Source organism: Harpia harpyja, chromosome 2 (genome assembly GCF_026419915.1).
Source record: "Harpia harpyja isolate bHarHar1 chromosome 2, bHarHar1 primary haplotype, whole genome shotgun sequence".
In the NCBI taxonomy this organism is placed as follows: Eukaryota; Metazoa; Chordata; class Aves; order Accipitriformes; family Accipitridae; genus Harpia; species Harpia harpyja.
Genome location: NC_068941.1, coordinates 13746553 through 13890731, shown reverse-complemented (window position 1 = coordinate 13890731; position 144179 = coordinate 13746553). Strand labels below are relative to the sequence as shown.

At 40.3% G+C, this 144179-nt stretch overlaps 1 protein-coding gene across 1 annotated transcript; it reads left to right on the top strand.

The window, feature by feature from the left end:
• The first annotated feature begins 60549 nt into the window (after window positions 1-60549).
• On the top strand, window positions 60550-122127 carry SLC7A11 (solute carrier family 7 member 11). The gene is made up of 12 exons (XM_052815545.1): window positions 60550-61666; window positions 64621-64747; window positions 68853-68968; window positions 76785-76910; window positions 79117-79216; window positions 82330-82374; window positions 107771-107894; window positions 109080-109183; window positions 109682-109778; window positions 112793-112942; window positions 114647-114824; window positions 119928-122127. The coding sequence occupies exons 1-12, from the start codon at window positions 61390-61392 to the stop codon at window positions 119993-119995; spliced, it is 1512 nt and encodes a 503-aa protein (XP_052671505.1). The 5' UTR covers window positions 60550-61389; the 3' UTR covers window positions 119996-122127.
• Window positions 122128-144179: the final 22052 nt, after the last annotated feature.

Sequence of the window (144179 nt, the reverse complement as noted above, 5' to 3'; positions counted from 1 at the left end):
TAATCTCCTTAATAATTATTATTTGCTGCTGTGGAATGAAAAAAAAAAAAGAAAAAAAAAGAAAAAGCAAGCTGTAGTTTCTTTTAGAAAGATCAGTATAAGCCAAACACATGTTAAACTAATTATGAATGCTGTGTGAAATACTTACCACAAAGCTGAAAACATGAATGTGCTCTGTTCTGGGCTTCATTACAAAAAATATTTTAGATGAGTCTTGACATTTTTTGAGATTTCATCAGAATTGTGTATAAAATTATCAAAGAAAGGGGAAGGGAAGGCAGAAGAAGATTGACATTTTCATCTCCTTTTTGCTGCTAATATTTTAGGCTTTTTGAAACATCAAGGTCTATAAAAAGGTAAAGATTGTGCACCCATTTGGGCCAAAAAGAGAAGAATGTGAGGTTTGTGTGATATGAACTGATGCCGAATCATGCACGCTGGTGGTTGTACCTCATTCTAAACACTGTACAGAATAGTATTTCTCTGAGGAAGAGTATTTTTAACTTGCAAAATGTTGCAACAGAACATTTCAGAGCAACAGAACAGAAGGTTTCTGTTACTAAATGCTCATTATAAAATTGATCTTTTTATGTATCATTTTCATTGGGAAAATATTAAAATAAATGTCCATCCAAAATTCTTAATGCCTTACCCTATAACTATTGGTTTATATACCATCAATTACAATGGAATGTGTATTCCACAATAACACAGAAAGTGCCTTAAGATAATTCTTATGTGTATCATGTGCATATAGTGTCAAGTAGCATAGATTAATTTTACATGCATGCAGTAGAATGTATGAAATAATGTAATGTCACTAAATAAAATTAGGGTAAAGATTTATTCTAGGCCATCATCTTCTCTTACAATGTTTTCAGTGAGCTGATTTTCATTAAGGTAAGATTTTTGGCTAGGTCGTCTGAATTTGAGGAATACAATAAATGATTTCTTGTCATCCATATAAACCACTTAACTTTTAGCACACCTTTAGATGGCTGTTTTCTGACAATGCAATAAAGGCACATTCGTTCATTTCCCACAAGATCTATAGATATGAGTTGCATTTGTGGGCAGAAAATTTCAAGTGGAAATATAAAAAGAAAATACGAGATTTTCTTGGTTATCTCAAGGTGTGGTGTCAAAGGACTGTTTCTCTGTGAAGTTAATATCCAGGTGAAAGTTCAGTGGCGTCTGCACTAGGGACTGTATTTCATTAAAATTAATCGAACTGTTCCTTTTCAGATGCAAATCCTCATTTGGCAGTGTCACCCATCATAGGAAATTTTACGTCGTTAGGGTTACTATCAGTTCTTTTTAAATTTTTTTTTCCTGGCCGTGCCCTCTTTTTCTGGAGCTCTGTTCAAGCAGATTTATGGGAGACTTGGAGCAATTGGGTATTTTACAATTCTCGTCAAAGGAAGGAGCCAAACTATAGCTTCTGTGCGGACAGACAGAAAGCTGTCGGGTTTGTTGGGCTGTGGCGCCCAATGTGAGGGTGAGAGGGTCAGCAGAAGGCTGTTGCTGGGTTCGTGGAGCAGTGATATGGAGCTAAGCAGAAAGTACCTCCAGGAAGTCTGGTTTGAGAGGCATGGTGGGGAACAAGGAGAGGTGTAAGAGAGCCCTGTATTGAGGGCTGGGTAAACGGTGCATTGTAACCTGATCGACAGTGAAGTTTCAATTTGCCGACCTTTTCTTTTTACCTTAGTGAAATCCAGTCCCCATGTAGTGTTCCTTCAGTTCTTTAAGCTTCCGATCTCAGGTAGATCAATGCTGGGTTTCATACACCCGTTCTTGGAAACCATAATTCTGACCAGTGTTCCCAGGCTATGCCAGGTACAAGGCCACCCATCACTCTCAATGAACCTGGTGAGAGGGGGAAGATGGTGGTGTGAGGTGGTTAGTCATGGTAATTGTCACAGATGGCTGTTTCTACCAAACTTTCAAAACCCTGCTCTTTACAGAAGGGGGAGAAAAAGTTACAACAATGTGATTTAGAGCAGAAAATCACATATAATGTGAACATGGAGGAAAGAAGCAGAAGGCTAGGAGTCACTACTGCGCTCAGAAGAGCAGAAACAGAGGAACACCACGGAGACACTGTGGGAAGGACTGATTTACTTGGATCCCAGTTAAGGGGTGGTTTGTCTTGATAGTCTAAGAATTGGTTGTATTATGTCTAGTTGACTTAGATCCGTATTTTCAGATCCAAGCAAGCAGTCTTTCATCCTACTTTCACTCAGTTTTATTGTAAGGATGTTTCTTGAAATGTAGCTCGAAAAGTGAGTCCCTTTTTTCCTGCTGATGGTTTCCACCTTCTCTTTTATGAAAGCCCAACTGATCAGTAGCTGGCCTGCATTTGTGTATGCAGTTACCTCCGCCATAGATCCCTGGCAGCCTTCAAATCCCTTCTTTCCTGAGTTGTCTCTGGTGAAGTTATTGAAATCCTGACAACTGTAGGCCTGACTCAAAGCCTCTTGCAAATGGTGTGGGTCAATAGGCTTGGGATCAGTATGCTAGAATTATCAGTTCAAAACCTCTTAGATGGGCTTATCTCCTAACTGTAGCTCTATGATTTAAAACAAAGTTGTAAGTCTAGGTTTAATTATCCCAAATACAATCTGTTATAAATCATATAGATATAAGGTTAAATGATGTAACTTAAGATACAATATAAATGAAATCTCAGGTTGAAAACCACCGTAAGTGGATCCACACAGCCTTAATTCTGCTCTTTGGTGGCAACAGAAATAGCCACAATGTCCTTGTCATACAGCAAGTGCTGTGATCATTTAAAGAACTTGTAAGCAAAGATGCACAGTAAAACAGTCACCCTGTAATCCCTGTGCATGGGTCTCTGTGGAAAGGGAAGCTTCTGAGCTCATTTCATTCACCCAGACAGCATCATCTGCCAGCATTCAGGACAATAAGCGTGAACTGGTATAGCAACACTGAACGTTTTTTAAAAATTGCCCCATTAAATAGTAAGTAGTTTTGTATATCATGCTACCTGTGTCTACGTCTTCATGTGTTCTCCAGCCTGAAATTAATTTTCTTTTCAATGTCATCCCAAGATTTATTTTGCAGGTATATATTTGTATATGTGGGCACACTGATTAAGAAAATATTTCCCCCACTGGAAATTAAGCTATTGAATACTTTCAAAATGTACAGTCAAGCATCTGAAAAACAGAGTAATTTGTTTTGACTTATTTATTAGAGAAATTGATAGAGTGTAAGTGAAGCATTTTAGCTTAAGCAGTTTCTTTAACACTGAAATGTGAACAAAGTACAACTCATTGCACTTGAATTCTGCATCCAGGTGTTAACTAGAATTGGAATTAGCCTTTATGGTGCTTTTTTGATATTACTGGAGAGCAGAGGGAATGGATTTTTATTTATTTATTTATTTAATTCTGTTTTTCCTGTGGAGATCTACACAGAGGCTTTCTGTCAAGGTTCGCTACTGCAGCAATATTCTCAGGCACTGTCACAGTATCTGAAAATATGCCTTGGTCTAGGAAATAAGTGATGATTAACTCACTGGCATCAAGTTAGTCAGGAACTAAGCTACAAGGTCCATGCAAGGTTTAGCATCCTTGGCATTTGTGTTTCTAATGGCTAAAGTGACGTAGACCAAGGAGTAGAGGAAACAGCAGGGTAAAGCAGAGGAAGGAATGGAGTGGAGAGCATGGTACACTACTCATACTTTCTTTGGAAAGTTATTTGCATTGGTTGTAAAACTATTTGGTTAGATGAGAAACTAAACGGACTGCTGAGAAATTTATGCAGCAGTGAAATTCGCTAGGATCTTTCCTGGAAAGATTGGAAATGCAGGACAAAAAGGGATCTTAAGAACTATCCAGTAAAGTTCCCTGTCATCACAGGCTCTGTCACTTAATCCTTTCTAATCCCATAATTAGTTTTCTTTTGTATTTAGAGCTTTCATTTTTCCACTAATTTGCTAAATTCATTGTTTGTCTCCCTGTCCCCAACACATTTATTACCATCTCTAATATCATATGCACATTTTACTTGTAACTGGTATTGGGCTGCTGGAGTTTATCCTTGAAGGTCTACAGTTAATTTTTATTTGGTATTTTTATTTCTGTAGCATAACAGTCGTTGCTAGGAAGTATATAGAGAAGAATTCTGATGTCAAATGGAAAAACTGATTCAAATAGCAGTTCTTTGTGCTCTGTAAGTTCTAATTTCTGTATATTATGAAGCAATTCTGTTTATGATACCTACCATGTGATGTGCTGAATGGCTTTAGAGAAAATTTAAATTTATAATATTCTCTCTTGATACTTAGAGCTTCTATATTATGTCTATCGGTTACTGCTTCATCACCATCACAAAGTTGAGTGTATTTTCCAAACTCTTTTATTCTGTTGGCTGTCATTTTAAGGGCACTTAACCACAAAGCTATAATGTGTAAGACAGTATCTAGAAAATCTTCTTTCTGTTTTTCTACTTAGCAGAAATAATTGCCCCTTGATAACAAGTGCTGCAGTCGCACCCACAATAGCACAGGAAAGGAAGCTGTCTGCAACAGAAGATGAAGCAAAGCAACCGGTGACTGTGGTCTGTCCTTTTGTCATGGGTCAGGGATGCTGCCAAGACTGGAATCACAGATACCGTTTCCCCTTCGGTAACCTCTCTGTTCTAATTACTGACTAACTGTTGAGCAAAAGTTATGACACCATTTCCACTTGTTACCATTTCCACTTGTGGTTACCCTTGGGCGAGCAAAGATAATTTCAATTTTTTGCTACTTGAAACATAAAATTGCTTTCTGGCCACTTTTCTACTCAGCCTGCACTGATTTTAATATTGTAGCAAATTCAGGGTATGAGCAGAAAAATATCCCTGTTGAAAGCTCTTTTATCTTTTTTCAGTTTTTTTGTTCTTCAGTCAGTAAGCAGAGAGGCACTAATTATTTGATGATGGGTGATGACTGGTAGGACAATTTTCAAAAGGAACAGAGTATCACAGGAAAGTGTCCACCAGTAAGGAAAGAAAGGAAAGAAGCAAGCAGTGAGGCTGATGTAGGGTTCAGAAGGGTAAACCATAATCTGAACTGGCTGAGGCAAGGTCAGATGTCTCTGCTTAGTGATGTCGTAATTAGTAAAGCTACTGATGAACTATGAGAGCAATACTGCCAGTCTGATGTTAATCACATGAACCTAACTCACTTAATTGGATTGTGTTTTGCCACTTTGCAAATCCTAATTATACAAAGAGGCAATTTAGCAGCAAGCATGCTTTAACTCTACAAAAGATTTTTTTTTTTTTCTCTGTCGTGCTGATCTTCAATAAAATAAGTCTCTCAAGAAGTATGCTTCTGCTCAGGTTAGATGGCTTAAATGACAATGGCTATTGGGGTTTTATTTTTTCATCTTAAATCAACATTTACTGGTAAAATCTGGCCAATGGAGTTTCTACAGTTTCTAAAGAGGTGAGATGTAAATGGAAGAATATTGTCACAAGGTAATGGTCTCCTGCCAGTTCAGAAAAACCACAGCAGAGCAAAGTTATCGATTGCAAAGCAGGGAGAGATTGATTGTAAGACAGTGGTTGTAAGATACTCTTTGTTTCTGTTAGCTGAAATGAATAATATAGATTTATCCATTTTGTTATGGGGGTGTTTGTGCAGAAGTGATTACTGCACCATTACTATTTGTATTCTTTTGGGGCTATAAAATAGACTGACTGACTGACTTGGATTTGTAAAGGTAGAGGACCTAAGATGCTCCATTTCCACTGTGTCATTCAGCAAATCAGGCTACCTCCTCCATAAGGTTGTGTCAAGAAATATATTACCATCATATCTCTTTAGGTTGTACATTTTTGTGGCATTCGAGGATCAGAGAAAGTTTAGTGGACTCTGTCTCTTCTGGATTCCTGAGCCAGTTTTCTCTCTTGCTTTTGCTTTCTTACCTATCTGTGTATCTTGACTTCCAGTTTCTGGTCATCCTGGCCAGTACCTCTTATGTGGCAACAGCCCCAGGGACAGGCTGTGAACTTTCTCTTCTTGATGATGAATAAAGCAATTTGGAGGGTATTCCTGGTGCCAGCTGTGTAGAGGAGATTACCTTCCTGACAGTCAACATGAAATCTTGTCTTGCAAATTACTGCAATTGTTTGTTCAAACAAATGTCCTGCCTGGTTGTTGCTACCTGCAGGGTGGCTGAGTTGGAGCTGTCCTTCCCATCTTCTATTTCTTTTTAAATTTTTATTTGCTCATGCTGACAGTGTTTGGTCCTAAATGTTTATATCTGTAGGGTGGGCTGATTAAAAGCTGCAAGTGTTGGCGTAAACTGGCTCCCACTGAAACCAGTGATGAAGCTCCCATAGTGGCACCGGTGGGAACAGTTAAACTGCCTGGTAAATCATGCTAGTGCAGCTTCTCCCACAAACGTTTCCTCAGAAGAGACTACCTCATGCAATGCACCAGTGAGCAGAGTTCTCTTGAAGAACTATAGGCAGGTATGCCTAGCGCTGAACCAGAACCAATTATCTCAGCTCATCGACACCATTTCACTGTGCTCATATGATTTTAAGGAAACCTCTACACAGCTCTTGCTATGTCATTTGGTGCACTAAGTTACTTAGTACTTGCCTGGATGTCTGTAATGCAATACTGTGTGAACTTGCCCCAGAAAGCTAGGTTTCATCACTTCGATACCTGTTTGTTTCTGGACAGCAACTGTATGTTTATTTCCACAAAAGGCAAATGTCTTTTTTTCTTTCCCAGAAACAAAACCGAAGATGACAGCTGCCATAGACAGCAGCTCTGATAGGCTGCTTCTGTTCTCAGTAGTATCCAAATCTATTTTTTTCATACACAAACCCTGGAATTCCTCTCTTAGATCTACAAAGAGGACTTTAGTGGATTGTGAATATTTATGAAAGAAATCCAGCAACAGTCAGCAGGTAGAGAACCACAAAAAGACTTCTGTTTCATTCCTGTCTGGTCAACACACTTTTTTTTTTTTTTTTTTTTTTCCCAAAAGAAAAATGGTTCTATGAGTGCAGAAAGTTTCTTTTGTATTTTAAAACAAAATTGTTAAAAAAGTAATCTGAGGATTTTTCTAGAACAGATACTGGAAGAGTTCTGCATAAAACCAATAAAAGTTAGTAAAACAAACAAATCAAGAATTCCACCCTTTCCTTTATTAATGGTTTAGCTTCACTCTTCATTTTTGAAGAAGGCCAGAAATGCTGCTTTTGAAAAGCCACATTGAATGTGGTTCTTTTTCTATAAAGAAAGTGGCCCTATACACGCCTGCCTGCTGTTTCTTAGGTTCATCTTTACTCTGGTCCTTGCCCACTGAGCTGCTTCTAATGGGGTTGTTCATCCTTTTGCTGCTAGAGATCTATAGCCTTAGACACATACATAACTGTACCCTCTAAGTACCTTAGGCTAAAACAAAACTGTAAGTAATATAAGGGAGGAGGAAAAACACTGTAAATGGTGGATCCCCAGTGCACTCTGAATCTCTATCTCTTTCCTGACCATGTGTGTTGCCAATCTGGCCAGGGAATGCTGCTGCGCATTCCTAATTCAAGTGCCTTGATTTCCTGTCCCTGAAACCTGAGCAAAGTGAGGGCGTGGGAGGGAAGAAAAAGTGTCTGTTTGGTACACGAAGCCATCCACAACTCATTCTGGTGGAGGGGTTTAGAAGTTGCCTTGCTGTCTACTGCCCCAATTATATATCCCCTCACTCCTCAGACAGCTGCTGGGCACCTGTGTCTAATTGCATTTTCTTCTCTTCAGGTATCTACCTTTCATTTTTCATCACGCATTATAAATCTAATCCAGTCCATGATATTTCAAAAGAATTTCTCACTGAAGTGTTTGAAACACCTTACAAAACTAGATGTGAGAGAGGGCCATGAGAGGTAATAATGGAATGAGGTCAATGACTTTGCACTTCCTTTTCTCTTTTTTTCTTGCTATATTCAGCTTGCTATTTCTGGGGAAGGTTTCTTCAAAAACAGTGTGTGGATTTTGGTCTCTGAGAATGAAGTGCAATAGAGCCAACTGTGATTTCTCTTGGCAGATTGCTTTGTAGCTAGGGTCCTGCTTTTGCAAATGATCTGTCATCAGATGATGAACATCTGATCATTTCCAGCTGTGGGATCTCTGAGATATGTACGATGGTGTGTCTGAAATGCAGTGGATTAGCTGCTTTTGAGTTACTGATGAGCAAAAATACCAGAATATGCCGCCCTCACAAATCCCCCCAAATCCCATCCTGAAGAGAGGAATTTTTTAAAAAAAGGCAGGGTTAAAATAAATAAATAAATAATTTATGTAACAGTTTTATTGTAATATTGCTTAGAAAATCTGGCATTTTAAGAACTGGCCAGTCTCAAGGAACTTCAAGTCCACACGTACCAGATGAGAGCAGCCATAAATCCGGTGGGTAGGCTGGGGGGCGGCTGCTACTGATGACACCATTTCCATCCTCAAGTTTAGTGCTGGGCTCACTGCTAGACGTCAATATGAGACAGACCTTACTGAGCCTTTAGGCTATGCCTTAAACTCTGGAGCAGGTTTAAGGGCAGTGGTGTGCTGAATGTAAATACTATATCATAATATTTTTAGCAGAGGGCAGCAAAGGAGTTAAACATAGCATACTATATATATTTCTGCATTAATCTGCTACACTGGGGGAAACAAGATATGAATCAAAAGCAAATAAAGAATTCAAGCACATTGAGAAAACAGTGTCTTAACCTAAAAGTAAACACTCCGAAATAAAACTGTAAATACTTCTGCATTTTCCAACACTGTAAGAGTATTGGAATATTTTTTTCATATAAATCTGTGTTGAAAACTACTGACATGACCATACGCTTGCTCCTTCATTAGGTAAACAACCCTTTTTCGCTATCCCCAAAGCAAACGGGCTCTTGAGAGTGATGAATAATTTGTGGCAGAAAAGCTGTAATTGTAGGTAACATTTTTGCCTTGTTAGTGTGAAAAAGGTAACCTGTATGTTAAGAGAAATGGGCACCCACAAAATAGAAATAACCAGTACCTTAGGAATTGATGCAAATAGACCAGATACCACATACCAAGCATAGGAATAGGTACTTGAAAATTGTGGAACAGAAATAAATATGACCCTCACCCTAGCAGGCTTCTGGGCACAGGTGTAACTTTGTTCTTGTGAACATGTATGTGTCGAGCACTTGCCTGGGTGGGGTCTGGGTTTGCAGTTCCTCCAGGGTGAAATATTTGCTATTCTTTGTATGGTGATGGCTAGGGACCACAGCCAGAGCCGTGGGCTCTCTGTGGGTGGGGTGGTAAAACACGAGCTGTAGAAGGCAGTCCAAGCTGGAGCATTTTGTTGTTAAGTTTTCATCTCTTGACTGAATTCACTAAAATATGTTGACTTATGGAAGTGTGACATAGGATTACGAGGCACCTAGGGTCAGTTCAGTAGGGGTGGGGACAGGGTTTGCCCTAGCAATCAGAGCAAGCGAAGTAAGGGGATATATTAGACAGTGACACAAAATAACCCAGGAAATATTTAATTGGCATTATCTAAACAGAAGCATATCTTTCTCCTAACCTTGAATGCTATGTTCATTTCTAGTTGCATTACAGCAGAAGGACATGGCAGAAATAGAAGAGATTCAGAGGGCAATGGAAATTATTAGAGGCAGAGGGGCTACCAAGCAAAGAGATATTTATAAGGTTTGCCTGACCTAGTTAAGGAAGGAGGATTCAGTAAAAGATGTTAGCTGTGTATGAAATATGAGCTGGTATGTAGACGCTCAATCAAATGCCTAGCTTTTACTCTTTCTCATAACAAAAGAACAAAGGGATATTGAAATTAAAAGACAACAAATTTAAAACAGATAAAGAGAACCACATTTTCATGCAACGTTTATTTAATCTATAGAAATTGCTGAGGCAGGATGATGTTGTTGCCAATAGCTCAGGTAATAAAAATGAGGAGACGCACATGAAAAGGAGTTCACTTATACAAGCCAGGAAAAAAGTTACATTATAGGAGCAATTAATCAGGCTTCAAGGGAAAAATAATGATCAACTGCTGGGTGCGGGAAGAAATATCTGAGCCTTCAGTTCTTAAAGAGGCAAAACTCTTAAATCCAGTAGAATTTGGTCTAATTAAGGCCTGTGTGACTGACTTCATCACTCTGCCTTCTCCACATGATTGTATGATTAGGAAAAAGTATATTTAAATAAATACAGCTTCGTGCCTAAGCACAGGATTTAGTGCTAAAATCTGTCTCTCTTGTTTCCATTCTTTGGGAAAATGTTCTTGTGAAAAAGTCAGCTAATGCTTGGCTTGACATACCACAGTTAACCTGCCCTGTGATGTTAAAGCTAGTTTACACTAATAGCTTTGATGGGGCCATACTTTTACAGAACAGTTTTGGGCAAGGATCTGTGTATAAAGTCCTGTGTAGAGTCATGCTAATAGATGAGGCTTCCTGCAGGAATGCAAAGCCACAGGGGTTGTATGGTAAAAGCAGAATATTTATTAGCTTATTTTTGCTCCTGGGCTGCACAAGCTCTGTCATGTTGATATGATACCAACATTTTAATTAGAAAATTCCAGAATGGAGGCTTTTAGCAGTTATATGCTGTGGTATTATCCTTTTATTAATATATAAAAAAAAGCATTTACAATTACATACCCATGATGTGAAATCCAGTGAAATTATATTGGATGAATGTAGACCTGCCTGCCTGCAATGTGTTATTAATAGGTAGTGTTAAAAATGATTTTGAAAGGAAAGCCACAATATTCCAGTTTTTCACAATATACTTGGAATAAACCATTAAGTCAAAAAGACTCTGTCTCCTATTCTCTCAGATCTCCTTTATATTACCCTGCCTAAAATTTGTTTAAAACATAATTGCTTCATATGGTAAGTATTTTTGAAGCTAAGCTTATATCGGTAAATCATCTTTAAAGTTTTTAAGCATTTTTCTTGTGATGATGTTACGCTGGCTGTTTTGCATGCCATGATGGTCAGTAGCAATTCAGCTTTCTTCCTCTAAAAGGACTTTTCAGGATCTCATTTTACATATAGTTGTGAAATGAATGGATATGAAAGTTGATGTGACTGCTTGTGTGTGAACATATCTCAAAGGTAAAAGAGTCGCCACTGGATTTTCTTTGTAACACAAGAAGTCTCATATTTGACAGGCTGCTTACTTGCATCTGACAACTGATGGTTTCTTTTCCCAGCTCAGTCATGTCCTGAAGCCTTTATTATCCTGCTACTGTCTTGCAGGTCAGAGGCTACAGAACAAATTATTGTGATAAATGTCAATAGTTAATTTAACTCCTATTAAAATTTTCTGTGTCGTAAACCTTAAATTAAAGTCTAATGGCATCTCTTTTATTATTCTCCATGGCAGTAAAACCAGTATTACATCTGGCTTCGGCTCACAGGGAAAGGATGAAGTGACTTGAAAAACTACTGCAAAAATATAGGGACAGAGAGCGGAGGCTTACTGCTTTTTGTGATTACCTGACACTCTGCCTAGCGCTTTCTGTAAGAAGGCAACTGATCTGCTCAGCTGGATCCTGACACTGCCCATTGGCCTCGCAGTGCAGCTGGTCTCCTTTGGCACAGGGTGTTGTGCAAGCAGTCAGACCTCTCAGAGCTGTTTGAAATTCCCGAAGGTATCGCTATTAATTGCAGTCAGCTACAGTGAACCACGCAGGAAATTTTCTCCCCTGTTCCCACATTGAGAAGGAAAACAGAACTAAATTTTTTAAATTTTTTTTTTTTTTTAAGTGACATGCACAAGCAGAATGGGCATCCCATTTTACAGATAACACAAAAACTCGAATTCATATTGGAGCTACTTAATTCCTAGTGAAATTCTAACTCCATTCACTGAGGCTGGACTGGAATCCATTTTAAAAATAATTTTTAGGCATTGCCTTTGTGCAGTACCTGCCTTTGTTTTGAAGAACTATATTTTCAAGCTCTTTCCTTCTTAAAAGGAAACGTGCTCGAAAAAGGTAATCCCAAAAAACTGTGTAGAATATGGACTAGAATGCTTGTGTAGAGGGAAGAAATCTATGAAAAAAACCCAAAACTAAGGGAGCTGGAGGAGATGGACAGGAAACCTATTTTCCTATTAGCACCTCTGATTTTGTGACCTCCTGGTAACTATAGCAAATTTGGAGTTTCCAACAGAATGGAAGGTGCTTTTCTCAGTTTAATAGGTAATATTTTAAATCATAACGTGAGGGTCTATCTAGTTTTATTGTTAGTCACTTAGAAAATGTGAGTCTAAGCATGTGAGCAAGGCATTGTCTAATAATATGTGCTTATTTTTCACTAATGGTTTCACTCACAGTAGGTACTGTGGAAGAGCCATAAGTCCATGATTCAGACTGAAGTCATGAGGTATGACCATAGGTCACTTTCTTTGATTAGGAAAGTGCTATGTGCTCCTGAAAATACAAGCATATAGTGATGGATATTTGCGTGACTTGCCCTCCCACAAACTTTATGCAAACAGGCTGACAGTGCTGTTAGCAACTACAGTCAGCAACTACAGATATTAATGTTCTTGATTATAAGTGTGTAAAAAAACAACCAAAAAACCACCAAAAAAGAAAAATCGTGAAAATTAAACGTTTAAGAAAGAACAACAGAGGCATTCCCTTTCTTTGCAGATGGCAAACCCTGACCTGGCATTAGATGTCACACCAAGCAGATCGTGCTACATGTCTCGTTATAACATTGCACCTGTACTGTCAAACCAGCTTTTGCCACCTATGTGGTCTGTAGTGGTGGTCATCTGTCACGCTTATGTATTCAAGGACAAAATGGCTGGTTTATTCAAGCGTTTGTCCATCATCTCTTGATTATGTCATTAGGTTAGAGATGAATTATCTTGTGGTTAAGGTTTTAAGAAGTTATACTCAGCTAATTGTTGACAGATGCAGATATTTTTGTTAGTAATTAACTGTCATTCAAAAGGAAATTTAAAGTTATCTTAGAGTTATCTATTTTTTTAATGTGAAAGTGGTGGTTTTGTTTTTTTTTTTAGTTATTAAAGGTTTTAGGTTAGCTACATTGGCTTAAGGTCTAGCTGGTTATTTTGTGTTTTATTTTTCTGCCTATCTTGAGAAATAAATATTAGGCATAGCTGAAATCTTCTTAAGCTTTCTGTGTTTAATGTCACCTATAGCTAAGAACTTTGAGGATCCTTTGAATCTTTACTGAGTTTTTTAGAATATAATAATTAAAACAAATGGTTGAAAGCTAAGCAATGTTCTGCATTAATCCATCTGTCATATTAGCCTTTAAAGTGTGTTTTATTTTTTACCGGGGAGATAATTTTAGTAGAACTGTCACTCTGTACTAATAATCTGTGAAAAGTCTTTACAAAGTTTGATTATCTCCTTGAGGAAATCATAAATATTTGATGATACTAGGTTTAACTCAGTGTCATGCAATCTTGATTTTTCTTCTCTGTTGAGATAGCTTACTTGATAAAGCACATGAGTTCAAAGATAAAGGTTGAGCAAAAAGGAAGGAATACTGTTGTGAATGGTTTTAATGCCACAACTTTACTATAACTGGAGTTATACCATTTTCTCGTTGCTTCTGCAAGTGCCCTGTGACAGTGCGAGGTTTCATTTTTCTATTTTCCAAACCCACACATTCTTTTTTTTGTCAGACTGCAGCACGTTTGTGAAATGAGGACAAAGCTCTCAGTGGAGTATTGGAGCAAATTTGTTTTGTGAATCTGAAAGGTCTGAAAGAGAGGAGCTTTATTTGGCTCCCTCCAATGTGTCTCTATTGAGTTGCCAGCAGGTCTTTAGTCAGTGTTTTTCCATGTCTTTTTCCACCTTCAGTCTGTTCAGAGGTTCAGAGTACCCAGAGTGCTCCACTGGTGTAATTGATTTGTTGTAGAGTCCAGGAAGAGTTGAAGAAAATATGAGCAAAAAATCCATCCAAGAAAAATAATTATGGGATTTGGAGGAGACAGGTAGGGGACCTTGATTCCTATATGTGTGCATCCCATTGGCACCTCTGCTTTCTGTATTTTCCCTGCTATAAAGGGAGAGCCTCATCAGCTGAGGCTCTTTAACTTTTGGAAAGTTTGAGTTCTCGAGTATATTATCTGTGTAGCCCCTGTGTCATATAGCAGAACTGCTCTCAAACTGGTAACCTGGTCAGCTGGCTGTGGTTTGGGATTTTTTTTTTTTTTTTTTTTTATTGGCATACAGGAAGAATTCTTACAAGGTGGAAAAAATATCAGTGGATTCAATCGTATTTTTTTCTGTTTGTTTTAAAATACAGTATTATGGTGGTATTAAATTTTCAGAATGCTTCGAATGTTTGATCTGAAAATGAGAAAACCTCATAGGCTTTGAAATGAAAGCAACTGATACTGGAAGGGGATGAAAAAATAACTACTACAGAAATTTTCTAAAATATTTTAATATTGTGGATGAAATATTTTTGTGAGTAGTAAGTAGGACTAGGGTTCTCTTGGGGTTTGAGCCTTTCATTTCTAGTGTATCAATTCTTTCTTCTTTTGAAATATACAGGGAAAGTGCTAAGGTAGCCACCTTACTGCACAATCTATTATTTGAAAATAGGCAATTAGGAGAGCAAATAATTTAATATTAGTTGACAGATCATTAGCCTGTAATACAAAAAGTGAGAAAAGGTAGGAGCCTAAGGAAGCAGTAGCTATATTTGGAGTTGAGGAAGAAAAAAGATCTTAATAGAGAAGCATGGTAATTGCTAGAGGATAGGCACAAGAAAGCAGAAAATTGCTGGTACACAAAAAATCTGGACTGTGTCTTGCCACTGAAGCTGAGTCAGCTTGAATCTGAACACTAATTGGCACTCATAGGCTGCTCTCTGTACTTCTCCTTCATGACCTGGACCTGTCTCGGGTGATGGTATGTGCTGAGTACCTGAGTGAATGACAGCTGCGATGGGCAAATTTGGGCCTCATTTCCCAGAGGGCTGGGTCTTCATTAGGAAAAATGTGTTTTGAATGACTGAAAATAGAGTCAAGTCCTGGTGAAGATAAAATAGCTGGAAGATTTAATCTGCTAAGATTAGATTTATATGTTCTCCCATTTCAGGAGGGAGGAAATGGGAGGATGTGTTGCAGTGAGGGGGTACAGCCTGGAGCATGAAAGTGAAATGGGAATTTCATGAGACTGAAATAGGAAACTGGACAGTCCCACGGGTAGCCTTTTAAAATAGAGATTTTCTTTTAAAGAGTGATTTAGGGCCATCCCAAACCTACAGTCAAACTTCTTGGCTTTCTAGATCACGTAATTCATAATATGGGAACAAAAGTTATTACAGATCTTTCATAATGAAGAAGGAAATTATAGGGAATACCTACCCTACATGTCAAATTGCTGCCTGGCCTGTGCGTGGTACTACACATACCACCCATGTGAAAACCATTCTAGTAGATAACAGCAGTGGCAGCAACAGGAGATGAATGCCCTAAGACAGGGAAGAGTGCATTCAGCAGGAAAAAAAGGATATATGTTTTTCTTTCAGGAATTTATAATGAAATCACAGCAAAGACTCATCTGGAACTAATAACTAATCTTTCACTCTAGGCAAATCAGTAAAATGCATTCTATTGTTCATTTTGGGGGCTTTAATTTTATGTATGATAAATCTCTGGCTGAACACTCACTACCTGAAATGCAATTTGCTAAATACTGCATTGTGATTTTGGATGGCTTTTAATTATAACTAACTATAGTTAGAACAATCATTTTTCAAAGTATTTTTTCTTTTCTTTCACTTTTTAAAGGAAAAAGCAAAAAACTTTTTAATTAAATTAAAATAGAAGAAAGTTTGTTCTTCCCTTTTTAGTGTTCATTCAGAATGCTTACCTTTTGTTAAATTTTCTTCTCTTCTCTCCCAATATTAAAGGTTGTCTTTAATTACCCTCCATTTCTTCATAGCAAATTATTAGGAATTAGAATCTGGAGTGGTGATTAAAACAAATGTGAAGTTTTTTGTATTCTTTCAGAAACCTGGATTCTGAATAGCTTAGAATAATATGCAGTTCTTGAATATTATCCAATTATATGTGGGGCTTTTTTGTCTTTTTTTTTTAACAAATCCCTAGGAGAACAGAATCACTGCTCTCTTTCTTTATAGTTTAAATTCCCCATCCTGCAAAGACATTTATATGCCAGTTCAGTAGCTACTCACAATTTATGAACTATATACCGTTCTGAGTTTGAAGTGCATTTTTAGAGAGGCCATAGATTGCTGGTTAGATATCTAGGTATCTGAGACTATTCTATAGACACAGTTTAGTATAGATTGCATTAAAAATTATATGTATAACTCATATCCTTCATTTAAAAGAAGGACATGGAATTTCAATGACATGTTTGTACTGACTTTGCATTGAAAAATGGAGATAAATAATAAACATAGATTTATGGAGGAAAGACATCTTAGCTGGAGAACCGGTGAAACAAACTTGATTAGTAATGGAGCTGCTCCCTTCAAAATCTGAATATAGTGTAAATACAATACGGCATTTGCGGGGAAAAAAATGGGAGTGATCTTTTGAGTCAAATGGTAGCCCTAGGAGCTCTCAGCAAGACTATTCCCTCTGGTTATTCCGATTTCTTCTTTTGCTTTATAATCTCCATGTGCACATTTGTGATTGTATCAGAGAAGTCCCAGATTCCAGCAACACCTTCTGGCAAGGTTCTCCTTCAGGCACTTATCCGTCCCTCCTCTCAGTCAGATGAGGTCCCTGCTTGTGGAGTGCAGACAGGTGCTCTCAGGAAACCGCTTGTGCTGGGATTCGTCTCACCAGGCTTCAGACATCTCTGGGGTCGATGCCTGAATCAGAGGCAGTCACCTTAAACTCCCTGTGTAGTCAAAGGAGAGCAATGCGTATTTTTAGTACATGATTCCCCCAATCCATTTTCAGTTCATTCTGACCTGTGCCCTGTTCCTTTCCATTGACTCTAACAGAAGTCCAGGAGGGTATGGGATACCAGATGTAGGTATATCCCCCTTGTCAGGAATGATGCATTTCTGTATAGTAATTGACATTTTTAGTGGGCGTTGTCCATGCGTATTTCATGAACCACTTTCTTTCGCTAATACAGGAGGGCGAAGTAGAGGAGGAGGGATTTTATAACACTGATTTTGGAGGAAATGAGATCATCTAAATAGATAGGTATACAAGTAGTTTCCCCTAGAATCTAATTTGAAATTGAAGTTTTCAAACACAACTTCCTCGGCTTGTGCTGTTTCTCAATGAAGAGCTGCTTCTGCGCCCACGTACAAACTCCTTAATGCATACAAAATGGCTTAGGCCCAAGTGAAATCCTACAAGTTCGTTCTACAACTTTATTTTCTATGTGTTTGTCTGGGCCAGATTTTCTATATTATTTTGGGTTTGCTCAGCTACACAGCACAGGTTCAGAGAAGTTTTGAAGTTCAGGGTACCCTACAGATATGAACTATAGCCACAAAACAGGGAACTGAGTTGGGATTACAGATGACTGGAATTTTCTAGTGAGTGGAGATGAACAGGGATGCTCTGTATTTTAGTTTCAATTAAAGGTAATCAAAACTTCCCTGTCTGTTAATTTGTGAGCTAGAGAATTGTCTTTTTTTTTTTTTTTTTTTTTTTTAAGTTAAACAACTCTGCTGAAATACTGCCTCAGTTCTGGAACTTCCTGAGCTAGTCTATATGGAAAACATTAATCAATATTTTTTTATTTATAAAACTGATATTTCAGGCCACAGAGGTTTACCCTTTGTGCCTAGAGTGAGCCCAATAGTTTATGCTTGAATTAGTGGCACCTGGTTTTACAAAAATCTGTTGTGGATCGTTCTGACTGGCTTATGCCAGACTCTTTGAGAGATGCAATTCTCTAGAGTTCTCCACTTTTTCTCTGTCATACATAAAAATTGATTTCTTGTGTTTTAATTTTATCATGGATTCATACAAAAACTTTACAAAACTATAAGCTAATTTAATGCTTATTGTAAATGTCATGATACTCGTGTCCATATTAGCTTCACCACTGGTTTCTTTCCACCACATCGGAGAAGTCTATGAGCTGTTGACGAGCACCAACATTTCTTCAGAGACCTTTGCAGTTTTCTGGAAGCCCTGACTTCTGGAGGGGAAACCCTCATTTTTTATTAGAAAAAGAGGAGAGAGTGTTTTAGATCTTTTGGCTCAGCTGTTCTGCAGGGAAAAGCCTGAAAATATAAACTTAATTCCTCTTCACTGTCCAGACACCACAAGAAAAAGGGATCCATCATGAGAAATATATTTTTAAAAAGCATTTGAGGAAGGGGATTGTTTCAGGAGGGGTAAAGGCTGACTAATGAATTTATAATGCCAGGAATTGGCAAGACTGGCTGTGTTCTGGAACTGAATTTAGCCTGTGCAACTGGAGGCACAGAAATGACTTCTCCCTTTTATCTTCTGTGTGACAGCTAACAATTTAATCTGCTCTGTTTGTTGTGCAGGTCAGGTGCTCTTCCTGGTTAGTGGATTACAGGAATAAAAAAAGCCTGTGCTTGTGAAACAATTACTCTGATCCTCTGATTGTTCATGTGTTATAAAGCAAGATAATCTTTCAGATATTAAACAGATGCATTTAGATTCTCAATAATTTGATGCTCAGCAGTGTGCTGGGTGTTCTGATCACACAGTTGAGGAGGCCCACGTTTCATTTGGAGGTCACCTTAACAAAAGGAGGTGTCACATGAACTATAACTCGGCATGCCTCTTTGATCAGTCACTTATGCAAAGTTTACTTCCCTTTCAAAGAAAATTCTTGCCAAAGTACGACATGTGAGGTTTGCAGGAGTCTTGGCTGATTCACAGTTAGTGATTGCGTAAAACAGCATTGGGCATGGCCACAGTCTCTTCTGATCATTATATCTCTTATACCAGCTTGTAAAACTTAAGCAGGAATGTGTGAGCGGGCGGGAGCGGACTGGAAGGGATGGGAGCTGCATTTTCTTCAGTGCTTGTTTGTCCCTGGTGGGCGGCTGTTTGCAAAATGAGCAGTATCTTCTCGCCTTTGACAAAGAGGAGATAAGTCTGTAATAAACATTTGTTTCCTTTGAACTCATCCTCTTTGTCACTTCAGCTGGACCCTTCTCATCACGTCCATCATTTTACAAGAGTTTTGTTTCAGTTTGGTTGTTGGCAGACAGAGGAGAGGAAATGAGCTGTCATGTCAGGGAGGGAGGACCAGGCTGGCAGATGTGCAGCACTGCTGGTGGTGCAGGTTGTCCACACACTGTCAGCTGCTGCTGGCACCGCTGGAAGTTTTAGAGAGGCTGGTGCTGGTGGCGTTTCACTTCAGTCCAGTTGAAGGCTTAATCCTCATAGAGATGTGTGTCAGAACGGCAGCTGAGGCTGTTCCTCATCTGCCCTTCTCCTTCTCGAACAACCCTAAGGGCTGCTGCCGTGTGAACCAAACACTTCCCCGATTACGCCCACTACTCCCTGATCCCCAGCACAGAACAGCTGCTCGCGTTGGCTTGTACAGATGTGTGCTTGTGAAGGAGTGCAGGCCTCCTTCATACCCTGTCATACTCTTTGTTTGGGCTAGGTGCTTTAAAGCTAAGTGCTTCGGTATTCATTCACTGGCTCGTCCTCTCTGCATCTGTTTTTCTTGCTTTTTTTAAGGGTATCAGCTTGTATGAGAAGAGGAAAAGGACAACTGGCCCTGTTAGAATTGCTGCACAAATTGGCACCGTATCATTTCCTTGTTTATGCTCAGATAAACTTTGATTTCTGTCAGTTTTATTATTCAGATGGTGTGAATAAAATCTGAGAGTGTAACACAGCACTTGAGACATGAATAGTGTGCTTTAACACTAGCTTGAATTCACTGATTCATTAAATAAAGGATAAAAAGAGTGTGCCAGTCCAAAATCAGATTGTCATGTTTGCAGTGACTTGGATGCTCTGTTGCCTCTGTCTCTCTGTGTTTTTCAGGGAGTCTTTAAGTCACAGGAAAACCACTTTTACTTGCCCACACCTTGGCTTCCCCATTGCTCTGGATTTCTAACCCCAAGGTAGTTGGAGCTCATACACTTAAAGTCTAGCAAAACTCGTTGCCTTTGTACCCTCATTTGTTCTCATTAGTATGTCTCTGATATACAGATTAGATAGTCACATAATTAGAAAGAGTCTCAGCTTTATGCAAAAATATTCCTTCTCCTTGAAGGGTGGTGGATTAGTGTTGTCTAGTTCCTTGGCTGGCACCATCTCTTTCTCCATCTTTTCTCCTCAGATATTGCACTGTGAGAAAAGGGAGTGCAGCGGGAACGTCACCAGTTGAGAACACTTAGTCCGGATAATTTTGATTTTGTGGCTTAACATACAGTGGTTTTAGGGCTATGTATAAAACCAATGAGGCATATAGACTGTCAGAGGTTCCGAAGGTCTTAGGATGTGGCTTAATTGTTCTCGAGATGAATCAGTTGGGATATGAGTGTAAATCTGTCTTCTTGTCAGTCTCTGTAGTATAGTCCTTGTGCTTCTGAGGAAAATGTTTGACATTTCAGAGAGGAAAGAAGTAATGCAAAATGCAGGAAAGCTTGTTCTTCATATCAACTGGGGGATGTTGCAGATAAAGCAGCAACATGTTGTCATATTCATGTCAATTTGTTATAATTTTTGAAGTGGTAATATCCTTAAAATAAGTGTAGTTGTTTCTAATTGGTTTATTTTCAAAAAGCTGTGTTCAGTTTCTCTCTTCAGCTTTCATGCTTACACCTCAGACACACTGCAGTGAAGAAACTTGATTTGTTCTTCTAGACATCATCAATTATAGCCAGGATAGGATTCTGACCTAATACAGCATATATGCTAGTTCTTGATGAAATAGGTAACACTTAGCTATTTTTAGTAAGCCCCACTCATAGCCCCATTAAGTCTTTATTTCAGTAGTCTGCAATGAGGAGCGGCTGAAATCACAAGACTAGGATTAGAATTAGAAAGAGTATTAGGAAACTGAAACTTTTGTTATCTCCCTCACTCGTACAGGGCTTACAAGGGAAGGATACCATGCTGAGGCTGCTTTTTCTACCTACCTCACCAAAAGCAGTTCTGAAATTATTTTTATTGTGTTGTACTTGAAGACAGTGATTGAAAGCCTCTTTGCAAGTACATTTTGTTAAGCAAGCAAAAGGCAACACAAGGACACTCTGAAACTGCTTTCCATTTTGCCATTGGTAGTAAATGGGGTTGTTTAGCACTACAGGCAACTTACCTACACACTGTCTCTATCTTTGCACTACAATTACATACTCCCCCCCCCCATCTTGTCCAGAAGAACTGTCTGCATACAAATAAACTACAAAACCACTTCCAAAGCTATTGTAAGAAAGAAAAACAGTATTCACATTTTATTTTGTAATTCCTTCATATCAATCACTGGCTTGCACCTCATGTTTATTATTCATATGAGAGGTTGTAAGGTGGACCATCTTTCCTTTTTTATGCAGGACAGATTCATTTTCTGGTCATGGATTATAGATATGAAGGGCTTTTGTTTATAAACCCATTATGTAAACTTTTTGCCCTGCTTGTAGTTTATAGAGTGTAGATAGCATGATTCTTTTCCCACTTACATAAGCCTTAGACTGCTGTCACTCACAGGAATTCACTTACGTTATTCCTGGTTTACAGTACTGTAAGGGAAGAGTCAGAGCATACTTAGCTTTAAGAAAATGGAACAGGTTTGCAGTTCACTAATAGCTGGCATTATGCATTCCTGGAACCTTAAAATTACGTATGTCTTGTAGGAAGGCATTTTCTTTGTCAGAACGCTGCTAATGGAATTTGTTTTGGAAATTTGGAATCTACACCATTCAAATGGTAACCTTCCAAGTCCCTGCCACATTGAATTTGAATTGCAATGATGTCTGGAGAAGAGTACATTTATTTTTTCAGCCTGTACTGCTTGCTTTTGGAGCTTTTGGATTTCTACTACCAAGGTTTGCACCCCAGTGTTCATAGAAAAGAAACCTAGTCGTGCAGACTATATCCAAATGAGATGCAAAGTTGTTATGTGCCAATAGTGTTTATAAGAATGCTGCTGTGAAATTATATGTGTTTTGTACAGGGCTCAGTTCTTCATAAGTCTGGAAACGGTGGGATATGGAGTCTTTTCTCAGCTACCTCTGAAGCTGACTCGGTCAGTGGACATTAGCTTCTTTCAGAAATCCTTTATGAATCTTTTTGGCAATATCAGTATCTATTTGTTAGACCAAAGATTGCATTAGTGTGTAGACTGGAGAAACTGATAGGGATGACTGCAGGGCATGGGTGGCATCATCTGACTGACTCGCCACTGCTTGTGCTGTCATTGCCATATACAGGGAATCCTCTACTCCAGATCTGCCTGAATGGCACCATTCACATGCTCCCCTTCCTTTTCTCTTTTCCTTTTTCTCGAGTTGTCTGTTTTGACTGCGCAAGTCAGGGGTCCTTAAGGAAGGTCACCTAGCAAGATCATCAAAGCACTGATTTATGTTAATAATAAAGTAAGAACATTAGTTGATCTATTCTGTATTTTCTACCTCTGAAGGAAATACATGGGGAGCAGAAGTTACTGAACACTTGGAAGGATGTTTAGCTAACAACACTGCATCCTTTTCAGAAAAGCGCTTCTCTGACTAGTGTCTCATCATTTGTTGCATGACCCCTGAATCCTACTGGTCGTCTTGGTATGTTTTTCCTATGTTATGAGTCTACACAGTGGTCTTCTGTTGCATTATTAATGGTAACCTTTTCCCTGCATGCTGTCTTGTTAGTCAGCCATTGTTTTGACCTTCTGGCCTGAGTTATCCAGGAGGAAAATGTCAGTGGACAAACTTGTAGCTTGTTTGGTGCCCCTTCAAGAATGCTGCTGTCGTTTTGTGAGGTTTTTTTCTACCTGTGGTAATTTATAGCAACTGCCACCCTTGAAAGCGCAGAGCACAAAGGTGAGCCTATAATTATAGCTAAAGGCAGATCCCTGAAATGTTGAGCTTTGCCTTTAGTGCTGTGGTTTGCATCAGAATTTCCAACAAGGCGAGTCCGTGATCTAGGAGAAACAAAACAGCAGCAGAAACCCATAATCAACTAACCAACCAACCAACCAACGCAACCCCCTGCTTGACCCAATACGTGATGAGAGAAATGCAAACACAAAAGCTTTCTCTGGAGAAATGTTTGTGGATGGCAGTTAGTATTTGTCTTGTGCCATTGTATCCAAGCATAACTGGTTGTTTGAGGTTTGCTTTTTTTCCATAGAAAGTGTATGATTGCCTGATGTTCACCAGTGTTTCTCGCAAGGTAGCTGTCAACCTGCTGGGAATTCCAGATCAGAATAGTAATTGCAGGATTATCCTAGCTCTGCTGGACGATATTACTTTCCTAATGCTTCCCCTGAGCTTTGTTTGAAGTCTTTTGTGAGCCTTTTTCTTAGACGGAGAAATGGAAAGAAATACTTGGTTTGCTCTTCTAGCAATCCCTAGATAGGAGAAGGGTTATGAATATTAAATTTTCTATCTGGACATATTTTCACTCATTTACTGTTGCCATTTTCCAATAAACACTTCATTGTAGTGAATATTATTGAAGGCTCTGGCATATGATCACTAGAAGTGGCAATAAATATTTGGAGCTTAATGTTGAGCTGGTCTAACAGAAGACAGTGTTTCTTGTTGACTCCAGTACCTTTGGATCACACTCTAAGTACTCTCTCAGACTTCTGATGTCTGCTCATCTTTCCAATGAAATCTGATGATCTTAGTGTAACTGAGAGACTGAGAGTGTTTGAAGAGTGAGGATAAAAGGAGGAACTGAGTTATTTGACAGTAGATCTGATAGAGAAGGAAAAGAATAATGTTGTAGGAAAGAAGATGTAATCTTAAATATTTACTGCTCTGTTGTCGATGTCTCTGGACTGATTTAATATGGTATTATAAAAAAAAATAAAAAAAAGTAAATTGTGCCAGACACACTTTCATTTTATATGAAAAAATAAATTTAGCTGCAATCCACTAAATGTTTAGGAAAGTAACAGATATTGTCTTGTATAAAGAACCTAAGATCAATATCACTAACTTTTTAAAAGGACCTAAAGTTGTGCTTTTATTGTATGTTATAAATAATATTGTCCTTAGTATTGTGTCCTCAGGCAAACAGATCGGGAACATTTAAGTAGCAGAATTTGAGTTCAGTGTGCTCAGGTTTTTGCTGCCTAAGTTCCACATAGTTCTATATCCTTATTGTGTTTGGCGTTTTTTCCCCTAAAAATGTTTCCCTCCTTTTTTTGGGGATGGCTGTCTTTTCTAGGGTTACTTCTTTGGCCCTGGTTCAGATAAATATAGCTAAAGATCAAAATATTGCCTTCAGAGTATTCCTTTTAGAGCTAAGCAGGGATACAGTACCTGGGATAGCTACAAAACTGTAATTTTTCAGTTGTTTTGGTGGAAGAACAAAGTGTAGTCGCTCTTGTAATTTTATGTGTAAATGATATATTTTGTGAGTGCCGTTATGTGGAAGCCAGGCCTTTTCCTGCTAAGCATGCAGCTGTTGAAATGAATGGGTAGGTTGTAGTTTCTGTACTGCTCATGTAAAATTTGAAAACACATTTGTGAACCAGAACACTCTGTAACTCAGTACAGGATTTGTACTAAGGCACAAGTGGGTCCTGAGTAGTTTTATAGCCACCATGGCCTGTGGTTTTCTTCTGGCCAGTGAGTGGTGAAGAGCCCATAGCTCTTACCACCTCCTTGGACCCAGAATCAGAAATTCTGGGCAAATGGTACCAGCCTGCCCGCTTAAGAGCGCGGGCAGTTTTCAGGCAGGACAGAAGTGAAGAAGTTGTTATTTTTTCCCACATAAACCCTGTTTCAGGTGTTGAAATGTTTTACCAGGCAGTGGTCAGCCTAACCCAGGGTGATGTCCCAAGAGCTACCAGTGTCAAAGGGCTCAGAGAAAAAGTTGCAAAAACTGCTCTGGATAACTTTTCCAGAGATGAAGCACAGCTTCTCATTCACTGTTTTCTATATGTTTTTGTCTGTTGGGTATATTTTCACACTGATGTAAAGATCTATCTGGGATTTATATGGACACTATTAGATCCACATCCCCAAACCTTTGTCTTTCTGTTTTTAGTTTGTCAATCAGATTTAAACATAAAGTGCCCTGACTGCCAATTTAATTACATTTTATTACTGACTATTTTTCTGGCAATATCCGGTCTATAACTGTCCAGGCTGGCTTCTGAAGAGAGCTAGTTAGAAACATAGCTCCAAGGGCAAGGATTAGAGAGGAAAAACTCTGAATGAAGGGTCCGTGCTGAAGGAGGAGACAGTGGTCAATATAGGCAGAGCAAAGGAGTATGATGTTTTTCCCTGACTTTTGTTCCCATTTTCTTCCAAGGCATAATACCATGCAAAATTTGCCCAAGCTCTCACACATCTAAAGAAGGTCTCATGTACATACATACAAGTGCAAATTGAAAAAAAAGCCCCTCCTGAAGTAGTTATTTAAATAGCCTAATAATAATTTAAACAACCTGTGAAGTTATAGTATAAGTATGATATAAAAATATGTATCTCTAGAAGATTCTTACTGGGCCTCAACTGATGTGTGGATACAGATTGGTAAGCATTAAATTTATTATTTCTGGCTAGTCTTAGAAATCCACCGAAACACTGAATTATAGCATAAAAAGACACATGTTTAGGGTTGAGTTTGTGCTTAAAGCAAGGGCTCAGCATCTGTGTAGAACTTAAACCTCCCTGCCCCTGTGAATTCTTCCCCAAATCGCTGTCCTTTTTGAAGCCTGGAGCAGATTTGCCGGTAAGGCACAAGTCGGTCCTTGTGGAGAGCAAGCCGAACCACCCCTCTCCGCTGGGGCTTGCTCCCAGGAGGGACCATGTCCATCCTGGTCCTCCGGCATGACTGGCCGCTCAGCGGGCCGGCGGCTTTGTCAGAAATGCAGCAGTGAATTAGCATCAGATGGCTAAAACTGTTACTGCCCGTAGCTGTCTGCTCCATCTCGCCGGTGGTAAACCAACTTTGATGTCAGGTTACCTTAAAGCGCCAGGCTGAAAAGCAGGGTGAATTAGGAGTTGATTCATGAGTGGATCAGACATCCCTGCCCTGGGGGCAGCAACATCTGTTAGGCAGGTGGGGAGGAAGGCAGGGAGTGGTAGCAGCTTCGGCTGTCCAATTTTCATCTTCTGCTGCATGTCTATCAGAGCCCTGCGGTCACAGGTTGCCCTTGATTAAAATGTCCTTCCCAGGCTGAGAGTTGCTGCTTGTTGTTCTCAATGGGATTGAGGTTTATGGGATCAAAGGTTCTGGCTTTGCTTGACATATGGCCACAGGCCTATTGCAAAAGCGAACTCTTCCTACCAGATGAGCCTGAGCTGTGTGATGCTTTCTCCAGCCCTCAGCATGGGGAGAGGGAGGAGTGCAGTTTGAAACTCCAACAGCTGCCTTTTCCTCCTGCTTTTTCAATTTTTCTGACATATTCTCCACCTTACTGGATTTGTCAATACCTGCGTGTAATTTTACAAAGCTCAGTCATTTTCTCCGCTTACATTGCGCTGTGGTTTTCTAACGTGTTTCAGGAAATCTTTTCCCCATTCAGACCTTAAAGACAGTGCTCGTTCAGCTGCAGGCAGCAGCCATCCAAATTCTACAGGATTAGCCTGGTCAACAGTGTACTCTCTTTTAAGTTATCCCAGTTGTTCTCAATCTAAGGACAACATATCCTGGACAAAAATCCATGGTCACTCCTGGAGGTTGCAGCCAAAATAGTTAATTTTAAAAACTTGGGTGTAAATTGAATTTTTTTCTGCTTTGATTGGTGGCTTGTTTTTATCTGTAGGAGTGTCTATGTAGTTTTATTAAAAATGATAACTGTCATTTATGATCGATTTCCTGATGTCTTGCAGATGACAGGCTGAGGAATGTCGATCACCTGAAAAGTTTTGCCAGCCTCTGAGAAATTTCAGTCACTGCCAAAGTGTTTATTAGTAAAGCAGGAGTTGCTGAAAGTTGTCAATTATGCTTGTATTTTCTTGACCAACCTCCCAAATTCGAGTAAGTTGGAAGGAGTTGGTTTGCCTGATGAAATTTATCTGGTGGTGTACTCCGGGACTTTACCTAAGCTACACCTAGACTACATGCTGGGGTCAACTATGGTGTATCCAGGTGTCCTCTGTATAGAAACTAGATTTCAGGAGTAAAAGATGGCTTGGGATGCAGAATTGGGAGAGGGTATGCACTCCCGTCTTGGAGTGGAGTGCGTGCCAAGCCTGGTAATACAGATGTAGCTCAAACCTCTTCTGGTTTTGCTTATGATGACAAAAATAGCCTTGCTAAATAGTACTGCCTTTCTTCCTGGCATGAAATCCATTAAAAAGAAAAGACAGACACTTGTTCTTGTCTTTTATGCTGAAGAAACTAGATGCATTGGAAGTGGTACTGAAAGAAGGAACCTCACTGTAGCATGTTCCGGCAGTACTTACTCAGCAGAGATGAATAAGGAGGGAGAGCATTAGAAAGCAGAGGATATATGGGTAAGTGGGACAAACCATGTAATGAAAGGTTTCATTAGAAACTGAAAATTTTCTCCTTGGTTCTCTTAGTAATTTTTTTTCAACTGTTTTCTAGCCATTGCCTTATATGTATTAGTTAGTGAGAAACGCAGGAGTAGTACTGCTGGTGTTCAGCCCCTGCCAAAGTGTAAAAGCTGGAGTGGATCTCCTTTCAACTCCCATTCACTCTGAGCACTGGAAAAATCAAAATGTAGATGCCTAGAACAGGCAAAAAAAAAAAAAAATCAGTAGTCCCAGTGAAACACATCCTTATACTCTCCAAAACTTTGTTCTGCCAAAATCCCTATGCTTTTCCTACAGCCAGTTCACATCCCATTATTTTACAGTTATGAGATTATTATTCTTCTAAGATGCTGAATCAGATATATACCTTAGAATAGGAAAATATTAGGCCTGATGTATCTCTTCACTTATTTTTAGTCTGCTGATAATGAGCCAAGATTGACTTGGATCTGTAGAAGTACAGGGCTAGATTCAGATTAGTTATACACTAAATACATTTGCATGATTGATAGGAAAAATCTGTTCAAAACCCCCAAAAGAAGTTGCCAGTTCTCTGAAATAAAATGTTCCCCTTCTATATTTTCAGCTGCTCACTTTGTCCTCTTCCTTTTGCAGACCCCCTAAATGAAGGAAGGATTGTTTGTTTTCAGTTAATTTAAACTATTATTTCATTATCCCAAGTTTATTGAATCACTCTGCTTCTAGAGTGAGTAAGAAAGATTTGATCACGTAAATACATATAGCTCAGGAAAGTATCCATTTAATGTGGGAGTTGGCATGGGTTTGTGCCAGATTTTATTTTAGATATTTTTTTTTTTTTTTAGTACAAAAGGCTAGATGTGAATAAAGGTCATCGGATATTTAATCTGTTTCTATCTCTCTGAAGTGAGTGCTAGTGTTGCATTAGTCAGGTATGGTGTTGGGTGTGTTCTTACTCCTTCCATTGCTTTCCTTACTCCTTCCAATCAGGGTCTCTCTTTTGTTAGACCTCAGATTAATGGATGAAGATAACTAAAACAGATGGTGTCTACCATGGGCTTGCATACGGTTTAGGGTGGAAAAGGCACCACAGACATGGACAGACTTGCACTAGACCCCTAGCAGACTCCCCTGAACTTCTTTTCCACATAGTCCTTGCTACACAGCATGTCCCAATATGTCTAATAGCACTGTAACAAGGGATTAAAATCCACAACTATGACCTGACTCAGAAGGAGAGTGGGAAGAGGGAAGGGGTTGCCAGTCCCAAGTCCCGAAGTGTCTGGTGTTTCAGACTCGTTTTCCTCCTAGCCAGTCTTCCCTAACTCCTGTTTTCATAGGTTCAGCTTTATGTTTTTTCAGCTTCCGTGTAAGACCTGCTACTAAGGGGATGTAAGTGAAATTGTCAACCAAATGTTTTCATTATCACCTTTGAAGCTTTGCTATTTCTTATGCTCCATCATTTTTCTCATTCAGATCTGTTATTCTGAGCACATGCCTCAGGGAAGTGTTAAAATAACATATTGACTTCTGCAGCTCCCACCTCTCTTCTTTCTCCAACAAGCACATACACGAGTTTGAGACCCAGGCAGGGTGCATGGAGCTGTCACACCGACGGCTGTTGAGCTGGGTTCCCCTCTTTGACTTTTAACCGTGTCTGCTAGAGCCTGCTCTTGGACTCTGCCTCGCCGGTGCCCAGAGCACAGGCAGTGCCGGATGGCTGCCCGCATGCCTCTGCCTCACCTCTGGTCTTGGGTGGCCTTTTCCATCAGGTTCTCAATTTCCTTCCTAATAATTCCTGGTTTCAAACATTTTCTCTATGTTGTGATGCTAAGCCAGGATTTTCTACAGTGACTTCAGCACGTCCTAGTGGTACTACCTGGTTTAGAGCCACAACTGCGTGTGCGTGTTGAGGATTACTGTTTCCACGTGTATCGTGAGGCACTTGCCAATGTAGCACTTTTCAAGTGACAGGGTTATAATATGTTAACTTGAAATTTTTTGCCATTCTTTGTAGCCAGCTTAGGTTTTATTCACCTGAATGATTTTGTGTCACGGACAGAGTTTGGCACTTTGCTGTCTTCTGTCTTCTCAGGTTATTGATTTATGCAGATGCTGGGGATGCAGAATGGGGTGTAGCACAGACCCTGCTGGTAGCCTCCATCTGCTGCAAAAACTGGCCCCTTCTTTTCATATTTTTTAACTGGTTATTAACCTAGGAAGGGATATTCCCTTCTCTCCTGGGTACTTTTTTTGAAGTTAACTGGATACTTGGGTGTAATTGAGGACAGAATGTAAACCTTTGGGTTCAGAGCGGGGCCACAAAAATGGTCAGAGGGATGGAACACCTCTCCTATGAAGAAAAGCTGAGAGAGTTGGGGTTGTTCAGCCTGGAGAAGAAAAGGCTCCAGGGAGACCTTATTGTGGCCTTTCAATAGTTAAAGGGGGCTTATAAGAAAGATGGGGACAGACTTTTTAGTAGGGCCTGTTGCGATAGGACAAGGGGTAATGGTTTTAAAAGAGGGTAGATGTAGACTAGATATAAGGAAGAAAAATTTTATAGTGAGGGTGGCAAAATGCTGGAACGGGTTGCCCAGAGAGGTTAGCGATGCCCCACCTCTGGAAACATTCAAGGTCATGTTGGATGGGGCTCCAAGCAACCTGATCTAGTGGAAGATGTCCCTGCTCATTGCAAGGGAGGGTTGGACTAGATGGCCTTTAACGGTCCCTTCCAACCCAAACTATTCTATGATTCTAAATTAATTAAGCAGGAGGAATTTGGTTTGTGTTTGTCTTTGCTTCTTCAGGAAAGAAGTTGTGAATGGGGTAGAGCTTTCAAAAATCGTGAAGGAACAAGATGATATCCTGTGCAGGCAGAAAAGCATGCCTCCTTCAGATGGTTCAGTCTTTGTTGTGGTGTCTTGGAAATAGCATGGGTATTTCTGCTAAGCACTCTGCATCATTAAATACTGTACGGTCTTTGCATTATTAATTGTTCTCACATTCTGTGAAGCAGGAAAACAGCCAAAGGTGCATAATCTTAATTCCCAGTCCCTTTATATAATTTAACTAGTGTTCAGTGACCTTTAGCTGGAGAATGATTTTTCAAAAGCCTTTTCAAAATCTATTTTTTACATGACATCCATACTTTCAGCTATGCCTGAGATTTTGCCAAGCTTAGGGGAAGGTCAGGACATTATATAAAACAGATCATCTTGCTTCTAGCCACACTCCAATAAAGAAATAAAATAGATCAATAAAGCATGTTGAAGCCATTATAATCCAGATTTTGGAAATTCCTGTTAGCAGAGCACTTGTGGGTATTAACAGAAAATATGTTTTCTTTAAGGATGAGTGGCTGCAATAGCTGCTGTCACTCAGTGACTGAGAGCTTTCTCTGCATGCAGATATCATGCCCAGCTCAAAAATGTGTCGTTCAGGTAGCAGTCTTGATATGTGCCTTATTATGGTCAGATTGGTAAAAGGAGAAAGATGTCAAAATTTTGATCCCCCTTTAAACTAAGCTAACCCCTTTTTGGAAGCTTGGAAAATTTTCACTGAGAAGTTTGTGTCTATGTAGTCCTGATTGGGCAACGACCCTTCTTCCCCTCTCCTAAGATAAAATGTCAAATTATTTAAACTCTGTTTGCCTGAAGATACTGATGGACAAATAACAGATACATAAGTAATAACAAAATCATCAAATTTGGTAATCACCAGTGATGCGAACAGCAGAATTCATTGCTCTTTAAATAAAAGCAACCCCAAATCCTTCGTGTATTCCAGAGGAAGGCATTCCCCAGGGAAAAAGAAAATCCAAAACGTGCTTAATGCTTGACTTGCTGTGGCATATTTCCTATTATAATGATGAAAAATTCCAATTGTCACCTGCTGTATTTTCTAGCTATTCACCTTTTATATACATAAATCTTCAAGGGTAAGTTCAGGAAATTAAGAGACAAGCAACAAAAAGAGATCAATATTTGCTATCTTTTTTAAAAAAAAGTTTTACTTGGTTTGAATGGATTGTGTTATAAAATATGGTCCATATGTTGCACATTTTGAACTACATCTTCCTAGGTTGATCATCCATATTTCAAAGAAATGGAGAAGAGAACAGAAATGTGGGCAGGAGTGATTGATTTATTAATTTTTAGGGAAACTATTCTATCATGCATTGTTCATGTCAGAAAGAAAACCCTAAGTGTGAAACAGTTGCAATACAGTGAAAATTCTTATCTAAAAAAATTTCAGGTTTTAAATGAGCTTAATTTTCCTGTAGAAGATATTCTTCCAATTTCTTTCCTTGTGATGCTCATAGAAATGTAGGCAAAACTGAATTACTCTATCCTGAGAAGGCCAGGACTGAGTAATCAGCAAAACAAATGACTAATGTCTGATTAATTCTAAAATAGCTGAGATAAAGCTTCTGTAGGACTATGTATTTATTTGTTTATAATGTTCCCAGCCGAAAGTGTTTTGCTGAGCACTGACACGTTGGGTAACTTGCGTTGTAGGGCATGTGTTAGTTTCCTGTAGCTCTAGTAATTTTAAGTGCAAGAGGTCTATAAAGCAGTAAAGTTACTCCTTCTGCCAGGTGAGGATTGTTTTCCAGAGCAGATGTTACATTTTGTTATGGCATTTAGTATCTTAAGGGTTCAAGCTTCCAGAAGAGCATGTGAGTCTGTAACTGTGGTCACCCCCAGCTTCCCTGTGAGAGCTGAAGAAACTCAGCAAAATGAGAGAGAAGTCAACCAGCCCCCCTTTGAGCACGTGGGCTGTGGGCAGGAAGTTTAATTAATTTTCCTGTTCTCCATTTTATCCCATTATTCTCAGTCTTATTTCTCATTATTTCTTGAAATTTAATCCTTACACATACGAGTAGTTAATCCTAATGGATATCCAAAGGGTGAAACCTTATATGCCAATGTGTGGTGTCAGACCTTGAGGGTATAAAATGGGAGTATGATTCTGTCCTTCCTCAGGAGACAATGAGCACTTGCAATCCTTTTTTTGTGTGGGAACAAAACACGTAACTTTTATGTTTGAGTTCTAATGCCTAAGGCTAAATTTATAGGACTGACAGTTGCTATAGATGTAGTGCTGTTTGTGGAGTGATCAGACTTGTTCTGGAAACTGCTGACATGGATCTCTAGCTCGACAGTTTATGAAGTTAATTTTCTGAGTAAAGTCTCAACATAACTGCTAAAGCCATTAAGTAACTTCCAAAGAGATTTTAACTTGCAATGAATTTGCTACAGTTTGGAGACATTCCTAAAGTAAGCGCCATCTAGATTTTACAAGATGTCACATCCAAAACATATTCCCTGAAAGTGGACACACTCTAACTTGAGGAAAAAAATACAGAGAGTGGACTTTTTGTTCGCCAGTTATTAATAACCTTAACCTCAAAACTCAAGTACTTTTTTAAAAAGAAAAACACATGCCACTGCAATAAAGATCCTCAAGTAAGTCCTTCTTAATAACTATTGTTCCTACCCCCATTAGCACTTAAAGCGGATAGAAATGAAGCTTGTAAGTGCTGGAGAGAGAAGATCAACAAAACCTTTTCTGTTGAAGTCACCAGTTACAAAATGTTTCCCTTTTAAAGCACATCCAAGCATAACAGCAGTCTCTTTCTCAACAGATTACTTAATCTTTTTTCATTTGAAAGACTTTATTTAATTGTGTACTGTTAAAGGGTGATTGGTTGTTTTCCAATATTTGTTTATAGGGACTTTTACTGCATGAAAGTTTTTAGTTGTTGGTTTTTTTGTAGGATTTTTTTTTATTATTATTATTTTTTTTATTCACTTCCAGAAAACTTTAAATGTGAGGTCTTGTAAACTAACCTGTATTTTCATAAAGTGATACATAGGATTACAGACTTCTATTTTAGAAGTGAGGTATAATGATCCAAGTCAACAAGCTGTCAAGCATTAGGCTTTTAAAAAAGTGAAACTGTTGTTTACCCTTAACTATCCAGAGATACTGAAATACAGGCTTTGCACCAGTTTTCAAAAAGTCTAATTCTGCAGTACAAGGGGCATTTATTTACATTTTCTTGTCACATATTTTTTAGTATTATGAATAATATCTTTTTTTCTAGACACGTAAAATATAATTGAACCTCGAATATATGCCTGAAAGCATTCTGACAGCAAGTAGTCGTTATGAATAGTGCATTAGTGGGCCTCACTTGAAGCTGAATAATATCAGATTGTTTATATTCAACAAATAGGAATAAGATACTATATCCTGATATAAAGGAGCATTCCTTGTGAAGGTGGCTTGCAAGCAGAGCTGTCTAGAAAGCAGAACTTACTGTCCTGAGTGCAGCACTCTGCCGCTCCTGGGTCCCAGACTAATTTTGCTGTGTGGCTTTTTGCTGCTGTCTGTCCGTACTCCAGCTCAGTCACCTCCAGCTCGGGGATCTCCGCCCAGCTCTCCAGCGGACAGTGGGACCTTGCCCTTTACCTCTTTGACTGGGATTCATTTGCTCAAATGTAGACCTCTGTGGTGTGTCTCCATCTGAGGAAACCGCTAGACTCTATTTGCAGTCAATGGAAAAAAGGATGGATGTCTGCGGCATGACTGATCTCATTCTGAAGGTAGATATGTGAAATGGGTCAGATAACCCCAGTCCTAAAAATGTCTTTTTCTCTGCTGTCTATTAACAGAGCCTATGGTGCAATCTACAGTTGAATATTATGAAGCCTACCTTACATGACCTGTCAAAGCTTAGTCATCTGAACCTAAATGTTGGCAGTTAAATATATATTTTCGGGAAATTCAGAATGGTCATAAACCCAGGAGAAGTAGTAGCCTGAGGAGCAGAAAGCTGTGAATGTGAATATTCACCTACCTGAGGTCAAGGCTTGCTTGAAAATGTTGGCCTTTCCCAGTTTACCATCTTGTAAGGTATAATTATACTCTTTTTTAATTGCAAATGATTTTTTACTCTCCATAAGGTAAACCAGGCCTACAGGCACAGTTATACAAGAAATATGACCATCAAGGTATGACAAGTCTTACTCTCTTTGCACTGGCCATTAAAGATAACTTGATACTAAACCTGATATATTAATCCTGATTTTCATGTGTGTTATCATCTATAACTACCAGACCATAGGATATTAATTACTGCAATAGCTATTTCTGAATGTGCCCTCATTCTGTAAAAAGAATATTTGGTACCTCTTTCCTTTCACTTTCTTTGAAAGTGTGTGTATGGAATTGGTCATAAATAGCTCCGTCTAAAGAAAAAGGCTGAGGGGTACTCTGTTTCAGGGTGTGTCAGTGCCTGTGGAATAAGATTTGCATCTGTGTGATATTTATGTTATAATGCAGCTCTTATGTATTGACCTTTTGGTTCTGGGCAATGTTAAAAATGCTGAATTGCCTCTTAGATGCAAAACAGCAGCAGTGTCTCAAATACAAGCTAAAAGCACATCACTAATAATCAATCAACTGTTCTCTGTTAACAGAAAGAGTCTGAAGCCCTTCATCCAATTTAAGTGATACCTGTAATAAAAGTTGTCACTTTGGCCATTGGAATCTAAATCACGCAGGATGGAAGCATGTTAAAATGGTGAACTAATATAGCTGCTTGGGACTGTGAGAAGGAAAAATTAATAAGTGACCATGGGATCAAGGTTGGCTAGCTGTGATTGAAAATTAGAAGCGTTGAGCACTGTGTGATTTATTTGGTGTAAATGGAATGAAAGCAATTTTGAAAGCTTAACAAGTCTGTCTCCCTGTTGCTCTTTGTAATTCAAAGCAAGCGTCTTTGCTGGTAATTTCTGCCAGTCTCCTGAAACCCCAATAGTTAGGGAGAATAATTCTGTTTGTTTTCTAAATTCTAATCTTTCTTTCTTATTATTCCTTCTGAACACAGGAGTCAGGGTTAATTTTAGAGAGGAAATGCAATTTGAATGTTATAAGCAGTGGCATCTAGGTAACCTGCAGAAGAACTCTGCAGGATGCCCTGGAGTCAGGGATCCCCTTTCGAGATGCCTGGGGGAATGTGCCACAGCCTCTGGCTAGTCCAGGTGCCTGGATTTTCTTTTGGTGGAGTTGGGATGCAGTTGGACCATGGGCATGGAAGCTGCAATTTGATTCTTTAAATTATGCCTTGTTCTGAAGCGCCTTGTAATGCAATCTGTCCCAGTCTCATCCATTTGATACCTAAATTCGAGAATTAAATATACTCGATCTCAAGGGTGCTCTAACTTCCATCTGCTTAAATGCTGCATGCCTTTTTGGTATGTTGTATTATACAAATGCAGGAAGAGGAAATCTGACCTTTTTCTAAGATAAAATATTGAGTGTCCCTGTGCCAATGGGCTGTAATGGACAATGCAGTATTGGGGTAGTACTGCTATGAGGAATGGGTTTACAAACTTAGAGTTTGCAGGCAAAGACACATAAAAGAGAAGCAATTCAGGTACTTAGTGGTAGTAGACACCTATACCTGCTGATATAACTTCTGTATGGTTAGCAGATGAGATACAGGATCTATGGGATACCCATGCCCAGCTGGAACATCATCTGAGGCGGAAAGATACCTGAAAGTATTGCAAATGGACTAGACATCAGTCAGCATCTAGGCAAGTGAATTCCTCTTAAAGTGGTGAGAATTTAACAGTGACCTTCTGGCCCTTCTTCTACTTTATTAAGCTCCTTAGTATGACAGGTTTTGATCTCCTCTTCCCTTAATGGCAGAGTAGTACTTTATGTCTGCTAGCATTTGTTTTAAAATGTCAGCCAGGACAAATTTGGAAATAACATTTTGGCTATCACCGTTACAAGGAAAGGATAGCTGGGTTGACACATTTTAACTGTAGCATAACTCAGAACTCATAATTTCTGTAATAAATAGAAGGTTTTCATGTTGTATTGGTTTTCAGCTCACAAAGAGGGGCTATACGCTCTTTAAATTGTTCTGTGGCTTCTCTTAAGATAAGTGTAAGTGAATAAATAGAAAAACATCACAGTAAGGTTTCCAGAAGTTGTTTAGACAAGCGCCTCTCTGGTTCCATGGTATATCAAATCTGCCTTATAAAATGACAGCTGCTACAGCTGATAAAAATGTAAAAGCTATGGTACAGAAAAAAGGTCATAAGTTACCTTAGTACCTGTACAATAGTTAACTACTGACCAAGAACTATGTCTGCTGCAGAGGGGTAGTAGTTTTTCCAGTGCATGGCCAACACAATCATTTACGCCTTTGTGTAGTCAAAGCAAATAATTCCATTTTATTTTCAGAGAAAAAGTGTAAATTTATGCCTATTTTCAAATTAATTATTTTATATTGAAATAAAACCAGCAAATATTGATTCCCCAGATACCACATCATCTTCTTCCTTAGGACAAGGTGAATGTACAGAAGTTGAGCTGCTAATGCATCACTTAATTTCCAGCAGTGTTTTAAGTGATAAGGATTTAGTCTTGCAAGACTTTCTAAAGCTGGGTGAATTTTTTCATTGAAAATGGGGGAAGGAGGGGAATCTGGGACATAAATAATTCCTGGTTTTGGACAAACTCTTATTGTGAGGACTCCTGTAAGGCACAACGTGGCCTAAAGTCATCGCACAGGAAATTTAGATGTGTGAGGGCCTCGTGAAAATACAGTTAGAAATGTACTTCCAGACCTACTAAGGAAAGGCAGAACTACTCAGGTAAGAGAATACTACTAGGACTAATACCTCAATAATTCTGGTTGATGATTAGCTGGGCATTTATTGGCAATTGTTGTTGTGCTTCATCCCCCCCTGCCCTGAACCTTCTTTGTACTTCCCAGTTTTTCTTTTTAATTAGTTCTTTTCTTTGGTCCTAACATGTAGGAGAATTAAACAAGGCTCTTCAGGCTGCTAGTAAGATCAAAATCTGTAAAATGAAATGGAAGATGGAAACGAAACTTTGTTTGAACATTAAACAAAGAAAAATAATTATGGTGAAGATCATCATAATAACATGAGTCCTCAATTACTGCAGCAGTCTGGCCATGAAACTATAAAAAGGAAAAAGAAAAAAAAATCCACCCTAGCATCTTTCATTTTAATTAAACTGTGTCATTTTTAAGTGCTGCCATAAATTTTACCACCAGATTTATAAATCCTGACTTTGGGCCCAAGTCTGCTTTCAGATCAAGAGGTGCTATGTCCACGCAGGTTTCCATGGATTTACTTCAGAATAACTTTGATGTAGGAAAGGACTTTTGCTTCTTGTGTAGACCAAAGCAAATATAATACAAAGCAAGCAGCTGCAGAACAATGAAGTGTCAGTGAGCCTGGATTTTAGGTGCTACAGTTAAACTTTTTCACTTTATGTGCCTTTCTTTAGTGTGTCTATGGTGATGTTTAGTTGCTAGATAGGAGAGGGTGTGTAGACATGAATAATCTGTGAAGCCCACTGGAACTGGGTTGTGCTAGGAGCTTATAGGCTCTTCTGCCTGGAGCCCAGGGAAGGCTATTTGTAAAATAAGGTAGGCAATATTAAGAAAAACATACAGTAAAACTTGATGCAAGTTATCCTGTTGGGACTTTTTCTTCTTTTATTGGAAAGTTTTGAATTTAGAAAGAGAAGACGTGTCCCCAAGACAGTCTAAAGATAATAAAGTCATTCCTTCAAGTGTTTATGGTGTCTTCTGAGAGAAAAACCTCATACTGATGTGCTTATTTTAACTTATTGAGTCTCCACAGCATACGGAAAGATGGTGCTATACAAAGTTAACTTTGACCACCCCTGAAATGCAATAGTCACTTAAGAGTGTGCGAGTGCATTGACAAGTTTCACAGAGGAAATGGAGAAGGTAGGAAGGGAGGGGAGCAGAGGGCCTGCAGGAGATGCCGGTCATTGAACTGCAATTAGCTGAGTAGAAATTTAATTAGGGTGCTGTTACTGACACGGTTGATTTTATAAAGCTGCTACCTGATCTTTATTGATCTAACTGGACTCTGAATTTATTGCTTCTTTGAAAGACCAGCTATTTTATGTAATGCCTGTGATGTGCTTTTTGGAATAATCCTAGGTGGTGACTATGGGATGGCGAAATGCTCCTAAAGCATACGATGATCTTGGATTGTTCGTGTAGACAATAGACGGCTTCAGTTTTCTCTCTTATTAAGACACTGTCCTTTCCCTTATTTTCATGGTAGAAAACTGCCTCTGTGATAGTGAAGAGATGATGTTGGTAACTCTACAACAGGTTGGTGGAAAGCAGGAAGGTTATCTTTTGGCTCACCACATCCGTCAGGTATGCAAGCAGTATTTTTTGAAAAATAGCTTCTGTGCTGCAATCAGCATGTTTGCGACCTTGCAGAATGAAAGAAGGCATACATACTTGTTCATCTTCAACAGGCTTTCATTTCTGCAGTAAGAACAGCAGTCTTGCTGGGTCCAAATTACTGTCGCTGGGCACCATGAAAACTCTAGGGGATTCACTTGTTAAATCAACCCTTCAATGAATATACATGGAGGTTGCTTCTTTTCTCCAGGTATGAGACTAGCACATCCATTTAGACCAGTGAGAGACCTTTGTTTTAGGAAAATTCTTATTCTCCACAGAGATTTTGTTATATTTATGCAGTAATTTTTACTCACATAAAGCTACATTTAATTTTATGCTTTTTAAATTTTTGTCTTCTATTATAAGCCTGCTAGTAGAAACTTCAGACCTGTACAGCCTCCTTTATTTTTGTGCATTTGGGAATAATTGGAATTTTTCCATCTTTCTCTGTTGGATTTTAAAAGTGACACCATCTTTCCCTTGCATCAGTGCTGAAAAAGCATGTTATAACTGAGGTGCAACTGCAGATTTGAGTAATGACTTAATACCCACCCTCATCTCCTGTTACATTACCAGAAGAATAATGTAATTGAACTATAACATCATTTTGGAAACTTATCAGTGGGATTAAAGGGAGACCAGACATATTTTGGCTAGTGTGTGACTTTCAGAGATACTTCACACATTGCAGAAAGTTATTAACAGGTTATAGCAGCTTTGGAATGTATTTTAAAGGAAAACTAACTGTTTAATTATTTGGCTTTGATGAAGCTGCTGCTGGTGTCAACTGTCTAGCACTAATCTCAACACTACTTTGAAGCAGAATGTAGATGGCTTTACAGTCTTCTGTTGTCCTACAGCTAGAAGTACTGGTGCCAGTATCACCTGATATCACTGTTAACACAAAAAATCACTGTGTGCCATAATAAAAATAATAATAATTAAAAAAAAAAAAAGCGCAGCCAAATGTATTGGAGACTTCATTGTCAAAAGCTATCCACAGGACAAAAGATCAAAAAAACTTACTGCCATGTGTTCATCGCAGAGGTTGTCCTTTAGCAGTTTCCCATTCAGCAAAAAACCTGGCATTGGCATCCCCTGCCATAGCAGCAAGGTGGCCGCGCAGCTTAGCCTTTTGCTCTGGTCATTCATACGTGGCTAAAGATTGCCTGGCACGATGGATTCTTCCATATTTTTTTCTTACTGTAGTTATTACAATTTTAGTGTTGCTGAATGTTTTGACCTCAGTTGCAGCCTAAGCTGATCCTCTTTCTTTGTGTGCTATTCTGATACTATTTTCCTCTTCTTTTGGCATACTGCTGGGTTTGGGGAGACAATTTTAAGTACCAAAAGATCGAGAGCTGAGAATGTGACTGTGACAATTAAATGTTCTTAAGATTCCCTCCTGCTATGCTATAAATTAGTGAAGACATATCTATGAAAAAGAAAATATTAATCTTAAGATGAAGTGGAGGTAGAACTAAAAAAACCCATGTACAGTATTGTTTAATTACCTATAAAGATGATTAATAATTCCGTAAGATCTTCATTTTGATTTTAAGTATGCTTGAGTGTGCAGTGGACGAAGATAGTGCTAACAGCAAAGTTGGAACATGTCGAAATGCTTCCTCATGGACCTCAAATCTTTTTGACCTGACGTTCACGACATGCAGTGAGATGCAATTTGCAGAAAGAAGACCTGAGTATGAGGCGGCTGTCAGGGGAGAGTGAGGAATGCAGGCATGTATTGTGTTATGCTCCAACCTTATAAAATGTCAGTCTCCCACACTTATTCATATAGAGAGTTTTCAGCAGAGGAGCAGTACAGAAGCTATTCATTGAACTGTAGACTTTAAATGGAAAAAGTTATCTGCTGACCTGTTTTATGTGTTGTTGTTGAAGTAATCTTTAAACACAGGAAGAACCAAGCTTTAAGCAGCAGATATATTCTGCAAAGTAATTCCGTAAAAACCTGAAGAATAAGGTGCTCGAGTTGCCTCAGCTTCTGTTAGGTATTTGGAGTAATATGTGCTGTCCTTAGGGGAAAATGAAACATGAGTCCATTTTTAACATAAAATCCTGCTAGCCCTGCACAAGTGACAACTTGGGAAGGTGGGCTGTGTTGTACGGTCAAAATGGTCAACAGGTTTGTTTAACTCAGTGCTACTTGCTGTCCACATACCACCGTTGTCTCAGATCTTGCGTGTACTCGTGTAACTCCTCCAAAGTCAGTGATGTTTGCATTGACTTCCAATGTAATTAGTGGCATGCTCTGAGGGCAATGGGCTGGTGAGAGCAGAACTATTGAGAGAAACAGAGCCAAGGACTCTTTGCAAAGCTGGGAGCTGGGCGATGTGTGATTGCGTATACAAGATCAAAACATTAGATGTAGAGTAGAAATGGAGCTCCAGGTCTTCATAAAGCTGCAAATGGTAATAAAAAGTGTATTTTTGGAGATGTTCAGGAAGGATATTCTAAAGCATGTTATTGAATATTTTTCCTCTGACCTCTTTTATGCATTGAATAGAAGTCCCTACTGTTGCTCTTCCTTAGTAACTGCATAATTTTTATCATTTATTTTGTCCTGAGATGTTGCAAGTTTAGCAATTCATAACGTACCTCTGTTCATAGATAGCCTTTGCTCAGACTGTTTCGTCCAGCACTGTATTGCCCCATACTTTAGTATTACCTTGACTTTAGAATTTTTTTTCTCATAATTCTTACTGCTTCTGTGCCATCAGCAATTTTTCCCTGTTTTACCCCATTTCCCACTTTGCCAATAAACACAGCAAAGAACGCTGGTGTTATTATGATTCCAGTGAGTATATTGTAACTCAATGATTTTCTGCCTTAAAAAGCACTCTTTTTCAGTTTTTAATCCATAACAGAACTTTCCTTTTATTTTTCTTAATTACTGAACTTACTTTATTGCACTGAATGTGAAAAATCTGTAAAAATATTTTTGAAACTCTGAATCTGAATCTACATTCCAGCTTCTGTTTCTGTTTTAGGAATTTCTTGCAGTTGTCTAGAGGAAGAGGACAAATCTAATGCTCAGAAATTTCTAGTGAAAATTGTCATGTAGGCATTTTCATGCTGTCTACAGCTCAAATGGTTGTCATCCTACTAATCTTAAGTCGTGTAGAGTTGTGTGATTATATACGCATCTATATCCTATATAAAGTACCAAGAATTGAACATTTTGGTAGAATTTTGTGCACACATTGGGTTCATACTCTAAAAACAAAACACAGAGGAGACTAACTGCAACAAATTTATCTTAACATCTACCCACAGGGGTAAAAACGCTGCAGTTTTCTGATACATTACAATGTTTCTCACTGTCACCTCTTGTTTTTCTGAATACACCTATGCACTATTGTGAAACCCATTAGAAAGCTGGGCTGTTTTTCAAACCTAGCTGCTCCCTTGCTTGACTGGGGCAGAGGCATGCTGCAGTAAGTTTTTTCTTCTGTGATTCCTTTTATGTTCCCAGGGTCTGCTAGTCCCAAGTATGAGCACATTGTGCCTAGCCATGCTTATATGAGTAATGATATATTTTTTGCCATCCAAGGGCAGCTTCTTGCATTTTTCTGCCTTAAACAAGCCTTTCTGCCAAATTTAGTCCATTGCGATGTCATAATAATACATAGTGTTACATTTGTGTAGCTAGAGAGAAGCTTGCCGTAGGTTGGATCTAGCATAATAATGTCTTGACATACACTAGAGTACACACAATTACTTCAACTGATAGTTAACGTCCATGGGAAAAGCTTTTGCTAGAAAGATGGAGCTTAAAAATAACCAGTGACCTCTGACTCTCCATCTGGCTACACTTGGTTTAAAGCTGGGCTGTGTAATGCTAGATAAGCAGAGGAACTACACCACCTTTTGTTGTGAGAGCCTTTTATGGCCCAGAAGGATTATATGGATGTGTCTGAAAAGCAGAGGAGCTCAGCGACAGGTCAGAAAGACAAGCACAGGAGGGGGAGATGATATAATTTTTTCAAGTTCCTCTTTTCCCTGTAATAGACGTACCCTCCAAACCCTCTTTTCCACTTTTCCCGGTGTTGTTCCCTCAGTTATCAATATTTTCTCTGCCCAAAGATATGTCCATGCCAGTATATTTGGCAGACTACTGGCTTTACTGTAATGCTAGGTGGTGTTATGTGGATGGGTGGTCTTGTTTCTTGTTTTTGTTATGCTGCCATTATCTGACCCTGCAACATTGTGAAGGGGCCTTGTAGCAGATATACTCTGCTGTTAGTTTACCTCACCTCCCTTTACCCTCCTTGAGTGTTATGGGGTGGTTCATCTAGTAAAAACCTCATTCTGCCACTTCCTCTTCTGAAGGAGCTTGCAATTTATCCCTTTTTTTGATGCACATACACACACGTCTTAAATGGGTTGGTAGGTAATCATTATCTTGAAGTGGCAGGCGGTAATTGCTGTATTAAAATTCTATGTAGCTTATTTGCCATGCAGGACTGCAGCAGAATTGTATGTACCTCGCCAACAAGTTGATTAGAGATGCCTTAGGCATCATCTTTTCCAATTTTTAAAAAATTAATCACGCATAGTTTTCATATTAACTTAGAATAGGGCAAGGGGTGAAAACAAGGCAGTTCTTGCAGCACGCTCTGCATGTTCTGTGTCTTTTTATGAGCCCAGTCTAACCTCTGCCTGCCTCTGATGACCCATACCTGAAAGAAGAAAAGGAGAAGTGTTGTAGTGAATCCATCTTCTCCAGGCAGGGTTTCTATTTCTCATAGAAAAGAGGCAAATGAAAAAAAAAACATGGAGTGCTGGGCATTCATGCTGACCTTGCCAGCACTGGAATGGCTATAGTAACATACGTTAGCATGTGTCACAATGTTAAGGTGGTGAAGGTGAACACGGTGTCTAGCAGAGGTGCAGAGTATTTGCATAGTGCAAAAAATGACAAATGACATAACCTAAGCCTGTAAAAGTACTCAGTTGTTAATGATTCTGTTTCTACACCAGGGATTTTGCTGTCTTTATTTGCATTGACAAAGTGATTTATTCTCCTCTCCACTGCCAATGGGTGTAGTTGTAATGGCAAACCTTGTTGTATAGACAGTGTCCTCTCAAAAGAATAAGAATTCCTCTCAAAAGTATGGGAATTACAGCCGTCTAAAGAGCTGCTTTTGCACATCTAACAATATCTGGGGGAAGAGACAGAGGCTAACACAGGCTTTCGTAGTCACCCATCATTACATAGTTGATTGCAACAATTTTAGTGAGGCAGTGATGATCTTGCTTAGCTTCCCGTGTTATGAGGAAGTCTTTGGTTCTGGTCCATCGTTACAGCTGGACTAGGAAACACGTTGTACCATGTGGCTTTATTTTCCATAGCATTGGGTCCAGCTAGGTTTCGAGAACTGACTGAGTCTTGTTGATGTGTTTATACTACAGATGGGAGAGATGCCTGCCACATCAGTGAACCGGTGTGGATGGACAGTGGCACCCAAGTAGGCACAGCAGCATGAATACCTGGGATGAGAAGATGCCTGCGTTTGCCTGTGTACAGAGTGGTCTGAGGAATTTCTGTCGTGTAGGTTGGTTTACATTTGTAAATTAAAGACCAAATCCCTGCCTTAAAGGGTTTGCAGCCTAAATCCTACTGAAATACATGGGACTACTTAGCAGATTAAAGTTAAGCATGGGAGCCACTGGGTAGACAGTGGGACTCGTGCTGTTAGCTGTGAATACAAGAAAGGGGAAGTGGCAGGTGAAGAAAGCAGAAGTCCCAATATTCTTCAATGTTCCACAGTCATTTGGAGGCTATAAATTGTCTTCCTCATTTTTAAAAGCAGAGTGAAAACCTCCCTCTTGTTTGTTACTCATATGGGGGAAGTTTTGAGAAAATTACCAAAACTTTACATTAGAAAACCTGACATGTACTCTAAAATAAGCCCATTTTGCTGTTTATACTTCACTAATCTGTAATGATTTTCTCAGCAAACAGTGATGCCACAAGCACAAGATTATGATGAAAGTTATGAAAAAAGCAATAGAAGCAAATTACATATTAATAATGGATATACTGAACCCAACAGACAAAGGAGGGTGGACTGCTATCTATTTAAAACAAAATAAATTGCTTGATAGTGATGTAAAAATAAAATGATCAGTACCATCAGCACCTCTGCAGTTACATGCTGAGATTAGTCAGCGAGTATTTCATTGGATGAGATTCTGGAATAAGCGTAGTTAAATCACATAGACTCGGCCGTGCATTTCTTTCTGCACAGTAAATGCAATAATTGCTTCCTTTTTTCTTTCATGCAGCTTGTCTAGTACAATAAATAAATTTATTGTGTTCCAGATTACTACTGCCAGCTGGTAGAGTTACTTTTGCGGTGGAGGTGGTTTATACTATAAGGTTCAGCATTTTCTTGATGGTTCATGACAAAGGTTGTCATGCAGCCAATGCACATTTCTTTGAACAAATGGATGCAAGAAGCTGCTTATGGACCTTCATCCCTGTCTCCTCCCAAGAGAACACGAAGGTGAATTTTTCTTCCTTTCAATTTGGTTTTTCTGTTTTTCACATGTAACCTACGTACTGGCAGTAACAGTAGAGTTACCAATTTCAGTGTACAAATGTTATTTGGTTCAAAATGAGGATCTCCCAAACTTGCTCTGATCCTTGAAATCTGTCTGAATGCTTTTTTAAAAAATTTATTTATTTATTTTTAATTTGCTATTGGATATATATTGAAAAAATTCATGGCTGATAATCTGCTGAAGTGGTCCTTTTTATGTCTAGAAAACTCTACCTGAATAAGCAGGAGTTTAAGATGGCTGTGAAAACTGAATAACATTCAAATACTTAGTGCCTTAAACACAGCAAAAAGGTATCTCTTGAAGGGTACTTTGTGCTCATCAAGGTCTGAAACATAGACAGACTCTCTGGTGTAAAGTAATTGAATGAAGAATGTATGAATTATAAGAAATGAAACAACTACAGTGGAAAAAATCCTGCTTATTTTATTCTGACATCCAAATTACCCCGTTTTTGGAGCAGTATCTGAGAGCAAAGTTGGCCGAAATCAAGTTCACTTGCAAAAGGGCATGAGAGGAAGATCCTGCACTAAAGCATTAGTCTGTTGGTTTCTAAGTACGGTGAGATCAGTCTCTCATTGTACTAAAGTATCACTTCTTCCTATCCACAGCTCAGATTGACTCAGACAACTTCGTGCTTCAAGAGAGTTTTACTAAAAAAGTGAAATACTACTTGTTTGAGGTTTTTCTGGCAGAATGAGTTTGAAATATTTAAGCACTACAAAGGTTTCTGACCTAAATGAATAATGTAAGAGACCCAGGGGTCTCCTTTACCTTTGGCTTTTTTTCCACCTGGAGAAAACTTAATGTAGTAGTTACAATGTGCTATAATCTGTCTCTCAGAGGTCCCATTCAGAAATTTATCTTCCTCATCTTTGGCATTTAAATCTGACCACTACTTCCTGAGGAATTTAAAAGGGAAATGTTGAGACGTTCATAGTTTAAGTGCGTACAGATGTCAAATTGCTTTGTGAATGATATTCAACAATGTTAATGGAAAAAAATCCTATGATAGCAATTAGTGAAGATCAAGATTTGTTGGTTTTTTTTCTTTTTTCATATGTTTCCTTAAAGTTGTTGAAAAATACATCATAGAAAACTTCTCTCTAAACTGAAAGCAAGGAATTTAAAGAGCACAGTGTGGTTTTGGTTTTTTTTTTTTAATATGAGTGGATGGTCTAAAACAAAAGAAAACATTTCAAGCAAAAATATAGAAAACATCTTTTTTTTTTTCCAGAGTTGAAGTATGTCTGAAAAGGGCTTATGCAAATTCATGGTGGAGATGTGTTTCGGCAAATAAAATAGCGATAATTCAGAGGCAACTTTTGGGTCAAGAAATCTTGGAACTGCAGCTGTAGTCAACTCCTCGTGGCCCGCAGTCAGATGGTGTTTGTTGGTGAACCCAATTTGCCATGCCTTGAAGAACTGCTGTGGTGCTGGCATTGAGCTGGTATACGGCAGTTAATCGGGTAACCAGAAATGACTTCTTTGTTGTGAAAAGAACTGTTCCTAGAAGAGAAAGGTGAATAATACTGGCTCAGTATTAACCACAGACCTCTGGTCTCATTTTTTGCCACTAGAAAAAACCCTTTGTATTTTTACTTTCCCTTAACTTTTAGTTGAGAGTGCACTGAGGGAACACGTCAGGTTATCATGGAAAGGCTTCAACGTGAAGTATATAACTAATTGATTAAACTATTCAAACCTGGAAAAATAGTAAGAGCCGTTAGTTACAATGTTTGTTTCTCCACTTTTCTTGCTATATCAGCCAACCTACTGTGTGTGAATAGTAATTCTAGAACTGGGCCAAACTGTGATGTCATTAATGTTTTGGAGATGTAGATGAAGGTGAAAGCTGGCCAGCTGATGCGATGAGGCTGCACAACATCCAAAAGCAGCGGTGCTGCATTCTGCCTTGGTGGAGGTGTCACTCTGAAGACTGCCTTTTAGTGTGATTCACCCAAAGCATTTCTATTTTATTTCTGTCTGCAATGGCTTTGGATGCTAACCCAAAGGTGTTTTTCTGACTGAACAGGTTTTGTTGATATACACATTGGGGGCAGGAGAGAATGCAGAGATAAGCATGCAACAACTGAATTGTGTAAATGAACAGTTGTGATCCTGAGTTGTTCCAGTGGTTCTGTGATTTAATACTCTCTGCTTCAAGTGAGATTTACTACACGGTCTGCATCCTCAGAGTCTGTAGCACAGAATTTCGTTGTGCTAGATTCATCTGTTAAATGTCTTCCAGCTTCCTTTGTGCGTTATTCCAAAAGCGGGAAAATATATAGAAAAGGAGGCAAAAAAAAAAAAAAAGGTTTTATTGCAGGATAGAAAAAAAGGAGGATTAAAAAAATGGAAAGAAAGAAACTGGCATTTGCTAGTTGGCTGTTCATGTTAATCCTCTTTAACACACACGTGACTTCAGCTGGAAAACCTCTCACATTTTTCAATCTCTTGTGGAGCAGCAAGCTTAGTGACAGTCATAAGAACCTTTAAAAATCTCTAAGCAGTTTCTAGCCCCTCTCAGTGTCACTCTCTGACTCTGTAGGCTGGCAGATTGGCACTGCTCAGAGACATAGGACCAAATGATAAATACTAACCCTGCTTCTATATATTTCAAATAGTTTGTTGTACCATGACTAGTGGTTCAAAATGACATGTCAAAAATTGATGTGTGGATTTTAATGCCATTTTTTAAAAGGCACTTAAACAGAATTTTTAGTTTCAAAGTGGAATAAATTATTTGTAGCATGTGCCATAAAAACATACCCTGGAATTCCTTCATTTCAGTTTCGAGATATTTCAGAGGAGCTACTACAAGCCCTGAAGGGACAAAGCAGAGCATAATTATGAAGGCTTTCCCTCTTCAATGACCATAGAGGTAAAAAATAAAATAAAATAAAAAGATCTAGTACAATAGATCATTTTGTCTCTTGTGTTGTCAAAGTTTCATAGAATCATAGAATCATTTCGGTTGGAAAAGACCTTCAAGATCATCGAGTCCAACCATTAACCATGCCCCCTAAACCATGCCCTGGAGTACCCTGTCCACTCGCTTTTTGAATACCTCCAGGGATGGTGACTCAACCACTTCCCTGGGCAGCCCATTCCAATGTTTGACAACCCTCTCAGTAAAAAAATTTTCCCTAATATCTAACCTAAATCTCCCTTGCCTCAACTTGAGGCCATTTCCTCTTGTCCTATCTCCAGACACCTGACAGAAAAGACCAGCACCCACCTCACTACAACCCCCCTTCGGGTAGTTGTAGAGAACGATAAGGTCTCCCCTCAGCCTCCTCTTTTCTAGACTGAACAGCCCCAGATCCCTCAGCCGCTCCTCATAAGACTTGTGCCCCTCACCGACTTGGTTGCTCTCCTCTGGACATGCTCCAGCACCTCAATGTCTTTCCTGTAGTGAGGGGCCCAAAACTGAACACAGCACTCGAGTTGCAGCCTCACCAGTGCTGAGTACAGGGGATGATCACCTCCCTGTTCCTGCTGGGTTCATACATTGTCATTTGCAGTACTTATCCAGATTAATTTAAGATGTCTCAAGGAGCTGGATTTTACTACCATATATGCCCAGAACTACAGATACAGGTTTGGTTCAGTTGTTTTTTCTTTACTGGGAGGTATCTTAAATGGATTATCAGGAAATATGGGCTGACTGAGAACACTTTCACAAATAATAATGGCTCTCATGGCCTGACAGTATGGAGAAACCATATGACAACGGTATTAGACCTTAAAATGAAACTCTTACCTTTGACAGTTCAGAAGGAAGTAAAAAAAAAATCTAGAAAAGAAAGAAAATGGTCAGGCTTGAGCTTTTTTCCCCACCATTAATTTTTCTGTATTATCTAAGCATAAGAACTGAAAAGAACAGCTGACTGCCTGAAATGCTACTGTCTGCTGAGCTTGAGCGGAGTTTATTTTTATCTCTTTGGTGGAATCATACTGTTTATTTTGCCTAAATTTTTAACATAGTGATACTGATGAACTTTACTGATGATTCCTTTCATGTTGTAAGAAATGAGATATGTAACTGTCTGGAAACACCAAACAAGTCATTTAGCTCTTCACAGATCTCATCAATTACGAAAGCTTGGGTTTTGCTGTGTATAAATATTTCCGTTAGATTGGTTGCCAATAAACATTGTAAACCTATAGAAACTGAATGAAAGGTGAAACATTGAGAATATATCTGAAAAGATCTATTTTGCATGATGATTGTGGGATGAGATGTCATGAATACGTATGAGGATGTATTTTGTCATACCAAGGTAGTATCCTTAAATCAAATTTTGATTAATTGATGCTGACAGACTTTTCTTCCTACTTGATTTTCAGGTCCTAGCTAATATTAATGAGTGCAATGGCAATTTTAATGCTGTGTTTTATAAATATAATTGTGTCAGTTACGGTTTCGTGCACAGCTTCTTTGTTAACTCAAAAGGTCATCTGTAAAATTCACATGTGCGTGAAAATTTAAAATAAATTTATTTTTTCCTTGTAAAATGATGCAGTGAGTCTGATTAAAAAGCATCCTGGAAAGTGAGACATCATAAACAGAGGGAAAGCCCATTGGGAATGTGACCCTGAGAAGTCTGGGAGCCTGCTCCACAAATCCTACTGCCACTAAAATTCTGATGGCAGGTAGTAAAACTCAGTGCAAATGTTGAATTGTATTTGAAATGATTTTTTTAAAATGAAGTAACAGTAAAGCAGTGTATGACTGCACTTAGATAAACCTTCTGCCAGGTGATATTTGAAAGATAAAACTTATAAAGGGACAATATATGAATGGAAGCAGCAAGGCAGGCTGGGGGAGTGGCCATCAATTTATGCACACAACTGCATTTTCAACATAATTAGCTGTCTAATTGAGCATTATAATTTAACTGACACATTTAAACATGTAATTTATTTGAATGCACACTGCTTGTAATCTGTTTATAATGTTTTGCTCTTCAGGATGGTGTCAGACTCTAGAAGATGAAAATATCCTTCTGATGAACAGAAGAAGAACCAAAAAGAATATATTGAGGAGCCCTGAATGCAAATAAATTTCTGTAATTTCAAATCAGAAGAGTATGGAAGCAGAAAAGCCATGCAGATAAAGTTAAGTATTGAGCATAACTGTAAGCAACATCTTAATTTTAAATACCAGAGATGATGTACTGCTTCTTGTTATCGGGCTATTGTGCAAAGCTGAGTAGTTTAGCTGGCAGCTAGGTAGGGAGAAGGTTTTGGTAACCAGGGGGTTTAAACTGCATATCTGTCTTGTCTGGAGGAAAGAAGTGTCCCTTTCTCAGCATGATAGATATTGCCAATAGGTCAATGTTTATGCAGGGGCAGATTCTGAACCTGAAGTTGATAGGTGACAGTATGAGGTAATCACTGAAATGGAGGTTGGGTTTTTTTTTTTACTTCTGCACTGATCATGCTGGAGTGGTGCTGGTGCCTGCCTGCCATTTTGGCTTCTGTTTCTGTCTTGCAGTCCTGATAGCAACGCCTCAGGTATGGCTGGCTCTTTTCATATCTGAACAGGGACAAAGGGATATAATCCCTAGGCTCTGTTAAAATACACACAGAGAGTAGCCTGTCAACTGGTTGCAGAGAAAGGAGCCAAAAGTGCCTTCATTCATGCTTGCATACTCCCTGGTGTGCCGAAATGTTCACTCTCTGGGTGATAGCTATACACCTGGACATTTATTTTCAAGAAAAAAACAAACCGATGCATACTTGGTTTTGTTCCCAGATTTTTTTTTTTCTTTGAGGCTTTATTTGCTGAACAAAATAGTTGCAGGTTTCCTTTTAACCCAGTAAACTTTTGTACTGTTACACCTCATCATATATTTTGTGGTGCTGAGTTTTGAATCTGCTGCTGCGATTACAGAAACTGCCAACAGACATATGAAAATCCAGAATATAGAGGCTGAAGCATTCCTGCTTTTTACCTTTGGAATTACTTTTGCATACTCTGACAATTTTCCCTTATAAACTAAGTCAGTGATAGTTACAGTTATGGAATGCAAGAAAACTAATGCAAAATTTTACTGCCAAAATAGAGAAGAAAACAACTTTTTCAAACCAGAGGTTGGCACAATTCCTGGCTTTTCTCCCCACCTTTCCCTCTGTTCTCCACCCTCCCAAGTCAGTAATTATCAGAAGTGGAGAAGAGGAAGTAAATGCAAGGCCATGCGAGAGGAAATAAAAATGTATGGGTCCTTTACCCCGAGGAGTTGCAGCTTTCTTTCTGACAAGACATACTGTGATTTCATGTCACTTGAGTTTCTTATGCTCAGCATAGCATAAGAGGTGATGGAAGAAGTTCTGCCCCTGGTGTATGTGAGGTGAAGAGTTTTAGCTTCAGTCTCTCGCCTAAGTGATTGAAAATTGCATTTATATTGTTTGTTTAAATCAAAAGAAAACGTACTGATTAAGTAGATGATACATTGGACTGTTTGGAATGGGAAGATTACTTCATTTTCAGATTGAACAAGATGAATTCGCTTACTAGGAGATCCTGAAGCTTATAGAGGTGGATTTTGTATATCTGGATAGGTAAGGCTGGGGTAGGACAAGCTCACAAGATAAAATTAAAACAGGGTATGTAAAAAGCTCTCCCGGATGTTGGAGAGACTCATCTGTCACTGTGGCTCCACTGTGTTGGTGCATAGCTTCGCAAATACATGGTTGCATGTGCATGCCATGCAGAAGACAAGAGGAAAGGGAACTCTTCCAGGAAAACTGGACTTTGTACCCTTTATGGGGAGATGCAGGGAGAGTTAGGAAGATGGACAGTGGCTCAGAGCACCATTTCTCATTTCCAGTTCTCTGACAGAGTAATTGTCAGGAGGTTGAATTTCTACTTTGTCGCCCAGTGTGTTCAGAATAACTTTTGTCAGGAGAAGCAATATTAGAAATATAATGCGAAATACATTCTATAAAATAAAATTCTTTACTACTTTGACCTTTCAGTCCTTTGCACTGTGCTTCATGGTGATATCCTCCATGCTGTGAAGATTAGCAAGGCTGTCCATATGAAGAGGAGAGCCCATCAAAAAACTCTGTACTCTGGCTACAGGATCTGTTGGCACTTCTTGGTATTTTGACTGTTAGTGCCTCTTCTGTTCTTCCTTGATAAAGGAGCAATGAAGCCTTTCCCATCTGGGAGGGGAGGACCAGTGGAAGGGGAGAATCAGTGGAATTACTACCAAATTACCCGTAATAGAGTAGTTCCCATTTTAATGATACTGCTCTTTCTTGCTGTGCTGTCTAGAGAAAACCAGAAATTCCTGTCTTTGAGTGGAATTGACTCTGCACTGGGGGGAAGCAGATGTGGCAGCCCCCAGCCTAGCTTAAGAAATGGTACCAATGCTAAAAAGCAATCTGGTGACTGCAGTTTCCCCACTGAGGTTTCTGCTTGGTTGTGCGCTAGTGTGGACACACAAGGCTGGCTGGGCCTAAGGGGCAGAAAGGACAATGAAAAGCTCTGGATTAAACTGCTTTGCTTGGTGGAGGCTTACCTGAGCTGTCTGGGATAATGATGCGTACTGGGATCAAAGAGTGAATTCCACATTATTCGTGGAGATTCACTGAGGCTTGGACCTTCATTGCCCCCTGGAAAGGGACATGGAAAAATAAGAGGAAATTCTGAATGGCTCCTACTTTAGCTCAGAATTTAGAGAGTGTGGTTTAAGTGGGAGAAAAAGTGAGAAGTAAAGATGAAAAATGAAAACGAAGCAACAACTAATGGCAAGATGTCCCTCGTACCAAAATCATAACTCTCATGTCTGAGGAGGTGCCTTTAAATCTATGTTGTTTTCAGAAAACCAAATTGGGATATTTTCCCTAGTTTCTCTGAAACGGTTTAATAAATTGAAGTTAATGAATTATTGATAAAAAATATACTCAGATGATTAGCATGATCCTTCTGCTTAGACTGTACTCCTGTCCAAATAAACACTTATTCCATTTTTTTTTTTGGTTTAAATTAAGAATAAATAAAAGCCTGCATTATGTAACCTGAATAGAAATTAATACAGGAGCAGGCCAAGTTTCCCCCGACTTAAATTTCTGTGGTACTTTGACCTATTCTTTGGTAAGTGTTCACATGATTTACAGTGCAGCATCTTTCTGTACTCCCTCTTTGAGCCTTCTGTATGCAGAAGGAGTACTTTTTACAGGGAGGTATTGTGCTACTTGAAAATGACCATAGTTAACTTCGTGTACTGTTTTTACTCAAGTACAACTTGTACTTTCACTCATAAAGCTGATGGGGTATCCTGTAATGGAGATATCTATATACTCAGGTTTGTATACTTAAGGGGAAGGTCCCTTCTGTGTGTGACAGGTTATGCAGTGGGCAGGATTTGCTTTTGCTATAGAGGCTGACTATGTATATTTTTTACTCTATGTATTGGCTCCAAATTTCAGCAGCGTGTGTGTGTGGGAGAGGAGTAGGAGTCTTTCATCCCACTGAACCCCTCTCTGCCACCCTCCCTACAGTGAGGGGCCTGGACCTTCTGGAAAAGTGTGAGCAATACTGATTATATTGATTTATTTTAAGGCAGAAGTCCTCAAAGTGTGCTCTTAGAGAGTCCTCTCAACTCTCCTCCTTGAAGTGCAAGCAAGATACCAACAAAGAATAAAACACTGTAGTTAAGCATCCATTTTATTGTAAAAGAGCCTATGATAGAAGTAGAGGCATTTGGTAGAAGAGCTTTCTGTCTTAATCTTTGGACTAGATTAAATGTGGGAGGGATGGAAAAAGGCTAGAATTGGTGCGTTATACACAGAGGGGGTTGAGCTGTTGGCTGTAAGCTTATATGTGAAGCATGAATCTGAAATGTACTTAGAATCCATGACACCACTTTCTGTTGTCCTGGAGACTTGACTTCTGAGGCTCTGCATAACCTGTACCTCCCTGCAAATGTGGCGAAGGGGAAGAGGGCAGATTTCTGACATGGCAGCTGGGTTGCACAAAATTTTAAAGTCTAGAGTAGACAGAGATACCCTCATCATGCCCATGCACTGCATGCATCTGCTGTACATTGGCTTCATAATCTTCTTACTAAATGTCACAAAACATGATAAAATTACTATGCTTGAATAGACAGTGTCTGTGAAGAATATATTGTGAATGTGGGAAAGAGGAACTTTGCTTTCAAAGAAGAAACAGAGGCTGACCTCAGCACTAAGATGCTCCCCTCTATTGGAATGTGGGAATAATATATGGAGCTGCACTAGTACAAACTGCTGAAGTGCCTTGGCGGTGCTCCAACGAGTGCCCTTTCTGGTGGAGTTTTTAGTACTTCAAGAAGACATAGTATGCGCATTTAGATGCCAATAAAATGATTCCCTGTAGGATCCATAGGCTGCATTTCAATGCTAAATTACGATGACAGTGTGAATGATTGACCACCACTCACCAGTGAAGCATTTCTGCACACACGTGCTTTTGGTTTTCTGCAGTTTAATCCCTTCTTGTGGTAAACTCCGTCACTGCTTCAACCCTTAATTGAGTTGTTTCTGTCCATCTCTCTCAATACACATGTTGTGCCATTGCTGCTGAAGGCTAAAGAAGCCCTAACCACCTGGCAGTTTATTGACTGGAGTCTGACCTTATTGTGTTTGTGACCTGCAAGAGGCCACAGCCAAGACTTGTTTGGTCTCCAGACAAAAAGCTACATTAAATGAACCAAAAGAGAAATCCATAGATGCGACTGTTGCTGCATCTGGCAATTGAGAGAGGAATGAGAAGGGAACTAAAAATCCCATTACAATTATTCTTGGGTAAGAGTGTAGTTTTCTGTTTCAGAAAAATCAAATAACTTTGAATGTATGCTCCATCTAGTCTAAGCTGTATGCAACAGGAGGGGAATGAGCTTGCTAAACCTAACAGGAAAGAAGGGTGACCTTCTGTTAAGGGTGAGAATAAGGAACTGGAGTTCAGATTAAGACAAGTGATCTGAAAGATTTCCCCATAGGGTGGTCAGTAAATTAAAACTTAAGCAAAGTTCTTGAAATTCCCTTTCCCAAGATTTTGGATAGATTATTTTGGTAACAGAATTCAGTGGCTGAATCTGTCTGTCACACCTGTGAATTGGGATAAGTATCCTTAACCCTTTTAAAAAAAGAAAGATTTGATTCATAGTGGAAAAACATGATTCACATGAAGTACAGCGCCTGGCCAAATAGAGGAGCAAGGCAAATGCCCCAGGATCCTGTTTCTTGTATACATGATACTGTATAAATTGTATGAAAAATACAATAAAAGCAAACAGGGAGTAATTCAATAGCCAAGCCTAAATTTGATAATCTAGGCAGCTGTTATATGATTTCTTCACATTATAAGCTTTTTATCTAGTGTGAAGAATTATCAGGAAAAGAGAAATGAGCTAGGAAAGAAAATGTTCTTAGTGCTAATTCTGTCTCGATCTTGATTTTTTTTTTTTAAGAAATCCTAATTTTTTTCAGAAGTGCTGATTAATTCTGTTCACATGCCCAGCCTAGCCTGAGACAGCTCAAGTAAAATCCTGACTCCCTGAAGCCGACAGCAATCTTGCCATTGTGCCAGGTATCTGGCACATGCAGTTTTGACGGAAATTTACCCTGAGGTCTTGATTTCTTGAAAGCCGTGGGGTATTTCAATGTTTGCATCCAATAGCTGAAGAACAATGACACAGTAACTCTGCAAATTGTTGTCATTCTGCTGATGAGAAATGCAAACACAGAAAACTCAAGAATAATATTTTTGCACAGCATTGCTTAGGTTATAATTGCGTATATCCTGAATATGAAAAATGAGATGGTATAAAACACATACACAGGGCTTCAGTAAGAATTGGCTTTCTTTCATGTGGAGCTTTCTTACTTGGTACCAGGCACTAATGATTCTTGTCCACTTAAAAAAAAAAAAAATCATTAAAATGTCAAACTGTTCAGCTGAAGTCATCATGCCTTTTGAAATAAGGCTTTAATAGTGAGAAAAATAGGAGGGATTTCTGAAATCCTTTTTTTTTTTTCTTTTTTCTTTTCCAGCTGAAAATTGACTGGCAGCTATCAGCAAATTGGAGACAGGGAAACTTTCTGAAGTATTTGCCTTCTAAACTGTTATCGTTGTCTGCAGTCTTCTTGGAACCAGATTTCTATTTGCTGACTGCATAGCATTTTGTTGGAAGCTTTTTACTGAAAATACAAGAAAAAACATTTGAATTGCTTTTGGATTTCTTATAGGATTTTGTCTTATTTTTAAAGCCTCTGAGCTGGATGGGTATTTCATTCCTTCTCATTTTTTGTTTTTCTTCTAAATATCTTCTTTGCTGTCCTGCACAAAGTGGAATGTAAAATAATTAAGCAAGTAATTTGTGAGTCTCTGACTACAAAATAACACTCCCCCTGACATTCTCAGTAATTCCATTTTTAACTAAAGTTTTGACCTGTAGTAGAGACAATAACAAATTGTTTTAGTCTTCTCGTAGTTCTAGGTTTGCATTGTAACTTAAAAACCTGTCCCAATCTACTGAGAATTTTGTATACTTCATGATGATACTATTCTCACTTAAATCCCAGTGACACCTTAGTTCTTAAATTGCTTACAGTTTATTGTTCCCACCCCCGCTAGTTAATCTATTTCTCAACACTACAAAAGGAGCAGAAAAGCCCCAGTCGAAAATTATCAATGCTAGATTATCTACATGAAACAAATACTTTTAGGTATTTTGCCCTCCTTTGACATTTGAAACCAGACTACCGCCTTCCTACAGGGCTGCTTTCTGAGGCTCACAAACAGCTCGGCATTATACAGAGAAGACTCAGCTCGGTTTTCTAAACAACTTTTTCATGCCATGCCACCCACACAAAAGAGTTTGGGGCTTTCCTCGCCTCTTCAGTCTTGATATACTTCCTTTTTTATTCCCGTGTCTCCAGTCAGTGTGGCAATCCGTGGCCTGGAGGCTTGGCTTGTGATTCTTTGGATTTGCTCGATGCAATAAGCTGATATACAAATGCCTGGAAGGATTGTCAAGGTATGCTTGCTACACCTAGAAATTAAGGAGTTTTTGTGGGCTTGAGAAGTGGAGACTCAAGTCCAGGCTTGAATTTTAGGTCCTTCACTTTGCTGTGGGTGTGTTGTAGCATTCCCATAAAGGGCAATGCTGTGTGTGTGTGTGTGTGTGTGTTTTGTAGCATTCCCCAGGGGAAATATCAAAGCTGTAGCTTCTTTGGAATCAGACATACAGCTGTGTCCAGGTATTTGGCACACAATCTATTAGTGTGAAAAATGGGGTACCCCTGTATCAGGCGTGTTCAGTCTGTGAAACACTGTAGTGTCATTACTCCCCGTGATGCTCGAGTATTTCATTTGCTGGAGTAGTGAGGTGCAGCTGAGGGAAATGTTGTGTTATACACATCATGAAAGGTCCCAGCAGCAGAGCTGGTGCTGGTCACCAGAGCCCACCGATGGCCACAGGCAACTAGCATGGGGACCCGACTACTTCGGTTAGTGGTTTAGCTCTTTGCAGGGTGTAGGCATAGGAAGACTCGCGGGCTTGGCCAGTAAGGATTTCTGTTTGAAACAGACAGTGGATAGGTAGTTGAGGGCTGATGGTGAGATTCAAAAGGAAACCATTTCACAGTGATGATCTTGGTTGTGCTTTAAAATGTTTGTTCAGGAGAAATTGTGTATGAATTTGGAAAAAAAACAGCCAGAGAGAAACAATAAAAGGCTGTGCACAATGCCAGCTGCCATTAGAGGTTGAAGGTTTATTTTTCAAAGCATCGTTTTTAGAGACATTGCTTCAAATAATTTCATCGGTCTAAAGAAAATTGCACCTTACACATTTTTGTTCTGTTTTCAGAGTGGATTTTTATGGAAGAACAGGGCTGTTCTGAGTGTTGGACAGGTTAAGCCCTGCGCTTTCAGAAGAGCTCTCTGAAAAGACACTGAGCATTGTGTGTTGCGGTTGCATAGTGATACCATGGTCCTTGCTCTGTGATGAATAATTCAAATGAAAGTGGCTGGTGGGCTACAAATAATTGGAACAGATTTTGTGAGTATACCATGTAATGAGAGGCAGCAGTCAGTAATGGGCCTTTTCCAGCACTGTGCCCTCCTCGGGACTGGGCTCAGATGATGGAGAATTCTCATGAAATTTCCAGAATATAAGAAATAATCTCCCAACACCAAATAAGTATTCCCTGTCCTGGGTGGAACTGATAATTGGAAGTAAGGCTTGAACTCAAAGGAGAAAAAGTGCTCCTATTTTTTTGTTTATTTTTAGTGGCTAGCATTGAGAAGCAGTATACACAACCATACTCACTGGGAAGGCTACAAATAGCGTGATCACTAGCAAGCTGCCAGTATTTAGGAAAACGAGTTTTCTGCATCCAGCTTTCCTTAGTTCCTACCTTAGAAATATCACGGGGAATTTCACATGGTCCTAAGCTTTGCATGCGTGTTATCCCTATACCACAGAAGAAGTAAGCACCCTTTTCCCTGCGTGGGGAGAGCATTAATAGCTATGTCCAACGGGCAAACACACATTCTTCTGGCTAGTGGTCAAATGAAATTTGAAAGCCATTATACTGTCCAGTGTTTTTACTGAATAACTGATGCAGACAGCTGGATTGCTGGGAGCTGCCTCAAGATTGTCTGGGAAGGTACTGAGCTTTTGGTTTGATCTTGGAACCATCTCCCTGTGTAAATAAAGGGTAAGCATTAGTTAAGAATGATTACCTTAAAATATTAGATGTTTTAAGATGTCATGTGTTTCTTCATTAAACAGCCTTTGAAAATTAAAATAAAGGTCATCGGCCCAACCCAGTTCTGTGGTTAATGCTTTTTCCTGGTTTGATTTGATCTAGTTACTTACTTCAGGCATTTATAATCCTATTGGGGGGTAGCCTGTGAAATGTATATCGGGGAAAACAATTCTGCATAACACACCTCCTACTCGTGGCTTTGCATGTAACTAGTGCCGTGAAAATTGTCTTGGTTTGGACTGTGCGGTGACCAGAGGAGGTCCTGCCCACAGTCGGTCTGTGCAGTCACCCATGGCACACGCTGGAGGGGCAATTGCTTCCCCGAAAGGTCAGGCAGAAGGTGCAGTGACAACGGGAGCGTAAGCTGTACAGAGAAGTGAGGGATCAGCTGCTGCGCACATCAGCAGGTGGAGGGAGAAGTAGGATGTGTTCGGAAAATAGGCAAGCACTATCAGTATGTAGTCAAAAGCTACAATCACTTTGCTTTTTACCATTTAAACCAGATAAGCTTTTTTTATGCCTTCATTTATCTCAGTGCACATTATTACGGGTGAGTTATAACTGAAAATATGATGCTTTAAAAACATTGAAGTTTTACAGCTGCAGTGTGTTGACACTCCAGGATCTCCTCTTTCTCACATAAATTTGAAAGCACAGTAGTGCTCTGAGCTCGGTGCCTGCTTTTCAAATGATAAAAGGTTTTAACTTCTATCTTATTCCCCCCCTCAATCCTAGGTCCTAATTAAGCAGTAACTGTAAGAGCAGTAACTGCAGTAATCATTTCTCTTTGCACTGATCTAATCTGAAGCCACGAGCAGCTGCAATAGTTATGCTACGAAGGATTTTTCCCCTTTGGCATATATTGCACAGGCTGTCCCTCGATTAGGTTACAAGTGCTTGAAGGCTATTGATTTTTGCTCTGTTTTATGAGAATGCTCCTCTTTTTAACAGTTTAATTTCTCAGGTTTGAATTTGAATGATCTGGTCGTAAAAAAAAAAAGTATTTATGCATCTGATTACCTGTTTATCTGGTCAGGGAAGCTCTACAGCAACACAAAACCCCCTTTCTGATTCCTGAGCAGCTGGAGATCCCATGCTCTGGGGTGTTGTCCTCCTCCAGCCAGATCACACACGCGAGGTGGCTGTAAACGTTAATAGTATTTCTTAAGGGGAAGTGTCGTTGCAGCGTTGCTTACTGACATCCTAGAAACACACTGCATGTATGAAAATGACTGTACTGTGGAAATAACCCTGGTTTTCGTTAGGCTGATTTGGGTGTGTTGCTAGGCAACTCAGGGTAACAAGGGGTTGTATGTATTCTTTAGGTGGGTGCAGGTCCCTGTAGAGATTTCCGGGTAAGTAACATAGATGTGAGAGAGGCTGATCAACTGCGACACAAGAAGTTAAGCCCCGCAAACTTAACTTTCGTTAAGAGGAGTTTTTCAAGAAAGAAATTGGATTAGACCCAGGGATGACGTATCCTGTTTGATTTCTTTTCCCCTTGCACTCTGACGAGCTTTGTGTTTAGGCAGGCTTTTATTTCTGGCTCCGAGTTGCTTGAAAAAAATTTGGGAGTGTGTCTCGGGGTGTCGAGGGTGATGTGCTTAGCTTGATTGGCTCAGTTTTGCTTGCGAGTGCTTTGTTCTTCCCACCACCCTCAGGTCGGTTGTGCAACATGCCCCTACTGTTTAAAAAGAAAAAAAAAAAAGAAAAAAAAAAAAGAGAAATGCTGAGTAATGCCAGAGGTTTCTCAAATGGCTGATGCAAACCTGGAGAATTTGCATCATCATTCAGCTGGAGTAACTTGGTATGACAAGAGCTTAAATACAAGTCCACGCGGAAGCTGAGCTGGTTTCCAATGATAGGGCAGTACCAGCTCGCAGTGTGAAAGCGCAGGTGTTCCTGAGCAGTGCTCAGATCGCAGTAAAGGCTCAAATACACTTTAGGAGCTTGCTACCTGTGCGTAGGAGCAGCTGGAAAGATAAGAGAGGGCAGAGGAAGAGACTAAGTAGTTGACTACGCAGAGAGGAAAAAACCCCTTGAGTTTCTGCTGCAAACTTTTTTGCCTGTGCTTGCTGTCGGCGTGCTGGTGGCACTGTAGCATGTTTAGGAAAGCTGCTGTAACCACGGTCTCTAATGGAAGCTACTTGCAGGGGCAAGCTAATGGCAGGTTGCCCTCTATGGACAGTGGACAGCCAGCCCAGGAGGGAAAAGTTGTGCTGAAGAAGAAAGTGACGCTCTTGAGGGGCATATCCATCATAATTGGCACTATCATTGGAGCTGGCATCTTCATCTCTCCCAAAGGCATCCTGAAGAACACGGGCAGCGTGGGTATGTCCTTGACTGTCTGGACAGTGTGCGGTATCCTCTCGCTCTTTGGTAAGTTCCTTAAAATTTTCCAATTGGTCCAGAGGGGCGGCCGGTGGATTATTGCTATTATTTGTCTGATTTTGCCATTGGATAGCAAGGCACAGTGTGGAGCTTGAGGACCAATAGGGCTCCAGAAGGTTTTTGCTGCGTGATAGGTTGCGTGGAGGGCGCAGAGGTATGCAGCCCCTGTTCCCCCGGCGCCGGGTCAGTAAAGATTGGAAGCGTAAATTATTGTTTCTTATGGGTCCCTAAAGGAACAGGAAAAGTAAATGTCCATTTTATGCCATACAATGTGCTGTATGTATAATGTTTTTCTTCTGGCTGTAAGAGCTAGTTTATGGTTCGCTTGTAAGGCCCCCAGCAGCGGGGGATGCAGGTCACTCCGCTCAAACACCGGCGAAATGTTTAGACAGCTCGACTTAGTTCCCTAGAGGCTAGAGCAAGGTCTGAGAGGAATAATTCTCGCTGGGCGTAAGCTGTATTGGCATGAAAGGGAGCAAAATAACAACATTAATAACCCCTCTCCCCAGTCTTGTATTACTGGTCTTTACTTCGTTCCTCGCTCATGATGTTGCTTTGAAAGATTGTGCTGCAAAAAACAGTGTGATGGAAACAAATTTGTAATACGAGTTTCATTGCTTGCCTGCCTATTGTGACAGTTTTTGCTAATTTTATGTATTTTTGAAGAGTAGTAAATTCTGAAGAATGCCAGTTTATTTGTTCTGTACACAAAGCCCCCATTCAGAGTAGAAAACCCCACCCTGGCCTCTGCAGGACAGAGGGTCCATTGACCTACTTAATGAGTTAATCTCAAAGAAGCTGAAGGACTAACATGAATATTGGCTTTATTTAAAACAGAAACGACTTGTTTTCTGGCAGGAGGTAAAGAGGACAAACACGCACTAGCGCGTGTCTGCTTAATAGGTGGAACATGCAAATGCCACCCTGTGTAAATTGGCTCTGAGCTTAAAAGAAACATGAACTGTTTACAGGCTAAGCCCACCCAAGCCAAACAGACAGTGCAAGTAAGTTAGGACCCGTTCTGGTCAAATGTTAAATGTATTGGTACAATGTGCAGCATAATCTGTTGTACAAATGTGGAAGTCCTGCCTGTAACCAAAATTCCACTACAAAGAAAGATCTCAGATACAATTTGTAACCCTGTCAGAAGACCTTGGTCTTTAGAGTTAGTCAAAACAGAATTTGCTTGAGCATTGCGTTTTGGGCTTTAACGTTAATAGTAGTAATTTTCTGGCTGTGAAGTAAAGTCTGTAAAAAAAGAAAAATAATCTCTTTTATCAGAAGGATTTTCTAGATCGTTTTCCAGATCTCAAGGTATGAAGAACCATGTAATTTGGCCCAGCAAAAGATACTATCTCTTTTTCTGATTGTATCTGTTACACTTATTTTTTCATATTTTCTTACACCATAAGTGTTTTTAATTCCCTGTGTGACTTAATTATAGTAAAATCACATGCAAAGATCACTTAAGGTCTTGCTGAGGCTGTGAGTATAACACGTATCGAAACACAATGTCACTTCATCCTGAACAGAAGAGGCTGGCAAGAGAAAACCCATCAATAACTTTTTTTTAATGTGGCTGTAAAAATTCCTTTAACTACTTTTTCAGGTAAGCTGAAGAACAGCAGATAAAAGCTGCCACATTTTTGCAAAGCCCCAAACAAAGCAAATGAACAAGGATGGAATTTGTCATAATGTGGTACAGCTTTAATGGGCTTGTACATGTTATGTGGTTTTGACAACTGTAGTTTTCATCTTAAAGTGCTGCAGCACAAAAGCTTGCAGAGAACAGAGCTGAAATGAGTTCATGTATGTTGCTGATCTTAACTCTATGTGATGCAGTGTTTACAAACTTCATTACTGTTTTCATCTGGCTTCTCGGACTCTTCTAAAAGGGCTACCTACATTTATCGGACGTGGTACACTTCTCTACTGATGTGGTCTCCCCGCGGAGCTGAGAATCTACTGTCTTTGTGACGGTGTGATGGCTCATTAAGCAACAGTAGCAGATGGTGCATGGGTGAAGAAGGCTACACGCAGGTCCTCATGGTTGCAGCACGCTGTTGCCTGCTCCGTAATGGCAGAGGCTGCACGTTGTGCCGGCAGCAGTCTCGGGGAGCTCTCTGAGAGCTGCTACTGGCTGGGAATGCCACTAGCACTTGCTCCAAAGGGGCCTGAACCACTTCTGCATGAGCTGATGCAGCAGTGTGATGATGATTTGGGTTTTATTTTAGTCAGTGTAAATTCACCAAAGGGTGAAATGAGCCCCTGCTATGAAAACGTGAAGTGGTCTGTATCTAGGGCAATGCAGAAGGAAAGTGAGCTTTCATTGCATTAGTAGTATACAACAACACTGCACCAGTGTTGAAAAGCCAGGGCTAAGCCATCCCCCGAATTTTGTATATAAGACATTGGGAGTACTATTTAGGAAAATTCTTAATCTGCAACACCTGCTTCCAAATTTTGGCCAGTTGATTGCTTTGCCCATGGCTGAGGAGAGGTAATAGAGTTTTCAGGCTTTTCTTCAGAGACTGAGCCAGGCATCTCTGAGGCTGAAAGGAGCTGATCATCATTTGGTAACAAGCAAATGTGTCACAAGACTTTCACTTAGCAGTGCAGTCAGGCTGGCTGAGGAGCCGGGGTAGCCAGCATGACACAGTGTTTTGTTGTCCCTTACCACGAGATACAGAAGAGTAATGAAACATGTTGATAGCAAATAGTTTGTTCAGTGGCTTTACATGTAAATGTAACTGAATACGTGTACAGTTTTGTTAACAGCAAGTCTAGCTGAATGAATTAAAACTTACAAAGTTGCTTGAAAAAAATGATTAAAATATATCAAAAGTAGTTGTGATACCACAGCAGCTCCATTGTTTAGTTTATAAATGTTTTGAAAGGTATTTCTGGATATCTCTCGTGATGCCATGGTTTAACTTTCACAGGTGCCCTCTGCTATGCTGAACTAGGAACATGCATTAAGAAATCTGGTGGTCACTACACCTACATCCTGGAGGCCTTTGGCCCATTACCCGCTTTTGTGAGAGTCTGGGTTGAATTACTCATCATTCGGTAAGTGTGTTGTGGCTTTTTGGTAACTGTATTGTGGCTTTTCTGTGTTTCTTTTCTGATGCCAATACACTTTTCAGTCTTAAAGAAAAATCTCCAATATGTGATGGGCAAAACAAATCAAATATAACTTGATCAATGAGCTGTGGTTTTTTTAGTATGGTTGCTTCAGAGAATTTAACAATGTTATTTTGCTCGTTGGCATTGAAACATTCGAGAAGACATGTGTGCATGTATGGGGGGGAAAAAACCTATTCTAAGGAAACTGTCTGCCACACAAATTCAGCTACTAGCTTTAATTTTGCTAAGCTTACTGTATCCATTAATGTCACTAATAATGCTAATACCCATGCTTATATATAGTATAGTGGAAGAGGAAAGTCACCTTTACATTTTCTCAGTCTTGGCACTAGCTTTTGGAGTGGTTGCTGTTGTCTGTGGATGCAGGAATAACTCCTGGTGAAGCTATTGCCTAGTAGTTTTTGGATTTTGGGGCGTCATGTATTCTTTACATGTCAATTCAGGTCCCCATTTTTTTTGTTTTTGTGGGGTGTTGGAGAATGTAACTCTTGATTGCTATGAAAAGCACTAACTGGCCAAATAAAGGAACATTAAGTCCTTACATATCTAAAATGTCCAAAGTGTTGTTTTGGTCTGTAAGCCTGTGACTCATGCAGCTCTTGACATTGTAGAGGTGAATTACAATATGAAGATGCTGAATTATCGAATCATACCAAATAAATTTTCATAATGTAAATGGATCTTTGTATCAAACTCAAATATGGCCCTTTGAATTTTTAATATATATATATTTTTTTTTTTTTTTTACAGTATTGCTGAGGCTGAAGAGCTTGTTACACGTAGAACAGGGCAACTCACTTATGCAAAATGACTTCGGAAATGCTCCATTCCTGCCTCAGGCTAGTCAGCACTCCTTTCCCCTCTCTTCCGCAATCAGCAAATTAGTCACAAAAGCGCAAGCCTCGTTTCAAATCACAACTATGTTTACATAATATTGACAAGTTCTAGCATAGACTGTTGAGCTTAAAAGCACTGACAGCACCGAGTCATTATGAATCCATAAATTCTTATCTTGTTTCCGGAGGAAATAATTGTGTATGTCAGATGGTCCCTCACATCCTCCCCACCCATACATAACCTTTGAATTAACTGCATAATTTCCATCAAATGTGATGAAAGAGCAGATGTCTTAACTGTATTAACTTTTTGCCAAAAAGGAAAACCAGGCAGAGGAAACAGACCTATATTTTCACTGTGAGCAGCACGGTGCTGTGAAGGTAGCTATGCCATTGCACATCACAGAATCAACAAAAGAGAGTAGTGTTAGAAATCCCACTCTTAACCTGCACCTTACTAGGCAGGGGAAACTTATTAACCTAGGCACAAATACCCACAAGAAACCGGGCTTCACAAATTCCTCTCCTTGCAAAATTATTATTATTTTTACATATGACAGTGTCCCAGGAGTGTCATGAAAACACTCTTAGTCATTGTGATCTGCCCCACACCCAGAAAATAATAATCTTGCATGGGAAGGAACATCAGTGGATTCTTTAATCATCAAATCTGAGAGGCAGCAAGGGAGACGTACTTGTTATAACTTGTGATGATCAGAGCAGTGCTGCTGAAACCCTGTGTAGAGTTTTATATCTGACTCCTGCATCGGTAAACTAATTGGCTGCTGCTATCAAAGAAGTTGAGACCTAATATGTATCTAGGTTTTTTTCAGTAGATGAAGTTGCACACACGCTTCTCAGCTAAGCCATTTTTAATTCTGAAAGACTGCAGGATTATCACACCCACGGGCTGGTGGAGCAGCCGCAACCAAAATAAACATTTCCTGCTCTTGTATGTCTTTTCAGCCACTATTTTACTGTCTAGGACACACTTAAACTCTGCTCACATACTGATTAAATTGTGCCAGCATCCCTTGCTGTTTAGATGTGCCTTACACTGTGCTGCTCCTCATCCAGTACAAGCAGGAACTTTTTTTCTCCCCAAAAGTCAAGTTGGGGGTATATTACATACTTTTTTAAAAAAAAACAACTAGTTTTCGAACAAGTGAAGACGACTGCAGCACTTAACTATGGTGGTTGCTAAACACAGGTTGGGTGAGAGTGTGATGCCAAGTGACTCACTCACCTGTGGTATGTGCTGGGGCATTCTGTCTGCTCCTTTCCCGGTGGCTTTTTGTGCTCCTTGTCCTTCAATGAAAGCTGCTAATGCGCTTTCTGTCCCCTCCTGAACACGCAGTTTAGGGAGCTGCCAGCCTGTCTTTAGGATTGCAGTCAAAAGGATAAACACCCCATTCCTTCAACTTCCACCTCCATAGATTGACTACACTGCCAGCAACATCTCCCCCCAAACATGGGAATATGAGAGAGACAGCTATTTATTAGAGGTATAATTTATGAGCTAAGTTTTAAAAACCACTATGTTTTTAAAAACATAGAGGCAGCGACTGCCTCTTTAAAAAGGCTTCTCAAAATGAGAAGGAAAAATCCAAATTCTGGAAAAAGGAGCTGGGACTGAGGAAGAAGGTCTGGGAAAGCTCCAAAGATCTGATCTTTGATCTGATCTAGGACACTTCAAACTACTTTTGGCAGGCTGCCGTACTTAAAACTGGAAGCCTGGTGATCTTCTTGAAATGTAAATTAGAAATATTGCACCGAGGTAAAGTCAGTAAATGTCTGTGTAAATCCAGCACAGAGGTCATTTGGTCCTGGAGCAAAGGCAAAAGTTGCAAAGCCAATTGTTGGCCAGCGAGAGGAACAGTCCTCGTGCATGGGGGATGCACAAGCAGCAGCCCTCATTTGTCCATGCAGAAACTTTCCGAGGAAGATACTTCTGTTCTTTGCTGCTCTGCAGTTTGGACCAACACAATGTGTGACATTTTGGTTGAGTCATAACACTAAGAAAGTGGGGTTTGTTTCAAGGGCGAAACTCTCTTGTGGAAAATTCTTTTATCGTTCAACAGAGAATCGTAACTTCTCTGCAGAATTTTTACGCTGTTCCATAGCATTTTTAGCAACTATATTTTTATTAAAATTCTGTAAGGTGAGGCATTATTTTATTAAATGCTGTAGATTTTTTTATAAGAAATTTACATGGACTCTTGTTTAACTCAAAAATTCTTTGAGGCAGAGTCATATGCCCTTTTGTCCTTACTGTGTGTGAGTGTGAGATGAAGCACAGATGCCACCAGCTCTCCTAAGAAGGGTGAAAGTGTCCTCCCAAACAAAACGTGAACAGACCACTGGAACTGTAATACGCAGATAGTGTCTGATCCGAGGCACAGGGTAATTTGCTGTTAATACGTGTCAGTGCTAAGGCTTCTGGCAAACATTTAGCTTGTCTCAAAGAGAAAGGCTGTATGAATATGATGAGTATTTCAAATTGGTAAATGCCACAGCTGCGTGCCTTTCTTCACATTTCTCTGTTTCATGGGAGATGCTTTCTGTACTTTGAGGTTTTTTGCTCTCACTTGCAGTGTCAGGAAGTTGTTAGTCACTAAAAGGAACAAATTCTGTTTGCATTTTAGGAAATCCCATTTTCATTCATTTTTTGCATTGTCTCAGGTTTTAATAACAGACTTGAGTAGGTTTTGGATACTTATTTCAGTAAAGCAGAATTCTCAGCTTGCTTGAAATTAATTTGCTTGTGTCTCTGAGGGGTGAGATATATCTGGCCACTAAAATTAAGTCCTCAGTGACTCTTGCTCAGGGTTTTGCCCATGTAATCTAATTCTGGCCATGTTCACTTCCAGCAAGTGAATGAAGATTTCTATTGATATCTTTCCTTTCTGTTTATGGCTGCTTCACAACCTGGAAGTTGTAAGAGTGATCCTAGTAGGAAGTGTTGCTCTCAAGATCAGAACCGCTGAGCAAAGCTAAACAGCTCGTGGTTTCCTGCTACAATCAGAAATCATGGTACATGGCAGCATAGTTACAAGCAGGCTCCAGAATTAAGTATGGTTCACAGTTCTGTGATAGGAAAGTTACAGCACGATCTCATAAGAATATTATCTATGTACTATTGCAGATTAATTTTGTGATTTTTGTTGTTGTTGTTTTTGTTTTTACTCTAGCCCTGCTGCCACAGCAGTGATATCATTGGCATTTGGACGTTACATTTTGGAACCTTTCTTTATGCAGTGTGAAATCCCAGAACTTGCGATTAAACTTATAACAGCTGTTGGCATCAGTAAGTATCCAATTTTATGTTTCAGGGAGGGGTAAAGATGATGTAAATTGAAAAAAAAAAAGTAATCACACACTGAACAGGTAGTCGTTTGACGTGAATCATTACAAAATGACTGTGCATCCAATGCCAAGGGCATCAGCGTGACTTTTTGCCTGGGTATGTGTGTTTGTGAACATACGCAGTAGTAAAAAGAATAGTAGACTTTATTAATGGCAGGGAAAATCTATTGCCAAGGCTGATTCTGTTGCCACTTGAATTAATGGCAGAACTCTCATTACTTTTGTGGAAGCAATTTCAGTCCCTAAGAGATGGTGAGCCAGTGCCAGAGATATGGAAGAATGATTACCTGATTTTAAGTGCTTTGCTCTACCTCTGTTTTAGGAGGCAATTGAGTGCCAAGTATGATGCCATGAAGAAATGTAGTTCTCTGGAGTGGAGCACAGGCAACATGAGATCATCTTCCCTAGTCCCACACTGTCCTTCACAGCAATAAAACTTATTGAGGCACTTGCGGTTCAGGAAGCAGGAACCCAACTGATGACTTTGGGAGCAGGGTGTACAGCTTGGTGAAAACGCACGCCTGTTAATGGCAGCTTGTCCTACCCTTGCTAACTTTGCAATTAGTGTAAAAGGGACCATTTAGGGCTACAGAGAACCAATAATTGCCAGTGGAAGGAGGGAGGCTACCCTGAAACCAGGAGCTTTACAGTGTACCTGGGCTGGTGTGGGAGGCTGCATGAAACGAGAAGGCAGGAATCGTGATGCGAGTGGGACCCTGGAGCCATGTGCCTGTAGTGCTGGAGGCTTGTTTCCAGTTCTGTCTGGTCACTGGTGATGGTGCGCCTTGCACACGTGCACACGCATTCACATTCAGCTGTGCTGGGAGGAGAGTGCAGAGTAGACCTGAGTAATTAGTAACAGATTGTTCCTTTCAATCTGGTCAGTGCGTGCACGTATCAGAAACAAAAGGACTGGAAAAAGGAATTAAGACACGCAAAATGATCAAAGGCACGCTGGAGACCTCTTCAGTTTTGCACAATAATAGGTTCAGATGACCTTTTCTTTCTTTGGGGTACGGAGTTCAATTGACATTGAAATTTCCAGTCTCCAGGTTACTGTGGCTAGTTGCCTTCTGCCAGGAGTGTTAAAAAAATCAGTATGTGACCGCATTTCTTTCTAACTTAATTATGCACAAACTATAGGTTTCATAGGAATAATTGAATTAAGGGCTTGAATTTTGAGGTCAATGACTTTTTACAGCTACATCTGTCTGAAATATTTCAGTGCAAGATAAGGGTGAAACAGATGTTCAGTAACTTCAAGGTCACTGAGACAGAAGGAATGTTAAGTGAGGACTCCATCACAGCATTTTGTTAAGTGCATGTGATTCAAACACAATAAGTGAACAATTTGAAATGGGTTTTTATTGCTTTTAATTTAATTGAAAATCTGTGTGATAAGCCAGGGCTTCGCAAAGTAATTAAACAAAGAAGTAGCATTGCGGGGGCGGGGGGTGGAGTTACGCTGAAATAATTACAGCCTAAAGGGAGAGAGGAGTTCACAGCAGCTCCTATGGTGAGCGCGGGTCTGTACAGCGCAGGTAGGATGAGCTGTCATTTCACCGAAAGAAGGGATTCTTGTAGGAAGTTTGTAATGGTGAATGGGACAATGCTGAGGAAAACAGTGCTGTGTCAGACTGAGTCTTTATCTTTATTCTTTGCAATGTCCTCTACAGTGGAGTTTCATTTGTAGTAGTTTTTGATCATATGCTACACTTAAGCTCAGGGATCCCAGGGTGAATAGCTGTTGTTCTTGTATGGTAAGAATTAGCTGTTGTGGTGGTAATTTTTATGAATGTTTTGTATTGTGCATGTAGGCAGAGTGATAGGTAAGATTAAGGTGTTGTTGAGCTGAACAGACACATTGGAGCCCCGAAGATCTTATAATCCAATTTAATGGTGCCAAAGGTAGTGTCTGCTTCCACTGAAAATTTTGTTAATCGGAAAGTGAACTGATGTGCCTGTTGTCTTCTTACCCACTCCTGGTCCCTTCTCCCTCCTGTGCCTGATGACAGAGTGCTCACCGCGTATCTGTCTTTATTGCGCAGGGGGAAAGGTAGTGGCAATCACCATTAAACTCTGTCCTTGGGTGAGACTTTGTTCTGTAGTTTTACCTTGTCATTTCTGATCATGCTAGAAAGGGCAGGAAGAGATTTTTGAAAAATCTCCAGGTGATCCCCTGCCCCCAAACACAATCAGCATCTCTGAACAATTTCTAACAGATATTTGTCTAAGCTGGTCTTAAAATCTCTAGTGAGTGAGTTTCTAAAGCCTCACCTAATACTGTAGCCTGTTTTTTTCTATCCTTGTCACAAGACAGCTTTTGTCATTCCCCCCCCCGCCCCAACTGTCCTTTTCTGCACTTTAAGCCTATTATTAAAAGGTTGCCTGAGATGGATGCAACCAGGATTATGATGGGGAGTGGCAAATACTGTTGCTCCTCTACCAGCTGCAAGTGAGTACTTTTTGTAGAGGAGCTACAGCCCATTCTGCTCTCCACCACTCCACCTCAGTGCCTCTGCGGTGAAAAAGGAATGACAGTGCTGCAGAGAAGACGTAGATCAGATGAGAACTAAAATGGAACTACTGGAGATGGTGACCTTTAAAAAAAACCCTCATTTTTGGTTTGCTATTTATAGGGGAAAAGCATATGCTGGGCACAAAATTCCCCTTGAAATCACATCTGTTCTGAGCAACTTTGAACAATCTGTAGAAGCAAATTTTCTGTTCCACAATATAGTGCTTTCATTTTATATTTTTTTTAATTTTTTTTAAATAAAAGCAACCAACCCAAAAGTCCAAACATTTCAGAGGCTTGGTAGAGAGAAGGATGATTGTGTGGAGGTACTCTTCAGATACCCCAGCTTTCTGAACCTCTGAAGCAAAGGCTGTCTGCTCTTTTCAAATTTAGAAATCACTTAATTCACTTGGTATTTCTCAAGCAAATCCCCACAAGGAGAAAAACCTAGGCAAATACTGGATATGCATATCTCAGTCTATCTGTCAGTCTGCCATAAACTTTTTCTAAACTCAAGTCAATTTAACTGTACCTGAAAGGAGAGCAGACATCTCAAAGAGATCTAATTACTATAATTTTTTGAAAATAAGTAGCCAGGTAGAGCAGAGAGAACCTGGATGTGCCCCAGCATAGAAAGGGACAGCTGAAGAAAATGCAAACAGGAGATGAGGCCTTCTAAATGTCCAGCTTTGCTTGAGTGGGACAAAACAGCTGCAGGACACAAAGAAGAAGGGATGCCGTCCGCCTTTGTTCTGATGCTGAAGATGGTCTTTTTAGGAGAAAGAGTTAAAAATTCATTTCTCTCTAAGTGAAAGTTGGTAGACTCCTCCATATTTATTGTTTCTTCCAATGAAGAAACATCCTATCACCATGCCTATCACCATTGCAAAGCATGGTGATAGACAGTGCGAACTCCCCTCATACTCATATATTGCTTTATTTATATGTTTTAATTCTTCTCCTAATGGCAAGCTTAAATATATTGGTAACAGGAAGGGATAAATTGTACTGTGTGAAGGTATTGAACTGTACTATCAATATGTAACCTGAATAGATACGCGATCTTAACTGAGCCTGTTCTAATCTTGTCTTGGCCTCCATATCAGAAAGCAGATAAACAGGTTTCAGCTATTAAAAACTGTGAGACTGAAAGTACGTTACCAACTCCCACACGTTTTTCAAGTTTTCACACTCATTCATGCGTATTTTGGGCATTTTACGCTGCAATAATGTACAATTTCTCCCCTTTTTTGGAGCTCTGCCAAAAACCCTCAAATACCCCAAACTATGGCTGTTAGAGGCAATGCTGTGCTTGAAAACCAAGGTCAGCTGTACAGATCTATCAGTGCTTGCGGGCAAATACTCCAGCCCAAAGCTTTATTGGCATATATTTGGTGTGTGAGTCTATAGTTAGTTGCTTCCCCCGCCCCCCCACCTCCCACCCATGGCAGATGTTACAGACGTAGCTCTCTACCGCTGACAGTTTTCAGACAAGCAGTTTAAATTAAGACATCTCTTGGCTTGCAGGGATAACAAAAGCTGCTCTGATGGGTGCTTTTGTGCCTCCTGTGACTTCATTTTAATTGACGCATTAGGATCTGCAAATTGAGGGTATTTTTTGCTTTGTGCAAATGCCTTGACCCTAAAAACCTGACAAGTTAGGGGAGGGCAGTTTCCTTGGTTTCCTGCTGAGGCAGTGGTACATATATTCTTAAAAAGTAGGCCAGGATGTAATGCTTACTGCTGCTTCTCCCATTAGATTTTGTTATCCATCTATAGCTGTGGCTGTGTGAAGGCAAGAGATTGTGAAAAGCAACATGATCAGTGTTACTGTTGTGTTTGATTGTTCATGAACCCCATTTTGTTCTCCCTCCATACTCCCTTCAGTTAGGATTCATCTCACTTTTAGTTAGGTGTTGAGTTTAAGGTAATTTTCTATGCTCCCCGTAGAGTTAGTGGAGAAAGAGGGAAAGAGACTCTTCCTGAAGGCAACTCATCTCATGTGAGATAGGCATCTGAAAGAGGTGGTATTATTCATCCTCTGGAGGTAACTGTCTCTTCATTGAGGATGCAGCCACACTAGATGCCTGACTTTTAGTTAGCAAAGTTAGAGATGAGTCCTCCTTTCACTGTCCTGTTGTCTGGGGAGTTGCTGCTTCCTTCTGATCTTTGCTGTGATCCTGTATCATAGCATCTGCAATCAGTTTCTTGAAGTATCTCCATAAGGCCCTATTCATAGAAAAGAGGTGTTGAATAACGACCACAGTCCCAAGATATAATTTCCGTCTTGAATCCTGGCACAGTTGTCATATTCTTTTCCTGCTCTTTAAAAGCTTTCTTCATGACTTCTCCATTGCCTTTCACTATCCAGTTGCTAACACAACCAGTATGGTGCTGATATGTGATAGCAGTATAAGCCCCACGTCCCTATATGTCTGTTATGCACATAGAACTGCTAAGGCTAAATATTGTAAGACAACTGTAAATTCTTATAGCCTATTAAGTCCAATAAAATGAAATTCCAAAAAATACCAAATTAGTCTCAAATATTCTAAGAACTTAAGTCTCAGCCTTGCAACCTGACCTACTATATTTGTGCAGTCGTCCAACTCTGCAAGAGACTTACTCTTATAGAGGACCATCAAAACTAACGACACGTGCACTGGACTGACTGCAGTTGTAACATCCCTTCAGCTTCCCAATTAAATGAAAGTTCTTGCAGTGTCCATTTTGCTTTCGCTATTTGATTAGAAAGCCTCACATGAGACATTTGGCTGGCTTGAACTCACAGTTGGGGATGGAGAAGGTTTTAACACAGCCTGCTCACAGGCAGGCTGACTTCATGAAAACACTAGCCTGCATTTTTTTCTTTCAAGCCGGTATAGCTCTTATACAGAATTGGGGCTTGCGATTTTTGTGTGGCTGGTGAGCGAGGAAGGTTATGAGTTTCCGTGTGAGTTGATGTTAGTGTTTATACTAGTTTGCCATCCAGTGACATTCTCATATGTGTATCAGGAAGGTGAAACCAATACATTAGAAAACCTCAAGGAGGGCTCTCTGCAGGGAGGATGCTCACATTACCTCTTCTGACCTATGCAAGGTAACAGACCGATTGCTGCAGTCAGCTTGAACTCTGAATAAGCTGGATGTCAAATTGCAGATATTTTCTTACACATAAAACTCTTCCTTGACATTTTCTTGTGGCCTGGTCCCTGCCTGAGTTTTGTCTTCTGGGAAAGAAAAGTATGATATCCTGAGCTTTCTAGGAAATTTGAAATAAGCCAGTGCTTGTTTATGGCGCTGGATTTTCTTTATAACTTAAACACTGTTGGTCAAATGAATATTTTAAATATGTTTTGCTTAAATGACTGTTGTTAACCTTCCTGGTAATCAAGCCTTAGGAAGAGAGGGGGAGCCTCAATCATGGTAATATTCGGCAGCAACCTTAAAGGCATCTTTCAACATTTAAATGAGTGAAGATATGTCAGAGTAGTATTGGGACAATGGAGTAATGAATCAGACCCCTGGGATTTTCTGTTTCCTGCCAAGTATAGGCATACATGGAAGTAGTACAGCAAAAAATAAGTATTTGGATCTCAAGTGATTCTTTGCAGAAGTCCACGTCATTTCTTTGTGACTTAGAAAAGAATGCCTCTGTTCTGAAATCTGGTGAAATACTGAACTGGAAAAACATTTTGACCTTTAAGATCTTTTTTTGGTGAAAAATTCACAGTAAACAAAGTTGTGGGCTTATGTTGAGTTTGGTAAATTGTTCACTTGAGAGTGAAGCCCTCACTTTCCCAAATGAAAATTCCAGAAAATACTTCTAAATTGTTTTTTTCTGGAATTTTTGTTTTATTAAAAATATCTAAAAATATACATTGGAATCCAGATTACTTGGAATTTTCTCCCTTTCCCATAAAACCCAAACTACTTTTGGTTTAAACTGAGAAGAAATTTTTATGATCTATTTTTTGGCCTTGCTGGTGAACAGAATCTGTAGAAAAGACTTGGGGTAAATCAGTAGGTTTTGCTGCCAGAAACCTTGTACCATGCCAGATTTACAATGCTAGCTCATACAAACTAAATCCCAGACTCTGGCGGGAGATAGCAACTTGTGGTTTTATGTGTCCCAAGATGTGTGATATGGCTGATGATACAGACAAACGAGTGCTCTTGAGAGAGTTTGAAGTATGGGAGGACTGTGATGAGGAGCTAATTTATTAGCTTCATAGGATGGCAAGAAAGAGAAGATGAGTGAGCAGGCTTGTTTGACTATGTTTGCCTTTCCCCACAGCAAATTGGGAAAGGGACTTTTTATCTAGTGAAATTACTCTCATTTTCCATTCTTTAGGTAATTCTTTCTTTCTTTTTTTAATATCTAAACTCCTTTATTGATTCTGTTTTGCCAGGGTAATGGTTTAAATAAGCTAGAATAACTGGCACTTAAATGATAAGACCTACCATCCTCCTGTCAGTCAGTGCTGTAGTAAAGGCCAGAAGATGCCCTCCCTGACCCAGAAGGAGATGTGAGCCAAGCAGGCAGGACTTAAAAGCCATGCTCACTTATCTCTCTATGTGTTGGTGAGGAGCAGACCTGGGCTTTGTTTTCAAGAAGTAAAACGTCTCTGTTTCTTCACCAATTCCCAACAAGGATGGGGCAGTTACTTTTACTCTGGCCCTCCTGCATCTCTGGTGGTACGGCAATAAGGATGGAGAAAGAGTGCAAAAGAAGAGCGGGGGTAAATAAGGTAGTGACAAAATTATGCGGGGCCCAAATGGGGGTGAGAAAGTTTAATATGATTATTTATTGTTATTGTTTTCTGAAAATGCAAATCTCTACTCAAACTGGCACTGATACAGAAATCTGGAGTGACAAGGGTTGGGCAATTAATTTCTTTCATCTAAAGCAGGGTCCTGCCAGCCCATCGCCTACCAACAGCTAACAATTCTGGGTAAACAAAGCTGTAATTTGGTGCAGAGGAAACCAGGCAGAGAACGGAGAGACGGATGGGCCGCGCAGTGGGTCAGACAGAAGGGCTCAGCTCAAGCGTTTCATGCGGTGTCTGGAAGAGGAATGTGAGAAGTGGGAGGGCAGCAGCTGGAGAAGGTTATCGGGGTGTATTTCCTTTAATGCATCAGGATCTATTGTGTGTGTGGCGTCTCTGCTGGCAAAGAGTTTTGCGGCAATTTCAGCAGCATGAGTATTTCTTTCTGACTTTTCTTTTTCCCCTTGCAGCGCTGGTGATGGTCCTGAATAGCACGAGTGTCAGCTGGAGTGCCCGCATTCAGATTTTTCTTACCTTTTGCAAGCTTGTAGCAATTCTGATAATTATAGTCCCCGGAGTTATCCAGCTAATTAAAGGTATGAAATGAAAAGTAAATGCTTTTAAAGTGCTTTTATCTTTACCCTCCCCAGTCTTTCCCCACCTGCCTCCACCAAATAATGCTTATAGCAGCAAAATCTCTTAATTAGTCTGTGCTTGCTTAACTGAAGCTCTGTACTGTCATGTAATTGATTAGAAGTGGAACTACACTGGGGTGAACTGGTATTTCCTTCAGCATGCCAATGAGTCTCTTCAGATCAGACTCTGTTTTCAAATGAGCGAAAGGATTGCCCTCCTCTGTAATTTGCCTTTGGCATGAACTTTGTAAAAGGGGCAGGATGGGTTTTAATGGCAGATGGGCACAGCCCTAGTCCAGGCAGAATATGTCTCCTTTAACTGGGCTCATGCCTAGTCCTGTTTGGTACTGGGTATGTGGTGGTGGAGGGGGCTCAGAATATATGAAAGAAACGGTATCATGGATGCTGTTCTACCACTTTGGTGATGTAGACTGTGAAGTTAAAGGTGCTGTACTGGCAAGAGACACTGTAGTTAGCTATTGCTTTCATGGGCTTCCTGCCTGCAAGTACTGGATTCTTGTGCCGCATGCATGCTTTACTTCTTCCAAGTGAAAAACTAAAGCATACCTAAAAGCAATAGTCTGGGGCTAACCCAAGCATAGGAAAGGAAAGCAGAAGTGTTTGCAGGGCCAGAATTACTCTATGGACTTTATCAGTGTTGCTGCATAAGCAAGGAGCGTGAAAACACACCATTGTTCTCCGCAGCAGCCCCCAGCACAGACATGGCGGCGCAGGCCTTTCCTTGGCTCTCTGGAAGTCGTTGGGGTGAAGCCATGCTGGCAGAGAAACTCTTTCCACTGACATATGCTTAGCTACCTGAAGAGGCTTTTCCACTACAGCCCTATCAGCAGCGGGTGCGAGATGGCGAAGAGCCCCAGCTCACTCTCGTTACAATAACGCTGGGCAATAGCTAACAAAGCACAAGGAGCCGTTCAGCGCAGAGGGTCAGAATGGGGAGCACTTTTTAATGAATTGGTGGCAGATTAAAAATTATCACGGTTGTTGGGTCTGTCCCTGGGGATGCTCTTTTATGATGCTTCACAAAGCCTCCCATCTGACTCAGCAGCGCAGCATTAGGCTCTGCGGTGAGCTCAGTTTCTCAGGGATGGGCAGCTCTCTGTGGTTAGAAATAGACTCTGAAATAAAAGTTTTCCTGTGTAGCACTCTGCTGATTCACTATGTCTGTTTTCATGTTTCTTACTTCCTCTCTGGCAGTTGCAATGCCTCTTCCCTCACCTCCTTTCATGTGCAAAATTTCTCTCTCTTCCCACCCACCCCATTTTTTCTAGACCTTTGGAACAGGCCAGACCCAGGTTTGGTTGGGGTTTGCTGCCCTTAAGTAGCTCAGATAGTGTCCCTGACTCCCTACTGGGACCTTCCTCTGGCCACAGCTCTTCCCTTACCCAAAAAGCCTCTGCGTCAGTGGGAATTTTGACTGAGGGCTCAGTAAAAACCAAGTAAAGGATAGAGGATTTGACCCATTGCTAATTTAAGTCTGAATGAATTCTGCTTCTTTCTGCTCCTTTTCTGTGGAGGATCATTGTTTCTCAGGAAATTTGGGATATTGTAGGGAGGTCTTACAAACCACAGAGCACCTTGTAAATAAATAAGAGCATAATACAACTCTTACATGTTTTCATTTAGAGATACGTAATTCTTACTTGCTGTAATATTAATACAGTACTGACTGTAATGTGGTAGGGAGTTACTAAATTTTTCAGTGGTAGAAATGTTTAAGATACTGGGTTTGTTTACCTTAAAAATGTTGCTTGTGAGTGAAATGATAGCAATGTTCCTTCTGATTAGAATGTTAAACAAGTGAAATTTGCCACAGCAAAAACTACAGAGCTCATTCTGCTCTTTCATGTTGATGTAAGTCACTGCCGGACATGACAGTGCAGTGAGCGTCATTAAGCTCAGAATGCTTTGAAAAAAATTAATAGGTCAAATTCTGTTACTGCATGACTAGGGATGCCATGAAACCTTTTTCAATTGCTGGCAGATTACAGCTGCAAGGGTTGGGTCAGAAATTAAGGTCAAGGGCAGAACTTGAAGTTAGTGAACTGTTGGGTGATTAAATGTTCCGTGGTGTGATATATTTATTTGTTTTAAAGTAGGAGGCGACCAAAGAGCTTATTTTTCAATATTGTTTTTGTTGATGTTGCAGGAGAAACACAGCACTTTAAAAATGCCTTTGCGGGGAATGATGCCAGTGTTATGGGATTACCACTTGCTTTCTATTCAGGAATGTATGCCTATTCAGGCTGGTAAGTTGTTGAAACCTATAAGTATTTGTCCTGAAAACAAGCACTAGTATGCTTTAACAAAGACATTTATTTATATGAAGAAATGAGTAGCACTTTCTACATCTTTTGCCAAACTACATCATGTAGTAAGGGTAGATCTCACCACTGTTCCATATGCTCAGTAGTTATTCTGCAAGCAGCTCTACAAAGGACAGATTTTTCTTCTCCAGTGTACAATAGGTAAACATGCACTGAACAGTAAAGAAATCAGACTTTTATTTCTGTTCTTAAGACTAGAAATAAAGGCAACAAGAAAGGAATGTTTTTAATTTTTCATTAGGCATTTTGATAAAAGGATAAAAGGGATAATGAAGCTTTAATTTTTGTTGAACAAGTCAGTAATTACGCGAAAAACAAATCTGTGAACTGTTACAAAGTCGTGTTGACCTCAGCCTTCGCTTTGTAAAAGCAGTGTTTGAAGAATAAGTGAACCATGATAACATCAGTATAGACCACAAAACAAGGTAAAACCCCAGATTCTTATGCCTCTTGCTCCAAGAGAATTGGACCTCACTTAACAAGAAGTGCAACTGGCTCCCATAGAAGTCAAGTGCTATTGACTGTGAGCAAAGGTATGAGAATCTGCCTTCAAGTATTCTGCTCAGAACTTTCTTTCAAGTTCTTTCCCTGTCCCCCACCAAAGTACACAGCAGCTGATTTGAAAGGTGCCACCGCTCTTAGAATCTGCCTTGTGATTTATTCATGCTTAGTGAGGGTTCCACGTTGCACAGTGCCAACGTGCTTTTGCAGCAGCAGTGTGTGTGTGGAGGAAAGACTACAGTGCACAGAGTGGGCTTATTTTGAGATAGCTTTGTCTGCAGGTCTTCCCTTTCCTTTGCATAGCCTCACAGGCAGCCAAGTTCTTTACCTTGCACAAAAGGCGAGGGCTGAGAGATAAGGGTTTTATTTATTTAATTCAGAGGGACAATGGGCTGAGCATTTGAGTTCTCTGCCTGTCTGTAACTCCCTGGTTGCAGGAGCATTATAAACATGCACACTGAAGTACTGAACAGAACTTTTATATTAAAAGGGGGAAGGGGGGGACCCCAAGAGAGTCCAAAGCCTTTAGCTGTGATAGATACATAAGAAAAGAGCCTGGCATTTTGAAGCCTCAAAGAAATTGAACTCATTATGCAGACGGTCTCTACTTTCTTCCTTCTCTCTCATATAACCGCCTCTGTTTCTCATATCCATACGTGTGATGGTTTCTCACTTTTAAAATATTAACCTAGCAGTACATTTTTCTATGAAGGCAATTTTAAAAGCTCTTTAATATTATTCATCACGGAGGCAGAGTTTGTTTACTGTAAAATGCTACATCAAAAATACTGTTATTCTGCTGCTTCTTTCCTATTTCTTTCCATTTTCCACCTAACATTCCAAACCCCTACAATTAAAATAATCTCTTTTTTTCCTTTACACCTTCTGACTTTTATTTCAAGGTCCTTATTTGCCACTTATAAAAGAAATTAGCAGGAAAAGACCTAATTTGGCTAGTGGTTCTTCCCAGCTGCCTATTTGTCTTTGTCACCAGCTCAAATTGATTGCTGCAGAGCACAGAGGAGCAGACCATTAAGTGGAGTGTCAATACCCTTGCACTATCAGTTTCATGGGGCTAAATCAATCCAGTAAGCTGAATGTGAAGGAGTGTTGCAAGTGTTGGTGTTGCGTCCCAGGACGCAGGCAGAATTTTATGCATCGCCTATGAGGCTATTAACTTTTAATGATACAGCTTTAAAGAACAAAACAAAGGTAGTATCTGTTATATGTGTGGGTTCATCCTGCGAAGAGCAAGTGTAGACTGTTTGGTATATAAAATGCTAGGTGAGAAAGGACAAGTAGAGAAAAGAATGCAAGGAAGCGTGTCTTTGCATCAGTAAAAGGACTGATGCAGGACTGTCAAATTACTTCTTTCTAGCCGCGGGACTAAGACCACAAAGAAGTAGCTGAACATCTTACTCATCAGAAGCCATCTCTCCTTTGAACTATCCCAACCTCTTCTTTTGTGCTCTGTGCACTACCAAGTTTAGAAACAAGTACTGAGGTGGTTGTATAAGATGGCAAATCTAGTTTTACAGAATTTCATGCTCGGTCACAAAATCCCATTTTTTAAAACAGCGAGCCAGTGCTAACTCGTTCTGCTAACCCAGATCTGGTCCAAGACTTATAATGGAGAAAAGTTACCAGACTTTCTGCCAGATCAGGTACCATTTGTTTATTCACTGTAGCACTGTTGGGTCCGATATCATTTGTCTTCCTGCATGAAAGTAGAAAGCCAGCATAAGCACTGTATTGACTGCTCTGTTTAATTAGCCAGGATGTGACTTTGTGCCCGTATCTGGGCCAGGCACATCTGTGTGATCCAGTGATGCACAGACCTAGTGCTAATAAATGCAGAACAGAGGGTTCAGTGACCTTGAGGCTTATGGTTGCTTTGTATGCAGGGCTGTACCTGGTGAGTAGTTCCTATGAATTCCCATAGGTAGCTGTCTCTTGCACGCTGCTGGAATACGACCAGAGTGCAGCCTGTACTGGAGGTTGTGCAAGAGCACGCAGGATTAGCAGCCTGGGTTTGTGATTGTATATGACACACTAGTGTCAAAATCCTGGTTTTAGGAGGGTTTTTTTTGAGGCTTCGTTTATTTTTATTGTTAAGAAGTCCTTGCTGAATACCCTGATGAGAATTTTTGCCAATATAACCCTAAACTGTGAAAGGCTACAGCCACAGATGGAATATGAAGCTTGAGGGTGCATGTGTGTTTGTGTATAGGATTAGGGTAAACTGTAATTTGCCTAGTATGCCGGGGAAAAAACCCCTGATTTAATTCCACACCGATATTACATAGCTTTTGACTTTTTTTCTGCTTTGCTGTCTTTTCTGCGAATTCCCTTCATGAGTGTGGGAATGAGGGAAGGTTAAATCTCACACTCTCCTTAATCCAAACATGGGTCTGCAAAGTCTACTATAATTAACAGCAGTGCTTAACTAAAAGCATCATCTTGATTCTTTGGGAAAGAAATACAGAGTCAAAATCTACCAAGCCCTTATAATACATTTTATAACTCTTTTCTAGGTTTTACCTCAATTTTGTTACTGAAGAAGTGGAAAACCCTGAAAAGTATGTACCTAATTTTTTTCTTGACTTTTGAAAAATGGTCGTAAAATTTAAAATGCTATAAAAGTAGTGATCTTCAGAAATTCTGCATGCTGGTCAAGTTGCTTGCTTTCCAGCAGATCTGGTATCTATTTGAATTGCAACTGTTTGAAGATTTGCTATTTTTGGCCTGTCGTGACCTTGTTATGTATTCTGCTTTTATGTGCACAGAAAGCAGAAAACTAAGTAGATCTCCGGGGCTCTGATTCTCCCCCTCAGGATACAAGTAACTATCAGTGGCTCCTTTCAGTGGAAGTTACTGGTATCCTGTCAGGGAAATCTTGCCCAAGAAACTTATCTGCTGCAATATTTGGCAGTTTTGCTGTGTTTAAATATTAATCAAATACTTAGTTCTACTTCTTTTAGATGTCTGAGAGTTGCAGGATCTTGAATACACATAGCACAGCATCCGATCCAATTAAGCCGAACAGGGGATATTGGTGGGAGTCTGTTTCAAACCAGAGATGAATACTCTCACAGCACCTGTCTGTAAAATATGGGAAGAAAAGCTGTCCTGTTAGGGAGAGTTTGATTTGGCAGATCTATTTTGGTAGATAGGTTTTGGTACGTGCGGCCAGTAATAAAACAATATTAACCTTTTCTAAAAATTAAAGAAAATATGCCTTGTCAAATCAAATTGTGGTCTTTGAGGAAACTAACAATTTACTTGATTAAAAATTAATGGGTAGGTATAATTTTCTTAGGTTTTTAAAATAAGATACGTGGCTGGGTACCAAATAACTTAGTGTTTAAAAAGACCCTCAGCACTGTACATTCAGAGAATATGAAGCTACATATCTGAGATATGTAGAGAAAGAAAAAAAACAACCCCTAAACAGCCATCGATGAGGAGCATGTAGAAGGTTTTTAGTTGGTTTCTTCGAAGTCTGAACCAAGCCTGGTGCTGTTCAGTATTTTCTTCAGAGACCTGAAAATAATTATAAAGAAATTGATGATAAAACATGAGGATGGCAGAAAGACTGGCAGATTTCCATTGTTTCAGTGCCTTTGAGGTGTCTTGGGTGTTAACAGGCTCTTTAATATGATCTGAATATGTATATGGAAGGCTGGATGCTGAAACCAGACAAATGCAGGTAGAAAATACAGCATTAATATTTAATAAGGTGGTTGACTAATCATTAGCATAGATACCTATGTACAATTCGTTTTTTCACTGGTAGTCTTCAGTTCAGACAGAACACCTTTTTAGAAGCTGTGCTTTAGTAAAACACAAGTTATTTGGCTCAGTGGAGAGCAGCTGGCTAATGCTTCCCAGGCCTGGGACACACAGGAACTCAGGCTAGATGATCTAGTGGCAAATCTGGGTTTAACTACCAAGAATATGTGTGCTTTATAAAGTCAGGGAGGCAGAGATTTTAAAAAACCCACCACATATTTTCAACTTTTGAAAAACCATTGTATGGCAGGCTGGCTTGAAAGGAGTGAAGTGATTCTGGTCCAAGATTTCTACTGCTTCAGGAAATTCTGGGGAGATGGGTTAGCAGCCAGAGTCTTGGTGATGTGATCAAAAGCATTTGCTAGAAGCAATATAATTTGTAAATTATCATGTGGTTACCATCAATACTGTGTGATGTTTTTAAACGTGCACATGCCTACCACCTTTTGGGACCTTACATACACTTATGTGTCTCTGCAGTTCTCTTAACTGTATGGTGATTAACTGAAATTATTGGTAATTTTCATTGCAGTTGGTTTATATCGACTTCTTTTTTCTTGTGGTTTGAGTCAGAGGAGTGCGTATTTTTGAACATATTGCCCTCTGCTGCGTAGGACAGAAAGGCATAGTTCCTTTTCTTTTTTAACTAAGCACCCATCGAAGGATGTTGTATCACAGCTAAGAAAAGTGGTGTGGTTTTCTTCCTTGCAGCTGGGATGGGAGGGAGGGAGAGACTCTCTCCTCTGCCCCCATCTCCGGAGAGCTTCTCTGTTCTCCAGGTTACCCTTGGAGAGCTGCTGAAGTTAATTGTGCTGCTAGTGGGGATGCAGGACCAGGGGGCAAGCCACATAGCCTGGCTGGTTTGGTGTATTCCAGGTCAGCTCTGGAAAAACGAGCTCAATGTTACATGTGCAATGTTGTCGCAAAGCTGTTAAAGCTTCCCCTCATCACTCTTCTTCTTGGGGTTGCGCTTTGAGGGGACAAGAAGGGAAGATGCCCAGTCTTTACAGCAGGGTGCCTGGGGTCACAATCTCCACACAAAGGTACAAATGTACAGTAGAAGAGATTGGGATTTTAAATGTTGCTAAATAAGTGGCAGGTGATTGCAGGACAAGTGGAACGCTACCAGCTGTGCTGATGGAGATCCCTGCACTACCCGTAAATGGGGATTCTGGACTCCATTAACCCGAAACAAGCAATTAAACGAAACAGTTGGAAAATTTTTTTTTTTTTTAATCCAGTTGCCACCTGTGACTGGCTCTGTTGGAAAGATGTCCTGCTGAACAGGGACCTGCTCTGCCACCATTCCCAAAGATACAGGGCAAGGGAATAATGTGGACTAATCCCAGGGGCAACTGTCTCAGCTCCCACCAAACTTGGTGCAGGCATTAGGTGAGCCACTAATTGTGCTGCTGTTGTAGGCATTTATTAGAACTCAATTGCTGCGGAGGTATTATGTTAGCTGTTTTTAAAAGGGAAGAGGGAAGTACAGGCTTGAACCACTTAGGCTGTAACAGCTCCAGGTGTGCAATTTGTAATGTTTGTCAATGGTTAGGGATGCAAATTACTTACAACGACAGAGGTGAGCATGGTGATGCCTTCTGCACTGCGTGTGCCAAGGTAAATGTTTGTCTGAGAATCAGTCACAGTTGCAAATTTCTAGGTGTGCGGCAGCTTTTAAAGTAACTGACAGCTGGTGCTGAGATGAATGATCGTCACCGTCCCCATGTTAACCGGCCTGCTGCAAACCCGCAGTGAAGTGTACCGAAAGAGTTGTGGGGAGGATAGCAGAGTTACAGCAGGGGGAATGCAGAGAGGCTCTAGCAGAGAAAGGAGTTGAAGTGGACCTGCCAAGGGCCCACGTTTGTGAAGACCTGGCTTTAATCCTCTTTTTATGTGGCGAGTCCTGGACTCCCTCTCTGCTGATGTGGTATTGTGGAGGGTGAGAGAGAGAGAGAGATGGGTCAGGGCCCTAGAATACATCCTGAAATGCACAAGAAGGTGGAAACATCTACTTTTAGACATTAATGTTTTCCAGATAGGGATTGCTTTGTTTGCTGTGGTGTGTGCGGCACCAGGAAGGCTTGCTGGGGTACAGCAAGTGCCATTGGAAATGTAGGAGAGGGGCAGGGGAAGGGGGGATGCTCGTGACCTTGCCTAGCTGAAAGCCACCTTTGTGCTCCAGTGGAGTGGCTGTTTGTACAGGCAGAAAGGGCTCCCGAAAGCTGTGGGAGTCTGTGTAGGTGCAGCAGTCTGCCCAGGCGCAACAAATTGCAGATTTAGGTCTATAAATAGGATAAATACTACGGGCCTGAGGCACTGAGATACTTAGGCGATATGAAATCTTAGAGAGAGAGAGCTGACACAGACACAGTGGAAATGAGCCAAGTGGAGAAGAAGCGCCCTTTAAATTATAGAAGGGAGAATGGAAAAAGGGAAAAAAAAAAAATCTGAAAGTGAATGCCACTACTTTTTGAACAGATTTTTGGAAGTAGTGCTGAATTCTCACTTTGGAAATGTCACAGTCCCTTCTTTTGTATAAGAAAAAGGACATTATTATAACCCCAGTTATCGTAAGATGTAAAAGTAGCTGTTTCTGTCTCCTGCTAAACCCCCTTTTGATGTCTCATTTTTAAGCCTGGACTCATTTCTTTATTCTTCTTTGTTAAAGTGCTTCCCTCATACAGCATTAGTAGGATCTGAAGCAACACGAAGTTGATGTTTGTTTTACAAGGAGCTGTGGTTGCAGTGTTCAGCTGCTTTAATGTACCTTTTTTTTAAAAGAACCTGAAATAATTTTATTATCAAGAGTATGTGGAACAACGTTGCAGTGTAATAACAAATTTCTTTTACTTTTGAAAATTATGCTTTGCATATGTGTGCTGGGTCAATAGCAATTGCTGTTTGAAGTGAAATATCTGAATAATCCTTGAAGCAGAGCTTCACCAAAATAACCTCAAGAAGCCACGTCACATGCAGCTTTGATCTTTTTGATTTTCTTACATTATAAGGATCAGCCCTACTCAAACTGAGGTCGTACTGTATTGTCTAAATAATAAGTGAATGAAAGAACAGCCGGGTCTCTGAGAGAGAGAATTTGTCACCTGAAAATTGACAGGAGCCGTGTTGCCTGGAGCAGTAAATTTAGAGGACTGGAAATCAAGCATGTTGAACTTTCAAACTCATTTCTTATACATAGTCTTTGAGCTCATCTGTATTCTTGAGCATCCACTCTGTACTCTCAAGAAAGAGACCAAGTTTTTTCAATCAAGACCCTAAAAGCAGCTCATGCCCGAATGGCACTTCCCTCCTCCCTTCCCAGGCAGAGCAGAGTCCAGGATCAGAGCTTTAGTTTGTCAGGAATTTTGACGGACTCCAGATGAGAAAATAACACAGGAGTGTTTCTACATTACAGCAATGTCTTCAGAGCCTCGTCAAAGTCGGGGCCAGATTGTGTCAGATGCTGGCCAAAGAGAATCCTACTTTAAAAAAATTATGTTCTACGTCCTCAGTATGAGCAGATGATGAGCCCAAATGCTTCACATTATAAAGATTAGGCTCTTGTTGGAAGAGAAAGAAAATATTATTTCACTTTAAGGGAAGGGAAACTAAGACTTGAATTCCTTAAGGACTTCAAGGAAGTCTGTGATCAAGTGGGCAACTAGAGGTAGTAATTCACAGTCCTACTTTAACTCAAAATCATATTTTTTCTTTGGCAGTGTAAGTTTTTGTTAGTGTTGAACTTAGGAAATATTTTTCCTTTAGTAGTCTTCAATTTCAGTTGTATAAAATGATAGAGAGGAGATTTTTAAAGGACGTGCATTCTGAAAATATTTTACAGCAAAAAGTTAGATTCCTTTGCAGTTGCAGTTAAATATAGCTGCTATTTGGCAAAATCCTATCTTTTTTTTTTTCTTTTTCTACACCCTCACCCCCCACCCTCCCTTCCCTTATTGGGCCATTTCATTTGCAAATATTCTGTTTCTGTTTGTAAAATAACTTTGGTCCAGCCCAGGCAATCTATCATTGTTTAAAAAGTTACACAGTGCAAAGAACATATTATTGAGATGTATAGTGTTTATAAGCCTGGTCTCAGATTGATAAATCATGTCTTGTGCTGTTGAAAAGCCAAGAAATGAATTGCTTTGCTATGACCTTGGGGTCTGAGATTATTCAGTTTGTCTATTAGATTTTTCCAGTGTTCTTCTCACTTCATTTATTCCTCTTTTCTAAGGAACTGAGAAGCGGTAGATGTATAACAAGTCACCAAGGCTTGATGTCATCAGACATTTTGTAAAATCAGGATATCAAAATGTTTCATATAATCTGTTTTTATATTGGGTTTAAATAATGTGAGTGTCATGTCTAATTAATCTAATGTGTACCACCCATTTATATTAATTACAGTTTAAAGTCACACTTTGCATCTATGAGGACTGAGTGAGAGAAATGTGATATTAGAGGTTTTTTTCAGTGTGTCTAAGCATTACAGAGATGCAGATGGATGGGAGGGGAATGGTGGCTAGGACACTAAAACTCTTCCAGCTCCCTAGCTGTTTGTAGCCATCTGATTTTGGCACTTCACATTAGGAGGCACCCCCCTTCCAAAATCAATCAGAAACTTGAATTGCACTGCTGCTCACTACCAGTCTAGTCCCTGACTAGTTATTCCTAGTAATCATAACAATGAAAAATATTTTTAATGTTAATTGAGAGGATGCAAGACTTGCCATTTCTGCCTCTCTGCTTCTTTGTTAATTTTTGTTATAATTTAATGACAAGCTGTACTCTGAAGATGAATATTGATATTGATTATCTTAGGCACCAGAAAAGGAACAAAGTCAGAAGTTTAGCTCCTATGCTGTCTATCATTTCAAACACACCTCATCACTGCTTTTTATTCAGGAAAGACAGATGATGTAGTTGAAGCACTGAACCAGGACTCCCGAGAACTGGCTCAGGCACAAACTTGCTGTGAATATGGAGGGTGGGTTACTTCATCTTTTCTCCTCCTGTTTCCCTCCTTTCTCTCCTCCCCTTCCTTTCCCTATCTACTTTACGGAGTGGGAGGTATCACCTCTTAGCTTCATTTTTGGAGTATTTACGTCCTTCCAAGGTCAGAGGTAAGCCATGGGCTATGGGGAATGAAAAAAAGTTTATTTGGATTTCAAAATCTATACGCCTACTTCTTGAACCGAAGGCTTTAGCAGATTTATTAAACCCCAGGTGTGGCTGCTGTAGGTCCCAGTCCTGTAAAGTCTCATATGGTATCAGTAGAACAAGGAAGCGTGTGTAGGTCCCTACGTGAGTAACCAGCACCTGGGGGTGTTCCCCATGGGGGCACAATCTTATTTTAAAATAAAATTTGGACAAGCCTTTCTCACAAAGTAGCAGGGCATAAATACAGTTCCTTCCAAGTCTGACACTGGATGCAGGTATCCTACCTAGATGCAAGCAGAATAGCTTCGGTACCTGGAGTTTGAGATCTTTCTTGTATTATTCTGTTCCACTTACTCATAAAAGATACATTTGAGTCCAGTTCGTTTTCTTCATGTCAGGCTACAGTGCCAAATATTCAGTGCAGAAGTTATAGGATTACATTGTGATGTTTTATCTGAAGATAATCAAAAGAGACGAATGCTAATCTTTCAAATATTTTGCAAAGCCCATTTGCTCATGTGAATTCATCAGATTCCCTTAAAGGGAAAGCCAGGTCAGTTAAGTGAGTATTTGCATTTTTTTCTTTGATATATTATTTGTGTCTTGGGCTATTTGTCTATTTGAATACTTATTCTCCATCATAGTATGAGGATATTCTAATTACCCTCCCCCCAGCTATTTTTATGTGTCACTTCAATGGAAATCTTATTCTTTCTAAATTTTACTGTACCTAACAGCACAACAGGCTACCTAAATCCCTCAGTTCTCTGCTAAGCATCTCAGAAGATGAGGTGTCCAAACACTGGTGAATCCAACATCACTCTCCACAGTTTAACTGCGCCCTGTGTGAGGGATAAAATGATAGATTCACAATCACGTCTTCAGAACTATAAAATCCTTTAATGGGGAGCTGAATCTGCCAAATAAAGAAAACAAATTAATTTACTAGATCAAATATACTTACACAAAACCAAACATAGGTTTTGTTATTTGTAAATTGTATGAAAAAAACATTTAATTAAGAATTTAATTCATTAGTATATGTGTGCGTTTGAGAGGGAGAAATAGACAATTACTAGCTCATAGGGGAGCTGGCTCACCAGCATGAAACTGTTCTTGATAAAAGGAACTTTCCTTTACTTTTGCTCTCTCACTAACCTTATTAACTACTTACTGCTTACATGCCTCACATCATCAACTCATTCATTATAGTTTTTTATAAATGACTGATAATTCATTTCTGAAACTAAGTATTTCAGTCTTGGATGCATGTTTTTTGATGGGTTCAGACTTCTGAAACCTCAATAAAGGAACTAATTTTTTGCACTTCATGAAAAAAAATTAATTAAAGGATGCTGCAGCTTCTCTTGCTGCAAGCTGGAAATTCTCTTATGAGTGGGATCCAAATGTTCTGAGTTGCTGTGCTCTTATTTATAATCTTTTTTTTTTTTTTCACTAAAACTCCTAGTTTGGGAGACTTCAATTGTCCCATAGTTTGGTACACAGGGGTTTCCCAGACACTGTCGCTTGAAGATCATGGGTACAACATCAGGCTCAGAGTTGCTTGACAAAATATTATGTGGGAGGCAATGCAGGCATTAGCTATGACATGATATGCCTCATAAATACAGCTTTCCAGTAGGAAGGAGTAATTATTACTTAATTTTGCACCCAATCTCAGCTAATTTTTGGTGATAGTTTGAGGTAGCTTGGCTTCCATTCAAAACCAATTACAAAGCTGGTGGGGAGAAGTATTGAAAATACTTTTTGGCCAGCTATGATCTCAGCTTAGACATAGTAGTATTGCAGTCAGATTTTCCTGCAATGCCTCCTAATTCCTAATGGAGATGCTGGTAAATCAATAAGGAATAATAAGCTTTTATAAAAAGCCAACAGACTTCCTTGAGGACATACTGCTTTTGCTGCTGCACTGTCTTGCATGTCAGTGAGTGGAAATTTTTAGAGTCACAAGTAAAAGAATCTTGAAAGAAAAGTCCATGCTGGAGCAGCAGATGCTGTGACAGGTTCCTCTGAGTTCTGTCTCCACCTTCTCCTTCTCTCTCCCCTCTCCATCCCACCCCCTGCGAGATGTGCTGTATATGCCCTAACCTTGACAATCTGTTGGTTCTGCCAAGGATGGATGCAATTAAACGAGCCACATGTGAGACGTGCAAATGTTTCAAGGGCTGCAACTTGCTTGTGAGCCATATTTGGGGCCTGTCTGTGATAGGATTTGGTGAGGGTCACTGAATCCCCAAAATATTTCCAACTAGCTGGAGCGAACAAGGGAAACTGTGATTTTAACTGTGTTAGCAGCTTGAGTTAAAACAGGGAAAAGGTCAGGATGGAATTGAAACTGGTAACCCAAATTAAAATCCAAGTAGTTGGGTTCTTTTTTTTTAACTTCAATTACATTGAACTGGATTTTTGGATTTGATAATGTGGATTATCTCATACTCTTGTAGTGCAGACTTTTCTTTGGCCCTGTAATTTTCGAGAGTTCCAGTACACTAGCTACCATACATAATATCTCCTAATTAACTCAGGGTGCGGAGTCAGTCCTTTAGTTCTTATTTTCCCTGTTCTACAAGTTCCTCCTACCACACCTGGGTGTCCCTTGCCCCACAGGTGCAGTGGGTCCTTCTCAACAGCACTGCTGTGTCATAAGAGAGAGGAAACAGCGAGGACAGCTGGAAAACATAGTGTGCCATGCAGTTTGAGCCTGGAGTGATCCAGATGTATGCAGAAAGACACTCTGCAAACCTGAATCCCCTGCCTTGTCTTTGACACATGCACTTTGTGTCTGAGCGGTGCTTTGAATTCACCAGGGCAGTATATGCAGAGAGCAGAGGGGCTGGGAAGATGACTCACTGCATGAATTCACCTGTCGACTGGAATAGGGATCACAGACAGCAAAGGCTTCAGCAGCAGAGATAACAGAAAGGCTGCAGATTTCATTGGGCACTATTCCTCTTCCTTACCTCTGCAGACAGTTGGAGGTAGCTGCTGTGTGTGCATACTGCTTTCTAGAAGTTGCATGTTTTCCTTATGCATTTAGTTAGGAGCTAACCTAATGGATACTATCACAATCTATAACGTTCAGGAGTGCGTATGTGACACATACTCAACATATGTTGTTATTTTTTTCCTTTTCCCTTGTGCAGTTTCTTTTTTCTTTTTCTTTTTCTTTTTTTTTGTTGTTGTTTTTGTTCTCACCCCATGTTTTTTGGTGCTTGTATCAGTGCTGAGTCCTGTGGTACAATTCCACACCATGAGAGAGAGAGGTGATCCTTGGGTGCAGTTTGCAGGCACCAATATCTTTTTGTCTTTGGCACCTGCTTTCTAAACACCAATTTAGCATTTGAATTGGTTCCACTGACTTACAGTCTTTCTATGTCTTTCTTCCACTTTATTATCTTTCTATTTTAATATAAAGAAAAAAAAAAAGAAAGCTGAGGTTCTGTTTAGAGATTGACTGCAGTGAAGAGCTACCTGTGACAGGGTTTAAACTGATATGCCAGTCAATATGTGTAAATTAGAGAAGAGACTGATGTAATCTATAGCGTCTGTAAAGGTTTCAAAGATGTACCTTGATCATTAATTAAGACAATAAGGACGTCTCATAAAATTACAGTTGAGGAGACTAATAATTCACTATCGAACGAAGAAAGGCAAGGTCACTTGTATAATTACCTGTTCTAACATTTATATTCCTTGTATAAAATGCTCCTACTCTCACAAAAGTCAAGCTGATGGCTGTGGAAATATTCAGGACTAGGAAATACAGATTTCATACTTAAGCTTTGAGGGCATACTAAAAAAAAAAAAGTAGTTGTCTTTATCTATTTGTACTGTTTGATTTTGTAGTATGATTTATTATTTCATGCAGTCAAAGTTAACTTATAGCACATGCCTGGCATGGGTGTTTAAAGAAGAATGAGTGGAAAAATGCAAGAACAAAGATGAATGCTATAGATGCAGGGTTAGATCAGTATTGCTGTGCTGGGTTTTAGCTGTGGATATGTGTATTGAAATTAATAGTGCTATCACTATTCTTTTTCTCCTATTTGTCTGATATAGGATCTGATTCCAATTCCTTTTGTATCTCAAGAACATAATAATGATATTGCAAAGGTGTTAGTACAGAAATCAGGAAGGTAGTCAGCTACCTGAAAAATCAAAGATATTCAGCAAACGTAGCTGGAGGATGGAAGGAAAAAGAGAGGGGAAGAGAGAAATTGCAAAGGCAGAGGCCATAATACCACGCTGATATATGGCAGGACAGAGGGTTAGTAGTGGTTCTGTTCCTGTGCATGCTGTTAGGAGGGAGGAGGGTAAGGCAGGGTGGGAGAGCAGGCTGCCTGTGTGGTGGTCTCCCCACTAAGGCAGTGTCCGCGCTGTGGCAATACTTCAGAAGCCATTGCTTTGATATGTTTGTTTCTGTTTACGTAGACTGTGGTTTTAAGATAAAAGGCCCAACTTGAAATGAAAATGACTGAATGAAATCTCTCAGAATTCTGGAAACACTTGAAACTTCTTGGAGATTACTTGTAGTTCTGAAAAATGGATCGTTCAGGCAGGGTCCTGCTGAAGGAGAGGTGTCCGCTGGGTGGGAGATGTTCCTGCGGGCTGCCTGGGGGGGGGAATGAGTGGGCAAGCAGCTGCGTGGGCTGCTGTGACGCATAGCCTTATTTTTTCTGATCCAAGAGTAGTGCAGAAAAGGGGTCTGGGCTAATCTCTTCTGCAGGGGTTGAGGATATTTCAACATTTTGATTTTTACAAGTGACTGCCTTTGTCAGTTTAAGGCTCATGATGTAAGGTGTCATGACCGGGTTACGGGTGAAGTTATTGCCTGGAGCGTATGTGGAAGAGGCAAACATCTACACAGAAGTGGACGCTTAAGAGGCAAACCCTCAGCCGGGTTTCTCATCCTCTGCCAAGCCCCTGGCACCTCTTTCAAGGAAACAAATTTCAGGGAACTCAGCGGGAGCTTCCTGCCCTCCTTCCTCCTCCTCCTCTGCAGGGATGGAGGTGCCTCCCCGGGGTGCCGAGCACCCCGCAGGTTTCTTCGGAGCTGACTGGCTGTCGCGGAGAGTCTTGCAGCACCTCTGGCTCAGAGTTTCACAGAGCTTTGGGGGCTCCAAGGTGTAAGGATGCGATAAGCCTACACGCTGGCTTCAGCTCGGGGTGGTGGCCTCCCTGGCTGTCTCAGCGGTGGCCGCTCAGTTTGTGTTGTGCAGCGTCACGTCACTACAGAGCGGGTCGCTCCTTTCCAGCCCTTGCAGCTTGGTTTGCTTGCTGATGTGATAACCTGCTGAGTGCGAGGTGTGTTTGCTTTCCCTTTTTTTTTTTTTTTTTTTGTTTGTTTATGTGAATCATTGTTACTATGAATCAGCCCTGCCAAGGAAGTAAAACAAATGTTTATTCACAGTCTCCCCCAGGTAGTTGGCAAAATCCTAATCTGCTTTACCAGCAGGCTAATGTAATATAGCAGCAAAACAATGTAACCTTCGAAGTTTCCACTGCCCTGCATTTTCCTTCATTTTCACCATCTGAAATACATGCGAGACTAGTTTAACATCTATTTCCCTTGCACTGAGGGACATAGCAGTACCTGTTCCCTCTTTATGGGAACCCTGAGCGGCTCAGCAGAATATTCATTGCGGGAATAAAAATCTCTTGCAAGACTGATGTACTGCGAAAGGTCCAGAGCTGTAAAACATACTGTATTTTACTGGAGAGATCATGGGTCTCTCAGGGCTAAGCTAGCTCTTCTCTTGGCTGCAGTGAAGGTCCCAGGCTCTCATTAGACATTTTCATTCTTTTTTGGTGGTTCATAAGCAGGTGGCCTGACTGAATTTACTGGAAAAGAGGTGAGACAGCAGTGCATTAATGGTAGATAGGAAAGTGAGTAAACTCACCAGAACAGTTATAACCAGATGGGGGGGAAAAAAAAAAAATTGTCCGAGCAGGGATCACATAAAGCTGTGTCTATACACTTACAATGTCAGCCATGGCACTGAGTCCTTCGTGCCAAACATACCGGGCCAAATCAGCAAACATTGTGTCTATGTAAGAATTACTGGCTTGAGAAGCATTTTTTCATTTAACTATGATGTATTGCCTCTTTGTATGCTAACCCAATGCCTGAAACCCCTGATTGCACTCAGCTGATAACCGCTATCAGACCATGCTTTGGGCTAACAGCTGGGTAAGGTGACAAAGTGTGTGTCCACGTGAGGTGGTTCAGAGCCTGCCTTTTCATACAGAGCAGTCTCTGCGGCTCCCCAACAGCCTCCACATTTATCACCCTGGGCCCTGTGGGGGTTATACTCTTTGTGAAAGAAAGCATGTGTGGTTTATACAACTTTTGGTGTTGATGCTGCTCTGCAGTGTAGGCAAAACTCTCCTGGGTTTTCCCCTTCCCACATTAAAACAGAGGCCTGGTTTCCTCTGACACTGGTGCTTTTATTTCCTTATTTACCAATGGCATTAGCCACAGGGAAGTGATTCTGAGCACTCGCCTTAACGCTTCGGTCTGAGATTTAAATCTGGGTTTCATATAGCACTGAAATCTCACTGTAAAACCCAGCAGAAACCAAGAAATTCCGTATGAAATTGCATAGGTGTAGAGCAGGCTTTGCTCATGGGTACTGCCAGCGTAGGTTACACCCTGTCTGTAGAAAAAAAGGAAGTCTTACAGCTGTTTTTCCTGTTATTTGTAAAAGCAAGCCAACACCACTACCTATGGGTTGTTATATACGGCAGAGACTGCTAGTTTAATTCACAGTGTGATGTTCTGACCTGTACCGTGGTGCATCCTTTCCTGGCTGCAGAAGAGGATGAACCTCTTTGTGTCCCTTTTGTTTCCTTTTCCCTTAAATGCTGAGCCTCAAAAATGACAAAGTGCAGAGTGCTAAGCCAGTGTTAGGTGAGCGCGGTGTTATACCAGAAGATGTAGCAGCACCTTGCATGCCATTAACAGTAACCTTTTATTAGAGCACCATCTAAAACTTCTCTAGGCTGATGCTGGCAACTGGCTGACAGAAAGTGAGATAGCATTTTTTACTGGTATAAAATATAAAATGGGAGAATAAACCACAAAGGAATGGGCTACTAAAATTACAAGAGTAGTATGTTCTTTATTGTACTCGTGTGCATCGGATCGGAGTTTTATAACTGCACAAACAGTTATTAACACATGCCATGTCATCGAGAGTACTTATCCTTTAGAACAGCATGGTCAAAATATCAATAGCAATGGTGTTATCATACACAAGAAAAGGAATATATTCCACTTGGTTCAGCTAGCAGAATAACTTACTCAACTTTGACACAGTCTTTTTGGATGAGACATTCAATGGGGTTGTCTTATTTGGATTGTTCAGCTTTAATAAGTAGTGAAATTGCTGACTTGTATTTAAGATACGTAATAGTCCTATCAAAACAAGACAATTTGGCTTTGTGCATCTTTCCTGTAGATGAGCATATCCCTTTCTGTGTGATCATGGAATTTCCATCAAAGAAGGCTGTGGGTTCTTCTTACTCAGCGAGTGCTCGGATTCCTATTCCCCAGCACACCTCTTCCCTGCGTGGTAGCTGTTTTCTGTGTGTGCTTATGGGTGTACTGATGTTCTGGAAGCCGGTCACTTACAGTGTAGCTTATACTTTGATATTTGACTGTGAGTATGTTGGAATTTTAAATACGTAGTGACAGTGATATTTTATTTAAGAAAAGAATATTGTTAACTAACAACCCATAAGGGTTTTCAATCATTTAAATTACAGTACAGCCTATATCCATGAACTGTAAACTAAGAGGATTTATATAAGATTATAATGGCTCCAGAGGAGCTGTGAAGTGAATAATCTGCATTTTACAAGTTGCACTGCTGTGGTCTATTATGTCAATCCTCATTCACTTGTAACACTTGTTGTTGAGCAAGTACTGTTATTTGCATCTTCACCTTGTCATTATGTTTTGTTTATTGCAAAAAATTGGACTATATAATAATAGTGTTTAATTTTTTGAAGTATGATGGAATGAAATGTCCCTTAGAAGAGTAGTTTTGATATCATCATTTGACAAGATCTAACAGCGATGGAGACACCTCCTCCATAGATCATGAGAATGGATAGAGAATAGGAACACGCTGGTATGACAAGAGGTTTAACTCCTGTGTGGGGTTATTTTAGAGAAAAGAAGAACTATATTCACCCTACAATGAAGGAATGACCAATGCTTCTATTTTTTTCATATCTGTTTATTACAGGAAAAAAACAGCTGCTAAGCAAAACCAGATAAAAGTAAAGATTTATCCACAAAGAGCATAGAAGACCATGAAATTCCTTTTCCTTGCGCAGAACTTCATTAGAGGATGAGCTGCTTGTGGGTCTAAGGACAAAATATTTCTATAGATGTGAAAAATAAGCAGAATCACTTTTGGATTCTTGCTTGGTACTTGTGAAGGCCATGAGGAGAGTCTTTTTCTTAGTTGCAGGCTATCCCAGACACAAGTACGTCCCAACTGTAGGCCACCTGGGCATGGTGTTGATCATTGTCAGAGTCAGGATGCTGTCCTAGAGGAACTACCGTGGAGCGTAATGAATTACATATTTTCTCTGCTCCTAAGAAAATCATTTCCCCCACAGTGGCCCAAATCCTGCCATCTGCTTTGTGCTTATTTTGGCTACTGAAACAAGCCTTGCAAGCACTTTTGCTAAACTAACACATAAATTTGCCCTGTTCCACAGAGCTGGTGTTTTCTTTAGGCTTACTTTCAGGTGCAGATGTCAGGGAGGCTGGTACCGGGCAGTGTGCTATGGAGTGTCAAGATGCAGGGCTTTTTGATGGCACCAGTACATGGTTTTTCATAGGTTGATTTTGAGTCAGAATAAGAGACAGTGCAGTAAGTTCTGTATAAACCATCATTATCACTTTCATTTTAAGATTTTAGCCTGGAAGAGTAGCACGTCATTGACAGAGCGTACACTGAACAGTGTACAATTGCGAAGATGAGTCAGCCTTAAAATCCTAAGTCTCATTGACCATACTGTCCAAGATCATTGAAAAAGATGAATAATTCTGGCTGTTTCATGTCACTATCCAAACTGGAAGGAACTTGATTTGCAGAAAGGTTTCAGTACTAACTCTCTAAGGGTTTTGTTTAAGATTTCTCAGCTTGGACACAGAAAAAGGAAAATCCAGCCTTACTGGTGATTTTGAAAATTCCGTGTGTTTCTCTTCATGATATCACTTCCCCCTCCCCCCCCCCCCCAAAAAAAAGGATATACTTTTCTCCTATGCATGTGATTGTAGTTCAAGTATTATGAAATTTTAGTGAGAGAGGATTTCAGCTTACTGATATTTCCTTTCTCAAAGCGCTGAAGGTAATAAAACAGAAAAAGTTGATATTCCCATTTGAACTCTATTCAAGCGCCTCCAGTTACTGCACGCTACAAAGACATATTTGAGTTCACACTTGGAGTTTTCTGGATTTCTCTTCTGTGTCAGAACTTAGTCATTTCTTACAGAGTTATTTCAGTGTGCTATATGGGCTGTCCCACATCTGTAGCCAGTCCGCTAGGCTGTCCTTACCAAGAGCCTCATTTCCTTGCTTTCTGCAGAGAAAACTATTTTCTGCTGGACAGCCCCCTACAAGGCAGTGCAGTATTGTTAAGACATCTCCTTTTAATTTCATTTAAACCCTTTTATATCTTTTAAAATGCTAATGCTTCCAGGCACCTGCAGTTACCATTTTTCTCATTTTGAATTCCTTCAGAAGAAGAGCCTTTCTTGGTAAATGATATTTCAGTTTCCATGGTGCTCCTTATAATAAGTGGCTGCTCTTTTCATCACCGAATGGTGCAATTTTCATTCATGCCGAAATATCAATGGTAACATACAGCAGCAAATTGTTCCTTTATGATCCTTGGCATTGTGGAAACTCTCCTGCTCAAAATTAAATGTCAAGGAATTTAACAAGTACGAAAAATCTGACTCCTTTTATGCACACACACACAGAGACACACGTTCCTCTCTCCATCCCTCTCTGCACCTAAGCATTTGTCTTCCCTTGTTAGCATAACAAGTCATTAATATGCTACCAGCAACGCTTCCTAAAAAGTTCAGCTGCGGGGCCAAGGGGGTGGCGTTCCCTCCTGTACCCTCTGCTGGAGCTGAGCAAAGTGTTTTGTATTCAGCCTGCTTGTTCCCAGGCTCTGAACTTGAGTGGCTCATTTTGGGAATGATAGCAGCCTCACCAGCCTGCTCCCTTGCATTACTCAAAGTGTTGCTTTGCCATTTGCCGTGCCGTAAATCAGAAACATATGTCCTCAGTATAGACAATAAAAATACATACAGATCAAGGCAGGGCATCGCTTCCACCCCAGCCCCGCTGCCAGCAAATGCTCTGGTACTGATGGTGTGTGGGAAGGATGCTGTGACAGGCAGCACGGTTTTTACTGGGATTCCTTTTGTAACCACCATAATCTCTTTCCCGGGCCATGACATTATTGTTATGTGGTAGCTGCTGTCTGCTAGCTTAGGTTTCCCATCTATGAGGCCCGATCCGCTCATTTTCCTCCTCAGGTTCCCTTGTTTATACTGCTAAATATTCCCTCCCAACTACTGCCGGTGCTCTGCTGACTGCTGTCATTGTGCTTCATGGGAAAGTGGCTGTGCGGGACGGCCACTCTGCCTGCTTGTAAGTCTGCAGGGAACTTCAGAAGACTCCGTCTTCCCTATGAAAAGTGATTTGCGTGGGGAAAGTAGACCCTGTTTGTAAATCAGGCGCTCAGGGAATGAATAATTTTACTTTCCCAGAAGAGCCTCCTGTAAGAAATAAAACTACTTTTAATACACAATTACATCACACCCTTCTTTTTACCTTTATTTTAAGTGTAGCAGTGAGGTATGTGTCCGTATGGAGCAGGTAAGAGGAAGTTAGACCTGCTATCCCATGCTAGATAAGGCAGGTTGGAGGAAGTGCTTTGAATCATGCCTCTGCCCCACTCCCCTTCATTTCCATACCTGAGCTTGGTGCAGGCAGGTGTTTTGTTTTTACAACCCCATGTCAGGTTTGTGGTTATGGCTTCCTTGCCTCCAAGCAAGCACTGTGATTTACTATTGCTTCTCACCACAATCTACGCTACTGCAGTGCTGTAAGCACTTCCCACAAATAGGCCTCAGAAGAAAATAAAATGCTGGAACTTGTGAAAGAGCAGAGGTGCTCCCTTCATCTCCTGGTTGAGCGGGAGCTAGGCAATAAAAGTCAAATCTGAGTTTTTGCATCTCTGGTGGAAAAGGTCACAAACTTCCCAGAGTACGTGAATGTTTCCCATAAATGAAATAAAGGAGGGATGTCAAAACGCTGATATTAGGTAGAAGCGTGGAAGTCATTCATCAAGCCCAGGAGTGACAATATATATGTATTTGAATCCTCTGGATTTAGACTATGCTGCTTTTAAAAGGCAAGCTTTGTGAAAGAGAGTAGCAGGTCTGACCTAAACCACACTTTAATTGCAATACCCTAGATAAATGAGCATCTTCATCCAATCATCTTCACTGTTATTTTAGGTTCTGAAATGCTAAATGCAGATCCTTTGCTAAAGATCCTGCTCAGCTGCTGCCCACGTTTCCAGGCACCTGACTTTTCTCCAGTTAAGCCTCCCAGGCTCTCTGAGGACAAGCATGCCTGAGTTTCCAGGGCAAGCCTAGCTCCATGCAGGGTTGGCTAGGCCTGATTATTACAATGGGAAAGAAAAGCCATCTTAGGTCCTTGGGACCTTTAGGTCCTTGGGAGGGGTGTGTCTTGGGGTCAAGTTATAGTGCCAAATAAAAGCCACGTCTGATTATTCATATGTCTCTTGGAAACAGTCATAAACTTTGTACAAAAAGTTTGCAAATGAGGTAATGTGAAGATGTTGGATACTGGCACTTGATGGACATATGAAAATGGTTTATCAAAGAGTTGACTGAGAAGTCACAGGGGATGATTTATATCTTATGTTTCAAGACTGTGTTCCATTTCTTTTTTTAAAGAGGTATTTTTAAAAATTAAGCCCCCATTTTACTTGCATTTCATATTATTTCAGCAGCTCCACGTACTGCCTCTTGTGCTCGCTTTCTGGCTCCTAACAGCACTTGCTGTAGAAGAAACTTGCCTGGCTAAGCAGAGATAGTGTGACTAATATTTAGTGTTGTAACCTCGAAAGTCCTTTGTGGATTTAGCTATCATCTTTACTACCTGCTGTCTGGGCTTAGTTTTCTTTGGGAATGCCAGGAATGCTATCCACTCCATGTGAAAAGGTTCAGGATCCTGCTTGAACACAAGAAGTCTCTCTAGCTGGTAGTCCAAGTTTCAGAGGAATCCATTCCGCTCTTCAAAGAAAGGTGTTTCATAAAAGGCATTGGCTTGACAAGTTAGGGCTTGGGCTGTGACGCAAATGAATACGGCACTCTGGTGAGATCTGGCTTGCCAACCTGAGTCAGTACACGATGTGACCGCAGCCAGGTTTAAATCTCTATTAAAATAAAGCAAATCGCCTTGCAAGCATAACAATTATCCTCAGTCTTTCAGGGGCTGTTGACAGATCTGCTTCTTCTTGGGACTTCAGCTGGGAGGGTTTGCCTAGAAGGCGATGTTATGGAGAACAGTGTTCCCCTGTGCAGTTGGTATCTTTCTAGGTCTTAAGTTTTAGCTAAGAGAGTGTTTATGCTAATTCATTTTTTAGGAAAGCCTGCTGAAGAGGGTATTGAAAACATTTGAGAAGTTAATAAAATCTACGGCTCTTCCCGGCACACTTGTAGTGCAGTTTGACCCTTTAAAGTCAGTTGGTCATACAAGACCCCTTTTATGAACTGTAACCAATTATAATCCAAGCTAGTGAAGTTAAACACCGGGAAGCAAGCAAGTAATTAAGTACAGCAGAAGCCTTTTTCTTCTCTTGTTAGGTGATGGAAAGCAAGAAGGTTTTTAAATGCAGACCATGGCCTGATTCTTCATTCTGTTATCCCAGTGTCATGCTGCTGTGTCTCTGCAGATGTCAGAGGTACAGAACCAATGCATTGAAATGGAGAAGGGAGCCCTTTAATGCTCACTCCAGCAGTAACATCCGTGGAGCATGTGGTGGCATAAATGAGAGCGTAGCTTAATAGCTAGTCTTTCCTTTTTTTTTTTTCATTTCTCCCGTGGAAAATCACAATCAAAAGAAGATGAAGAGAAGTCATGTAATTTAATAGTGTTTGAGCTGCAAGCCCACAAACAGCAGCTCTGGTCTGGAACATAAGGCTGGAACATATTGGGTGGCAGTGAAGGGGGAAAAGTGGTGATCTGCTGAGGAGAACCTTCGCTACAGTAAACAAAACAATAATAGCTCGTTGCTAAAGCCAGTCGTTGCCGAGACCCATATTAGCGTTTACAAATACATGCATTTGAGAGGTTCTGTGATGATTCCCATCCCTTTTGCCTCTCTATTCCTGGCTTTGATCCTGTCCTGGGAGGTGGCCTCCTTTTAAGTTTTGCACCCTCCTTTTCTCCTAACAGATGGGTGTGATTGTAATTTTTTCACACGTTGATATGGTGAGAACCATTTGATCCCTTCAGTGTAACAGGCTGTCTTGTAGGCTGCTTTTCGCATGAAAAGCATACATCAAAGATAAGGAAGTTTATATTAAAAAATACTGCTTTCCTGTTCAAGGTTTGGGATTGCCGCAGCTCACAGAATGACCACCCGGGAATGGCAAGAGATACAGATTGGACTCTGGAATGCAGCACTTACTAAGCCAAGCCTATACCTCTTCTGGTCTTGTACTGAAGTCCTGGGAATATTAAATTACCAGCACTCTCTTGCTGCTTTCTGTATTGTATTTGGTTATTTTTTCAAGTGTCAGGTTATTTGGATAAATTTGCACTTGTGACTTCTTCTGCCAAGCTTTAGCCCTATGGACAGTGCAATGAATGATTAGATTTTTTAAGAGTGCCAAAATCTGGAAACAGTTCATTTGGAAAATTGCTTAACAGATTGCAAATGGCGAATAAATTATTGCACAAGGGAACTTTTGAAAAGGATCTTGAAACTCCTGTGGTGGTAAATTTTCAACTCAAGAAATATAGCATGTACAGGCTCATGCTCATGAAAACCAAGCAAATCCTTGCCTGGAAACCCTGTGAAGGAGTTAGGACTTTTCCTCTCTCCTTTTTTCCTTTTTTTTTTTAAAATTTAAATGTAACAGAAAACATCTTTCACAATTTCTATAGCACAGTAAAGATGTGGTTTTTCTCACCTAACTTTACAAGTAATTAGTTGATTTGTTTAGAACTTCTTATTTATGTTTCCTGGCTGGATCCCATTGGTGCAACTTTTTCCAGGATAGTCGACTCAGACTGAGCATTTGTAAAACCTGCATTTGAAATGGATGCAAGGAAATGATTTTGGCACAGCCTCTAAAAAACAACGGATGTGGCGACAATGTGTTTCATACTTGTGAACTCAGCTGATTCGGTGGGGCATATTTGACTGTGTGCTGCTTGTTTCATAGAAAGTACAGCCTGCAGTGGTCACAGCTCTTAGTGCTCACTGTTTGTTGTTATAAAAGTTGTCATTAAGCTGGGATATGAGCTGTAGACTTCTGGGAATGTTCCTTGGCTGATTTATTGACATTGTTGTTCTTATTCTCAGGTTCTCTCTCTGGCTTTCTTTCTCTCCCCCCCCCCCCCCCCCCCAATCTGCTCTGTGTTTTTTCTCTCAAAAACATTTGTAGGAGGTAGTGCAGTATCAGAGCAGATTATCAGAAGATGTATGATTCTGCAACACTGAAGGTCAAATCCAAAACCCAGTGGATATCCTGATTAACTGAACCCTGTGCCCTAGCCCCGGGGCCCTTTACAGGCTCTAGAAGGAGGGAATTTGCTTCCAAGCTGTATACAGCATATATGTGGCAATGCATTTCGGCCCTCTATAGGCACAGGATGGACTAGCTGTATTTCTAATGCTAAATTTCTCTGTGATGGCAGACTCCTCAGTGACTCTTTTTCTGGGAAGTACAAGTTAGATGTGCTCTTTGTTTCAACTGTTGTGATTCTTCGTTACAATTGCTTTGTATATAGGGAAGAAGGGGAAGATTTGGCTTTGAATACTAGCTAGAGTTGGGTAAATCTTAAAATGTGTGGAGATTCAGTTCAATTTTTATCAACATTCAGATGCTTAGAAGCTGCCCTAATTGTCTTTCATCTGATTTTATAAAGACTTTTAAATTATATTGTCAATAATTTCCTGATTCAGGTTTCCTCAGATTTTTTTTTTTTTCCACCCCTTTTGGTACTGATTTTCTTCAAAGTTCTGGGAGAAGAGATGAATATTGCTTCCCCTTCTACCTGAGGAGCAACCTGCTTGAATATCATCTTAGCAGTAATGCATGAGTCACTTCCAAATCATTGTATAGGTTTGGGGCTAATGTCAGCGCCTCAAGGTCTACTCAGAAAAACAGCTGATATGAAAAGGATTTTTTTGATTTTGAAATCTCTTGACATTTCACTTTGAGATGAAATGCAAAAGGAAAGCACTGCCCTACAGTAACCAGTAGCCACTTCAATGCAAGTTCAAGTCCTGGGCCTGCTTTCAGTAAATAAAACATTGCAGTCTCCTGTATCTGAGCACACACAATGCTACGGTTTTTAAGCCATTGGTCATTCTGAGGTCTTTACTGGTTGGACAAGATTTCTGTCTTGGTTCTAAGATTTTTTTTTCCTAAGAAATGTCATGCTGAAATGGTCAAGTTTCCCATCAGAAGTTTTAGCTTCAATGAATCAAAATCTTAAAGTGAAAAATATTTTTTTCTTGAATTTTCTGACTCCCTCTAGTCCAAAATGCTCAGCTAGCTGTGTGGCAGTTGTGAATTTGCATTATATCAGAAACATGGCTTATCGGTGTGCTAACACCCTATGTTGTGTTTGATTCATAGGATGTAGAAATGAAAAGGTGAAATCTGCATTGATAGAGGCAATTTAATGGAGAATAGAACTTAGGTATGATTTTTCCTGATTTAGAGAGAAGATTTGGAAGTCTAGGAGAATATCTAAAATACAAGGAAATTGGTACAGTGATCCTCCAAGGAAAGGAGCTAATCTTTATTGGTAACGGCATTACAGTTTTTATTCTGGTGCAGTGACTGTAGTTCATAGCAGAGAGTTTGATAATGGGATCCTGTTGCAAATTGGGAACCACCTCTTAAATTGGATGGATAGAAAAACATGATTAAAGCTCTTACTTAGTGGTTTTACATATGGTTCGTACCTGTCTGTCTGTGCTTTCAGATGATTCGAGGACCAAGTGTAAATCTGAACCGAGATGTCAGTGAGAAATGAACCGTACGGTATTACTCATCCCTGAAATCTTGAAACTGGCCTTTCATTTTTATCTAAATCTGTCACCGAAAGCAGTGGCTAATAAGCAGCACTCGGAGGAGCCGTGTGCGAACGTACGGCAGCCATCTGAAGGCCTGCCTCTGCCAGGAGACAAAAGGATGTGCAACCTGAGCGCTCGCTTCGCTCAGAAGACGAGGACTCAGGAGCTTAGAAGTCACAGCATCCCTTGTGCTGCTCCAGGCGTGAGTTATGATCTGCGGGCTTTTTAATGAAAAGTGCTTGCTGACTAGTTCTGGCTTGGTTTTTGGGTTTTATTCTTCTCCCGAGCTGTTTTTTTTTCTTGTTGGTATTATGATCCAAGGGGGTTAGTACTCTTCAGCATAACAAGGCAGGACCCACGGTGCTAAGGAAACGGTCATGTTTGGAAGCATGATTTCTCCCCCCGCCCCCCCTTAGTTTTGAACTGCCATTTTGTTTTAGAGGAAATTAGACTGGGATTTAAATGAGAAGCTAATACAGCAAGCAGGTGTTTGGTAAGAGTTAGAATGGATGAAGCTAGTTTGTTAAGTTTAACAATGTGGTTTCAGTCATTCAAATGGTATTTGTTAGAATAGTACAAATTTGCTATTTTTGGTTGGAAACATTTTTTTAAGGTTGGAGTAAGTGCTGATTTATCCAATAGCTTGGATTCATCTGTGATGCAGAAGATACGTTTAAAATTTCTGTTCTGAGAGGCTTTGAAACCATGTATCCCTACCTTGAATTAGATGCTAAGTAGATTGAATTCAATTTAGACCCAGGTTAGTTAAGAAGTTTAACCAAACTGGTTGCAAAATATCTGGCAACTGGCCTACAAAAACATTTTTTTGCTCTAGACGTATTATCAACACGCAGTTCTGCGGTATTTCTTGAGTCAGTAACTTTGTGGTTTTTCCAGCAATACAGCACTTGTATTCTGGGCTGTTCGCTCTGGTCCTTGCCGTTGTCTTCTCCATCAACAAGCACATCCTACAAGCTGACTGGCTCCCCTCCTTCCAGCTTCTTCACCTGAGCCCGTGTGTGTGAGGTAGCAGTGGATTAATGCAGTATCATTGTGTCTACCCAGATTTGGTGCTGCAATATGGCATGATCCTCTTACCTACCTGTGTGTCTGGGTTCATGACAGTATTTGACACCATGGTTTCTAAGGTGGGCAAGATATGCAACAGTGATACTGTCCCACTTTATTTAGTCTCTGTTTAGCGTGTCTTTTCAGCTCTATACAGGTATAAAAAAGTCAAGGATTTCTCTGAGCAAAAAGTACTGGTAGTGAAGAGGATCCTTAAATTCTGACCCAGCTGTGTTGCTTTGAGAAAAATATCAGAAAATAGTGGATCTTTGTGTTGGTTTTCAAAACACCTTTTCCTTTGAGGTAATTGCAATAATCCTTTAGGACAGTGCTTGTGGCCTCTTCTGGGACACTAAAATTCCTCGTTCTGTCTCTCCTTCTTCCTGCCTGATGGGGTGACCTTCACAGCAAAGTTCCCTAAATATGGCAACCTCTCCATCTCTTCAAAAGCAATCTTAACATAGACAGCTGGAGGGAACCGGCCGTGCAGCAGGAGCTCTGAGCTCTCCTCAGAGGGAGTGCACATACTGCATCTTTCCAACCTCAACTCTCAGCCTTGGAATTAAAGGACCAAACATTTGTTTCAGCTCTGAGTCTGTTCTTGGTGCGATGCAGGTATCAGTGATATCTAGCAATGATATCAAGTGGAAAGAGACTAGAGTAACACTTGAAGCATCTGGGTTTTGTTCCTAACTCAAACATTCGCCTGCAGTGTGGCTTCGGATGAATTCACTGTGCCTCTGTTCCTCTTTAAAATAGAAATAATTCTGCTTTTCTGCTTTGCTGACCTGGAGGACATGCTATATAAAAGTTTGGTGTTATTATTTACTTGTGTGTTACTGTTCTGTCTTTTAGCTAAGATGTCAGGGGGGTTGTACTGTTCAGTACTATTTGTGCTGTGCTAACAGTACAAATTTGTGCTGTTCCTAGTTCTGTGTCATATTCTGCCCTCATGTATCCCTGAATAGAGAGGGAGGTAACTGGGACGTGGTAAGGTGTGTGAGCGAAGAATTGCACAGAGGAGGAGAGGACAGAATTTCACATGCTAGATGGTTTGGCATCCAGGGGAAGATGTTGAACCACCTCCAGGTGGGCAGGCATTGAGTGCCAGTAGGTATGCTGGAGATGCCACTGTGATTGCTCTCCTGGTACAGAGCTGGATCACCTGCATCTGTCACCTGCCTTATTGCTGGTTCAAGCACTGATACCTGCTGCCTTCCTATTGGGCTCAGCTGGAAAGTCAGTATGGGTAGGCAGCTCAAATGGGCCATGCTTCTTGTATGGGAAACATGGGGACCACAGCCTCTTGGTGTCCCCAAAGGACTCCTCCCTCAAATGGTTTCTCACCTCTCCATTATAAACCTATTTGCTTTGTCTAGATGGTTTTGTTTAGGTGTGTTATTTTTTACTGGTAGTTTCTAATTATGATATTTCGGAATCACCGAATGTGCATTCACCGTCATTAGTGGCTTCTTCTCATGTTATTTGTTTCATGTTCAGGGAATAGCAACCAGATTGCAAAATAATGAGCTACCTTGTGTATTTCAGAAACATACCCCTCGCAATATGCATTTCAATGATTATCGTCACAGTTGGCTATGTGTTAACAAACGTGGCTTATTTCACTACAATCAGTGCTGGGGAATTGCTGCTTTCAAAAGCTGTAGCAGTGGTAAGTTACAGAAGAAAAATACAAAGCTATGTCCCTGCTGCAGTTGTGTTTGTTGATATATTCTTATTTCCAGGGGAAAAAATCGGGGGGACACGTCCAATCAGGCTTTTCTATGGCTCCTCTTTTACACCACATATTAGCATTCCAGTGAAATTAGTCTGATTTTTGACTGATGAGTGGGATTGCACTTAAGGCCATCGATAGCATTTGTAATGTAATGTTAGACCGTATTTATTTACCTGATATAACGAAGTCAATAGGACTTAATTTTTATAGCCAAGTACATGCTTGAAAAATTCTGTGCTAAATTGTAGGCTGAACTCCTGGGAAGCAGGAAATACAGATATTTGTGGAAGTGGGAGCTCTGAACTATTTTTAGTAGCAAGAAGCGGTAACGCTGTCTCTGCACAACGTGAGTCCCGAGTACTTAGGAAGGGGGTTGCTGTGAATACTGGAGTTCACTTGGGAAGGAGTTGCAAGGCAACCTGGTTTGGAAATACTGCTTTGATTGTTCTTGCTGAATTGTGGTGATGACACTGATTTTTATATTTATGGTATCTGACTCGCAATGAGGAAATAAAAGTTTCCACTTATTTTCCAGTAGTGACACTGCTGTGGCTACTTCAATTGACATGGCATTTAAAAATGACCAAATTCTGTAGCTCATGGAGATTTAGAAACAAAACATTTTGCAAACCTGAAAGAAAATTGTGCATGTCTCCTGTGGTGCCCCAAACTCCAATTAAGGCTCTTCTGGTAACCTAGAACAACAAAGCGTGAATGGATGGACCATAGCACTGGGTAGCATCAGCTAAGTAAAATGAAGGCTGTAGGAAAAAAATATTAGGTATACAGATCAGACCTCGATCCTTTCAGAATGGGTCTTCTTTTTTGGAGTCATAACGGTCTAAACTACACATAAATCAGGGCCTGATTCCACCTCCACAGCATTGCCTCAACTGGTGATCTTCCATGCGCAGTCAGGAGTAAGGGTGGGAGACCTCATCTGCAGTAGCCACGGTGTCACAAAATAAGAGGTAACAAATGCACAGCACAACTTTCACTGAGGGATGCAGAAAAGGGGTATAAATAAAACTTACCATACTTATTAAGAATTTGTTAATAGACTAAAATTACTTTCACGTTTTATGAAAAATCAGTGTATGTTTCTCTCTCCTCTAACAGACCTTTGCGGAACGACTAATGGGGAACTTTTCTTTAGCTGTACCCGTATTTGTTGCTCTCTCCTGCTTTGGATCTATGAATGGTGGCATTTTTGCAGTCTCCAGGTGAGCATTGCTAATATTACTGGGGGTGAAGGGCATGGGATACACACCAAAGGTAAGGAAGCAAGGGGAAGGGAGAGTAGGATTCATTCCCTTAGCAGGAAATGAAAAATGACTGTAATGTTTACCAGGTGTGGGGCATTTTCTCACTTTGTTCCTGTTGAGTTTAGTACCTTATTTTTAAAACCCTTTGAATGATTTGGAAATGCATCCCTCTGAGCATAGCACTTAATTAATGGCTGCTTCGTTTCATGTGAAGGAGGGAAATCGGAGGGAAAATATTAACTAATACCAAATAGCAATCATAGTGTAAGGTAAGGAGGGGACACCTTCAGAGATGACTTTGATTTCTGCATATGGGCTTCTCCTGCTAGTCTGTTCATTCAGAATACCTCAAACAAGCGTAAGAAGTGCTGCTGTGCTCTGTGACTTTCATGAGCCGCTTTGCCTAGTCACAGTAATGAGCACATTTAAAGTCTGTCCACATTTATTTCCCACCAGGATGTTCTTCGTTGCATCCCGCGAGGGTCACCTTCCGGAAATTCTCTCCATGATTCATGTCCGCAAGCACACTCCTCTGCCAGCTGTCATTGTTTTGGTAAATCATACAAACAAATGTTCCTGCACAAGAATTCATATTACAGGCTTGCTCTGGAGGATTCGAACAGAATTTGGGCACTGCTTGAGTCTCATTTATTAATGTGTACGTGGGCTTTGGGCAGGGCAGAGGACAGCAAAGAGAGGAATGAGATTTGGGAGTTGTTCTTATTCTATCATCTCCTCCTTGCTATCTTGTCGGTAGCACTTGACTGCCTATCGCTGCAACCTAATTCACGTCTTATTGCCCTTTATTTCTAAGGACCTGCTGGTGATGAGCTAGTTCCCTTTCAGAGAAACAAATTCCAGTTAAACAAACAAACAAAAAAGGGATTCATTTCACTGGAAGTGCAGCTAAACACCAGCATCTGGGAGCACCCTAAAGGCTCGTTATACCACCTTATAGTGAAAAATGCAAACAATTATGCAGTAAGATAATGGAAGGGGAACCCTCAGAAGTGCCGTGTAGCGGTGATTAAAAAATGAGAGAACGTGTGCCTGGGCAATAGTCTGTGAATTGTCTAAGGAAAAACACCAGTATTATAGTGGAAATCCTATTACTGACTTCTAAAATAGCAGCAGAGCTAAATGTTGGCCATGTGTTTGCATTGCAGACTAATTTGTATGGTAAAATGTTAGGACAAAGTGTCAAAAAACTGACCTCAAACCTCAGTTTGCATAGTGCCAAGAAGATTTCCACTTGCAGTCTTCATAACCATGGGTGTTCAACCCCTCTTTTGGGACCAATGACTGTAATGTATCCGGACAGACCTCTGTGTCTGTGGGGAGTTCTAGCCACAGCAGAAGACGCGTGTGCATCTATGAGCGTACGCTAGTAAGATCAGATGCTTATACTGGAATTTAAATCAGTTTTTGCTATAGATGCCTATAAGCTCACTTCTGAAGTGCCAGCTGAAATGTTGAATTGCATATGTGCATGTACAACCGTAGGCTTCCAAATTTTGAAAATTAGGCAATGTGATTATGATGAAAAGTTTTAATGGAATTCATTTTATATAAGCATTTACTTTGCATTTTATTTCTTTGGGCTGAAGTAGTCATACCTTTTGGGCAAATTGCTTTGACTGTTTTCTGTGGAATGAAATGCATAAAATGTATTAACATATTATTTTTTTCTGAATGACTTTTTCTGCTATTGCATCTGGTCCTGTTACACCAGTGCATTGATTTCCGTTGAAAAACTCAGTTTCTCATATGAAGATGGCTTTCCTTCAGAGATTGTAATTTTTTTTCTTACCTTATTGCAACTAGAGTAGGTACAGGATATATTCTGCATCGATAGTCTGCATTTTAGCATTTTCCTATTTTATTTTTCCAGCCAAGGTCTACATGCTGTAAAAAAGGAAAGAGCTCTTGAGGAGAAACTGAGAAAATGAACATGTTCAGTGTTTGAGGACTGTTAAATAAAAAAGCATTTTTAGGAATTAAGAAATCTGTTTATGTATGTATGTCCCTGTATTTGATAGATGTGTGTGTAGCAGCTCCAAGAAATCATGCAGTCTGATTGTAAAACTACTTTTTTTTTTTTTTTCTTGATAGCTCTCCTTCACTGTCCGTGGCCCTTTGTTGCATTATCATGCTTATAACATAACTGGGACTTTAAACTTTTAGGGGCTGAGTCTATATAGAAGAAATCTTGCCCAATATAATTCAGTGATAAAATTTCCTTTGACCTTTACAGATAAGAAGTTTGCTTAATATCCGTGTGTAAAGAACCAAGCACTTTGTAAGTCATTAGAGGTTGGGAGCCAGAGACCCATATTTGAAATATTGATTGTGCTGGTTCAAATCCATGCTGTCTTCACTGCTTTAAAAAAAAAAAAAAGAGAGAAAGAGAGAGAGAGAAAGAGAGGCTGTGAGTCTAGATAACTAATACAAGTTAGTTTTCCTTACATAAAGATTTAGCCCAGCATTTTACTGCATCTGCAGCTGATTTGACCTGTTGCCTCGTTATAAACCTAGAGAGGCTGTCGCTGCCAGTATCCTTCCTCTTGCTGAACAATAAGGGCTACAGTGAAGTTGACTCATTCCTTCATCCCTGAATGCAAGGACCGTGTCATTGCAGGCATAGAGTGTCTCATGCAGGAAGTGCAAACTACCCCGCAGAGTTGATCCAAGCTACAAATATTCTGCTTTTGTCCAGAGATTACCCTGAAATAGATCCCTATAGCCTACACCAATCATCTAACCCAAGGTGCGACACTAATTTATACATAAGCTTTTGCCTGCCTCACAGAAGCCTTGTGTCTCGGAACAGCTTTTTAATGAGGAAATGTATTTATTCCAGTGTCCCCTCTCCTTCTCGCTGTTCAGTAGCCACCTGAGTGACAGCTAAATGCGTGTCTCTGCTTTGAAATGTTTGCACTTGTGATGTGCAATAAGTCTACACCCTGCAAGCCTGAAAGGCATACTGCAAATACAAGCTGGTGGTGACCTGGTGTGCCCAGCTGGCACCCCGTGGGGTGTAGCTACTTCTTACCATGCCCTCTTTGCTGAGTTCTCCTGTCGCAGCCTGGGGGACTGCAAGACTTCTTCTTCCTTCCACAAGACACCTACAAACCTCTGCTTTCATATGATCACATGTGACCAAAATGTAACTGCTCTTATCATTTGCATCAGTGACGAGCGAGTAAAACTGCAGTGGGCTAAGGTATTTGTCCGGTCCTGTGAGAATGGTGCCCAGGATGCTCAAGCATTTTGGTGACGCAGTGGGCTGTGTGCTTGTGTATTTGTCTGGGTCACAGGGGACAGATATGTATTGATCACATGTGGCTGTGCGGGACAGATATATATTGATCAAACGTGATCTCGGGGCAGCTAGGTATCGATCACACACCTGATTGCATGACAAAGGCAGGCCTGAAGTCTGTGGCCCTCAGGTGTCCCTCCAAAAGGCTGTGCTGTTTGTCCCCATGGAAAAATTTGACATCCCTGCTGTAAAATAATAGAGATCAATCCACTAAATCCCTCTTATGCTCTGAATTTCTTTTGCAGCATCCTCTCACAATGATAATGTTATTCAACGGGGATCTCTACAGCCTCCTGAATTTCCTCAGTTTTGCCAGGTGGCTTTTTATTGGACTAGTAGTTGCTGGGTTGATTTATCTCAGATATAAACGTCCTGATATGCCTCGTCCTTTCAAGGTAACCTCCGCTTTCTACTGTTTTACATGAATCCTTCTCCCTCCTATGTATTCTGTAGTCAGACAGTAAAAGGAGCATTTTCGGACATAGAAAGCTAGCCTCTTTTTTTGAGAAAAACAGGGTTAATAGAAAATAGTCTTTTGCACTCCGAGTGTTTTCCTGCAAGCTCCCCAGCGCTACTCCAGCTGCGTTCCCCGCTGAAAGATAATTCTTGCCTATTCCCTGGTGCTTGGGGGGCAGCAACTGAAGCTGCTGTGCCAAAGTGAAGGTGTTTGCTCAGTTTTGCCTGTCTGTCGCATTGAGGCAGTGTGATGCAAGCTGTGTGAAAATATGTCTAGTCCTGTGTAGTCAGTCACATAGGGTTCAGACTGCAAATATTGGGGTTACATGCGCCAACCTGATTTTCAGCCAGTCATCTATTTAATGTCTCCTTTGATAAGGCCTGAATAATTTTGCCACCAGAATTCATGTCAAGCATAAGCATAATATTAAGCATTTATTTCATTGCTTATCCAACATCAAATACACCAGTTTTATGTGCAAGTAAGTTGTTAGTGCTCTTATTATGATATCTGGGGCTTGCAATGGATTTGTAGACACAGTTATTGTGAACCCAGAAAGAAAATGCTAATAGCCTGGCCTATTGAACAGTAGCTGTTTTGGCCTTGGTTCTGCCATTCTTCTTGCTTATTTTAAGTAACATCTTACAAAGTTGTCCCGTTGTGTATCCAGAAAGATAACGTCCATCATGAAAAAAATGGAGGAATCTATCCCTATTTATATATTGCCAAGAAGGCTATTTTATGAAGAACTAAGAATGTGTGCTGTTGCATTCTTGTAGGTGTATCTGTAAATACGAAGGTCAACAGCACAACCTATTTTGTTTTGATTTAAAAAAAAAGCTTTGACAGTGCACAAAAGAGGAACAGTAATGCTTCAAGGCATGAAAAGAAGAGAATAAACTCCAAGGAATTCTCCAATTCTCCGTTACACCAAACAACTCACAAGCCATGCCTGTAGGCGTTTCCTTCAGAGAGGTGCTAACATAGTGATTGTAGTGGTGTTCTTGAAAATGGAGAGAATTAATTTGATATTGTTATTTTTTGTACTTTCAACAGTGACACTAATAATGCTGTTAGTCATACAGTCAGAAAGTGCTTTTTCAACAGCTATCAGTTGCATAATGCTATCAAATATCTTTATCACTAGTCAAATTGGTGTTTAATTTGCTCTCTTCCTGCTAGATTTTGATTTTTACCTTAGGAAGAAAATCAATATGTTCTTAATAGTTTTAAAAGGTGACTTGAGCTCCTGGTTGTGTTTTAAAATGTTTTCTAATGGGTAATTATCAAAGAGGAAATCTTTACTGCGGTTAGTGCAGCTTACTTATCTGCTGGGGGATTAGAGAAAGGACTTCCACAATGTAACTTATTTACAGCCCTTACGTTTTAGAGGATGTAAAACTGTAGTGTTTTAGTGTGTAATTAAAAGAATTCTCTGGTACTCATTGCATAGCACTCTGCGTAGCTTGGTTTCTCCAGTCACTGACATTTTGTGTGCATGTTCTAGATACCTATATTTCTCCAGAACTATCCTGTACTGCTGGGTTTTATCCAATTTGCGTTTCATGGAAAATTAAATGCCATAGTCATTCAGTAACAAGGTCAATGTAAAGTAATGGTTCTTTGTGTGGTTATGTTTCAGGTGCCTCTATTTATTCCAGCATTGTTTTCCTTCACCTGCCTCTTCATGGTTGCACTGTCACTTTACTCTGATCCAGTGAATACAGGGATTGGATTTGCAATAACCCTGACTGGAGTTCCTGCTTACTACCTCTTTATTGTATGGGACAAGAAGCCAAAGTGGTTCAGAAAGCTCCTAGGTAAGTCCCGTTGGGACTTCTCTCCTTTGTGCAAACTCTGGGGATTTCTCAGGGCTCCTCATGTTGTGAAATCCTTCCAGTTGATCCTCTCAGCTGCTCCGAGCTGGGGATGACAATGCAAGTTTCCTTCTGGTACATGCTATAGCATCGCTCTGCCGGCTACAATCAATGTCCACTAACTAAGGAGATACATTTACAGCAAGCCTATTCTTCAGCTAGTGATTGATTTTAAATGACTGGATGCCTCTCCTCCTCTTCCCTTCTCCTCTCCCTCCCCTACAAACATCTGATTCCTTTTAAATCACCCACCTCCAAGTCCTGGCCATTGGCCTACGCTAATAGACACGAGTATTAACACTCCTAGGAGAATCAGTTTGGAAACCTAAACATCACAGTTGTGATGACAGAATGGGTTTGGTGCTCCCTGCTGAGACGATGCGTCTATGGACCACTGAGGAGTATTTGGAATGGGACAGGATCAGGCAGGCTTGGTGTGGGGATATTGTCCTTAGCGGTGGCTCCCGACAAAATGATAGCAAAATATACTGTGCCTGACATACCTCTGAGGAAATTGTTTCTGTGCTTCATGACAAACGACTTCTGCGTGACTTGGCTGTAGTATTTCACACCTGAAATACACTGGGAATCATTTTTATACCATTTCTGAAAGTTTCTGAAAGCATTTGTGGAAGTTCTGATGTGTTGGAGAAGGGTTATTTGGAGCATTTCAATTAGAAAGAAGTCAGTATCATTTATTACAGCTCCCCATTCTTCTCTTTTTTGTTACTCAGCTTGCTAAGTTTCCAAAATGGAAGTAGTTTTCAAAACGAAACAAGAATATAGGCAAAATATTTGAGGAATGATGGGTAATTTACTAAACAAATCTGAAAGAAAATCTCTTCTGCTGCAAAAGAAAAACTCAACCCATGAAAGTTTTCAACTAAAAATAGTTTATTGGTATAGGTGCCAAATCAAAAATGCATATTGGCTTCTGTGCTTCAGTCTTAAGGGATGATTTAAAATGAGCTGCTCACAATAAAAGAATGGGGGTTTTATATGTATTTTGTTATACTATCATCTTTTATGTTTATTTTCTCTATATAAATATATGTTACATGGTTATGACCTATCTGTTGTAGGATCTATGAGTTTCCCTCTCAATTCATGCTGGGAAGTCCATAGACAATAGGGCAGAAAGTATTTACAGAAAAAGATGTTAGTTTAAGGCTAGCACACTCTGGTCATCTTAATTTTATATCCATGAAGTTACAAATTACTTGCAATGTCCTGGGAATGGGTAGAAAGCTCCAGTGCAAATGAAAACAGTTGTATGCAAAAGCACATTCTATTAAATAGTTGTTTTTTTGTCTGTTTATAATTTCTCAGCCTTGACATTTAGGGACTAGGAAATTTTCCCTTATGAAACCCAGGAGATTTTTGGCATTTTCTGTGAAGTCTCAGAGGTTTTGGAATACAGTTACTTGAATCTCTGGCCACAGGATGCCAGTGTTGAACTACATTGCTTGGGTGAGAGAAAAAATATTCTCTTTAAGGTAGACTGGGTAGATGTGAAGCTTTTTCTGCCAGCTGTGACAATGAAGGTGATTCTTCTAGCTTTTCAGATAACACAAAATTCTCCTCCTAGAAAGAAGGCCTGGTGCCTGTGTAATAATACCTATGGATGGACACAGGGTAGTGGCTCAGAGGGGAAAGCAGCAGGTGCCAGTCAGTGGGTGAAACAGCTTGTTTGCTTTGCAATTATTATTCCCAAAATAACAACAGTAATGATGGAAAACTGATGCTTTGACAGTTTTGGGGTGGAGCAGAGTGGAGATTTACTTGTTAAATAAAAAGATTTTTTTTTTTTTCATTGGAAGAAGCAATAAACCTTCTGTGTAGAATCATTAAACTGGCATTATTTTTTCAGTGTTAAGGGAGCTCCATTGTATAGCCTGAGAGCATTTTTTGCAAAGGTATTGAATGAGGATAAATTCACTTAAGGTACCTCTGTGAGATACAGAAAAGTCAAGTCATTGGGCAGCTGCAAGCTTGAAACAATATGCGTTAGATGTACATAGGCATGAAAGAGTAATTCCAGACATGAGGTAAAGGACAACAGGAAAAAATAGGATTGTCGTTTAAAAGGTAGATTTTTGCCAGCTTAACTGGGTAACTTTCTTTGAGAAGATAACTGATTTTTCTAGACAAAGGAGAATGTGATAGATCCAATCTACTTAGACTTTGACAAAGCATTTTGTGTAGTACCACGGGCGAGTCAAAGCCCGTTGGTCTGAACGTAGCACCATGCTAACAAGGCTGTTCCCAAGCTGCTTCATCTGCGCAGCTCAGTGCACGACCAGGGTGGTGTGGGGCTCTCTCGACCCATTTGCAAAGTCACCTTGTTGGGGAACTTGACTTGTTCAGCTACCCAGACGTGCTTTGGAGATGAGAGATGACCGCTGCTTGGAAACCCTATGTGGAACACGGGCTATTTAAGTAAAGGACAGCACCGGTGCAAAACCACATGGGTACAGACCAGTCCCATATGAGATTAGACTGGATATTCAGAATAGGTTTTGTAAAGATCAGAGAAGAGGGATGTTGAACAGCCAGAATGAGTAGTGGGATAAAAGACCCAGCCTGGAGATGAGTACATTTATGAAGGGGGTTTCAGGCTGGTTACAGTAGCAGAGCACTCGAATGGATTACCCAAGAAATCCTCTCCAAGGTTGAATGTCTTTGCTTTGCACATTTTGACTGACCTTAATGGCATTTACATTGCCCATTCTCCTTACCAAATTACTGTATTGAACAAAAGGCAACTTCACAGTTCGTGAGGTTAATAGGGTCTGGGTGGTATTTTGCAGTGAGAATAATATTTTGTTCTCTCCTTTTCCAACAAAATTTTGCTGTAGCACCAGATGTGCTGGGACAAATAATTTCCAGCTAGTACAGGCTTCATTTGACCTCCGCTTTCTTGCTTTTTGTAGAACTAATGTGAAAATGAAAAAAAATCAAGCCTAGCAAATCCTACGAAGAAGATCAATGTGTAAAATGATGGGGCACCAGCATGAGAATGCTCCTATTTGGACTTCCTCAGTCAAAACCCCAACCTTAGACTCAGATTTAAAACATCTATTTCTTTACAGTGGATTGAATTGCGAGGAACTTAGAAGTCGAATCCTGCTTTCTTCATAGCCTGAGCCCACGCTGGAAAAGAGATCTGTTTCTATAACAGTATGTCTTTTTCAGGGTTATTTACAAACACGAGAGGATGATACTTGCTCACTCAGGACATAGTGTTATACTCTCAGTTTGCTTCTCTTTGTTGAGTCTGTGGTGTTGGGATCCGCAGGAAATCATCTCAGCATTTTGCTGTCACAGATTTTGTGTCCAGTCTTGCTCATATGCAGCAAGTTACTGCTTTCTTTCCTCACCCAAGCTTTATGTGGTGCTTGTGTAGATACCAGGTCTGGGTTTTTTATAAAGCTTGTCCCCTGGGACCTATTTTGGGCGAATTCTCCTCTTGAAAGGGAAAATTAGGGTTTAAAGTTGCAGGGCGGGGGTGGGGGGGAGTAAGTTGTCTTTACTGTCATGGTATGTTATCTTGTTACGAATGTGAAGCTAGTCCTGTAACTCCAGGTACTGCTCAAAGCAGACAATATAGAGATGCTGACGGGAGACAGATTGGAACATTTTTTTGGGGAAAATACTCCTTACACTCTCTTATCCTGAGTCTATTGCAACCAAAAAAACCCAAGCAAGAACCCCAGCCCCCCCCAAGTTGTCTGATTGCTCCTCCGTGGCTTCATCCCAGCGCAGAGCCAAACTACCCTGTGGAAATGGAAGAGTGGCAGCTGTCTCCTGCCACAGCGAGGGCAAGGTCTTGCTGCAGGTGTCTCTGTCGGGTTTGTCGAACAGGATATTAAAATCACAGCCAGCTCTCGAAATGCCCAGGCTTTCCCTCTGCTGCTGTGCCCTTTTCCAAGAGCTGTTACACCATAGCTCAGCTTGACAGAATGTCTGTTTTATTTCTTCTTCATTTGCTCAGCCTCAAACCTGGAAGGGGTGGGATGGCAGGGGCGAAGCTGTGCTGGCTTTCTGCTGCTGGCTTTCCTCCTGCCCTTCACCCCGGCCATGCTTAGCCCAGCTCCGAAGTCCCCGCTGCAGGTAGGGGAGGGAGGTGGGAGGAAAATGCAGTCCCTGTTGAGTCTCAGCCTCTCTGACCCGATCAGTTTATAGTGTAAGGGTAACCTGGCTTTGCACTGAACCGGTGACCTCCAGAGAGAAGAGCAAAAGATGGTAGAGTCTGCCTTAGGAGAGCAGGAAAGTAGTTTCATTTTGTATCTTCTGTGAGTTGCACTGTTTTACCCTCCTTGCTTTACACTGGTGTAAATGCCGACATGTCATGCTAGACAAGGAAAATCAGAACTTTCTCTTACAACACCTTCCACTTGTTTAAAATGGGTTACTAAAAAAAAAGTGGCAAGTGAAAGGAATGGTAAGAGAATGCTCTTTTACTATTCTACATTTATTTATGAATCGGTACCCTAAAAAGAAAACCACCAAAAACACCAGAAGGAAATAAATGTCCAGAGAAACAAAAAGACAGCGTGAAGCTGCTTTGGATGTGTGACATTCTTAGACCTGTGAAGCTTTGTAATCATTGTTTCCTTTTATTTTATTTTTTTTTTTCTTTTTTTTGCTTAGGCAGATCTTGGCACAGCTGAATTAACTTGTTTGAACCCTTTCAGACTTTTATTTCAACATTGCAACTTTGTTGAAACTAAGCAGTTGTGCAGAGTAGTCCTGCTTTAAGATAGCCTTTAAATGCATGCAGACCTTTATTGAACAAGTTTATATGTCCATACCCTTCCGTTATTATTTAATATGCATAGCCTTGGATCAGAGGCAAAGAAAACATAGTAAAAAAGAAAAAAAAAATTGAATCAGACATTTAAATGATATATGCATCTGGTATATAAGACCACTGTGAACTGTATGTGCAAGTAGGCTGTATAGCAGCTAAAATAATTTTCCTGGCTGCTTCTGCCTTCTCCATCCCCACCAAAATTTCCCATGTGTATGCTTTTATCTTTGCAGACAGGGTAACTGTAACATTGCAAATCCTCTTGGAAGTTGTCCCATCAGAGGAAGACCAGAAATCATGATCTTCGTGTACAGCTTTTGGCTTGGTGTTTCATTTCAACCTGAGGAAGAGGGTAGGGACATTTCTCCCTCTACCTAACATTCTGCAAACTGGAGGAACAAGTCACAGCTGAGATGGATACCGAGCAAGTCAGTTACCAGAACTGTATTTTATGATGTTGCAAATTTTATTTTAATGTGGTTCTTTTATATGTAGAAAGCAAGAACTCGTGCTATGAGGGAACTCATCTCTTCACTATTTCTTTTGTTACAGTGTCATATTTTAACAAACCGTAGGTTCGTTAAACTAGGATTTTGGTTGCATTGTCACTGAAAATAGGTTTAAGCAATGTGTAAGTAATAGTCAGGTGTACTGTGAAGAATGTATCCTGCTTGCTGTCCCTGAAGAACCCAACTCTCACCAGAAAGGGCGAGATAAAGCTCTGCTGAGTTTCACTTACTAATGTTTTTCCCGTCACTCCATTTGGCAGCCCGATGTGACTTCTTTTGCCTCACTGGGAGCACCAGCACACTGATGCAGAAGCACAGCAGTTTCTTCATTCCAGAGTTTTTATACTATAGCTGATGGGAGCATCTTCTGAGAATTAATATTTCTGCCAGTGGGGTAGGAAGATTTTAGCCTGGGGGCAGTAATTTCATACCTGTTAAAGTTTCTACCAGTCTGGAAATGATTGCTGTTTTTACCAATGTTTCTTTGTCTACATATGTATAGGAAATACAGCAACTGAGTAATCATCTTCAAATGAGTCAAAACATTTGAATGCGACCTCCGTTGCTGTATTAATATTTTCTCTATTGAAGCATATGGACCTGCAGCTATCAGTCAGGGAAACCTGATTTTAAAGTTTTATATCATTGTTGGTGGACAGAAATGAGTAATAGTCACTGGTGGGAATACTGTATAGACATGGCAATAAATACAATACCTTTTTTTGAATAAGGTATAAGGCAAGCTACAACAGATTTGTTGATTGGAGTAGGGTATGCGCCTAATCTGTGGGCTTTTCATTCAAGCATACTCCAATTAACTGGGCCTTGAGACACCAAGGAAGAGGTGCTCTGCCAATGTCGTTATCTTCATGGTTGTATCTCAGCAGAAACAGAGAAAGGCCATCAAAACTGATAAAATCAAATGCAATTCATCTTCAGAATGATGTTTGAGCTGAGATTTGGCTCAAATATGAGCTGAAGTTTTGCCCTTTTTTTAAGATAGTTGTAGATAAAGAAATTTTTTAATGCTTAGAAATTCAGTTTTATATTGTTAGTCGAAGACTACTCAACCTTAAGATTAAGGTTTGTTATCACTCTGTTAAGAATATAATGCTTAAATATTGAATGCACTACTTTTTGAGCTGTTTGCTATCAGCAAGTCATATGTTTCATGAAAACTTTTATGGAACTAAGCAACATTAAACTTCCTAAATTGGGAGAAAAGCACAACTAGTAGCCAGACCACTACAGTAAAGGGAGACTGTGTGTTGTATATGTGTTGTATATATCCAGAATATCTACCATTTTAAGGGTGTACAGTAAAATGTCTTAAATTTATACATGTTTTTCTTTCTTGTATTTCTCTGGTGGAATTTCATAGAAGTAGGGAAATGGGAGTAACTAATTATGTAGAAGAGCAGTAATTTAAGACACCGAAAACATTTTGCAAACAATTTTTTCTTTAAATTTTTTCTTTTTACATTAACTTAAAGTATTATTTGAAACTTAGGCAAACATTTTGAGAGAGATTTTTATGTTGACAGTGCATGTGTTTAATTACTATTTACATTTGGGTCAGAATTCTACTTTTGGGGCCATCTCCTGCCATCCCAGGTCACCAGGGTTTGGCCTGTGTCATTGTGGAGCGTCTTCAGAGTACACAAACTGCATTTCTCTCTGATAAAAATAAACTGCCTGATGCCCTCCAGGAGAGCACGTAACATACTCCACTAATGGATGCTGAGTGCGTGGGATCCCACCAGAGCTAGTCCAAAGCAAAACCTCCTGAACGTTGATAGTGTGGATGCCAGGTTTTCAGCACCAACTGTTTCATTCCATGTATTCACTCCTATTGTGCCACATTACTTGAAAGTTTAAATGTGCGCAGTGTTAACTTGTACAAATAAATGGGCTCTGTAAATATAATTGAACGTTGCTTTATTTTCCTGTCGTGGACTATAAAGTTTAGAAATGTTTCTGAAGCCTGATTCAATGACCACATTTTACTAAGCTTATTTAATGTAAGGGGTTAATTTGTCCCAAGGGAAATCCTATGACTCTTTGATTGTGAAGTTGTATATTTTAGGAAGAAAAAAATTACCTGCAAAATCAAAACCTTTTTTTTTTTTTTTTGAAAATACATGGGGATTCTAATTTTAGGTTCAGTTTCTTTAGCACATACAATCACAACACAAAATATTGTAATTGGGTTTCCACTGCATTATAAAAGTCAGTATTAAGGACTTTTATTATACCTGGAAGTGAAGCATGTCCCCACAAATGGAGGAAAAACACGTTACAAATATTTTTTTAAAGCATCGAGTTATTTTTTGAGACTTTTTAAAGTATTGTCTTCAGAGTCGTAAAGGAAATTCTTCTAAAATAAAGGATAAACTTCATATGTAATTTTTCTTATTAGGGCCTGAGGTGGTCAGGCCAATGACCACCAAAGACTACTTCTGTGGTGAACTTTAGCGTTCCTTAATGTTTTTATTTGTTTTTTTCCTTGCCCTTTGCACTTTTATCAACTGGACTCTGTCAAAACGTCTCTGTCCTTTTATTTAGGTGGGTGCTGCTGTTTTTCATCTTTGAATTTGTTGCCCTTCTGGGGTATAGGCAGCAGTGTCACCAAAAAGGCAATAGAAATGAACATTTTATGTGAATAGCAAATACTGACGAGGTTTAGTACAACACCTTGTAGAGACACAGTTCAGCGTCCGAAGCCTCCGAAGATGCTGACTTATCTTTGCAACTCCTGAGCTGGACTGCTATGTGGCCTAAGGCATGATTTTATCAGAGGGGCATGTTTTGATTTCTGAAGCCTGCTCCCAGCTCTGCATGGGCACAGCGTGGTCGACTTTTTCTCTGGTGCCACATGCTGCAGGTCTGTCCCTGCCATCCCCTCCCAGCCCATAAGTCTGCCGTGGCTTTCAAGGGGCTATTGGATGGGAGCCAGAGGGTCCCCTCTTGCTTCCCTACATCAGCAATACATTCCTTGTCTGGACTGCGAGCTTTCACGATTCATTTCTGCTGCTCCAGGTAATCTCCTTTATACAGAGGAATCAAAGTGGGTGAGAGAAAATCTCATTTTTTAAATGAGGTGCCTGTGGTCTGATAAAATCTGAATTGTGTATGTCATGTGAAATACTTCCAGATCCACCCTATGGAGCTTTTCATGGGTATTGTGCCCTTTTTACATCGTTGTACAGGGACGTTTTTGGTACAAGACAAAATACACTGACACGACTGGCAGCTGCAAAGTTTTAGGAGTGCTTTTTGTCACGATGGCGTGGGGTTTGCGAAGCAGAGGTGCTGACATGCCGCCGACGGGCAGTACCTTCCCAGGGATGCCGCAGCCTTCAGCTGTGGCTGAGGAGCAAAGATGCTTTAGCGTGATGCCTGTCCCCAGCTCCTTGCCTTGTCAATCAGCTCCCAGGCTGCTGCGGTTTGCACCGTAGTGTTTTAAGTTAACCTGCATTGATTTTGGTCTGCCTTAAAATACTGCGCCATCAATCACGGTGTTTTAGAAGCTGGTTCTGGAGCCTCTCCACAGTAGAGAGAGGTAGGTAGCTCAGAGCTGTGAATTCAGCAGCTAAACATCTAATATCTCGTAGGGTTGTGTGTATATATATGTGTTTGTAGATATTGCCGGAACATGTATTCAAGTTATATTTTTATGGGAAAACTTCTAAGTACTTTTGGAGAAGCCATTCAAAATGAAGCAACTATCATAACTTTTATGCCACATTTTAAAATTTTCAGTATATTTTTCACTTTATACAGGAATTGTGGCTTATTTTTACTCTCACTTGTGCATTTTAAAAGTTGTCTTTTAATGCTAGTGTACAGTAAAAAGGCATTTAATCTCATTTGATATAAATATGCATCTGATCGACATCACAAACTAAGGGCCAAGCTGGCTTAGAGAAAGACAAGCCTGAGAAAACTACACTGCCCCAGGACATTATGCATGCCATGCTAAGACAGGTACTTAAGGTAGGGGAGATGAACTGATCTCTGGAATTGCTCATAGCTCTGTTTTTCTTGAAGGAGGAGATGGGATGACTAGTTTAAGCATGCTTAACATGTTAGATAGCTGAGCGGGAGTGAAATGAACCCTAAGTTACTGCAGCCAGTATAACAAAATTACTGAAAGTCCTTATGTTCTAAACTGATTGATACCGAGGATCACAATTACCCCCTAAGAATTACTTATTTTCAATTCAAATTGCAAGAGAGGTTTCTTTTGACTAGGACACACTACATTTTCCAGATTTTCGAATTTGAATTAAAACCAAACCAAAAAACTTTGCTTGCAAGAAGTTCATCTGCCTTTGACTATGTGTGTATATAAAGATAACTCTTTGGCTGGATGTATATGCTCCTGCTTTTTGATTTTCAAAGGAAAATGAAGCCTTCAATTTAAGAATATTTTTTGGACTTTATTCTACAGAAAAAGGTAGAAGTTACCTATATCCACAAGGTAGGTAGCTAATTGTGTTGATGTAACAAGATGAAAAGGACTTTCCATGACGTTGAATACCTCCAGAATTTTTGGTTCAAGCATTAGACATATATCAGGATCCAGACAGATTTTAATCAGTAGAGGTCTTAGAAAAATGGGTGTTGATCTTTCTTCAGGAGGAAGTAGATATTTCATTTTTCCAACATACCTATCAAACATTGTGTTTAATGACCAGCAGAGAACAGATGGCTCATATAGCAGAGCCTGTAGCAGGGAACACACTGAAATCCAGTGCAAAAAGTGTATTTATGTCTGGGAAGGATGCGAATGACAAAGTCTGGCATTTTCAACCTGGGAAGAAGTGGTCAGGGGAAAGTGCAGGACAATGTGTGATAGCCCCTGTTTGGTTATAGGGCTGCTTCCTAAGACTGGAATCTATTCTGCAGTGACTGCAGTGTCCGTACGGCTGCTGGCCCAGACAAGGCCAGTAACAAATGCCAGTTCAGGAACATCACTGGACCTTCACACATCTGAACTGGCTTGCGCTCTTAAACTTACTCACGGTCTATATATAGTCTATAAAGGTGGTTTTTTGTGCAAGCCTCATAACAGTTGTGAGGACAACCATCCTAAGAAAGTGCGCTTGTGCCCATGCCAGCTTGTGTCCCACCTAAGGCGCTGTGGACTCCCCCTCAGCCTGGCTCTCCCCTCCCCAGCAGGATCAGTCCCCAGGGAGGGCTGGAGCTGCCAAAGGGAGATGGCAGGGTTGAGATATCCCTGTGCCCAGATAGGAGCTCTTGTCTGCAGAATATTGCAGCTGTGATTATTTTTTTCTTCTCGGACATCCCCCCTCCACTCTTTTATCCAGTTCTCTGTGGTGATGAGTCTGGAGTAATTCAGGAAAGTCTCCTTGCCTTACTTAAACACCTGCTGGTGAGTCGTTGGGACTTGGCAAACTGATGTTGAATTTCCTGCTCGCCTTCAGAAGCCTATATATTTTTCTTGCATGTTAGTCCATGTCTAATTTGATTTCTGTTATTGTCTTTTTGCCAAGGATCTGCTGGGGAGCGTGTCTACAATTGACACACCAATTCTGTTTACCTTTGCTTTCTTGTTTCCTTTTTATTCAAAGAAACTTTTGAAAAAATTTTTTTCCTTGAAGTGCAAAGACCCAAATGGATAAAACACCTTTTCCAACAAAGGCTTGACTTTATCAAGAGAGAGTTTGGATCCTCTTTACATTCCCTGTAACAGGAATGTCTACAGTGTTGTGATCTAAACCAAAGCTTTGATATTTTCTAAATATCGTATTGATGATGATCCAACATGGTTATAAAAGCGCTGTGGCTACAGTCAGTTTTATGCTTCTGTAGCTCTTTCTCTTCTCATAACGCAAGCTACAAAACTTTCCCACTGCCGAGCTTTTCTGCAGGCCTTTTTCTGCTCCCAGGAATTCAGCTAGATCTCCTTTGAAAGGGAAATACCATCCCTTCCTTTGGGGTGCACCTCACTGTCTAGAGTCGGTGCTTTGGATGTTAACAAGTGACCGTAGCTGCAGACAGGCACCTTGCTGAGCCCAGAGCTTGTTCTGTTCAAGGGGAGCTGGAGTCCTGGGTTTTATAAAGTAGCCAGCTTTTGGAATCAGTGCTTATACTTGTACTTACAATGTTTTATAAAATTGTTACCTAGGAATTTTGGTGGTTTTTTGTTGTTGTTTTTTTTTTCACCTCCCTGTTTATTATGAAAGCCTTAAATGTTATGGGACAGTTTTCTAATTTTACTCCGTACTGTTGGCTCTGCCTCAAGAAAGCCATTTGACGCAGTTTTAGCTGCCAATATCACTTTGCCACTCAGTCATTACAGTGTAATTGGATCTAAAGTACGTGTATAATTTGCTGCTAGCAATGTTGGCTTGTCTTAATTATGATATCCAGCTGATTTCTAAGGATACTAATCAATGAATGTGCATAGCATAGTAGACAGACTTGTACAGATGAATAAGTCTTTACGAGAACTTGAGCTTTCCTGGTACCTACGTATCAAGCTGTTTAAAAGCATTGAAGCAGGATCTCTGGCTTAAAGTGGACGGGGGCTTTCAAAAGGGCTTGTGACACAGCCCAGGACACAGTGTGTGCAAAGCCTGAGGTGTTTTAGACTGCGTGTATCTGTGCGTTCTGCCACACTTGGCAAAATTTCTGGGAGAAAATGAGGAAAATCCTAGAGGGATAAATATGAACTCCTAGAGAGATGATGTTTCTTACCATTTCCCCAGTGCTTTCTCCTACATTCACCCTGACTGAAGGTTACAAATAACTTTTCACTGAAAGCATTTCCTTTCAGTGTCTCCTCTGCAAGCCAGCTTTTTGAGACATCTGTATTTAATTTTAAGCTGGGTGCTATTCTTGCCCATCCACTTTCGATTTTTTAAGCCTCATATTTTTCCTCATCTGAAAACTGTCATGTCATAGAAAACCAGCTTTCCAGGCTGTAACAGTGCTTCTTTTAAAAAGTAACATGATCACGAGTTATGGTTGCATAAGGATCTAAAGCCTTTTCCAAGCAGCTCCTCCCTTACAGGCTTGTATAGTTTTGTTTGCAGGTGGCAACCAGAGGATCTTAAAGCTTATCACATCAAATACTCGGCTCCTCTAGGGTATCTCAGATGTGCTGCAGTGTTTTAATAGAATCCTTGCACTTGCACTCCAACACCCCATTAGAGGTCCTGACATGGCCAGCTTGCGTTAGGAAATTCAGACACATGACAAACCCTGCTAGACATTATGAAAACTCCGTGGGGATATTGATAGATTTGGACAAACTGAAAGGCTATGTGCACAGCAGTGAATTTTACGATTAGCCATCCATGTATACTTAATTACTTGCATATTTTCAATTACCAACAGCTTCATTTAAAAATATCTGTTATCCATTTCTAGAGGGACATTTCAGTTTTTTTGGGTTTGTTTTATTTTTTCTTTTTTTTTAATAATAATAATAAAAAATATTTGGAGATTTGGAGCATTACATTCAGCACAGCTCTCTCAGGTGTTCTGATTACCAGAAAGCTGGGACAGGCAAAGGAGCTTTTAAGGAAGTTCTTGCTGTATTTTTACTTGACATACTGCACAGTGCAATTCAATATTCATAAATTACTTTTGGCTGCTGTTAGTATTTCACAGCTCTGTTTGCTAATTCATGTGCCAGATATATTTAAAATGAATCATTAAATGCCAGGAGATTTGATGCTTGTTCCACATGCAACAGCTCACTATTGAACAAAAATCCAGCACTTTGTACTGATGCTAAACCCTAGCTACTTTTGATTTTATAATAAATATATGAGTCAGAGGCAGGATAAATCAGATCCCGTACTGTCAGCTTGGCAGAGAGATTGATCATACCTTTCTGACAGCACTGCATTTGACTGCAAGTCTCATGCAGCCCTACTTTAGATCATACAAAGGCATCTGGATGATGAAAAGCACGCTAGCTTAGAAGATAGCATACAGTCCTGCACCAGTGTCATATTTATCTAGTGGTATGTGTACTCTAAAATGCTTCAGGCTGTAGCTCATGCTAATAATTATCTCCTGTGTTGAATACACCTTGACCCATTTTTATTCCTTTACCCATATTTTAAACAAAAATTGTTTTCAAAATCCTTTCCAAAATGGATATGTAAAGCCTTTATCTAAAGCAGACACATGTGGGTAATAAAATACCTAGTCTCTGCGCTCACTTAGAGTCGCTACTTTTAGAAATGGAATCATCATAAATTAGTCAAAAGGTTAGGTGGTCACCCAAACACTCCCCTTATTCCTGCTTTAGAAAAAAACCCTGTCTAATTTGGTATTGGAAACAATCTAGTCCTACAGATTCAGGTTTGATTTGTTGCTGTTTGGCTCTTGACGATGGATGTCTGCACCAAAACTCTGTGCTTGAAATACTGTCTGAAACCCAACAACTTCCCTGGGAAGCGGGGGCCAGGGGGAGCAGCGTGTGGCCATCTCCTCCCCTTCCTGGGCTTGTTGGTGAGCAGTTTGCGTAGCTGTTGTTGCACCGTGGCTCATTTGGAAGCTGCACTCGTGGAGAAATTGTATTTCATTCATGTTATGAATGCGCCCGCATACAAAACACAGACTGGTGCAGTATGATGTTGGTTGTTTTTTTTTTTTTCTCACAATTTTTCAAGATGTCATTTGAGATGTATTCATGTTCAACTTGTATGGCTTTCATCTGGCTTTCTCTTATATTATACATGTCATTTTCTGTATATACATATATATGTATGGTTTAGGGCTAGTGACGCAGAGGTGCATTCCTGTGTTGCAAGTTTAAGAAAATCAATAAAGTATTATTTAATGCATGTCAACTTCATTTTTAATACTATTTCTAAAGTAAATTGCAGAAAGCATATAACCATCCACCATGGAATAATAAATTGATATAGAATGTGTGGGGAAAAGGCAATAAGCCAGAATCATTAGAAAGCTCAGTGCACCACTCCAGCAACACAAAGCAGTCGTAAACCTGAGGTTGGAATTGCACACAGCAAATGGTGTACACCAGTAAATCTGGCCCTAGTAATTTTATTGCAAATGACATACAAGCCAGAAAAACATTTAGATAATTGAAATTAACGCTTTTAACAATGATCTATAAAGCAGTGAATAAAAATTAGGAGGTTCTTTCAAGCTCTCTGTAATAAATCTACAGTACTTCAGAATCTATTTTTCACCTATATAAATGAGACAAAATAAGATGGACCCTCTTTTCCTTATGCATGAAACATCTTTATTGGTAAGGTATCATACCAGCCCCCAGTTTGCCAAACTCTACAACTGTGCATGAAGCGAAGGCTTGTTATTTTGAAGTTGGAACAAAGCTAGATGGAAATGGAAAAGATAATAAAAGGGAGCTACTGGAAAAACAGCACAGATTATTTTTTTTTTTGATTGATGCAAATCTGCACCTGTGTTTACTCATATCAAAGTGACTGTGCATGTTGGGTTATGTGAACATAGCTCTTGGATAGATACAAATGCTGCTGCAAACTTTGAAGTCCTTTGGAGGATGTAACCGCTCATGTAAGGTTTTGGGTACTCTTCCGATACTCTAAGAAAGAAAAAGCTTTCTGTTTCGTATTTAATCCGTACCATATTTTTCAACATTGCTCTTAAAATACAACCATTTCTTATCTTTCTAACCAAACTGATGAAAGAGAACATTGAATCTGTCAGGTAATAAATCAGCTTTTTGATGTTGGATCAGTTGTTTGAATCACTGTTTGACCATATTATTGGTCACTGTCATTATGCCGCCTTTGAAAGGCACCGAATGCAGAGCTTGCTATCTGACAGAGCCCAATCTGGGTGACGAGCCTTTAAAATGAGCCTGGGAAGAAGTCTGGGTGTCAGTGGGAACCCTGCCTCGCGTGATGTGCACGTGGGTGAAATGTGGCTCTGCGGATTGGAACGAAAGCCCCAGCTGAACCCCTTTAAAAACTGAGCTGCTTCAAGCAGTCATTGCAGCCAGTCTGAAATCAGTTTTGCTACCTGGTTCTGCGTGGAAATCTGGCCATCGCTTTCCAAGCTATCAATCTGAGGTCTTTCATGAATACCAAATTCATTTCAAAAAAATCAGATTCAATAAAACAATTTCTGTAGGGGAAGCAGCAGTGCTAGGAGAGCGACTGAAATATGGTTTTGCATTAAATTCCCTTTTTTGCCAGATGATAGGGATGCCTCAGAAGCACTACTGCAAACATTTTAAAAATAAAACCCAATCCTCCAGACTTATATAAAACCTTTTCACTCTAATAAAAGCGGAGAGGTGTGTGTGTGTGTGTATGAGTGTGTATGAGAGAGGGAATAAAGCGTTACGGGTGGAAGCAGCGCATGAGAGCGATGCTCGGTGTACTAACGCTGAGCTGTTGGCCACCAGCTGCAGGGAAGGAGCGAGCGCTGCAGCAGGAGAGTTGTCCTGCTGCAATTTTAGGATGCTGCTCCGATATTCATGTCTCTCCTCCCGAGCACCTCCAGTGTCAGCCTTTCAGGTGCTGACACAATGGAGAAATTTGGCTGGAGTGGGTTTTCCCCCGCTGGGTGGAGGAAATGGGAGGCTCGAGCCGCAGAGCATCAGCAGATGCAACGCGCCTGGGAAAGCCATCGGACCCTGTGGAGAGGTGGCCTGTGACCTGTGCCGCTTGGTTCCTGCTCTCACCGTACCCAGGGGAACTGTTGAATTTAATGAGAGCAAAGTCTGGGGAAAACCAGGTGGCTTTTGAGAGCCCACCCAGAAACCAGCGTTTGTGACAAATGTAAGCTACTGGAACCTTGCAAACCATAATGTCTTTTATACCGAGCTACAATAGGCTGTGTAAAAGAAATAGGCCCCAAACCCGAACACATTGGTGCTGCCAGTGTTGTGCGTATTTCTGTGCTCCTGTCTCTGTGGGGGATAATTAATTCAACTCTCTGGAAAGGCAAGCAGGTCTCAAAAAAAAAAAAAAAAAGAAAAAAAAAAGAGCACCTCATTTCCTGAGGGCAGTTGCAAAAGCTGGCTTATTTTAGGAGGCTGGAGAAAAGAAGAAAGTTAACAGTAGGGAGACAGACTAAATTGAGGATCAGGGCAATACACTGACAGAGTCATTGCCTGTAAGAAAGAATGGGCAGAGTTTTGTCCCCATGAATTTCAAGTCACGGTGACCTGAAGAGGCAACTACAGGCTTAAAGTCCTCCTAAAGGACGATGCCAGAGAGACAGATCTATCTTTCCTTGCCAGAGAAAACTGATGGATGAAACCTGAAGGCAGGTAAGAGATGCCTGGGAAAAGTTATATGGACTAGCACTGAGCTGAAAAGAGGTCAAAGCTGTTGTGGCATTCCTTTGTATGAATACAGGATGAACATTCATATAAAACTTTCAAGTTCTCTGATTTGCCTTCCATATTTTTCCCCTATTTATGTTCAGGCAACAAATGTATTTGAGTTCGGGTGATTTCCACTACGAGGCCTGCTTTGTTTGTGTGTATGTGTGCCAAGAGCCTCCAGCCACCAGATGGGACGAAAACAAGCAAGAAATCGAGACCAGGGAGTTTCTTTGTATTCTGTGCAATCTAACCTTTTTTTTTTTTCTTTTTTCTTTTTTTTTTTTTTGTTAAATAGTGTAAATGGATGATACAGGTCTATGAATATAAAAGTTGCCGTATCAGCTGAGATCAAAGATCCATATAACATAGTGTCCTGTCCCTGCCTGTGGCTTTTCTTCTGAGAACAAAAAAGTATCAGAAAGAGGGACAGACATAGCTTCCCTGACTCACCTCCCAGCGACCGGGGGGAGAGGAATCCCCGAGCCAGCGACTGCATCTGGACTAGGGTGTTTAATAGCTGTCTCAAAAAACGGACTCTCTCTCCCTTTTTGAACCTACCTAGGAAGAAAGTTAGATAGCCATTTTTGTTTGCACTGTTACTGTGTAGTTTAAAGAATAGTAGTTTGGTGTTTTGGGTTGGTTTTTTTACTTTAATTTTTTTCCAGGTCAGAACTAATCACTAGGATAAACCACATATTTCCAAGTTTCATGAGAGGCAGCAATGTTTTTTAACGAGTTGTGTAACAGATGCTATTTTGGCCCTGGCTAAGGGAGAGACACCTAACAGATAGCTGTGCCATATGCAAGGTGCTTTAAAGAAATAACCAAGCATTAATGAGTTCCCACCAAAATGTTCCTACCAAAATGTTCCTCTCTAGACTCTGAAACGGCTGAGCTGAACTTCACAAAATGTCTGGCTGCAGCAGGTCCCTCTGCCCACAGCCGTGACCAGAGTCAGTCGCTTCATCTTGTGAAATGTTCGGGCAAGAGGTGAAGAAAGAAGCAACACCCTGGACATGAAAGTTCAGCAGGTACTCACACAAATCCCGCTGAGTTCTGATGACAAAGGTGACACATGGCCCACGACGGGTTGCTCGCCGGTCAGGCACCCACCATATTCCTCTGCAGGTGCTTCTGAAGTGGGGCACAAATCACCTCTCCTCTTCACTTGTCAAAGTGTCTTGCCTTCCCCAGGGGGGTAAATCCCCTGCAGTACTGCTTTTTTGAAGTTGCTTCTGTCCCGCCTTTCTTCACCATGAAAATTCAGCCTGGTAAGATTTGTGGCTCCCCACCCTGCCCTCAAGGCACATGCATCTAATACAAATTAATTTCTTGATGTGGTTTGTTACTAATAGATGGACAATGCATTTTTTAATGATTGTTTTGACAGTTGCATCTCCTTTTTCTGCTAATATTGTATCAATTAACAAATTGTGGTTCCCTGAGAATCATCTGATATTCAAGCGTATTCAAGAAATGTTGTTTTGAATTCTTTAGTCTACATTTGAGGAATTATATCCATAAAACAATTGTGATTGGTTAAGACAGGCACATAATATTGTTTCGGTTCTGCTAGGGCACCTATTCCAAACATTTCAGTTCAAATGATAATGGAAAGGGCATGCATAAAGCACTTCAGTTACAATTATGCCTTTGAAGTAATAAAAAAATATATTAAAAGACAGCAACAGATTTTGGTTGACTCTGTTTTGGAGCATCTAATTTGATATATTTTGACCTTGATTTTCAGACTTAAGAGGAACTTCTAGAGCCTTAATTTAGAAGTTGTGGACTCTATTTGGAACAATATTTTTTTTTTCCTTGGAACAGTGTGCATATCGTTCATTGGGTTCCAAAAGTGCTTAAAATTTTTGCCTGCAAAGCCTGCAGTTCAAGTCCATTACTAAAAGATTTTGTTCACTAAAAAAAAAAAAAAGGCTTTGTTTTTATTGTCTGAGCTCTGGATACATTTGATTGTATTCTTGGCAATGCTAGGAGCAGACTAGGAGCTATCATTCCAGAGACAGTTATCTGAAGTCTAGGCACAGTTATGGATTTTACATTAACAGCCTATTTTGCAGAAATCCTTTACTCCTCATTAACAAAATACAGGTCCGATGGGTATCATGATACTGCCGCACTTTTATTTATGTTTCTGTTATTTCAAAAATTGATTGTAACCACTTCAGTTTGTTTTCCCATCTATTATAATATGCCATATTCAACATGCTTCTTTCAGACAACAATTCATGTTCAGAAGTTCTGGTCCAGGAAAGCTTATCTTTATTCAGTTCTGTCTGGTTTTCATTAAGTTTATTTGTAGTAATTGGTAATGCCGAGAGTCCTGCATTTGGTTTCCAGTTGTCTTATTGTCAGAAATCTTCAGTATCGTTCTGCTTTCCTTGGTAGACTGTGTTCATTCTTGTACATTGCTCCAGGGTTTCCTTACAAAGAGATTATTACCTTAGTAGAATACTTTTAATAATATTTATCTATGAATTCCATTTTCTTAATGATATGTAGCTGATTCTACCATTAAAAAGCATGAATGATCCTGTTGAATGATCCTGTTAAATATCACTTTACAAAAAAACATTAGGAAGGGCCTGTTATTATATCCTGTCATAATTTCATGCCTATTTTTCCTGTAAGTTGTTTTAAATGTGATACCTCAAGATATAAATATTCAGTCATCTTCCCTCTGTGATGCTCAAATTCCTCTGGATCCTCTAATCCTAGGGCATACGAAACTCCTTATTGAAAGTCTCTGTATCAAAATGATTGGTATCACTTCACAGAGAGTACGCTACCTTCAGACTGGATTACAACAAAACTCTGTATCTTATGTGCAATGGGTCAGAAATTGCTGGTACAGAGAGTACCTCTTAACATTACCAAAACTTTACATAGTCAAAACTCAAGTTTGCTTTTTTCTCTACATACTTTATTGTGTCTTTTTTTTTTTTTTTTCATGTCCTATAGCACAAGATTTCTCTTGGCAATTCCATTTATTTTCTCTTTTTATGTCTTAGGAGTCAGACAGAGAAAGGTAGAGCTGTGCAAGGGCTGTCTCCTTTCTGCATACGTTTATTTACATGTATATAACTAAAAATGGGGAGTGCTTACTCTTGCCCCTCATTTTTTTTTCTCCTTTAAATGGATCAATCTGCAGCAAACAAGTTATATTCCAGCTGTGTGAACAGCCTTCCAGAAAAAAATGGGATCAGGTTGAGAGCTAACTTCACAGCTATGGATGCTGGATCTTCAAAGCTGTATTTGTTTCACTTGCTTCTAACCATCTGAAAACTAAGCGTTTAGTCAGTGCAAGTGTTGAAGATCTCTGTAGTCACTGGAGAGAAACTGGTCCTTCCAGGAGGCGATGCGAGCTATTCTGGTGTATGTGGGATGAATTTCTATCTGCCTGCCTTCTGCTTCTAGTGAAGTTGTACTTTCTAGTCCCTCCAGCACTGTTGAACTTTGCTGCCTTTCACACTGATATTCTTTGACACATCTTAGCTCACAGCCATTTGAGTACGGGGAGGGGTTTCTCATCACTGCCTCTGGAGGAGTGTGTTTTTCCCCATTGACCATGGAGAATAGCCTTAGGCTATAGAAGAACATAAGCTACACATTGGACTGCAGGGCAGCTGAAAATAGATGAGGTAAATCCCACTCTTTGAAGTCGCAGTGATAAACCCAACGAGATTATCCATCCACCTAGCAGTACATATGCCTGGGTAAGCAGCCAGGATAATGTGCTGAGGGAGGAGAGCACCTCGCTAGCTGAGGGAATGCAGAGAAGGGGGTGCTTCAGCCCCACTCCAAAAGGTGGCTTGGTGCCTGTCACTGGGGCAGAGGGAGTGACCGGTCTTTTGCGGATTTCATAGTCAAGGACTTAGGGAAAAAGTAGTTTTTTTCTTTCTTGCGGACAACGTGAAACCCAAAAATTTAAAGCAGAAAGTGCCAAATATCCAGTGGTCAGCGCCAGCGATGGGAGTCTCCGGTTCAGATCTTCCCTCTTCTTCAGTGCTGCTGGGGACTCGCTCCGTCCCTTCGCCTGAGGCTGCTCCACTTCATCCAAACCCCTTACACGCTCACTGCGGCAGGCAGGGGTAGGAAGAAGGGCTCTGAGAGGAATGCTTTTACATTCAGGGCCGTCGGTGATTTTTACTCCCATACTCTTTCTCTCAGGTACCATTCAGTGCAAAATGGTGCAGACGATGGACGGATAGTTTGTTTTCTGAAACAAATAAGCACTTCAGAGAGAAATCTACTGTTTTGTGCAGAAGAAAGGCAGCATTAAAAACATGCAATCAGTAAGGATAAGAGGAAAATCTACTGTTTGTATAGAAAAAGAATGCTTTACAGCCCTAATCTGTTACTAAAGGTTCCCATTCATCCTTGGCAATGAGATCAATTTGTGCTAAAAATTTAGTCCTATATGTGTGAATTGGAAGTGATCTTATTAGTGTTTTACTACATCAGGTCTGATAAACTCCCCTATCTATTTCAGTTAAGCTTCTATTGATCCACTTAGGAGATCAATTTGGCTTTCATTATTTTTTGGGGGGCGATTTCATTTGTCTCGGACTGAAGTCATGAAAAAAAGTGTAATTTAGCAATTGCGGGGTGTGGGTGTGTGTGGGTGTGTGTGTACTCTCTCACGTGTGCACACAGAGACACACACACATACATATTTTTGTAGCAGAGCTGCCTGTACGATGCTTTGAATTTGCCCTCTTGGTTCTTCAGTTCCTGATACTGTAGTTGGATCCTACTTTGGTGGCTGAATTGCAATGCAACTACGAAAAGAAAAAGTTAATGGTTAACAGAGACTTTTCTAAGTTCAGCTGCAGTCAAAGCTCCATCTGCAAGTCAGAAAGGGCAGTACAAGTGAAAGGTTTCATGTTTCCAAAAGAGAGCGGAGGGTGGCTGGAGAAGGCGACAGATAGGTATGATGTTTAAACCCTGGATAAATGTCAACTGCAAATAAAGTCATTGCTGTCAGGAAGGAAGATGTTTTCTTCTTTTCTATATAAAAATGATCAGAGGGCTGGAGCACCTCTCTTATGAAGAAAGGCTGAGACAGTTGGGGGTTGTTCAGCCTGGAGAAGAGAAGGCTCCAGGGAGACCTTATAGCAGCCTTCCAGTACCTAAAAGGAGCTTATAAGAAAGATGGGGACAGACTTTTTAGTAGGGCCTGTTGTGATAGGACAAGGGGTAATGGCTTTAAACTAAAGGAGAGTAGATTTGTATTGGATATAAGGAAGAAAATTTTTACAATGAGCGTGACAAAACACTGACACAGGTTGCCCGGAGAGGTGGTAGAAGCCCCATCCCTGCAAACATTCAAGGTCAGTTGGACAGGGCTCTGAGCAACCTGATCTAGTGGAAGATTCCCTGCTCATTGCAGGGGAGTTGGACTAGATGACCTTTAAAGGTCCCTTCCAACCCAAACTATTCTATGGTTCTATGATTTTTATCGGGTAAGTTAGGCAATGCCCATAAGTAGAAGGGAACAAGGAGGGAAGGGCTGTGAGAAAAGCCCCTTTCTCCAAAGTATCTGCCAGTCTTTTTTTGGTCTACCTTACACCAGTGAAAACAGAAATGGCTCCTGGAGGTGTAGAATAGAGACAAGGTCTTGGCCTGCATGAGGGTTCACGTCTTGCACTTGTACGAAGTAAGTACTCCCCATTTCCCATTAGCAATGCATGGATCAGGACCGTGCCTCTTGTGGCCGCCAATATCAGGAGAAAAAAATTGTACAGGCAAGAGACTACACTCATAGTGAATTTGAAACAGTTTTTTAGTACTGCCATGGCAACTAGGCATCTCTGCACTTCTCTGAAGTGCATGAAGTTGAAGTCATTGAATAATCACGAAAAGAGGTGTGAGAAAGGCTGTAAGAAGTACCCCTGCTGCGTTATTTTTCTCTGTAGAGATGTCATAGACTAGTTCCATTTATTTATAGCTACATTAGCATAAATTCAACTTCAATTTTTCCAAACCTATTTTGCTATAAGACTGCTCTGTGGCTTTACCATTGTTGTTCGCATTCCATAGTCAGAGGAAGTTATTAGCAGAAGGCCTGTAAATTCAAGTCATTAAACTGAGTATCTCCCATGCAACTGAAAGCAACTCAGGGTAATAAATTGAAAACATAAAAAACCCTACCAAATTGAGAAGTAGAGCTCTTGACCACAGATTTGAAGACTCTGAGTCACCAAGCAAAGACAACTGGCACTCTCCATGCACTGTCTTGCTTTGTGAAGTAAAAACTGTGAACGCTTTTGTCATGGTGCCCACTGAGGCAAAAGAAGACTGGTGGGAATGGTGGATCTGACCTGATGTGCAAGACTCTCAAAAGCTTCTAAGTGACTCAGGAGGTCAGTGCACTCCCTGTGGTCAGCTCTCAACATTTCCATGGGTGCAAGTATTCTGCCTGTGCAATACAGCTGGGCTAATATCATCACCCTATTTCTAAGAGGCAACAGACGTTAGAGCCTTGCAAGCAGTCTTTTCGTCAGAGGGAAGTTGGGGATACAAAGGCCAGAGTTTCCTTGTGAAACCAACTTGTTTATTGCTACAATCTCCGCTGCAAAGCTTATAAAACAACGTATGGAAAATTCCCTTTTCAGGAGAGCCTGACGCTGACGCAGATGCTAAATTCTTTGGAAGCTACTTATTCACCTTAACTGCTGTCAATAGACAAAAAGCCTAAAGCAGAGCGTGAAATATCTTGCTTTTCCAACACCATCATTCCACTTGGAGAGACCCTTAGTAGCAGACCTGAGTGCAGTCAGTACTGCTGCAAGGATGCATCATGGATTCACAGGGAGCAGGAGATGACCTGGCGTGGGATCTAGTAGTACCACCTCATGACGCCCTGCAAAATCATGCTTGGGCGAGCCTGAACTGTTGAAATAATCCACTGTTCAGAGCTCTTTAAAACATGGCATTAAGCCTGCCTTACCTTGAAATATTGCTCTTTATAGTGCAAACTTTTGTGAAACTTCTAATCTCAGAAAAATACTTTCAAATCAAAACACTGGGGTACATTATTACTAGTTATTCATCATTTCCATTAATTAAAATACTAATAATAGTGATTATCATTACCACTCTGTATATTTCCTTTCTCGTGGTATGGCAATACGTGCACCATATGCATGCTATTCAGACGGTTCCTCTTATAATACTTATTCAGATTTGCTGATAAATGTGCAATTTGCAAATGCAGTCCCCAGCTGAGTAGTCCATTCCTAGTTAGCAAACTACTTCTGCCACCCAAAAATAGGTATGTGCTTAAGTGCTTTTCCAGGTGTGACTTAGATACACAATATTGGACAGTGTGGGCCTAGTAGAAGGCAAAACATTTTAACGTGCTGTACAGTAAGTCACCATTTATCTCTCTTGTGTGTAACCTTTTTTTCTGAGGGCAGAATTTCTGTTTAGCGTAAGTGACAAACCATGTTAATAACAAGCAAAAGAATAATGTTTCCGTCTTGCACTGCTGCTACATTTAAACTTTGCAAAATTGGCTTTTTGGTTATCAAAAAAAGCACAGATTAGGAAAAGGAAAGGGAAGAAAGAACATTGTAGGACTATGCAAAGATAAGTCACACAGCTGCTATGAAAGAAGAGCTCTCTTGCTAGGAATGTCAAATAAAAAAGAAAAAAAAAAGAAAATCAATGGAATCAATTCTAAAAGCCATCTGGTCCCTATATGGGAGGAATTAGAGTATAAATGCAACTATCTCACTCAACCTTTCATCTCTGGGAAAGGTGAAATTTTAAGCCATGATATCCTCCATTACTCATCTCATTAGTCATCTTAGCATTATAATGGGTATTGCGAGGCTAGATGCCTGCATTCCAGCTTTTAACCTACCCCCGGTGAACAGGGAGTGGAATTAATCAGCTTTCTTAGGGCTGGCTGTCCCTCTGCGAAATGTCATCAAAAATCCGAGCACATTTTGTGAGAGGGGGAAGGATGTTGTTCTGGAAGCCTTCTTTCAATGTCAGTGCATTTTATAAATGAGCCTCAGGAACTGGACAGTTTCCTAGTTGTGTTTATGAAATAATTGACCATCTCAAATGGCAGAGGAATTCAGCTCAGGATTAAAATTTCCCTGGTCCCCTCCCTTTCCTTATACCTCTGCCTGTCGATTCGCACGTTGCTCTATTTCTTCATAGGACTTTTAGATTTGCAGACCAGAATCGCAGAAAAAAATTGAGTTGGAAGGGACCTCTACAGATTGTTTTGTCCAACCGCCTCATCTAAGCTGGGCAACTTCTACGCTGGACTAGGCTGCTCAGGGCCTTGCCCAGTGGAGTGTTGAATGCCTCTAAGGATGGAGATGGCACAGCCTTTCTGTGCAGCCTGCTCCAGTGTTTGACCACCCTCATGGTGAAATTCTGTTCCTTGGCTCAGCTGGTGTCTTTTGCCTCTTGTCCTTTCACTGTTCGGGCTTTCTTTTCCGTAAAACTACTCACTGGACAGCTGAGCACTTCTTGCCTTCTCCGCAGTAGAGTAGCTCCGTCAGCCTGTCCTCCCCAGCCATCTTCATAACCCTTTGCTGAACTTGCTCCAGTACGTCCATGTCCTGCCAAAACTGGGCACAATATTCCAGATGTGGTCTCAGAAGTGCTAAAAAGAGGAGAATAATCACTTCCTTGAGTTGCTGCCTCCAGTCTTAGCAGTACAGCCCAGTTTGTGGTCAACCTTCATCACCATAAGAGCATACTGATAACTCGCCTTGGAAGAGAAGTGAATAGAGAGAAATTAAATGGGAACTACTAGAAAGGAAGAAACATAATGCTGAACGAAGGAACTGTTTCCAGCACAACTCCCTAATTTCAGTTGTCTGCCATTGTTTGAAGCGTCCACTTTAGGCTGAAACCTTGGAATAATCATAAAGATTAACTTCAGACACTAACTATAGAGTTCTACACTTGGGGGATATTTCCAGCGGTGGGGGTCAGAACAAGCAAGCAACCCCCACCTACAGGGCTTGAGATAGATAGAATATAGAGGGGCATTTGCAACCTTTGAGCTGAATCAGTGCCTTTGGGCTCAGTCCTTCATTGTATGTACAGACAAAACAAAGATAACCTCTCCCCGTGAAGTTAAATGAACGATTCAACATACTCATCCACACCTTCAGATACCTTATGTGAAACTGGATATGTATTTTCTTCAAAATGTGTGTTTTGATTCTCACTCTTTCCTCCAAGGCACTACAGTGTTTCCTTCCAGGTGCTACAGTCCTTTCCTCTGCAGGGTAGATATTCATGACCAAAGGTAAATTTAGCCTTAAATCAGATATTTTCAGGTATTTTTCTGTCTTACAAGTCTAACTCTGCAAATGACATTTTAAGAGGAAACACAAAAGGAAGGAAGGGGCAGGATGCATTTAACATTTGCTCAGATATGTTAGAAATGTGGGAATCATCTGATCACTATCACAGACAACTGCACTATTGATGTCTGGGTTAGAAGGGTCTACAAAACATCTATTCCACTTGTCACCAGCCTCCACAGGTCACAAATCACTCTGATACCCAATAATCAACATAAGACTTGTGGTAAGTGAATCAAAGGCAAAAATAATAATGAACCACAGGAAGTGGCACTGGAAAGAAGCCAGAGACAAAACCAGAGAAAGACTGAGATTAGGTCCTATGTATATGTATGTATATGTACATAAACACCAGCGTCCTATGTCCCTATGGCACAGCCTTTTGCCAGGTAGAACGCCCATCTGAGCCTGGGGATTGCTTTGTACTCCACGCAGTAAAGAGCTAAAGCCCCCATCTTTTTGTCCTGGCCAAGCCAACAGGATATAAAAAAATCTGTCTAGACATGAAATCTGGCTTACAGGCTGATACTGAGTGTGTGAGTGGGGAACTGGGGACTTTAGAAATTATTACTACTAAGAGTCTGTGAACCTTTAGACGGTGTTTGCAGCACTCCAGGGGAAAGCAAACCTCTCCCTCTGCGTGGCATGACGCTACACATGCCAGGCAAATGTGGCCAGCAAATAAGAGGATTAAAATGGCAGAAATAGCAACCCAGGCACCTGTCAGACTCAGGATAATAATAAAATTAAATCTTACTTTCAGAATTTGGCATGTATAAGTGATCTTCTGAAAAAAAGCAGGTGCTACTGCTGATGGAATAGTTAAGGCAAGTTTGGATCTTAAAACCAAAAGAGTGTAGTTTCATTTGTAAATATGGCTGTCAGCACCACTACCCCTGCCCCCAACTGTAAGGCAAATTTTCACATCTCTTGAATTTTTGGCTTGTTTAAGAGTTTTTTTTCCAACACAGACGTATGTGTTTTTATACATACAAATGGTGAATTGTTTTTATGGAAAAGTATTTGTCAGGAACAATTAATTACTTTTACCCCCAGGCACCACTGCAATGACTAAACTCAGCTCCAGGGTTAGAGAAACTTAGACCTCAAACTTCTAGTGCTCCTAAGCAAGAAAAAGTATATATTTTATCACTGGTTGTTGAAATTTATGGCATTGAAATAAAGAGCTAGCTAAAGGCTGACTCAGCAGAATGTACTTGCGGCATGGGCAGAAGAACGCCTAAGTTATTTTTGAGGGGGAGAGCATGTCGTCTAAATTAATATAGAGGAATTGCCTCATAAGTCATCTCTACAGTTGCACTGCAGTACACTAGTGAGAAGACCAGAGTTCAATGCTGTACTCGTTTTGCAGATGTAGTACCGATTCATCTGTTTTGGATCTTCATGTTGTTTCATACAGGCGAGTTGTAATCATACTCAGATCGAGAAGCACATTAGCTAGACCATTAAACCCACCATTAAATCCAAGCTAACTCTTCAAGGAGCTTACTTCCCGTTCTATGAGGTTGTACAGTGTTGCTGATGACTCCAGTGAAAAACTTGGAATACAGTGTATTCCACCAAAAGAGAAAGAGGTATGAGAAACACATAAAAGCAGGCAACACTGCACCATTATTAGTGTGTTTTTCCTCTACCTGTAGGGAAACACAGGCAATTACATTTTAAAGCATATGCTTACCCCGAGTGTTGCATTGTGTAGACCCACATTTCAAACTTACTATGAGCTCTCTGAAGAAGTCAATACTGGAGAATGGAACTAGTGGAAAGCAGAGGTTTCTTTTCACAGTCTTGAGGTATTCAGAAGGCCTGGAGCATTGGATTTTTTTTTTTTTTTAAATTTTTAGGGAAAAAAAGAAGTATGTGTGTGAAACTTCCAAGGAAAAAACTAGGAAAAACTAAGGAAAAAAAACTCCTTGAGAAATTCATGGAGCCCCTTAACTGTGGCAGCCTGCAAGTGGGATCTGCTCCTGGCCTGTGAATCATGGAATGATTGCTGGGCTCTTGACAGCAAAGATGCTTCCAGGGCAGACCCTGGGTTCCCGAGCGTTGCTCCACCTGGCTGGAAACCAGTCATACTCCTCAGGGCCCCTCTCACCGTAATCAGCATGTTTCTGTTTAGTATTTTGTGTTTGAGGAACCTGATGCATTTCAATGAAAAGTCATTTTGCTGGAAATTTTCTGGCTCGCTCTGTCTGGGGTATTCTCTCGGACAAGCTTTGGCATTTATTAAGACACTTTTCTGGTCTTGCTTTGCTCCAGCAAGGCATGGCCTCGTTCCAGTCCGTTGTTAATGACAGTACAGGAGTGACACATACCAGTCTGCTCATTATTGTGCAGAAGAAACAAACTGCACAGAATAGTCTATTTAACAATAGGGAAAATGTAAACTTGACAGGGTTTAGAAGTGCACTAAATATAGTTAGGCACTGGCAACTGTAAGAAGCATAATGTAATCACACGTTCATGCTTTTATTGAGCACAGAATTCATTTGAGAAAGAAAAGTGGAGAATGCTTCACTCATAAGTATTGCTTGTAAGGAGACAGCTGATTTCTCCAGAGGGTTGCTTGATGAGGGATTAGTATTTTGTTCCCTCAGTTTTATTTATTTTTTTTTTTTAGAATAGAAACTCTTACTGCTATAAATTATAACCTTCCTTTCCTAAGCAGATGTTTCGTTCCTTCTGATAGGTATTCAAGGTTTTAGCACTTTGTGACAACACTCTGAAAACTAAGAAAATGCCCTTTAGCTCCCAGCTTATCTATTTTGAAATTCATTGCTTGCACTGTTTGTATGCTGACTGTAACACTACCAGAAGAGAAGCGAGATGCTGATGACATGCTTGAGCAAAAGGAAATCATATAACCCAGGATACTCAGTACAGCCCTGAAAATGACTGAAGTGCACCAGAGAAAGCAACAAGCTGTAGCTGTCTTTTAGAAATGGCTTGCTTTTGAGGCTCCTTTTCTCAAAGGATTGAGCTGCCAGAAGACCAGGAAGAGCACTGTTATGAGTCAAAGAAAAGAAAACATCTCTACAGGATCTCCAAAATTTGGACTAATTCCTGTGTGCTGTTTTGTTGGCTAGTCTCATAACAAAAGTTTGAAGGTGGTACTTAAATACTGCAGGAAGTGCAGAGAAGGGCAAAAAGTGTACTGCAGGGAATTAAATGAACGTGTTATGTATGAGAAGAGGTTTTGAGAGTACAATATCTCCAGGCCTAGAAAGAAGGTGACAGAAGGGGATCTAATTGCATTAT

Coding starts and splice junctions, on each gene's coding strand:
- SLC7A11 (XM_052815545.1), top strand. CDS start 61,390: ATGTTTAGGAAAGCTGCTGTAACCACGGTCTCTAATGGAAGCTACTTG. Junction 61,667..64,620: donor CGGTATCCTCTCGCTCTTTG/GTAAGTTCCTTA, acceptor TAACTTTCACAG/GTGCCCTCTGCTATGCTGAA. Junction 109,184..109,681: donor GGCATTTTTGCAGTCTCCAG/GTGAGCATTGCT, acceptor ATTTCCCACCAG/GATGTTCTTCGTTGCATCCC.